At 38.5% G+C, this 109,723-nt stretch overlaps 2 protein-coding genes across 3 annotated transcripts; one reads left to right on the top strand and one right to left on the bottom strand.

Moving 5' to 3' along the window:
• Positions 1–7,166: 7,166 nt before the first annotated feature.
• Positions 7,167–31,600, top strand: SAV1 (salvador family WW domain containing protein 1). 2 transcript variants are annotated; one of them, XM_004436346.3, is made up of 5 exons: positions 7,167–7,462; positions 9,311–9,754; positions 20,700–20,970; positions 24,121–24,264; positions 30,211–31,600. In XM_004436346.3, exons 1-5 carry the CDS (start codon positions 7,369–7,371, stop codon positions 30,410–30,412), a joined length of 1,155 nt encoding a protein of 384 aa, XP_004436403.2. In that variant the 5' UTR covers positions 7,167–7,368; the 3' UTR covers positions 30,413–31,600. The 2 variants fall into 2 exon arrangements, with proteins under 2 accessions (XP_004436403.2, XP_087277932.1); XM_087421806.1 differs by lacking the exon at positions 7,167–7,462 and adding an exon at positions 7,776–8,235.
• An 845-nt stretch (positions 31,601–32,445) lies between these two features.
• Positions 32,446–72,700, bottom strand: ATL1 (atlastin GTPase 1). The gene is made up of 13 exons (XM_087421488.1): positions 72,638–72,700; positions 71,411–71,686; positions 69,802–69,936; positions 69,243–69,347; positions 67,302–67,352; positions 65,189–65,245; positions 46,580–46,672; positions 45,075–45,213; positions 40,193–40,320; positions 38,835–38,891; positions 37,684–37,755; positions 36,112–36,543; positions 32,446–33,040 (listed from the first exon to the last, which is right to left on the bottom strand). Exons 1-13 carry the CDS (start codon positions 72,698–72,700, stop codon positions 32,930–32,932), a joined length of 1,719 nt encoding a protein of 572 aa, XP_087277614.1. The 3' UTR covers positions 32,446–32,929.
• Positions 72,701–109,723: the final 37,023 nt, after the last annotated feature.

Below are 109,723 nucleotides of genomic sequence, written 5' to 3' on the forward strand. Positions count from 1 at the left end.
TTCCTCAGTCCTGAGCAGCGTGAGGTAAACAGCATCACAACCAAAGGCAAAGGATCTTGATATTTAATGTCCTGTTCAGATATGTCTTGACTAAATGCATGATTTGTGTTAAGTTTTTAAAGGTACTAAGCTTTTTAAAGGAAAAAAAATTTTTTTTTTTTTTTTTTTAAAGATTTTATTTATTTTATTTTTCCCAAAGCCCCAGTGGATAGTTGTGTGTCGTAGCTGCACATCCTTCTAGTTGTTGTATGTGGGACTCGGCCTCAGGATGAACGGAGAAGTGGTGCCTCGATGCGCACCCGGGATCCGAACCCGGGCCACCAGCATCACAGCGCGCGCACTTAACCACCAAGCCACAGGGCCGGCCCATAAAGGAAAAAAATTTAAAGAAGTATTGACATGGGAAAACACAAGGCAAAGTTGATCTCTAAAAAATCTTAATTCCTGCAATTGTTCAGTCTTTTATATATTAAAATGTATTCAATGCTCGCCACGAGACATTTTCAACTACTTCTCCAATCCTAAATTTTAAATTCTGACTAATCCCTTGGTTGTTGGATTTCACCTTCAAGTTGGTCTTGTCAGAAGGGCCGCAAGGCTGTAGTCCCCTCAAGTTTTGCATGGTCATTGCCTTTTTTCCATGAGTCTTCAGTCTTTATCATCTTTTTAATTTATTGCAAATTGTACAGATTTCTTAAATTCCATCTTTTCCTAGGTCCTTCCTCCTAGAGTCCTCTTAAAGTCAATTCCAGTCTGGATTGACTGAGTTCCAGCTGTATAGCTGTGAGAGTAAATTCATTACTCTCCTGAGTTAGATTCACTATTTCTTTAATCTTATTGTCCTGTTTTTGTTTTGTTTACTCTTTGTATCTGTGAGAGAGTTTCTTCTCTCATTTTGTTAGAACTCATCTTGTGGTAACTTACTAGGATGGGATATATGAGATGTGCACTTTCTGAGTCCCTTCATGCCCCAAAATGTCTTCATTCTCCCTTTGCTTTTGATTGACATTTTGAGTGAATATGGAATTGTAACTGAAATTGATTTTCCCTCACTTTTTTGAAGGCTTTGTTCCATTGTCTTATAGAAGTCCCTGTTAGTGATGAAAAATCTGATGCTAGTCTGATTCTCATTCCTTTATAATTGACCTTTGCTTTCACTGGAAGCTTTTAGGATCTTCCCTTTGTACCAGATGTTCTGAAATCTCACAATGTAACATTGAGACATGGATCTTTTTTCATTAATTTTGAGGAATATTTTGGATACCCTTTTAATTAGGAAATCTCTTTCCTTCATCTTTGAAAAAATATCTTGTATTAATTTTTGATGATGTTTTCTTCATTTTCTCTATTATCTCTTTCTGGAACTCATATTTTCAGGATATTGGGCCTCTTTGATAGACTCTATTTCTCTTACCTTTTCCCTCATATTTCACATCTCTTTTTATTCTATTTTATGGGAGATTTGCTCAAGTTTATCTTCCTAACTTCCTTCTGAATATTTTGGCAACCCCTATCTTTAATTTCCAATAGCTCTTTATTGCTTTCTGATTGTTTCTTTTTCATAGCATCCTGTTGTTGATTCATGGATGCAATATCTTCTCTCAAATCTCTCTGATTTGATGGTAATAAGCGTTGTTGCTTAAAGTACTCATCTATCCTCTGAATTATCTATTTTCTTTGGGGTCTATTTTTCTGTTTATCTTGCTATCTCTCATGTTTCAAATTTTCCTAAAATTTCTAGTGATCCTTGACTGCATATTTATATTTAAGCATGACACATTAAAAAATACAAACACTTGGGATCTGTGTGAGGGATCAGGGCCTGCTGCCTGGCAGACTTCTCTGTAAGATGAGTTGGCTGTTTTGTTGCAGGACCTGCATGTATTAGAATGCCAAGACCTTTGTTCTAGGGCCATTTGATTTTCCCAGAAAAGAACTCTAAGATATCCTTTCTGAGGATAGGTGCCTAGCTGCCTGAAATTCTATTGGGGGGGGTGGTGGAGGTTTGACTTGCAATTAATGCCTATTTCCAGCTCCACGTTTCTTTCCTAACTTCCTGAATTAAGCCAGGTACCTGTGGTCCTAAGCCTCCCTGAGGCCTTCGGCTGTGTGTGCTTTCACAAGTATTTTAGGCTGTGGCCTCCTCTGCCCTGCGCCATCTGTTCTCTTCACCTCCTTTCCACCTCGCCTCAGTCCCATCACTCTCTACTTGAAATTCATTGATGTCATGTCTACTGATGGCCCACCTTGTGTTCTCACAATAATTATGAGTTTATTCCCCTTTTATTCTTTCATTGTCAATTAAGTGGGGTTCCAGGACGGAAAGGAGATATATTTATGTGGCCAGTCTCCATAATGGAACAGGACATTTCCATTTTTTTCCTTAATGCTTTGCATTCTGGCTCTAACTGCAGGAATTCTACTTAAACTGCTTCCTTGAAAATATTTCAAACAAATCTACTTTTCCTCCCTCCTTCCCCATAAATCATGTTTACCTTGCATCCTAACTAAGGCTAAAGCTTATTGCTCCAGAGAAAAAGGTCAGTAGATCCTTCATGAAAGCAGTCCACAAAGCAGGGAAGAGATGATACAGAGGAAGTTCCCACAAGACATGAAATGGAAGTAAAGCGATTTGGCAGGGAGAAGAAAGACTTTGATCAGAGAGAGTAGCTCCCAGGCTGGAGTAAGAGATGGTAGTGCTAAATGCTAGTGAAAACCCCAACAGCTTTGAAGACAGTTTGGTCTCAATTTCCATTTGGGACTCTTGGAGATCAACTTTGCAGGGGCCTCTGCATCAGCACAGAGAAAGAGAAACACACGAGTGGTATCGCTTATTTGGGCAGATGGAGTAGATGGTGTTTTTGAGTATCCCTTGGCTCCCACGTGGTGTAGAAGGGATGCAGATGTTTCCACATGAGATATACATCAGTATATCCCCCATAATGAGAGCCCTGGGTAAATTTTTACTGAGTTCTCAAAAAAAGTCTTACTATAAGCCAAGTAAAAATTGGTAATTGCAAAGAACAGTTAAAAATAAAGTTGAAAGTGGCAAGATAAGACCCAACTTTGGAAGAAAGATAAAAGTTTCTAGAGCTAGAGAGGCAAAGATACAGAAAGGCCTATAAGGACAGACACAGGAAGTCAAAGGGGAGCATTGTCTGAACAAAAGACTCATTTTGGCTGGCTGTCAAGATTTCAGTGGACATCTACAGCCAGCCAATAACAGTATGTAGGAATAAGGGCTAAGCTTAGGGACATCAAATCTCCAGCCGGACTCCTGTTTTTTTGCTGAGGAAGATTTGACCTGAGCTAACATCTGTTGCCAATCTTCCTCTTTTTGCTTGAGGAAGATTCACTGAGCTAACATCTGTGCCAACCTTCCTCTATTTTGTATGTGGGTCGCTGCCACAGCATGACTGCTGACAAGTGGTATAGGTCCGAGCCTGGGAACCAAACCTGGGCCACATAGGCAGAGTACGCCAAACTTAATCACTAGGCCATGGGGCCGGCCCCTGTACTCCTTTTGATCAGACTTGTGATACTAATTTTCTACATTATTTGGGGGGGATGATTCATCAGACACTAGTGGAGTTTGGGAACCCAAGTTAGTTGCTAACATTAAGCACTTATATTCTCAGAGCTGTGTAGACATCACACATCCTTATCCTTCATAGGAAACAACTAAATCTTCTATCTAAAAGGGTATCAGGAACTCACCCTCCCAGATTTTAAGAGCAAAACTTTGGAGTCTTGAAGAGCCCTAGATTCTAGCATAATTAACTTCTTCCTGAGATGATTAAGCTTATCTTGTTACATGACCAAGAAGAGTGGGCTGGAGAGTAGATGTTCATCTCCTCTTTTTTTTGAAGAAGCTCCGTATGTAAGGTTTATTTCCATTTGGTTCCTTATTGGACAATCTTTTATGAGATAGTTCACCCTTTAAAATTTTACACACTTCAAGCAAGAGAAAGTAAAAATAGCACGAGAACCTTGGCTCTCTTTGAAAGTAGCAATCTGGCATGAAATTTTATTTTTATGCTAATGATGATGTTATATAATGCTGATATTTTAACACTTTAACAGTTTTTTAATGAAAACACAGCAATAAAGATAAACATTTTTAAAGAAGGGAAATGATCTATATGCCTATTGTCCTACTAGGGTAACTGTTTATATTTTTATATATTTCCTTTTGCCTATGTGGCACAAAACTATAGGGCTGAAAGACACTTTGGAAATCAACTAGTCCAATTTCTTCATTTTCAGATGAGAAAACAAAGACCCACAGAGTTAGGAGGTCAGCCCAGAGTCAAACCTGATTGCCTCCTTTAAAATAAATTTTAATGCTAAATTAATAAAAAATCATTGTTGATAAGACATGACTAACTTCCCTAATTATCGATTTTCTCCACTGAGAACACAACTGTAATGGAAAAGTATCTCTGTTATGTTAGTGTTCGTCTTATCAAAAGCAATGTCTGAACATTCATAGCTGCAAAATCTGGTTCCTTAATAAAAACTCCTAGAAGTCCGGGAATTTCTAGAAAACAGATGTGAATTCAAAGCTCTGCATTTAAGGATTTGGATTCAAAATTCACATATTCCTCTGCATTGCTACTGCTGAGACTGCCTGCAGATTGTTGATTCTGGAATGCACCCTCCTCGAGAAAAAGGCAAATCATAGCTCTTAAAAAGAGCACCTAATTGAGGCTTTCTCTCTGCTGTAATTCAAAGAATTGAAATAGCATTGAAAAGGGGAGTACTTTGTAGGGAACATGGACGGCTTTCAAAACAACTGTGTTAGAAACAGTCTGGACTCACATTAGGGAGATTCTCAATGCACCGTAGCAGAAAAAGGCCCAAAATGGGGATAGAAAACTCCAGTTCTGAGACTGGTCTGCCACTAACCAGGAATATAATCTGAGGCAAAACATTCAATTTGTCTAGTTTTGTTTCCACATCAATAAAATGAGGTGAGTCTAGCTGATCTCAGAATTCTCCTCCAACTATAAAATTCTATGATTCTTTCCCTCATGAATGTGAAAAGTATCCTGTATTTCAGTGTCTGGGAAAACCCCAGGTGTGAAGAGCTGGCTTTATTAACAAGGTCCTAACATCCTTTTATTCTCTCTTCCTTCCGAGGTAAGCCCTGGGCAGAAGCCTGGCACTTCTTTGGCACCCCCTTCCCTCCTTCATCTCCCGCCTTCACACCCGCTCTGTAACAAAACACTGTTTTCTCTTCATGTTTCATCACTCTTTCTTCTCCATCCACACTACCAACACTTTAGTACTGGTCCTTCTTATCTGAACCACAGGAACAAGTAACTGTTTTTCTGACGTTCTTCTCAGAGTACAATCTGCTGTTCCATTGAGCTCCATTCTGTTCTATCAGGTTTGCACACACACAGGAGTGATCCTTGATTTCTCTTTCTATCACACTCCATATTCAATGTCAGCAAATCCCATTGGCTCTGTCTTTAAAATACGTCCAAAATCTGACCACTTATCATCTCCACTGCTGTTACCCTGGGCCAAGCCAGCAATAGCGTCTGTCTCCCTACCTCACCCTTGCTCCCATCACTCCACTCTCAGCACAGACTCCAAAGTGATCCTATGAAAACACTGAGCTAGATCATGTGACTCATCTGCTCAAAGTGAGATTCCCTACAGTGACCTACAAGGCCCTAGATGCCTAGCCACTATTACCTCTCTGACTTCACTTCCCATACTCTCCTCCTCTGCTCCAGCTATAGACCTTCTTACAGGTCCCCCAATCTGCCAGAGGGTGGGTACTTGCAGTGACTTTCCACTTGCTGTTCTTTCTGCCCGGGGTACTCTTCCTCCAAATAGCTGCATGGCCAATCTCCTCACTTGCCACTTAACTCCAGGGTCTCCTCCTCATGAGCCTTCTCTGGTCATTCTACCAAACTGTGTGAAGTCACAAACCCTCTTTTTCTTGTTTTATTTACACCTCAGCACTTACAACTATGTAACATAGTATGTTTTACTTATTTTCCTTCTTTATTGTCTCTTCCCCAGGAGAGTAGGGATTCTTGTCGGTTTTGCTTCTTGCTCTATCCCAAGCATCTAGAACAGTGCCTAGCACAGCAGTGCTCCATATTCGTTGGTGACTGAATGAATTGTGAGAACTCTGTACATAAAAGCATGCAAAGATAGAGACAGATGCCAGATAAAATGTGTTATTCGTCTGTTCATGGACAAACAAAATTTGATCATCTTCCTAAACTTGTGTGGTAGAAAACTCCTGGCCCTTCTTAATGGTTTTACATCTCTTATAAGATGTCTTCCATCTCAGGGAAAGCATTCTCCATGATCAAGCCTTCGCTTGTCATAGGGGATGGATCCCTCTTATTTTCCAAATGTTATTCCGTACATTTGGCAGCTCTGCTAAGTTACGTAGAAGAAAGTAAGGTCTGTTTTAAAGATTAAAAATTCCAGGTCTTGACCTTTAGTGCTCAAAATCCTCAAAATTCTATGGTTGTGGTATTTAACTCCAAGAGGAAATACGTGGCTACTCAATACAACAGTGAGAGTGATGATGAAAGAATATGCTAGTATCAAGTTTATCTTAAACAAGAGGCAGTCGAAACTCCATTTTGCTTCTGTCCTCGTTTTTCCTTCACAGACAGGCCCGGCGGCGGATGGACCTGCGGCCGTCACTCAGAGCCGCAGGGTTCGTTTCCAGACAAAGGGGCACCTGGACCCTCGGCGGGCCCGGGCGGTGCCCACCCTGCGCGCACTCCGCGTCGTCGGCGCCGAGCGTCTCCCGGAGCGCCCCCCGAGTCCTGAGGGATCCCGTGGGCGCGGGGCTCCGCCTCCCGCGCTCGGTCCCTGGTCCTCCGCCGTCCGCGGGCCGCTTCTCGCTGAGGAGGCTGCGGGCGCCCGCCGCTGCTCCGGGGACTCGGCGGGCAGCCCGTTAGCTGAGGGCGCGGCCCGCGGCCCGGCGCTGGGGTGTGTGAGGGGAGGGTGAGGGGGCCGGGGAGGACAAGGGGACGAGGGCACGGGCGTGAGCGGAGGGTAGCGGCGCCGGAGAGAGGGGAGGGCGGGGGGGCGGCGGGGCTCGCGCGGCGTCGAGATTCCCAGAATTCCCGGCGGCGGCGGGGAGGGCGCGGGCGGCGGCGGCGGCGAGGCGGCCATGGGCCCGGCCGGGCGTGCCGGGGCTGCGGGCCCGGAGTCCTCGGGCCGCGTCGCGGGGCGGGCAGACTTCCGGGCAGGAACTGACAGGCGACGGAGCGGCGGCCGGCGCGCGTAGCGCCGCGACCATGCGGCAGGCCCTGCGGGGGCCCCGGGCGGCGAGGCGGCGGCGGCGCTCGGGCGGGCGGGGCCGGCCGGGCCTCGCGGGCGAGGATGCTGTCCCGAAAGAAGACCAAGGGCGAGGCGCGCAAGCCGGCCGAGGTGCAGGGGAAGTACGTGAAGAAGGAGACGTCGCCCCTGCTGCGGAGTGAGTGCGGGCGGGGAGGGCGCCCTCAGGGGTGCCGGCGCGGCGGCCGGGCGTGAACGCGGGGAACGACGGGAACTCAGGGGACCCCGGGGCCCCGAGGTCTGGGCGCCGCTCGGCTGCAGCTGTGCCGCCAGAGTGGCAGTGTGGACCGGGCCGGCGCGTGTTTGCGCACGCTGCGGGGGCGCGGGCGCGGTCCCGGGGGGGGGGGCGTCTTTGGCTGTGGGGGGGCGACAGCCGCCGCCGGGGCCGTCCTCAGACCTCGGCGTGGACCGCCAGAGTGCTGTGCGCGAGACTTCCTGACGCTCGACCCCCGGCGACCCCGAGAGGCCAGGTCCTCAGAGTCCCTGTGTCGTGTCGGCGGGAGACTCCCGGAAAGTTTTCCCGCACTTTCCCGGCCGTGCCTCGCTCCCCCGGCCCGCACCGCCCGGGGACGCTGCTCTTCCAGCCGAGCCTAGACTCGGGGCCTCTCGTCCGCGCGCCGGGCCTTTGTGTGCTTTTCTCCTGGGAGGCCGAAGGGGCCTGTGACTTCAGCATTACCTCATGCTGTCGCTGGAACGCTGCTCAGGCTCCTGGAGTGCGCCCAGCGCCACCCGGGCGGAGAGCGTGTCCGCGGTGCCCGCGGCGCCCGCCTTCCGCGGCGGTCCTTGTTCGCGGTGCTCTGCTGTAGAACGGCCGAGTAGGGCAGGTGGCCACGTCGGTAACCTCAAATCTGGCTTTTAAGCCTTTTTTTTGAAGAGTTTATGTTTCAGTTACACCTTCTCTTTGGTTTTTGGGTAAGTTTATGATAGCTTGCAGTTTGCTGCAAATAAAGTTCATTAAACATTGCTTGAAATCATGAAATATGTTTGCCACACCTTTGAGCAAGTAAGTTTGGTACAGTATTTAGTTTTTTAGTTTCACCAAGTCTTGAGCCTTGTTTATTCCGATATTAATTTCTGTCTAGAGTTAGCTTCTGAAGCTTATCGATGGGAGTGCTCTCTAACGTTGTTTACTTAATGAATTAATAAAACCGTCTCCAAATCCAGTTGTACTCAATTTTTAAAGGTATTTGCTCTCTGACCAGGAATGTCTAAGCTGTTTAATTTTTCTATTCAGAAGCACTGTATCTTGAAAGCCATTGTTCTGTTATCTTCTGTTTTGAATTATAATTACTTGTTCTTAGAGGAGCCATAGTTTCAGGCTTGGCGGTTTTGAACTGATTGAACATTTCTGTGCCTCTATGAAATGAGATCTTTTTATTTTTCAATTTTTGTAGCTAAATTTTTGGCTTTCCAGCTTTTGATGACTGTATTAGTGCTACGTAATTCCGAGAGTAGGAAGACCAGGTTAATAACTTTAAAATCTTTTTAAAGGAATTCACCTTTACATCTGTGGCAGTAGCATTATGTTCTGTTTCATTTTTGAAATTGTGTTTTCTTGAAGAAGGATTTTTGGGAATTTTGAAAATAAAGTGAAATCAACAAAACAAACTATAATATTAAATTACACTGGTAACTGTGTATTCGTTTCCTATTTTTACACTTTTATTCGTATTTCATTAATATGTATTTCATAGTTAAGCTTATTGACATTTCATCGTATTATGTGTGGTAGTATGCAGAATACATTGCATTCTCGCTCAGCTTACACATAACACATTCATACAAATTATAAATTCAGTTGAGTGAGAAAATATTAATCAGCCTCAATTTTAAAATATCCGAATACTATCTTATATCAGAATTTTAAATTGTGTTTTCTTAAGTCCATTGAAATTTTGCATATGGGGATGATACATGAAAATGAACAACTTTTGAAGGGTGTATTTATTACTTATTGAAATGGTCATTTTACTCTGTTTTCTTATAGATCTCATGCCTTCATTCATCCGGCACGGTCCAACAATTCCAAGACGAACTGATATCTGTCTTCCAGATTCAAGCCCTAATGCCTTTTCAGCTTCTGGAGATGGAATGGTTTCAAGAAACCAGAGTTTCCTTAGGACTCCAATTCAAAGAACACCTCATGAAATAATGAGAAGAGAAAGCAATAGATTATCTGCACCTTCTTATCTTGCCAGGAGTCTAGCAGATGTCCCTAGGGAATATGGCTCTTCTCAGTCATTTTTAACAGAAGTTAATTTTGCTGTTGAAAATGGAGACTCTGGTTCCCGATATTATTATTCAGATAATTATTTTGATGGTCAGAGAAGGCGCCCACTTGGAGATCGTGCACAGGAAGACTACAGATATTATGAATACAACCACGATCTCTTCCAAAGAATGCCACAGAATCAAGGGAGGCACGCTTCAGGTAACTTAAAATTATGAATACTACATTAGTTTATATTTAGACTTAAAAAGATGCTCTCTCTGGATTTTCTTGGGAAGCCAACAGATACTCCTAGAGAAATACTTCCCAATTTTGCCAGTCTTGCTAAGCCACCTTGTAAATAATTATTAACCTATGCTGAGTGAAAGAATTTTGTGTCCATTTATTTTGTTAACTCATGTTATAAAATGTTGGTACTTATCTGAGGGCTATCTGGACTATTACTGCTCTGGACCTTGAAAACCTAGAGAATTTAATGTCTACAGCTGGATGGAATCTAAGACTTGGGAGAATGAGAAGGTGAGGGTTTCAGAGAAACTGGACTTAGACCTGGAAAGGAAAGTTAGGGAGACATGGGTATGGTGGGTGATAACCATGGGCAACTGCATCATTACTTAGCTAGAACCTGGACTGGTTCTCTTAATAAAACTGTTTTCACAGTTCAATAATTATTTCTTCAGTTGGTCAAAAAGACTTATTATCAGATGGTTAGTAGTTTGTTAAGGATGTCTTTTGTTGTTGTTCTTTTTGGAATGGGCAAAAATATTAATCATATAATTTTTTAAAATCTGTTTTTCGTATTTGCTGACTTGTGGATACTGGGGCAAGGAGCAGAAGAGATAGGAGAAATGCATAGTTATACTTTATTCCTAAAGTACTGGACTGTGCTAGATAAAGTGATGCAAGCTGCAAGTTAAACTTTCTCATCTGATTGTTTTTTCCCTAGTTAGTTGTAGACTTTAAATTTTGGCAGGATAAAAACAAAAAATACAAGAGACGTTTACTTTTTTAGCCCACAAAATTTCAAATAAAGTGACTTAAAAACGGTTTAGCACATGAGTATTTTGAGTGTAGAAAACATTCTGTTCATTTAGTATTAATTATTTATGTGTCTAGCATTTTCCCTGACCTTCTTGATGTCTGCTCTCTGGTGCCTCATTGAGGGGAATAAAACCAGTAATCACGGAACAGTTAGTTATGCTTTGTGGTACTGACTGTGAGTGTGATAGGCAGTCAGGAGAGAGATCAGGGTAGGCTGGATACTAAGAGAGTGCTTCATGGAAGAGGTAGGACGTGATCTGTGCTTCGAGCTTGGATTTTAGATTAACAGTGGCAGAGGAAAGGCATTTTAGGTGAAAAACTGGGAAGAGCCCAGTGAAAACATGTAAATCCAAGGAACTGTAGTTATGCCTAGTTGGAAGAAATAAGATGGAGTGGAGATTTGTGGTTCAACAACAGGCTGTAGGATTTAAACTTGAGTCAAGCAGAAGACATTGCAGATTTCAAAAAGACAAGTAATTTTGTGAAAGCAGTGTTTAACGGTTAATTTACTAGTTGTACTCAGGATAGATTCATGGAGAAAAGGGGACTGCAGGTACCAGTGGTATTGGAGAGGAAGGGCCAAATCTATGATGCCTTTGAAGGAAAAATGAGACTTAATTATGGGTTTGGGAGAAAATAAATCACTAAAGTTTTGAAAATTGAGGAATAGTGTGGAATAGGTGGTAAGAGCAGCTTATTTTGTGAAAGCTGACGTTGGAGTCTCATTGGGACATTGAAGAGGAGAGGTTTTCTAGGCATGTAGAAATACTGTAATGAACATGGGTGAGTGCCTTTTTGTTTTTAAAGAACTTCTAGCTTAAAGGATTAGACAGTTGCATACTTCAGTGTTTATTTTGGCTATTCCTAATGTGTGGTTTTAAACCTCAGAAATAATTTGTTATCCAACCAAAATAGTTTTTAAAATTAAGCTCATTTATATTTTCTTTTGGAGTACTATCTAGTTATAGGAAATTTGCACAATGCAGGAAAGTAAAGCATCACAGCAGAGATTGTTAGTATTTTAGTTATTTCCTTCATCTTTTTCCAGGACATCCTTTTTTACATTGATACGATTATACTCTGTATAGTTTCATCTCCCTGCCTTTTGCTTGAATGAATTTCTTAATGTTACACACTATGAGTAGTTTCAGTGACTTCATAATCTTCCATTTGGTGCATATTAGGTGGTTAATATTTTAAATGTTACTGAGGACCTGACCTAGGCTGGGGACATTTGGAAAGGGGAGAAGTGGGACACATCTGAGTTGATGGGACTTTTATGGGGCTTGAGGGATAAAGGAAAGAGAAGAGACAGATAGGATTAGCGCAGCATCTGGCTACACAGCAGGTGAAACATTGCTCCAGAAATGAATGGTTGAAAAAGTGAATGAATCCAGAGATTTCAAGTCTGGAGTCTGAGGACAGTTTTGGTAACTGAAGGATAGCAAAATAATAGCTTATAACAGTCTGTTTGTCGTTAATACAGATTGTTGTTCTTTGCACTCACTTTTCCCATGTATATTTATATTGCAAACATCACTGATAGCTCATAGCACTTTTCTGCTCGAATGTAAGTATGAAGAGTTAATAATACCAGCTTAAAATCTTGTTTTAAAATTCTGATTTGCAAAATATCGTTGAGCAAATACTGTAAGAACTGAATTTCTACTGATCTTAGAAGCAGTCTGGCACAGTTTTTGTAAGTTTTAAAGACAGACTTTAAAACAACTTGCCAATCATGATTTAGAAATAAATAAAATACAATTAATTGGATACTTTTTCAAATTAAAGAATGTCATTTTTAAAAAAGATTTGTGTTTATTACAGCAGTGATATATGCTTGAGAAATATTACTTAACATTATATCAGGGCAATAAGATTTAATGTTTTACCTTTTAGGAAAAAACAGTACTTGTTTGAAGGAGTCTCTTAAGTGGCAGGGAAGGCTTAATAACCAATTATTAACCAAACAGAAAGGCCTAACAACTGTCTTTTCCAGAAGGAAAAAATCTGAGTGTGAGACAATAGCTGGAAGTTTCTTGAATTCATCTTGAAAAGACTTGAAACTTATGTTTTCAAGATTTGTGCTGGAGACAGTTCAAGGAATTTGAATGAATGGAAAGGAGAAAGTAAGTTTGTGGGAGGGTAAGAATGTGCTATAGACAGATTTATTTTCACAAGCTTTAAATTTTTATTACTGTTAATAATGTAATAAGCATAAAAAAGGTATGGAAGAAAGTAGTTTTGACATGACTTGGTGACAGTGGTGATTCCTGCCAATTAGTTATTCAACCTTTAGGAAGCACCTTATCTCAAGGGTTAACTTCATCTTAATGTATTTAGCAGAAGCACAAAAACAAGTTGTATATTATCTTAAACAGTTTTAGGGCCTAGCAAGTTCTACATTTAACTGTGAAATTTGACCTTTAACATATTGGACAACATACCAGTCAGGCACTTACTGTCTGTGCCAAAGGAAGCAATCCTGCTGTTAACAGGAAGTCTTTAGTTGGAATACTAAAGGCAGATCAAATTCCTTTGTTTTGCACTTAAATAATTTAGTTCTGTACAGTTTTAAATAACAATCTTTAAAAATTTTATTTTTAAAGATGACTAAAGAAATCAAGTTATAAAAATCAAACTGCAAAGTGTCAGGCTTTACAAAAAAATACTGAGTTGTGTTTACTCCAGGAAATGCATAAATATTTAGTTAACCAGAATCATCTTTTGAGGAGGGGTTAATACAATTTTAGGAACGCAACTTTATTTGTAATCGTTTTGCAGAGGAGGAGAAAAGGCAGTTGACTTGGTTCAATAATACTTAGATCTCTTTATCGGCATCTTGATTATAACATGGGCTATAATGTTTACTATCTGTTTACCCTGGAGCTTGTAGACCTTCGTTAGAGTTCCAGATTCCAATGTATACTCTGTAGCCACTACAATTAGAAAACTAGAATTTTTGAGCTTTGTCTGTAAGGGCAGATCTTAGATATCTCATCAATATGGTGTGTTTAGTTATTGAAGTTTCAGCTTTTGGTGGAGATCTGGTATGTTAGAGCTTGATATAGCTTTTTTTTTTTTGTCTGCTAGACCTATTTTATTACTAGTAATGTTTTATGTTTTAGATCAGTGGTTTCCAATCTTTTTGTATTGTACGTTCATCTCTCAATAGGTTTTATAAAATTATCCAAATATTAGTTTGAGAAAAGTTCAGTGCACATGGCACTTTCAGAAAGTACAGGTGGAGTGTGTCATGAAACTAATTAAACTATTTATAGATATCTCTAGAAAGGTTAGGAATCATGGTTTTATATGGCATTGGTAAAGCTGATGTGCCTTTTTGGAACTTTTTGGACTTCATGACTCCCTTATCAAATTGTCATGGTTTAGTTCTGAAAATGAGAGATTTTACAGAGAGGTCTTTGTGTTTCCTCTCAATATAAATTTCAAGTTTATGATGGTTTAAATCTGATGTTTGGTACTTAATATTGTTTAAACGTAAAAGTACATGTGTTTCTAGATTTAGGCAAGTTCAGTGTATGAAAATTTGGATTTTTCTAAGCAGGTGAATGAAATTGTCACAAACTTTAAACTCTCTAAGCCTGTGTAGTTTTTAATTACTATAATAGTTTTTGTTTTTAATAATGTTGTGTTTAGAAATCTATGTGTATATTTCCAGGGTGACCTCTGTCAGGCCACAATGTTATGGTTCTTATAAATTATAACTCAATATGAGTACATTGAATTGACTGTAATTTCTTTTTTAATTGCTGTTCTTGGTTGTGTCTAGTAGTACAACATATTTAGTGATGAAAGTATGAGAAAGTGTAAAGGCCATTGCATGCCTACACAATGTGATTTTAAAGTTATTTGCTGTGTGCGTCTCATTAGTACATTGGGTTATTTCTTTTCTCTTTAAATATTTTCTCTTTACTGAAGTTGCTTAAACTATGCTTATTAAATAAACCTTCACTTGCAGTTTTGGCAGAAGCCAAGGTCAGTTTCACCAAAAGGCTTGTTAGCTTTGTTTTGTTCTATAGTTACCTTCTGTTTTAGAAATATGTATCTTTTTTCCTAAAGGTACTGAGCAAGAGTGATTTTGTTTGTTTTCTTTCTTGCATTTTCTTTTTTGCCAGAATACCTCATAGGCGGTGTTATGTACATTCTGTGCATCAGTTCCGGAGACACATAGTGATTGATTTCTCCTTTTGTGATGTTAGAATTGATTGTGGGATCAGATGTCAGCCCAGTTCATCCATCATGAAGTTCTCCGTCAGCCTTTTCCTCTTGGTTTGGCAGCCACTCATGATCCTTGGCTAGATCCAGTATTTCATTAGGTGTTGCCAGTGGTGATATTTAATTCTGTCATTTTTTCTCTGTTTATTAGATGGACTTCTATAATGAAGAACTTTCTCTTATCAATAATTTGGTTGCTGTTCATATAAGAAAGACAGGATAAGTGCTAGATCTTTCCCTTTATTTACTATTTTTCAGAATAATGAATTGGTACCCTAGTCACCTCCAAAGGTAACCAGTGAGTTTTTATTTTTAGTATCTTTATGAACTCACAGGTTTTTGTGTTTTTTTTTTTTAATTAAACTCCAAGCTCTATTTGGATTTCACCAGTTTTTTCATTAATGTCCATTTTCTGTTCCAGAATCCAATCCAGAGTAACGCATTGCATTTGGTTGTCATAACTCTTTAGTGTTCTTTGGTCTATGGCAATTTCTTAGTCTTTTTCTGTTTTTCATGACTTTGACAGTTTTGAAGAATACTTGTCAGATATTTTGTAGACCCTCCCTCAATTTGGATTTTGTCTAGTGTTTTGCTCATGATTAGTCTGGGCTTACTGGTTTTTGGAAAGAATATCACAGAGGTGGAGTGTCCACATCATATCATGTATAGGGAGACACGTGATATCTGTATGACATTATTGGTGATGTCGACCTTCGTCACTTAGTTGAGATTTGCCGGGTTTCTCCACCGTAGCCAGCACTGCGTGTTTGTTCTTCCAGGTTTTGTCTTCATCTTTCTTTCTTTCCTGAGTGCACCTGTTATCTCTATTGTCTTACCATCTTGATGTCTTTTGGATTCTTGGTTTTCTTCTTTGGGTCTTCCTTCAGAGAATTGATTGCTTCATTCTTTTTTCTCTTTTAATTTACGGTAGGCTATTTTGTTGCATTTTTTCTCGGCTTTGGGACAACATTTTTTTGAATGTTTTTTAAATAAATTTTGTACCTTTTTGCCTCTTTAATTTTTCTTATAGAATTGAGGTTGTGCTGTTCTTATTACACATTATTGAATAAATTAGTTTTCTTGTGCCAGTCATTTGAAATCATGTCTTGTGGTTGCCAGAGAGGTGGGGATTGTGGAGGAAAAAGGAAAAATTACTGGCATAGTGTTTGGACTAGCTAGTTTTTCACAGTGCTCTGTTCTTAATCTCCTCTCTTTACTGTTCTAGCTCAGCTGCTTTGGGCTGTTCTTAAAAGCACATTGGGTCTAGAGATTATACCGCCTTCCTTTTTTTAATAGTAAGTTTTTATCGAGATAATTGTAGATTCATGTGCAGTTGTAAGAAATAATGCAGAGAGATCCCCTGGACACTTTACCCAGTTCCCTCCATTGGTAACACTTTGCAAAACTATAGTGTAATATCACAACCAGGATATTGACGTTGATATGGTGTTCTCCCAGTTTTACCTGAACTCATTTATGTGTGTGTGTTTTTAGTTTTATACTTTATCACATGTAGGTTGTGAGTGCACCACCACAGTTAAGATACTGAACAGTTCCATCACCGCAAGGATCCTTTCTGTTTGCCCTTTCAAGACCACACCCACCTCCCTTCCCAATCTTGGCAAACAACCGCTAATCTGTTCTCCATTTCTAAAACTGTGTCATTTCAAAAATGTATATAAATGGAATCATACAGGATGTAACCTTTTCACAGAGATTGGCCTTTTTTTTTTTAAATATCCATTTATTTTTTTTTCCCCCCAAAGCCCCAGTAGATAGTTGTATGTCATAGCTGCACATCCTTCTAGTTGCTGTATGTGGGATGTGGCCTCATCATGGCCGGGATCCGAACCCAGGCCGCCAGCAGCGGAGTGCGCGCTTAACCGCTAAGCCACGGGGCCAGCCCCTGAGATTGGCCTTTTTCACTCAGAGGAATTCCCTGGAGAGTCATACAAGTTGCTATATGTATCAGTAGTTCCTCTCTTTCTATTGCTGAGTAGTATTCCATGGTAGGTATGTGCCACAGTTTGTTTAACCCATTCATTTGTTGAAGGATCTGGGCTGTTTCCAGTTTTGGCTATTGTGAATAAAGCTGCTATGGACATTTGTGTATGTACATGTTTTTGTGTGAACATGTTTTCATTTCTCTGGGAAAAATGCCTCAGAGTGCAGTTGCTGGGTTGTATGGTAATTGCGTGTTTGGTTTTATAAGAAACTGCCAAACTGTTTTCCAGCATGATTGTCCCATTTTACTTTCCTAACAGCAGTGTATGAGTGATGCAGTTTCTCCACATCCTCACTAGCATTTGGTATCACCCCTGGTTTTTATTTTGGCCATTCTGTTATGTGTGTAGTGATATTTCATTGTGGTTTTCATTTGCCTTTTCCTGGTGGCGAGTGATGTTAAGTGTCTTTTCATATGCTTATTTGCCATCTCGTCTGTATATCCTCGTAGGTGAAATGTCTATGTCTTATACCCATTTTCTAATTGGCTTGTGTTTTCATTGTTGAGTTTTAAATGTTCTCATATATTTTAGATACTACTCCTTTGTTGGATATGTAGTTTGCAGATATTTTCTCCCAGTCTGTAGGTTTTCTTTTCATCCTCTTCACATGGACTTTCACAGAGCAAAAGTGTTTGATTTTGGTGAAATACAGTTGATAAATTTTTCCTTTTATGGATTGTGCTCTTGGTGTCAAGTTTAAGCACCTAGGCCCTAGATCCTGAAGATTTTCTCCTGTATATTTTTTCTAACAGTTTTTTAGTTTTATGTTTTATATCAAAGTGTGATCCATTTGAGTTAATTCTAGCATAAGGTGTGAAGTTTAGGTCAAGGTTTTTTTTTGCCTATGGATGTCCAGTTGCACCAGCAGCATTTGTTGAAAAGGCTATCTTTCCTCCACTGAATTACTTTTGTAACTTGGTCTAAGATCGGTTGGGCATATTTGTATGAGTCTGTTTCTGGGTTCTCTGTGCGTTCGTTGATCGCCACGTCTCTCCTCCACTAATGCACACTGTCCTCATAGTGTCGCCTGTTTGTTGGACACTTAGTATGTGCTCTGTCCTGCAGACACTGTTCTAGAGGTCCATGAGCAAAACAAAGACTGCCCTGTGTGTATCTCCCATTCATGTGGGATGAGAAAGATGCTAAGCAAACAAAAATTATGTTTGAAGCTTAAAATGACATCAGAAAAAGTAGAATGGGGGAGTGAAATCTGGGGAAAGGTAGACTGCAGTAGGTAGTGAGAGGAAGTTTCACTGAAAGATTTGAGAAGGGACTTGAAGAGGGTGAGGCAGTGAGCCAAGTTGATGTCTGAGAGAGGCGCGTTCTAGGGAGAATGAACAGCCAGTGCCCACTGTGTTAGAGAACAGCGAGGAGGCCAGCATAGCTGGAGCAGAGACGTCTAGGGGTAGAAAAGGAGCAGAATGGGTCAGAGCGGAATGGAGATTGATCATCATGGGGCCTCACATCAGTTATCTTGATACAGCAGCATGGACAGCTCAGCCTGTATCATTAACCAAAGACTGTAAACTAAATGAATCTTGATTTAAGCTGTTGAGTTTTGGGGTGATTGGTTATACGCTGTTTCTCTTCTTGTGGGAGAATAAAACTACACAGCCAGGTTATTCTTGTTTTATTTTCCAAATAACATACAGTCAACTTAATTTTTTTTTAAGGTACAGAGTTCTGTGAGTTTTAGTGTATGTGTAGATGCACATAATGCCAGCACAATCAGTTTGTAGAATTTTTCCATCACCCCTCAAAATTCCCTCATTGCTGCCACTTCATAGTCGACTCCTAACCCCACCCCTACTTTCTGGCAACCCCGGTTTTCTGTCCTAGTAGTTTTGCCTTTGCAATAATTGCATATTAATGGAATCATACAATTTATAGCCATTTGAGACTAGCTCCCTTCACTCAGGCGAATGCCTTTGAGATTCACCATGTTGTTGCACGTATCAATAATTAGTTCCTTTTTACTCCTGACCAGTATGGTTGCACTACAGTTTATCCATTCTCTTGAAGGACATGTGGATTGTTTCCACTTTGGGGCAGTTAGGAATACAGCCGCTATAAACATCTACGTTACAGGTTTTTGTGTGAAGATGAATTTTCATTTCTCTAGGTTAAATATTTGGGAATAGAATTGCTGTGTCATATGGAGAGCATATGTTTAGCTTTATAAAACATTGCTGAACTGTGTTCAGAGTGGTTGTAGCATTGGCATTCCTACCAGCAATGTATGAGAGTTCCAGTTGCTCCACATCCTCATCAGAACTTGTATTGTCAGGGGTTTTTGGCCATTCTCATAGATGTGTATTGATTGTCATCTCATTGTGGTTTTAATTTGCGTTTCCCTGAGGGCTAATATGATATAGAGCATTTTTTCTGTGCTCATTTACCATCTGTCTTCTTTGGTGAAGTGCCTGTTCAAATCTTTTGCCCATTTTTAAAAAATCAGTTGTTTTCTTAATGTTGAGTTTTAAGAGTTCTTTGTGTATTCTAGATTGAAGTCCCTTGTCTAATATGTGATTTGCAAATATTTTCTTCCAGTCTCTAATTTGACTTTCTTTCTCTTAACCATGTCTGTCATGGAGTGAATGCTTTAACTCAGATGCAGTCCAGGTTATCAGGGTCATCTGTTACAGGTTGCACTTTCAGCATCGTGTGAAGACTCTTTGCCTAACGAAAGGTCGCAAAAGTTTATCCTACTTTTTCTTTTAAAAGTTTTATAGTTTTATGTTTTACATTTAGATATATGATCCATCTTGAATTTATTTTTGTATAAGTGGGAAGTATAAGTTGTGATTAATTTTTTTGCACGTGGATGTCTTGTTGTTCCAACACCATTTGTTGAAAAAACTATCCTTTCTCCATTCAATTGCCTTTTCACCTTAGTCAAAAATCAGTTGACCGTGTGTGTGGGTATAGTTCTAGATTCTCTGTTCCACGGATCTGTTTGTCCTTTTGATAATGCCACACTGTCTTGATTACTATATCTTTATAGTAAGTCTTAAAAATCAGGTAGCGTGAGTCCTCCAACTTTATTCTTTCTTTTTAAAATTATTTTGGCTTCTCTAGTTCTTGCCTTTCCATTGCACGTTTTAGAGTCTGCTTGTCTATATCTGTCTGTATCTACAAAACTCCTGTGGGAATTTTGATTGGAATTACCTTAAACCTAGGTCATTTCAGGAAGAATTGACATCTTAACCATGTTGAGTCTTCAGTCCATTAACATGACAGGTCTTCCTTTATTTCTTTCATTAGTGTTTTGCAATTTTCAGCATACAGATCCTGCACACATTTTGTTGGATTTAAATGTAAATATTTAGTTTTTGGAGCTAAGTGGTATGATTTATGTTTCCAATTGTTATTAGTATATAGATGTTTAATTGATGTTTGTATGTTGACCTTATACCCTGCTACCTTGATAAATTTACTTAATAGTTCTAGGGTACAGCCAGATTATTTTTAAGAAATTATAAACTGGGAATAGCTTTACAAGTTCATTTTTGCTGTTTTAGATGAAATGTCAAATCTTAAATCTTGAATGAGGTGAAATTTTCTTTTCCTCTCTTTTCCTGTAGCAGTGTACATACTCAAGTAGCTTTGCTAGTAGTTAAATGTTTGTATGGTCTGCTGATGGAGGCATCAACCAAAAAAACCTAATTTCAGAGAGGGAGTCTAGTTCCTCCCTTTTTTTGTAGTTAAATAATAGTAATACTGGCTTATTATCATGCATGCATTTAAAATTTTGTTAAAATCATGCATTTTAACAGGAGTTAATTTTGTAACTGTTTCTCAGATGGCATACTTTCTGGCTGTGAATGCTTGTTCTATTTCTTCTTTCTTCTTTTCCTCAGGTATTGGGAGAGTTGCTGCTACATCTTTAGGAAATTTAACTAACCATGGTTCTGAAGACCTACCCCTTCCTCCCGGCTGGTCTGTGGACTGGACAATGAGAGGGAGAAAGTATTACATAGATCACAACACAAATACAACTCATTGGAGCCATCCTCTTGAGCGAGAAGGACTGCCGCCAGGATGGGAGCGAGTTGAGTCATCAGAGTTTGGAACCTATTATGTGGACCACACGAATAAGAAGGCTCAGTATAGGCATCCCTGTGCTCCCAGGTAGAGTACCCGTTTCATTGTCACTTCTTGTTTTGAGATTGTCTCATGTTAGATTTAGAAACTCATATTTTCATCAAAGAGAAAGGCATCCTGAAGTTTAATATTTGAAAGCTTTATTTTTCAGAGTTTATAACGTTTTTCTCTGGACTTATATTTAGTAATGAATAACTTTAAAAAATAAAGGAAAGGTTTTCTCTTTAAACAAAACCTCAAAACAAGATCAGTATTCTTATGATCAGATTCTGCCTTAATATGCCAGAATGTTTGGTTTTAGATACCCAGAATTTGAAATAAATAAATAAAACATTTGTCTCTTTACATTTAAATTCCCATAAATAATACAGACTTGACTAATGTGTCAAAATATACTTTTGAATTATAACATCTTGCTGTTTTATTCCATTTCAGATATTTTATGTTCTGTTTCTTATGGTTGCCAGGCAAGAAGCAAAAATTGGAACTGCACAAAACATCCCAGATCTGTTTACTAAATGTAGCCTGTGATCCTTTGGGCTATTTTGATTGATGCTGGGCTTATTAGTAGATCTCCTTTATGGCCAGACTTCTAGCCCTGGGAATACTGTAGCCAGTTGTCACATGTGGCTGTTGAAATGGGATTAATCCAAATTGAGGTGTGCTGTAAATGTGAAATACACATTGGATTTCAGAGTACACAAAAAGCTAGTATTAGTTTAGTAGTGAAGTTGCACTATTTCCAATGAACTACATTTGAGCTTTCAGGATTAAAAATGGGTAGAATACCATGGGCATGTTGATAGATGTTGTTTCATACCCTCAAGCATAATACAGATCTTTGGTTATAGCAGACTTTTGCATTTTTTTAGAACCGTTAAAATCATTATGAAAATACATTTTAATATTATTAACTAGAAAACTGAGCTTTTATCATTATTGTGTGGGTTTAATCATTTTACATCTTTGGATTTATTAATTCAACTTTGAAAAGCAGTTTTATCCTGTGATTCCATTTAGTGGCACTCAGTCAGTATTTACTGAACGACTGAGGTTGTGATCCCTTCAGAAGAACCAGAGCAATCCCCTGCCTGTGTCGGGCTCTGGCCCCTTCCCCTACTCTCTGTACCATCTCACACAAGCTGCTGCCCTCCCTGGCCTCCATTTTCAGGCCTGTGACATGGAGGGTAATTCGGAGCCCCCCTCCCACCTGATCATGATCCCCACCCAAGGGCAAGGGTGAGTCCCACTGATTCCTGCTGTGTCCCCAACACCCAACACAGAGATGGGCACATAGTGGGAGCCCAGCTGCCTCCTGTGAATGAGTAAATGATGGGGGAAAAAAGAGAACCAAACACGTGGTTACAGTTTGCTGTCACCAGGCAGCAGAGGACTTTGTGGTCCAGACAACCAGATTGAGAGTATATTGAGCTTACTTTTCTGTCCATCATTGATTAACCTTACATTATTACAGAATTTTATAGCTTACAAAGCATTTTCACAATTAGTTAATTTGCTTCTCTCAGCAGCTTTGTAGACATTAAATAGGAGAGAATGAACACCTTCCTTAAACTCACATAGGTAGTATTAATAACTATTTGATTGTCCATATTATGCTAATCCTTATACAGAACTGTTATACAGTTGGCCTTCTGTATCCTTGGGTTCAACCAACCGTGAATCGAAAGGCCTACAATGGTTGCATCTGTACTGAATGTGTAGACTTTTTTTCCTTGTTATTATTTCCTAAACAATATAGTGTAACAACTATTTATATAGTGTTTACACTCTATTAGGTATTGTAAGTAATCTAGAGATGATTTAACGTATACGGGAGGATGTGCATAGGTTATATACAAATACTGCGCCATTTTATATAAGGGACTTGTATATAGGGAGTGTCCATGGATTTTGGTATCCGAGGGGGTCCTGTAACCAATTGCCTGCGGACACTGAGGGACAACTGTATTACCTCATTTAATCCTGAGAACAGTCATCTTTGTTATGAATTTATTCCAGATTTACAAATAAGGAGGCAGTGGCTTAGAGAAGTGCATTATTTTTGCCTGCATTCATGCTACTCATAAGTGGCCAGACTGAGAGTAACCCCCCAGGCCTGTGTGAGTGCAAAGCCTCAGGTCTTCCTCACTTCTCAGTGGTGCTATCAAGGAATATTTCACTTTGCACCTACTTAGGAAAGACGAGTTTCAGATAAAATTAAAAGTTTTAATGAAGAGTTAAAGATAAAATTTAGTGCCATTTGCACATTGATCTTTAAGTTGTTAACCACAGTCCAAGCTAACACTTACTGTAACCTCAGAGTAGTGTTGCAGTGAGCTTTTCTGATGGACACATAAATCTGTAAAACATACAGATCTTCCAGCTTTGTCTCCAAGTTTGGAAGAGACCATTTTGGCCTCCCAGAATTCAGTCTTTGACCTTCAGGTGGTTCAGTGCCTTCCTTAGCATTTGCTCATATAATAGCCCCCTCCCCCAACACATATGGGCCATTAGAACTAATTAAAAGCATGGTCTTTTTTTTTTTAAGTCTCTCTAATTTAAAACAGGTTCTAATGAATTCTGACTCCCATGTGCTCTCTCAAGGTGGTAGAAGCAGGAAGGAGATGGTAGTTACTGTGGATATTTGAGCACAGCGCTCTCTCCAGCTGTACCGCATACTCCAAAGCCCCTTTGATCCTGAAGGAGGAAGAAAATGTCCATTCTCATTTTGAGAGAAACTATCAACCTTTCCAGTATAAATTTACAGCTTATTACTAGTTACTACGGAAATTTGTGATTCCAGTTTTAAGCCTCTATATAAAGGTTATAACTTAGCTCCATCTTTTTTATAGCCTCCTTCGAAGTTGTCCTTGAAAATAATAAATACTATCGAGAAGAAGTCTCAAAAATATGTACACATTTAGCTGAGGTTTATATCCATCACAACAGTAGCAAGCTACTAGTTTCCTATAGAAGGTGGATTGTATCGTATGGTATATACTCTATAGTATGGTAAAAAAAAAAAAAAAACCAGACCTTTATGTTTTTTAAGTGGTAGAAGGAACTCAGTTTCAGCAAGAGGCACATTGAAAAACATTTAAATATTATTTGTTCTTTATAATTTCTTGTTTAGATTTAGGGCCTTCATCCTCACGAATGTCAGTTCTTTCTTCTTAGTGTACCTCGGTATGATCAGCCTCCTCCTGTCACATACCAGCCTCAGCAAACTGAAAGAAACCAGTCACTTCTGGTACCTGCAAATCCGTATCACACTGCGGAAATTCCTGACTGGCTTCAGGTCTATGCTCGAGCCCCCGTGAAGTAAGTGAACTTGTTGAGGGGTGAGTGGAGGGCCAAAGGGAGTCTGGGCTGTTAGCCCACGCAGCACCATGTTTTTTCTCTTAATAATATGTGGCTTCTAAATAATATTTTATTTCAAGAAAGGATATCACGTGGGGCTGGCCTGGTGGCGTAGCGATTAAGTTCGCGAGTTCCACTTCAGCCGCCAGGGGTTCGCCGGTTCAGATCCTGGGTGTGGACCTACTCACGGCTCATCAAGCCATGCTGAGGCAGCATCCCACATAGAAGAGCTACAACTTTACAACTGGGATACACAACTGTGTACTGGGGCTTTGGAGAGAACAAAGAAAAAGAGGACGATTGGCAACAGATGTTAGCACAGGGCTAGTCTTCCTCAAAAAAAAAAAAAGATATCACAGCTTATAAAGTTGGAAGATCATTGAGTAGAAATATAAGGGCTGCAAACACTTATTGAATCTTCACTTTCTTTGTGTGCAGACCTGTGCTATAATAGGGATACAGTAAAAAGCTTACATGCGTATAGGGGGAGATTACCTTGTAAATGAGTGACGCTCTACCTTGTGATAAACATAAGGACCCAGGTACGTCCTAGGTGCACGGGTGAAATAAAGCAGGACACAAGGGGATTGAGGAAGTAGCATGTGTAGTGGCCACAGGTTCTGGGATGAGATGATCTGAGTTTACTGATGCTTTTTAGCTGTGTAATCCTGGGCAGGGTGCTTAACTTAGTTTGTCTTCTGGAAATTGGGGCTAGTAATAGTACCTACTTTAAGGTGATTAAGAATTCAGTAAAACAATGCATCTGAAGTATTTATCACAGTGCCTTGCACATTGAGAGAGCTTAGGGAAGGATTATTGTAATTATTGGGGGTAGAGGTATATAGAATAGTGGTTAAGATCGCTCAGGAAGGAAACTGAGGGTGATTTCTGGCTCCATCTGCTACTTATTAAATGACCTTGGGCAAGTTACTGAACTTAGATGTCAGCATTTTTTCCTCTACTGAAACATGGGGATAATAATCTGATCTATCTCACTCGGTGTGCTGAGGCTTAAAAGTGATCACACATTTTAGAGCACGTGGCATGGTGGCTGCCTCCTGCAAGCCCTTAGTAACATTTTCTTAGTATTAATCGTGAGTGGAGCAAGGAAAGCTGCACTGAAGAGGAAAATCCACGGGCTGGTTTTTAAGGATGGCTGTGAGTCTGCCAGGCTCATTGAGGGTATTCTTGAGTGCCATAGTAAGCACTGTTCTTGGAATATCATCATGAGTAAATGAAATCTTTGCTTCAATGAGCTTCTCTTTTCCGGGAAAACAGAAGTAGGTACCTAGATCAGTAACCCCACGTGAGAAGGCTTTGGGAACAATGGTACATGTACCAAGTGCAGTGATTTCAGGAAAGGGGAGGTTTGAAAGTAAATACTTACTGATTATCCAGTGCTTCGTGTGTACCTGACTGTGCTCAACTTGTAGGTATGTTATCTCATATAATCTTCCCAAAACCCATTTCACAGGTGAAAAAAACAGAGGCATTATCGCTGCTAAGATCATACAGCTATTAAATTCTAGCTATTAATAATCCCTGGTGCATAATAATTGCATGTACTTTTAACAACTGTATCAGGTAACATTCAGTTACTGATTTTTGTAGTTTTACTGTTTATTTCCCTTTTGTATTTCAGAAACCAAAATTATGAGCATAAAATAGCCCAAAGAAGAGTTTTAGAGAGTTTGAGATGATTGGACAATGAATTTGAAATAAAATAATTAAATCTTTGATATTCAAATAAAAGGAATGTAAAACCTTTCATATATACTTTTTTGTGAAGTGGTGACTTCTATAATTTTAAAGGATGATGATTGAAATAAAATTTCCAGGAGGTTAAGCCAACTCTGATCTAAATTTTTACCATCTTCTTATGTATTTATCAGTCCTTTACATGTGGGTGGGTGAGTGGGTGGGTGTTTGCGTGTGCCTTTAGCCTAGAGATTTTAAAAATTATTTTTTGGTGATTAGAGCCATTTATTCTTATTAGCTTTTTTTCAGGCTTTTACTTTGAATAGTTGGTAGGTTGCCTAAAGGATATGTCTCTTATTTGACCATGATTGTGCTCATTTAGGCTAGTTTAACATTCTCATAAAGTTATTGACCATTTAGTAGGGATTATGTATTAATTTTTGGCAAACATAAACATTCCCTTACATTCCCTCCGTTCTTCTCAGTCTTTAAATTCACAGCTATTGATCTGTGGCCTGATGGAGAGAGACAAGATGATCTTCTAGGGTTGTAGTCTAAAAGCATCCTTTTTTTCCCCCCTCTTAAGTCAAATTTAAGCCTTGGCAATGTAATTTTTAAAAAGGTTTTAATTATAGACATTATTCTGCAAGGTATAAACAATGCTTGTCAAAGGTCTGGGTTTAGTTTATTTGAAATTAGGTACACATTTATCCATAGAAGTTGAGCATGGTTTGGCATCTGGGCTAATCTACAGACGCCTCCTTACCTGATAATGTCTGTATGGTATAGGAATGGGATAAGGAATGACGGCAGATGGACTTCTCTTCCCTTTTCCCGCTCTTCGTTCACTCTTGATACCACTTGACCTATTGCTGTGTATAGGCTTTGTTCATATGCTGATCCTGAGTCATATATAATATGTGTATGTATTTATATTTTCCTTAAGTCTGAAAGAATATGTGCCCAACTGTTAACTGTTGTTATTTCTGGGAGTTGATGAGATTGAAGGAGGTTATTCTTTCTACTCTGTGTTATTTCTACTCTAGTCATTGTTAAACAGAAATAACATAAAAAGCCTTTCTTTGGGGGAGAAAAGATAGTACTTAAATGGAATTCCTTTCTTCTGATGAAAAGAAACAGACTCTCAAAGGTTATAGTCCCTTTCAGCTCTGGTTCTATGAGCCAGCTATAAAACTTGAGGAAACTAGCAACTTAGTTTTTTCAAATCAGTCAGAACTCTCCCAGAATGGGCCATACTGATAAAAGAGAGCAAATACTTCTTGACTGCTTAAAAACTTAAACAAGAGGTCTAGAACCCTGTTGCTTTTTAGTTGATCCTAAATTTTTGTCTCTAAAGAGGATGGAAATGGTTAACATTGTTCTGTCAACAAAGGGTAAGCTGTTATTTCCATGAATTAGGTAATGGAGAATCAATTACTTATCTCATCAAAAAGAGAAGCCTTAGCCAAAAAACTAGCTTGTTTCTTCCTTTTGTTTAACAAACAATTGACAATCTTCTAACTTCCTAAAAATTTTTAATTCTATCTCTAATAGTAACTTACCAAAACAATTTTGAATATACTTCCATAATTTGACTTAGAAACATTATGTTCTAAATTTTTATTAATTTTAGTAAAGTTATGTTTCTAAGTCTGCTCACAGAAGTCTGTAATGCATCAGATAACTAATCAAGCTGAACTATAGGATAAAATTATAAGATTCAATCTTTAACAAGTAAAAGACCGTCAGGAACATATTTACTTTCCATTATTCCTCACACACACCCCAGCACCAGTCCTCAACAGCAGTGTGACAGGGACTGTTTTATTCCTGTGGCTTGATGATCCTGCACTGTCACCACTGACCCAGCTCTGGGTGTCGGTGGAAAAGAAGAGTGGGCACACTGTTACAGGGGCGGGCACAGGGACGTAGGCTACATTATGATACTGGAGCTGGGAATAGCAGTGCTTTTGGCTCCCGCGGGCAGCATCCACTGGATTGGGAACAGGGCTTTTTGTAGCATTGTTGCTGTTTGCACATATGGCTTATTTACAAGTAGTGTCTGACTAGGATGCTGCCTTTTCTTAAGATGCAGAGAGATGCTGTACATAGGCTACTGAAGTGGTTTACAGCCCATAATTCTGAATGATTTACCTATATATTTAGAGTATAAAACAGTTAAACTTGGGGAAGCAGATTATTTGGCTAGTTGACAAGGAAAGAATGGGAATTATATAGTTTTCTTAAAAAAAAAAAAAAGCAGGCATAGTAAGATGTATTATAGGCAGAAGGGAAGTAACTATAGAAAGCACAGGGCAAGAACTTGGAATGGAAATCAGCGCATCACGTACTTTTCTCTTCTGTGTTCTTCCTTAGAGGGCCTTTTCTTCCTCTCAAAGGATTTTCTCTATTCTGATTTTGTTGCTTCTGCCCATAATCCTATTCTTGTTGCTAAATGCTATGATTGGGGAGTCAGAAAATTGTCTGAACCTTCTTTTCTTTGTCTTTTTTTTTAAAACTTGAATGCCTATGTAGAATGATAATTCGTCTTAAAAACGAGTATAATATTTACCAATTTATTCTTCTTCCTTCTTTTCCCTTTCTAGAAAGTATACAGATGATAAATGAGCTTTAACTTTCTTATAGTTCACCTGGCATAAATTTAAGCATCTTGAATCAGCAGACATTACTATAATGCCCCTTAGCTGTGGAATTTAGACTCTGAAAGATTAAAAGATTTTTTGTTAGGAAAATTTCTTGGAGTGTCTCCAGTGTATGTTGGCAAGTAGTTGGAGTTTGCCATTAAAGAAAATATAAAGCTTTCTACCAAGTGTATCTATTACTAAATTTGCAGTGCTCATGAAGTACATGAGTAAACTTGGTATCCAACAAAATATGTTCACCTTGTGGTTTTGCATGTTGTGCTCCTAGTATTCCTGGTCCATGTACCCAAGTTGTACAGAAATGGATGTCAACACGCCAAAGTATGTGGCTCATACTGGCCGCTCGTATTTGTTTACTGTTTCCCTTTATAAAAACCTTTTCTTAAAAATATTAGACACATGATCCTTTTGGAATAAGATGGTAAATGAATTACCAAACAAAGGACTATTGAGTAGGAAATACTATAAATGATTATTAAGAATAACTTTACTAGAATTTATAATCAGGTCTTCCTATTGGGTCTGCTCTGCAATATGACTTGAGAAGTATTACTTCAGTGTCATATAGGTATATGCCTTGCTCTACTTCAAGTTCTTTCTCGAGTCTTATAGGTATTAACATTCAAAACTATTACTCTCAAGCATCTTGGTCCATAGTTCTCTGCCTTTCTGAACTTTTAGTCACTAAACAATTTTGCAAGAGATATATAGCCTCTTTAGGTTTCAGTTTTTTCATCTGTAAAATGAGAAAATTGAATTAGAGTGCTGTCTTTGGGTCTCTTTCAATTCAAAGTGCAAATTACTGCTTTAGGAGTTTCTTGCCTACTTTCATCTTGGTATGTGATCTCCTGACCGTTGAAGAAGGAATAATGGCTTTCTGAGCAATACATAAATACAGTCTTACGTGAGTCCTTCCCCACACTGCGCAGTCTTGTACAGTCTACTTATTCTCTCATTTTGAAGAGAGCTTATTCTTTCCTTTCTGCTTGAGTTTTTCTTTTTTTTTTTTTAAATGATATAGTCAATGTCAGGAAAACTCAGCCCATGAATGGTGGTTCCTCTTCATTCCTTTTTCTGTTCAGTCCCTTGTTTGCTGTAGTGAACAGCATTCCTCAAAAAGCTCTATCAATGCTAATGGGCAAGGACCTTGCCCATTTTTGTATATTGTTGTTTGCAGGCACAGTATGGTCTAAAGTATTCTTAAGTTCCTGACACTTAACTTTGGATGAACTTATGAATAGCATAGCATGTGGTTTGAAATCTGTGTTCATTGTTGTCTAGTGTTAATATGAGAATAACTGATACTTAAGATTAAAAGAAATGGGTATTTTTTTAACTTAAATTGAAATGAAATAATCTTAGCAGTTTTCTCCTCTCCCTAAAAATAATGTAGTTAAATAGCAGTTAATAACTCAGTTGTTTTTAATTAAAGCTTATGGTTTGTTTAGTTATAATAAAGTTGATATTTACAAAAATAGACCAGTTTGCTATAAAGACGTATTTATGTATGTATTGTGAACATACGTATGACTGTGTTTTAAAACAGGTATGACCACATTCTGAAGTGGGAACTCTTCCAGCTGGCTGACCTGGATACCTACCAGGGAATGCTAAAGTTGCTTTTCATGAAAGAACTGGAACAGATTGTTAAAATGTATGAGGCCTACAGACAGGCTCTTCTCACCGAGTTGGAAAACCGCAAGCAGAGACAGCAGTGGTATGCCCAGCAACATGGCAAGAATTTTTAAGTTAATTTTTTAAAAATAAAATTTAAGTTTCATAAGGGCTTTAAAATATTTTCACAGATAAAAAAAAAAAACTGCAGACAAGTACTTTGGTTAATAAAGGCAGCTTACTTTTTGGAAATTATAAAATTCTAATTTTACATATATTTTGTTATTAAAAATATTCTTTTATTGAGCAAAAAAAAATGAGTTTGTCATTTTAAGAGCCAAGATGGCAAACACTTCTAAATGCTGTATATTAAGAAACTGCTTTGGACATTCTCGATGTGGACAAACGCAGCAGGAAATGTCATCATAACAGACGCTAACTAGGCAGTGATCATTTGGCAAACGCTCACAGAAGCAGCACCTTTAACACACACACAGAACCTCTGCAATATTTACAAAGATGTTTAATGCTTTAGTGTGGTTACTGTCTGGAGTCGGAGGATTTACGTATTTCCATTGTGTAATTCAAAACATGCAAGGGGATTTGGGACCTTTATTGTGATAAATTTTTAGATGTAATGTATGGGGTGCCCCTCCCCACCAAATGTAAAGAACCCCTTTAAAACGTGTTGAGAAAGTATTTTTTGGTATGGGAGGAGGAAGGGCCTGTAATCTTTCAGGAATAAACGCAGGCATTGGCCTCCACCTGTGTGGGAAAGGTGTGTGAGCAAGCACTCCACCTGGCAGCGTCACTTCCTGATGTTCCTACGGCACTTAGAGCTTGGCTCTGAGGAGACAGTGAGAGTGCTGCCCTCATAACAGACTGCGTTGAGCTGCCAAAAATAACAGTCAGGGATTCAATAAGAAATCTGGGTCATTAAATTGATTTTACATATCTTTTGTCTTCTAAGTGTTTGTCATAGAACTTTAAAATCCAATATTTCCCTCCCCATTTTTTTTTCCTTTTGGTTTAATAGTTAAGACATTGTTCATAATTAGCACAGTACATTTGATCGTAGACAAATTTATGGCACTTCTAGCCTATAAATCTCTAAAATTTTGTGAATTTCAACATTAAAGTAGCTCTTCAGTTATATTTACATGTATTGTAAATATGTAAATATATTTTTAGTTCAGGTAATCTTCCAAAATACAAAGCACTCCCAGTTAGATATCCGTTAGTTTGAATTATTGATAAAATGTTGAAAATGTTAAATGTTTGATTTTATATAACCTATTAAATATATTTTTGTGGAAACTAAATGTGTTTGAGTCCATATTGAATACATTGTGCTGTAACTGTTTGATTTTTCCATTCACAAGGCCCACAGGCAAAGGAAACAGTACAGTGAAAGGGGTACTGAAAAATGAGGATAAGCTAGTGGAATTTTGTCAGTGGGAAAAATTATTTTGCAGGGCATGTGATCAAATTTTTCTAAGATGGAAGCTTATATATCTTAGGAACTCGCACACAGTCTTCGTCTTCATCCTTTCCTGTTACTCCTTACTTTCTTTTACCGTTTAATTAAGGCTTTGCCATGTCTAAGAAAGTTAGAAATTACCCTGTTTTAGAGCTCTCAGAGAAGAGGCATTACTTTATTACCACACTTTTTTTTTTCTCTAAAAGGTATGCTCAATGAAATTCCACCAAAGATTTCAGTAATCAGAAATACAATATAGAATCACTGGTTTAAAAGAACTGGAAGGTACCTAAAAGGGATTAGCATGTTTTTCTTAAAATGGAAACCTAAATTTGTAATGGTGTCAACATCAAAGAAAATACATTTTGATTTTAAAAAGAGAGATAAAGCTTCATCATGCTGTATCAGCACCTCCCAAACATTTCCAAATTCAGTAAGCATTTGTTTTTAATCTTGAGAACCAGAGTAAACTTTAATAATAGTTCACATGTTAAAAGAATAAACCTATGAAGAATACATTTCTTTGTGTACCAAATGAAAAAATATACAATGCAGTGAAACTCAGTTACATATACAAAGTGATTTTTTGTGCATTTTTGATCAAGAAGTCTATATATTAAATCATAATATAAAAGAAGCAATATATAGTTTTTGATAAAGCAACTGAAAAGCTCTCTTAAATGTCTTTAAAAATAAGAGCTCATGGTGTATGTAAGATGATATAGATTGAATCAAGCCTGTTGAGTTATGATGCTGTGCTTTACCAGAAGACTGTGAAGTAATTAAAAAATTCTTCCGTAGAAATTAAATGAGGCATATCCAAACGTGGAGTAGTATTACTACATGGTTTAATTATAACCCAGTAGTTGAATTTAGTAAATTCAAGCAGAACACATGTACTGTCATCATAAGTAGACAAATACTTTAAATTATAACAGCATATCTGAAGACAAAATCCAGGAACTGTACATGTTAACCAAACAGTATACCCATGCATATGCACACCTGCTTAGGAAACACTGACGGGAAAGCGCTGTCCCACTGTGCAGTCCTCAGAGGGCTCGGTATTTTACTCAGTTCTCATGGAAGCACTTTGAATGTTTGCATGGAGACAAAAAACTGAATATTTAACTGACAATTGGTCATGCGCCTGTATTTTTAAAAATTTGGGTTAAATTTTCTTCTTTTCTGATTGTTCAGTAGATTCTGACTTTGGTGCAGGAAAAGCTTGATGATACAGGTGTCTGTGGGTTGCTGCTGCACTGTAAAGCTTGTATAAAGCCTAGAAATACAAGAGTCAAGATTATAAAACATTTTATTGAACACAACTATAAAATTTTTCCTTTTTAACATGCTAAATTTGGAATCTTTATACCATTAATCTATATAAGATCTAAATTAATAACTAATATGCTGGAACTCAGAAGCGTTTTTGACTTTCCAGCGTACCTGACTACCTTTGTGGACTGATCTCTGTGGCAATGTTGCATCCTCCGACTGCATTTCCTTCTACCTTGCACACCTCTTGGAGCAGAGCTTCCCAACCACATGCCCCAGGGCTGTGTTCAGAACGCACATGGTGACTATTAGCAGTTTTAGAGGAAGTGTAGGAGCCCATGACTTCTGACTGCCAATGGCTACTTTATTACACTTAGCAAGACCACTGCTATAGGGGCTGCCTTATAGGTTTTTCAGAATGGGACCGCTTTTATTCTCCATTATTTCCTGATACGGTCATGCAAATAAGTACACATTGCCCCTCTTCCTGCCACACTGGGATCCCTCACCTGAGCAGGCTCTCTTGCCTTGTTTCCATTAATTTGTTCACATCTTACAAAACCTTATTCGCAAACATTAGCAAAAAGCCTTTCCTCATTAAACTACCTCTGTGATTGTTCTTTGTGTTTGAATCAGGAATTTTTACATACTGCTTTATGTAAGTGTCCATAAATATTTTTATGTTCTTCCCCCGACCCCCAGTTAGTGTCTAAGATTTCGTTCCCTTCTCTAACTTTCATATAATGAACACTCAGTTAACACTAACTTATATTTTTAAAAACTGGATATTCTTTAAATAGTAGTCAATGCTCAGGAAATTCCATCAATTTTTATCTTTTTGAATCTGTGTGGCTATTAAGTCTGAATGGTACCACTAATGAATGTGTGTTGGTGCAACACAGTACTGCCCTAGTTCTGTTATATTCCAATTCCAACACATTCAATTTAATCCCTGTTCTCTTAAAAAGCTTACATTTTTTTCTTAAGGTTTGATTTACAAAGTTGAAAATTGTTTTTACTTTTTTTAGTGAATTTGTTTTACTGAATTTTACATAAAATAATTCCTTATTGATTTGTAATATTAAATGTATCATTGGTATTTGATTAGAGGACACAGTCCAGTTACATATGACAGCAGAAACTGAGGAAAAGACTTATGTGCTGTCTCTGTAGCTGCTGGAGATCAGTTTTGCTTCCTGAAGATAATGACCTAAAGGACTCCAGAGATAATTTTTCCTATGTAACAAGTGATCCCTTCCTGGAGGCTCAGACTCTTTCCTCAGATATGGAGTTTTGCACACGTGCTTGTGGGAGATGTGAACACCATTTACGGGTCAGGGCTGAGGTATGCCAAGAAAGTCACACTGCGCACGGGCCAGGAACCTACCCCAAGTGCTGTCACTCAAAAGCCAAAGTTGAAAACAGCTTTTAAAGGGGGTAGCTCCATTTAAATACTCTCGAGTAGTCAAGTTTCCTCAAGATTCATAACTGCTCCTTCCACTCTGCAGTAGAGCAGAATGCACAATGTCGGAGCTTAAGAATTTTGAGATTTTCTACACATTCAGAAAACAAAACAGATAAAATAGTCATGATATTTATGATAATTCTTGTGTCTCATATGCAGATCAAATCATATGTCTGGAATAAAAATTATTTTAAAACCACGTTAAGAATTCACAATTAAAACTAAATGCTCGAAGAACACAGGAGCACAGGAGCCGTCGTCACCAAAGATTTTCTAATCTACACTGAGACATCCTTTAATGGCTCGTCAGTTTATAAAATAAAAATATTTACCAATATATAGCTCTTAATTTAAAAAATTTAACTTACCTCATTTGTACTTCCCTGTGGCAAAGGCAGTTTAAAAGGGAGAAAAGAAAAGTATATATCCAGCTTCATTAATAGCATCATGATAGTCAACTTTGTTTACAGTATTTATTTGTGAACATTTAGGAACAAATACTCCTGCAGATTTTTCAGTTTAGATTACATATTTTATGTGACTCTTCTGAAAAACCCAGTTCTACGTTCCTCATGGGTTTCAGCATCACGCTCTGGGAGGGCTTTGGGATTTACCTCAGACTGCCCCTCTTAAGTCTTTTGAGGTTGAGGGGCTGAGACAGTGGCTCAGAGGGTCCAGTTTTTAATTCATTCTTTTCCCATAGTGCTACCATTCGTTTATCTCAACTGGATTCTTCAAAGCACACGATAAATCCATTAGTTACAATTCTGTCTTAAAGAGTATCATCTACTCGTGACGCTGGGAGAATTGTAGCTGTTACTTGCTACCTGCAGACCATGAATGTTCAAAAGTCTTAACTCCAAAATTTTATGAAGAATCTCAACTTTAGCTTCACTCAATTCCCCTAAATTTTCATGAGGTAACTGAAAACACTTCCAGAATGACATAGTTAATTGATTATTGTGCTAGGTGTGTTTATAATTGTTTCCCCTGTCCATAATCAATTATTTGAACAAAGGACCGTGGTGACGCTGACTCCCTAGGTTGTTAATTGGACCATAAAGGACAACTGACCCATGAGCAGCTGGTCCAGACGTTGACCTGGACTCATGCAATGGCCTGGTGCAAATGTCTAGTTCAAATAGAGACACTCTGAAGTCATCAGATACTGCCTTTAGGAGTTTATACTAAAAGAGACAGTCATACGACGACTTAACGATAGTGACTCTTAACCAAGCCAATGCTGGTCAGACGACAGGTTCTGAGTATGAAGTAATGTTAACACACAGTCGAGTCATAATGAGCTAAATAAAAACTTTTGTCACATTTCTTTTAACAGCTTTAACTTTTAAGATAAGAAAAAGTAAAAACACTGCCTAATCCATGTATGAAAAATAATTGAAACATTAACTGGAAAACAGTTGTGTAGGACTTCAAATACTGTATTCTACTTAGTTGTTTGTATCTGGCCATCTTGACAGATTCTAAAGTTCTTGAAGACTGGGGCCCACATCACGTTCGTCTGTGTATTTCCAGTATCTAACCTAGTGTCGGGCACAGAGATGGCATTCACACTTGTGCTGCACTGAGTTGAAAACAAAGTGTCCTACCTGGTCCCACAAGGCTGCAGCCACCTGGTCTATCACGGCTCCCAGCTCCCGGTACTCCCCAGAGTACCGGATGTACGCCCAGGTGCACAGGGTGATGAGGGTCAGTCCCATGATCATGTTGCACAGGCTGGCTATGATGTCCAAACCGATGAATCCAGTCACTCCGGCAAGCACATATGTGATGAAGATGACAACAAACAGTGTGGCTGGGGTGCGTGCCGCATGGAAGATGTTTTTGCTGTCGTTGTGCTTGATGTACTGAATGTAGAGTTCATCGATTTCACTCTCCAACTGCTGCAGGTAACGCCGGCTAAACTCCTCCCCGCCCATCTTCTTCACCCCCCGGAAGAGCTTCACAGACTCTTCCTTGAGCTCCAGATGTTTGCTCTGCAGGTCGTTAGGGGCCAGAAACGGTTTGTCACCACCGCAGATCTGTACCAGACAGAGGAGCACTGTTTACAATGCAGGGTAAAATCAGCCATGTGTCGACGTTTTTCACTTAGCTGGTTGAATTTGTTAGAACACAACAACCAGAAGGAGCCTGCACAGACGTTTCCTCAGCCCACGTCGTCCCACCCTCATATCCACCAGGCATAGATGTCCATGTCCGTCACACTCCCCTCCAAGTGGACTGGTCCTTTGTATCAACCGCTTACGTCCAAGTTCCTCTAGGAAGTTTATTCTAACTACACTGGAGTAGTTTTGACCAATGAAGTTTAATTTAAAACAATGAGCAATGCTGTAAAGCTCTCAACATTGTGAAAAACATTTTCTTTGGCAATTGCACTGATTTTTGTTTGAACGGAGCCCATTCAGTATTTTCTTCAAGAGACGAAATGGAAGCATATTAGATGTTCTTGGACTACATTTTTAATTTTTTCAAAAGTTACAAGGGAAATCTCAGTTACCCATACCATTCACTTTGGTTATTTGAGATTTAACTATATAGAGGATCCTCTCATTCTAATTACCCTTTAGTTATGTTGTAAACACCATTCCATATTCCATATTTCCCTTGATTCTAAGACTCCATCAATTTTGAATGTAATTTTGATTTTATGACATTTTCAGGGGGAAAAACACCCTGTCGTATTAGTAGATGTACACGATAATTATTAGAGGCATCCTAATTCAGAATGTTAAAACAAAAAGAGGAAATACAGTATGTAGTAATATTGGTTTAATTTAAATAGGTTTAATTTCTTTTTTTTCCTAACAGGTTTTTATATTTAAGATAGAAATCCTGGAACTGTGGAATGTAGGGAGGTGTAGTGGAGAGGGTAGCATATGTTATTTTAGCCACTAGATTTTAAAAATAGTGGGAAGATCTAGCCAAAAAAAAGTGAATAAAAAATGTGTCTAATTATTATACAGATAACTCTTTTAAAATATGTCTCAAACTGTACACAGCGTCCTTGTCTTAGTCTTAGATGTTTTAGGAAGACAACAAATAGAATAAGTCGAAGCTACCTCTTCACTGTGTAAAGCGTAACTTTAAGAAAAAAGAATGAGCTCGTGAAAGAAATACTGGTTTTATTTAAAACATCATTTAAAATATTATTTCATTCTTACCTCTTCCATTTTTCTGTTGTATGTATCCTTGGCAGTTGCCACGGCTGCTAAATTGTTAGCTTCTGCTGTGGCCTTTGGACAAAGTACAAAATACAATGTGAAAAGGAATTCATATTTATTAAACTTCTACAGGCAGTTCCCACTTGTGAGGATCATGTGCAAGAACCCAAGGTTATCAAATAATTTGAAAGTGTTGAAATATTCCCACTACATTTTTAAAAATTAGTAAAATTAAAATTTCAAAATACATAAAACATACAAGTTTACTCAATAAACCATAGTTCTAAAATGAATTTTCATTTGGAAGATTTTTTCCTCTTAAAAAATATTTTTAAGCCTCTCACCAAATGTAGGGGAAAAAAAAATCTATAAATCCAAATGCATGAGAAATAATATATAGTACCTTTTATGTATACTAATATATATAAAAATAGATCTTAAGTTTAAGGACTGATACTGATACAACAATGTATCACTGTAACAAAGAGGAACTATTAAGAACTTAAAGAGGGCTGCCCCGTGGCTTAGCGGTTGAGTGCGCGCGCTCCACTGCTGGCGGCCCGGGGTTCAGATCCCAGGCGCGCACCGACTCAACAGTTCTCCGGCCATGCTGAGGCCGCGTCCCACATACAGCAACTAGAAGGATGTGCAGCTATGACATACAACTATCTACTGGGGCTTTGGGGGGGGGGGATAAATAAATAAAATCTTTAAAAAAAAAAAGAACTTAAAGAAATTTTAAAAGTAAATAAGGAAAAAGCAAGTTTCTCCTTTTTAAAATATTTATTTGTGGAGACACTGGTTTAAAACCTGAACCTGCTCTCCTACTTCTCGTTACATGTGCGAATCTAAACCACAGAATGAGTCTATTCTCTAAACACATTTAGCACAAAGAGAATGAAAACTCTTGGGTATGAAGTGTTGGCATCCTAGCACGAGTGACGCGGCTCTATGTGTGTGAAAATGCTTATTTAGATGAACACAAACGGGGAGTTATTAGGGAAACAGTCTTCCAATAAATCATTCTATCCACGATTTTATTTGGTCATTTCTGACAGCCAGATTGGAGCTTAGCACAGCACAAAGCCAAGGAGAGCTGAACTTCAGTGCCGGTGTACTCTAAAACGTCAGGCCTCCTGAGGAGTCAATACCTGTAACATGGATTTGGGATGTGGTAATTCTTCACCTTGATAGATCTTTATATAAGCCTAAAAGAAAGAAAGAAAGAAAGAAAAAGACTGACGTTCAACTAATTCCATTCAATATTTCTCTAATTCTGTTAAATTGCATTCTACGGTCTAATGTCTTGACAGTTTCAGGAACTATTATCTCTTTCTCATACTTTAATTCTATTTTTCTTAGTTCCTTTTCTTTAATTCCCTTTTCCTGAAATGCCCTTTCCACACATCTCCACTTGCCAATTCCACTCTTCTTCAAGGCTTCCTCTCACTGCCACCTCCTTTAAAGCTTCCTCAGATCCCTCTGCTACGGATGCCTCTAGCCTCTTCTTCAGTTACCCACAGGAATTTGTTCCTGTTGATGTCACAGGCTCTACGGAGCAGACTTGTGTAAGTGTCCTGAGCCTCCTACTGAATTCTACACTCCTCCACAGTATTTCACACAGTAAGAATTCAAATTTTAGATAAATAACATGTCATTTATTGCTGAGAGTGATGAAGGTTAGGTAATCACATAGGAGGTATATGACTGCATTTTAAACGACAAAACATAAATTTTAAAAATTGATATTTTAGGGGCTGGCCCCGTGCTCTAGTGGTTAAGTTTGGTGCACGCAGCTTTGACGGCCCAGGTTTGGTTCCCAGGCGTGGACCTACACCACTCATTGGTGGCCATATGCTGTGGCAGTGACCCACATGCAAAACAGAGGAAGACTGGCACAGATGTTAGCTCAGGGCCAATCTTCCTCAGCAAAAAAAAAATAAACAAATAAATAAAAATTGATATTTTAGTCCTTGGAGCATCAATTCACAAATTAGATCAGTAATTGAAATTCTCTACTATATATGTGGGTTCGTAAAAAAGAGTGAGGTAAACAGGTAAATGCAAATTTAAAATAATTCCACTTCAAATTGGCTCTTGGTGCAGAGAGCAGAAAATGTGGAAGAATTTTCTCCAGTAGGAGGGTGAAGTATAGCCCCTTTGGGAAAATCTTCAGAATGATAACTGAGGACTACATAGCATGGAAACACCTCTTCCTCCCCTCCAAAAATAGACTTTTCCAACCCTTAGACACATTCATATTTCAAAATATATTTCCCTCAAGATAAAACGGGACAGTAAAGTTACCTCAAAGAGCTTTCTCAAAAAATAATTTCAGAAAGCAAGCTCTTCTTGGGAGTCTAATAATTTTTTTTATCATTTTTATCGATTCCTCCTACCTTTGCCCCCATATTACAGAGTCTACAATTTTTGTGTGTCAAGTAGGAACTGCCTTCCAAAGCCTGTCAAATCTCCATACTCACAAAGGCTCTAGAAACGAGAGTGATACCTTGAAGTACTCCACCAGACCTCGGCAGGTGATTTTGTTCCCATTGATCTCTTTAATATCTAGGTTCTCAGGACTAAGTAGCCAAGGAATGAGTATTTTCAAGTTTTTGATGAATTCGTCATCTATTTCTACAAGTAAAAGCAAATTCATCATTATTTTAAATATCCTATCCAGTCCTCCATGCCATACAATAAAACATCCTTTGACTTCTCCATTTCTTCCCCAGTGGTAAAGCCATCACTCACTTTCCCAGCATCTAAACAACTCCTGAAACCCACTTTTCTCAGGGTGAATGATCCTCCTTGCCCAAACTGCTGCTGCTGGTCTGTCTTATCTCCTTCCAATTACATCTTTATCTTGTCTTCTACCTTTCTTGATATTGAACGTTATACAAATATTTCACACCCCACTCACATAAACATTCCACGTATTCTGATGCCTATAGGTTGTGTGTGGTTTTATATATATAGGCTCATAAATGGGGAAAAGGCAAGATATTTACTGGCTTATAAGATGTATTCTCTCCATAAAATGTATCCAAAAATTGCTCCATGTGTAGTGTGCCCACCTTATGAAAAGTGTATAGAACTGAGTGAGGCGTGGTATGGACTCAAGTTCAAAAAGACAGTGACGACGATGCCATCTCTAGTGGTGAAACAGCAACACAAAGTAACATGGCAAGAAAAGGTCATGCCGGCCTCAGAGCTGGTGGATCAGTGGTAATCTGAGTTATTTACCTACCACGTTTGGTGCAATGGATTACACATAACCCGTGTTACAGCATTAGGTTCAAGCTTGACATTACAGATTTAGAAAAGTAGCACAGAAAATAGATCTTCAGAGAAGTCTTTTGAACACAGTGATAATTTCTTAAATCACTATTTCAAAACATATAGAAAAATACACATAATATATTTAAAAAGCAAGACATGTCGGAAACTTGGTGTCTAAGGAAATGCAGTAATTGCCTACAATTTTTAAAAATCTGGATTTCAGAAGTCATTGAGTTTTCAGGCTTTGTGACCGGTGATTTCCAAGGTCTGAAGGATAAAGATTCAAACCTTATGACTGTGTTTACATTTCCCCTGCTTGTTATTAGAGCCCCAATATACACTAAAATACCAGTTAACGTAAGAATTCCTGTTTCTCTTCTCTTGCTTGCTGCTTGCTCACACGTGTGAGCACAATGTTGGAGATCCTTCAGACTTATTTTGCTTCACGTTTTGTACAGCTTTGAAATTTCAGTGTCTAGGTTTTATGAGTACTTATATAGAAGTTTATTCAAATTTTATTCAAATTATTTTTCTGTTTGCATTGTACCAATTTTTACTAACTGCTTTGTATTATATATAGATTTATTCAAGTGTGTTTATTATTGTGGTTTGCTTTTTAGTTAAGGATCCACTGAGACACAACGCTGGTGTTTGTACTATGTCACCACCCTCCTGGGTTGTGTTGTTGTCTGCCATGTATCTGTGTTCACGGATGCCCAATAGGTTTCTTTTTTACTATAGGATTTCATGCTTTTTTCAGCATTAGTAGGATATTACTACATATCTAGAATATATTAATTCTTCCTGAATTTCTGTATAAAACAAAAAGCTTTCTCCTTATAAAATCATTTTAAAATCACTTTCAAAACATGTACTTAACCTCCACCCCTGCCAAATTTCCTTATAAAACTGGAATGGAATAAGATACACCTGTGTATCTAATGCACCAGCAAGTGTGGTAATTATCATTAAAGTCACCAGCATCTAAGCACACATTTAGATCAAAAATGTGTTCTGAGGATGGCATTAGCCATAGTCTAACTTTGTTCTCACTGAGACCAATGCCAGGTATTCAGTTTTGGATTCAGAAAATATGAACACCATGTTCATAACGTCACAAGTGGTGAGCTAACAATGTCAGTTGAACACAATAAATACAGGATCCAGAGCACCTGCTGACCAGTTCTGATCAAGTATACCAGTGCAGAGGTATACCAGTCAGCTCTGGCAACTGTGCGTGTTCGATAAATATGTGTGGATGGACGGTCATTCAGGGGGCTGTGCTGTTTTTATCATTTCCTCAACAATTTTTTTCACAAGAGTAAAACTTTGCCAGGTATTCAGGAGCCAGGCCAAAATGGTTATCTGTCACAATAATCGAGGACATGATCGTGCTTTATAAGAACTCCACAGGGCAGCTGCACCGGTGTGGCGCTGCTGTGAAAATTAACCAAGGAAGATATTGTCCCAGGATCACCTGCTCTGACAAGTCATTAGAAACACCTTTTTAAAAATAATTGCCTTGCAGTGGTGGGTGGCTATGCTTTCTGAAGTCTAACTGGAGCTGTGCTTTCCATAAACCACAACTACAATGAGGTTACCCGGCCTCTTCCTGCGGTCCTACAACACGGAACCACCCTCACAGAAAGGGAACTCCCAGTTCATCAGAAGACTGGATTTGCTATGCCGGGCAGGTATTCAGTAGGCACTTGGTAAGAACTGATTGAACGTAGCATGAATGAATGTGATTCAGCACTTTTGATCCTTTGATTTCCCATCTGGGAAGCTATTAAACTAACAGCAATTAAATTTAATCATAGTATTGTAAGTTTTAAATAACAATGGAAATAGTAAGATAAGATAATTTTGGTACGGTGAGGGACCATGAACAAATAGTGATTATTACAATTATTACTATTGATAACGAGCTAGAAAGTTATTTCTACAAGTGTGTAAAAGAGCATGTGAGAAACTATCATCCAAAAGCAATTTTTGCACAATCGTTTCTTCAGAGACATTTCTTTCCCAGAGGCAACCACTCAGATGCCAGCCCCCGGAGAACAGCACGGCCAGCGGACAAGACATCCGGGATAGAAATCACACCAAATTATAAGAATTGAGATGGGAGGGAAAAATAATGCAGACAGCAGACTTTCAAAACTGCCCAAGGAAACACTGAGGCAAAGGGGAACCTGTTGGTGCACAGAGGGACTTAGCAGCAATCCTGTAAGCCTCGTTAAAATGGACTCTTGACGGGCAACTGAAGCTGCCGTCCTTTCTCTTTCTCTCAGGCTAACCACTCTGGTAAACTCCTAACACACAGGTAACTGTGAACCATTTGTGTGGGACAGTATCTGTTTGGACATGTGAGTAAAATTTGATGGAGAACAAATCTGTTAAAACGTTGGATTCTATTTCTGTGCGATTTGTCTTAAACTCTCTCCCTGAGCTCTTTCATTGCAAAAATGTATGAGTTAATTTAAGAACTGAAGCTGTGTGCCACAGGAATGGAACAAGGCAGAGGACTTGCTTGCCCCCATAAAGGACTGTTGTTAAGGCCTGCCCCTCCTCTGCCTGTTTACAGCTCCCCAACTCCAGAGAAGAAAGAGAGGCCTGTGGAAGCCCTCTCTTTATGTGATGGATTCAAACACCCTGAAGCCATTGGGTGATTACACTGTATCCAGAGGTCTGTGTGCTCACTGGTGGGTGGGAATTCCTAAGTGACAGTGAAATTATAGGATCCTGGAACCCATGCCTTAATATGTGCCTACTGCTATCTGTTCTGTTGTTTAAAGGAAAGATAATTTAAAACATGCATAAAAATAATGCTGATTGGGCCGGCCCCGTGGCTTAGCGGTTAAGTGTGCGTGCTCCGCTACTGGCGGCCCGGGTTCGGATCCCGGGCGCGCACCGGCGCACCGCTTCTCTGGCCATGCTGAGGCCGCGTCCCATATACAGCAACTAGAAGGATGTGCAGCTATGACATACAACTACCTACTGGGGCTTTGGGGGAAAAATAAATAAATAAATAAAAATTAAAAAAATAATAATAATGCTGATCGATGATTGAGAAATTTGGGATTCTATTTATGATACTAAACTGCCATAGTTAAAATAAGGTATCTGGGAGTAAACACCATGGAGACAGGGGGAAAAATAGGTTTGCTTTTCAAAAAAAGTTCCATAAAACTGGATACAAGTTATGCTGTCTTTTTTTAAAAGTAATTTTAAAGCCCTTTGAGAACAACCGTGCACAGAAGCTTGTTATGTTGCTCTCAGCAGCCCCGGCACAATGCAGAGAGGCCACAGGAAATGAGCGAGTGTCTGAAGGCAGTGTGCACTCCCTTCGAGGCTCACGAGTAACAGTCAGAACCGTCTCTGTGTTACCTTGTACTGATCACTGAGCCAACATCTAAAGACCTGGTGATCACCTGTTAGGGAAGATGAACTTCTATTCCCCAGACTCCTACCTCCAAGCCCCTCCCTTTTGTTTTAACAAGTTGAGCTGCTTTGGAATCTTAAACATCAGTCATGCCTCTGTTTAAGAGATAATTGCATACTATTAGGACATACCGTTTGAAAAGCACACTAGTGCTTTTGGTTTTCTTGGAAACTGGTCCTCATCCAGAAGACGATTTCATTTTTAGTGAAGTTTTTAATAGTTTAAATTCTTTAGTAGCAGTTTTAAAGAACTTGAATTCAGTACTATGCAATATTTCTTTCAATCTCTAATTATATAACTTAACACAGCATTCCAGTAATAGAGACATCTATTTTTCCCCTTTAATGTCAATAAGGAAGATATTGAGGAGCATTTCTCAGTGCACCGAGGTGAGCAGGAGCCCTGTGAGGGTGAGTGTACTGCCACCTGGTGACTGCAGGACTTAGCCTCCTGCCTCCGTTGCTCAGTCAGCACCCACAGAACCCCACAGTTCTCCAAGGAGCCGCTGCAGCACCAGCCTGGGATTCCCAATTCTCCCTACAATTTCCAATCATCAGTCTCACATCAGGGGAGAAACGAAACTAGCAGCCATAAGCCCAGTGGATAAAATGACATTTTTATAATCAGACTAAGTGATGTAAACATATTCATTAAAAGACAGACAAACCTTTCAGTTTTCCATCAAAGTTTGGATTGGTAGCTACTTTTAAGCCAGGATGAGGTAGCAGAAAACAGGAAATTTTGGTGAAACAGGAATGGATGTGTTTTCGAACATTCTGTAGTTCTTCATGCTGGTTCCCTGAGACCTGCAGGAAATCACTCTGAAGTTTAAACTACTTTCAACATCAACTGAACTCCAAAAGAACTCTGTGGCATCTTATATTTGCTATGTCAGTGTGGTCCCACAATGATAAAAACGACACGACAGGGCTGACACTAAAGGAAGGATAAAGCCCTGGGTGAACGTGCCACACAGCCATATCTCAGTGCCAAGCACACATACAGCGTTACTATTGCAATTAACAAATACCCACTCTATGCTAACTCAGATGGGCCTTCCCACTTTCTAGTACAAATTAGTGGGGTTTTACTCTAGCCAGTTCCTACAAATTCAAATTTTAATTCAAAGTACTTACAGGAGACATGAATAGATATAAGATATTCGTACTTTCTTTTCAGGAGATACTCAAGACAGCCTCTTGCCATCTGGTAGGTTTACATTTAAATTCTAGAAAGGCATTTGAACAGCTGGGTGATTATTTATGAGCCAAATTGCCCCTTTTGTCCCACACGTATTTGACAGTTAATAGTATAGACAAACTACCCTAAAAGTAACTAGAAGCCTAAAAAGGTCAGCTCAGAAATCCTGATTATCAAGAAACTTTTTCTAATCTTGATTTTTTTCTGATTTCTCAATAGGTATTTTTGTGATATCTGTTCAATGTAAACAATTCATTCAATATTGAACTATCATGACAGAAAATGGAAAGTCTCTTAATTTCACTTTTTGTGAACTACTAGCAAAATGTTTTAATAGTGACTTTGGGGATTTCAAAATTAGACAGTTCTGGGGGCTGGCCTGGTGGTGCAGCGGTTAAGTGCATGCATTCCACTTCGGCGGCCCGGGGTTCCCAGGTTCGGATCCCAGGTGCGCACCGACGCACCGCTTGTCAAGCCATGCTGTGGCGGCGGCCCACATAAAGTGGAGGAAGATGGGCACGGATGTTAGCCCAGGGCCAGTCTTCCTCAGCAACAAGAGGAGGATTGGCATCAGATGTTAGGTCAGGGCTGGTCTTCCTCACACACACAAAAAAATAAGACATTTCTGTTAAATTGACTTTTAAACTTCTACTAAAACATGAATGCAGATATTTGCACTGTCAGCCTTCAACTGATTTAATTCTTCAAACTAAAAGTTGTATCTTTAGGAGTAAAGCATTGTTTTATAGATATCTACAAAAGAACTCTATCTGTATCATAATTATTGATAATATTTAAAATTGTAACTCTGACAGCATTTTAGTAAATACCAATCTTAGTTCGTTCATAGAGATACTGTGAGAGTCAAAAGAGATTGTGGCTACTGAGCATCTATTCAGCAAATAATTCAACAAATATAATTCTAGATTACTAATATTGGTGAAATTTCATGCACCTAAATATCTAACAAACCTTGAGGCGTTTTTCCAAAAATTTGGAGCCACCGTCAGCTCCATATGAAAATTCATATGGGAAACTCCAGTCTCGAACAAGAAATATCAGACTCTGAGAAACAATAAGAAGAAAGGATTGATAAGGGGCCTCTAAATTGCCTCCCTCTGCTTTTTATTGAAACCAATTAAATGATGTCATTGTCATGTGAACAGCGTTCTTTACATCATGGAATTAAAAAGCAAGGGTAAAACCTTTGAAAGTTTCTGAGCAGTCTCTCTCCTGTGAGGTCATCCTAGCTGTTTCCACTAAGTGTGAAAACCGATTCTAGTTACATAGTGCCATTCGGCCAGTTTGAGGGCATCTCTGGCTCTCATTACTTGGTGAGGTGCAGTCATTTGGCAGTTTTCACGTTTTATTTGGGGAAAGTTTTCTTCTATCATCTCGTTAAATATTTTTCCTCTATTACATTTGTCCCATTCTCTTCTTCAGGGGCTCTCCTTATGTGTCCCAGGTATGCAGAGGGGGAGGGATCCAGGTTTCGTGGGGCCTAAAGCTTATACAATCTGTAAGGGGGAGGGCTCGATAAGAAAAAGAATACAAAACTGGGCTTGAAAGTGAACATTTATGTAGAATTAGAAAAATAATAAATTACAAATTCAAAAAAGCTGACAAATATCACCAACACAAATCCAGAAAAATAACTAACAAACTTTTGTAATACTTGTTTTTCCTAGTTTTTGACTGTAAATGCTTTGATCACTTCTTCCTATGACGATTTTGAAATATCTTCTGTTAGAAAGCAAATTCAGTCTTTCCTCTAGCAAAGCCAATGTTTTATTATAAAATTTTTTTATTAATACTTTTGAAATGTTTCAGCTTCACCACTTGTTTTGTGTCATGTCATGTCGATCTTCAGTCTCCTTGTCTGTCAGAGGGGATGACAGGGAGCCGCCTCACGGGACCACCAGCTGAGATGATAAACATAAGGCCTCCAGAACACCCCCTGGCACAGTTAGTGCCATGTTAGCTGTGTGACTGTGACTTGATGGCCACGCAACATTTTAGTGCGTGGACAGACCGTGCTTTATTCTACCACTCTCCTGCACGTTTTCACATTTTTCTACTATTCTAAGAAATGCACTGATAACCATCCTTGAAGCTGAATATTTGTTCACACCCAGGATTTTATCAGGAACTGTGTTTCCCAGGTTAGAACAATCATTAGAATCATTTAGGAAGTTTTTAAAAGTACAGGATTCTTGGGCCCCACCTCAGACCTATTAACACCAAAGTAATGGTAGCTTTCATTTATTGAGTGCTTACTGTATGCCAACCACAATACCAGGAACCGTACACAGGATATTCCATGCATTCCTGCAACACCCCCAAGAGATAGGTTATAACTTATTATTCTTTTCAGAAGACATACACAAAATCACCTCCCCCCCATCTGACATTAAGTAACGTGCCCAAAGTCACACGGCCAGAGACGGAAGAGCTAGCATTTAAACTTGGGTCTGACTTCAAAATCCCTGCTGCACTGCCTAAAATGAAGCATAAAACAAGAGGTTTACTATCTGAGGGCTGATTAAAGCATGTTTTTATAAGTTAGATTAAGAGATACTTCAAATTTTAGTTTCTGAAAAAATGTAGGAAATTGAGAACAAACCAGAATGATTTTTGTGAAATTACCTATCTTTAAAGGATCTTTCTAAAAGTTTGTATCTTCTGAGTTTCTAAGTGAATCTTTATTTTAGTCCTGCCCATTAAAATCTGTTGCTATGTCTTTTCACCCTCTTTTAATCCACAGGTTCCTCCTCTATCCTTTTTAGTTGATTTGTTGAAGAACCTAGGAACTTGACCTGGTTTCCCGCAACCCAGACCTTGCTGACTGCATATTCACGGGGCAGTTCACATGTTCCTCTGTCCTCTGGATTTCCTGCAGATTGGCAGCTGGATACAGAGACTTGATCTGACTCAGGGTTTATTTCTCTGGCAAGACTACAGCAGGCAGAGTGTTCTCTCATCGGGAGGCACACAGGATACGATTCTCTCTCCTTTGGTGAAGTTACGTCCTCTTTGCTGGTCTGAAGCTCATTCTTCAGCAGATTTCTCACTAAAGGCACATGGGACAATGTTCTTTGCATTCTTACATGATGATAACTTTGTACTCTTTATACTCGAAAGTCAGTCTTGCTGGATATCAATCCTTGGCTCACATCCTCTTTCCTTAAACAGGGACACTTAGTCTGCATTATGGATATTTCTTGTTTCACTAAGGTGGAGCCTCTCCTCTCTCTCTTTCTGTTTTGTGGACTGTTATGGGGAGAGGAGAGATTCTTGTGAAGACGAGAATTTAAAAATACCCATATCCACTACCTTTAAATAGTCCACTACCTTTAAATAGATGCCCACTTTTGTCAAAATAAAATATAATTTGTATTCAGAAAATTCTACCTAAAACACGTATTTTGAAAATAGAGCTAGGATGCAACTTTTGCAAAATAGAGGTTCATGAACCAGGATAAACGAAACCAAGTATGTGGATTTGGCTATCTTTTGCATTTTTCTTGGGAGGCTTTAGTCTTATTTCTTGGTCTTTTTCACTGGGCATCTTCCCAAGTCGACATAATGAGGACCATGTGTAGAGCAGGATCAAAAACAAAGTCTTATTTTTTCAAATTAGCAATCTACACTCTCTCCATCTCTTAATAGTGTCAAATTCCCAACTTCTCTGCCTAACACTCCTATCCAGTAGTGTGCTGGTAAACTGGCTCTCCCACAACAACAACAAAATGCCTTCATTTGTAGCATTTGACAATTTCTGTGGTGTAAATATGCCCACCATGGCTGATTTCAAGCTACTAACAGTTTAATAATTGGCTTGTGTAATTCCTGAACATTTACTAATTAGCTCTCCGAGCTGGCATGAGCCAGCCACAGGCCGCATCCCCTCCCAAGATAATTTGTATGCTTTCCATTTATCACGTATGGAATTCTATGAATCTCAGTCTTTATTTCAAAAGCCATAAGTTTTTCCACACTGCTGAATCTTGATCTCTTCATACATACAGATAGAGATAGAAATCAAGAATACAAATTATCCTAATTTGTTGAGATAAAAATATTTGAAGTCATAAATACCTTTTTTAATGAATTAAATCTAGTCAGGCACTAGGGGAAATGATGGGCCTATGCTGTGAATATCCTAAAAATGATCATATTTTTTTTAAATCATGAAAAACATGATAACCTTTGTGAACTTCCCTTTGGAGACTACATCCTTTAAGAAATTATTCAAAAGGAGTGTTATAGCACTACTGTGAGTAATAACGAAAAACCGAAAAAAAAAATCCCAATGCTCAACACCTGGAAATGGCATATTCATATGGTAATACACTACATAGCTATTAATATTACAAATATGTGGAATACATCAATACATGTGTTGATTATTTCAGCATAAAAAGCTTATGAAATAATGTTATTTGAAATATAATGCTAAATTTATGTGCACATCCATTATAAATATGTGAAAATCCTCCCAGATTCCCAGGAAAAGACTAACTGTTCTAGAGCTATGTAGCCAGTAAATACCCAAACTGCTTTTTAACCTGTTTAATCAATCAATTTCAGTTCTAATTTCAGTTTCAGGTAACAAGTAAACACTAGAACTTGTTTTAAACTCATCTAAGTAACAACACACTTCAATTAACAGCCCACTGGAAGCCAACCAATCAGTGACAGCCTCAGACTTTAAAGTCCGTCAAGTGGTGGAAGACTCACACCAGAAAATTCACTGAGGCCGATGTCAACCCACTTCCACTTCTATAACCAACACAAAACACGCCTCTGTATTCAACCAAAACAACGTTCTAAAACTGACGCCAACCCATCCTTGCCTCTGTAAACCACGCAGCTCCAAAGCACACAAACCCCCAAACCCCACGTATAGTCATTAGTTTGCTTTGCTCAGTGAGACTTTGCCTCACCAGCACAGCTCTTTTACTTAATTTTTTTACTTAATACATTCAGCTTTGGCTTTTGTATCAGATTTTGAGTGGTGGCCTCATCCTCTGACAGTTCTGGAAGTCCCACTGAGATCATTTTGAACACCCTCACTTGGCAGCATTCCCTGTGACCCTCAGACTAACAGGGGCACTCTCCTTGTCCCTCATTCCCAAATTCCATCTTTCAAATTTACTTCCAGGTGAATCTTCTCAACAATGATCTGATTTGAGTTCCAACTCGTTTCATTGAGCTCTTGTTGCTGATTAATTTGTTATCTTAGGATTTTTATTATAAAGACCCAATTGGTCTTACGTAAGGTCAGTAGTTCTAAGTCTTTCTACAGGCTCATTCAACTTTTGATTTGGAAGTGCACTCATTTGATAAATCATTAGACCTAATTTTTATATAAGATTAGTAGAACTTTTGGTTTGGAGGTGCATCATTCAGTAAATATTTTTGCCATTAATCTGTTTATGCTTTTGCAGCTTGCTTTGCCTTCTTTTGTTTGACAATTGGTACAGAGTCTTGTGTCACATATTTTTGCTTTGTCTTGAATTGTCTTGTGTTGCTGAACGTACAGGGAAGTGCTCCATAAACAACAGATAGAGGCATAGGCCTAAGAAGTCCCCAGATCAATCAAGATGCCCCAAAGACTAAGGGTTGGAGGTCTGTTAAACTGGCAATCAATTTATGCAAAAGTAATTAGTCAAACTTTGCCTTGGGTGCCCTACAAAACTTTTAAGAGGACATTCTCGGTCTTGTCAATTTGCAAGTCGCTTTGTTTAGTCCTTACTACAGGATCAGTGATTGTCAGGTTACTGACTGTCCAGCACCGTCCTAACCTCTGCTTGCCTGAGGAACCAACACGCTCTCATGAGCACACACTTTCGACCAACTTGTTTGTTACAAGTTTGTATACATCAAAGCTGCAACCGCCTCCTGGAAGCATTTCTGCTTCCTATTTGTCTTGCACTATAATCCTAATTTTGCACTTACGATAATAAATGACCCTTTTAAAAAAACACTTAGAATAACAGTGGCCATTATGGTGAACTTTGGACATGTAAAAATAAATAATTAACACAGTTAAGAGGAGCTTAACCATAAAAATTAAGAGAGAAAATATCAAACACTCATTAGTTACCTTAATTAGTAAACTGAGACCTCAAAACAAAACAATGCCCCTCCACTTGACTCTGACCTTCTCAAGCTTTCCCTCCTGTGTCTCGCTGAACTCAGTTTATCTTCACCTCTCACTGCACTCCTCCAATTCCTCTGCTCCTTCCCCTGGCCTCCTAAACAATGTCCTCAGAGATTTTTGCAGAAAAGGAGTGGTCACATTGCCCCAAACTACTTAAAATTGCTAGACCAGACGGCTGCTCTGTAGAAGCTGAATTTGAACTCTCATCTAGAACTGAGTTTTAAGGAATTTCTTTTAACCCAGGAAGATAGAAATTTGCTGCAGAATTCAGGATTTTCTTAGAAACTTACTGTCCTGAACCATCAGTTCTGTTCCAACTAGTTCACTTAATTGTTAGTCCCTCAGGTGGGGAAAAAAGTGGTTAAAAGCAGAAGGATAAGAAAAACCAGGAGAACATTTAAATAACCCAGCTCTTCATTAAAAAAATAATAATAATAAATTGTAAAATTTTAATAGACTTTAGAGGGCAAGAAAAATAGGCAAAACTCCACATAAGGCCATTTCAGAAGACTTTCTCTTAGAGATGAATTGGACAAAGATTCAAAATTGTAAACAAAATAAAGATGAATCAATTAGGAAACCTTAAAAATAGACTTCAGGAAATTTTCAAACAATACTCTGGGTACCTAAATAGCCCAAGTAAAGGGAACCTTATCTTCTCTTTTTAAAATGGGCTCAGACATAAAATATAGGAATCAGAAGAAAAAAAACTTGAACGAGAAATTGTCAATTTAGAAATTTCCTATATAGGGCCGGCCCCGTGGCTTAGTGGTTAAGTGCGTGCGCTCCGCTGCTGGCGGCCCGGGTTCGGATCCCGGGTGCGCACCGAGGCACCACTCCTCCAGCCATGCTGAGGCCGTGTCCCACATACAGCAACTAGAAGAATGTGCAGCTATGACAGACAACTATGTACTGGGGCTTTGGGGGAAAAATAAATAAATAAAATCTTTAAAAAAAAAAAAAAAAAAAAAAAAAGAAATTTCCTATATATGGCTGACTTTTCAGAGGGGCTTGGATAGTTAACGAGGTAGAAATCAAAACAAATTTGTGGCCCTCCAGAAAAAAACAAGACCAAAATATCTCTGTTCTCTAAGAATCAGGAGCCTATCAATAGGGGCACCTCTAGATATTGTGAACAGAAAATCCACTGGAAGAAACAATGTCCCATATTAGCTAAAAATCCTACAACTGTGTATGATTCAAAAAGAAACTGAAGACTCTCTTTGAGCAGAGGTTTCCAAGGACTTAGGCAAAAAAATCAGAGAAGAATCTATGAGTCCAGATTAACCCCTTCCAAGTTATCATACGTCTTTCTTTTTTGTGTATATAAAAAGATTAGGCCGTAGCAGGTATTAAATCAACAACATGTATACACCAAAGACTCACTGCCTTCTACGGCCTATCCTTTGATCCATAGCCAAGGTTTATCCTCCTTGCCTCAGAGCAATGCAGCCTGTCTAATTACTTGAAGCATCTACAGACTGTGTACTAGGATCACCTTTAAATCTGATGGTCCCACATAACAATCATTGCTAACTGAAAACACCTGTTTCTGTTAGTCTTCACTAATGAAATGTTATTTTATTCTTTTTGTGTTACCACCCATCAATATAATACTTTCAATTCAGAAACTCGACTACTCTTACCCATCGAAAGAGAATTTCATGATTGTGTTTCTAGAGTTCAACAAGGTGCCATGCCCATTACAAATATTGTGAACACTCTCACACCAATTTATGACCTAATATTATTTGTTTATGGGTATTCTCTTAAAAACACAAAGAGGTAATACTAGGCTGGATATGTATTAGCTACACCAGACCTTGAATCCAGGTCTTCCATTTTGAGTCCAATGGGTTTACTTATAGGCAAACTATACACAATCCCAAATACGTATATAACACCACAATTAGCAAACTTTAATTGAACATCTGCTGTATAAAAAGTATGTGCTATAGACTAAAAAAAGTAAACTACAGAGCTCCTGCTTTGAAGGTATTTATAATTTAGTCAGTGAGATGGGATGTGCACATTTCAATATAAGACCACAAGATACAGCTCAATGCGTGCCTATGACTAGGAGGAGGAGGAAAGGCCCTACAGGATGGTGGTGAGGCGCAAGGGCTTTGAGCTGCGGCCTAGGTTGGAGACCAGCTCTGCAATGCACAGACATACGCGACCGGGGACAAGTGTCATAACTACTCTAAGCCTCAGTGTTTCCTCATCAGCTAAAAAAGAGAAAGATAAGAATAAAGAAGGAGTAACAGGGGCTGGCCCCATGGCTTGGCGGTTAAGTGCACGCGCTCCGCTACTGGCGGCCCAGGTTCGGATCCTGGACGTGCACTGACGCACCGCTTGTCCGGGCATGCTGAGTTGGTGTCCCACATACAGCAACTAGAGGGATGTGCAACTATGACGTACAACTATCTACTGGGACTTTGGGGAGAAAAGGGAGTGAAAAAAAGGAGGATTGGCAATAGATGTTAGCTCAGGGCCGGTCTTCCCCAGCAAAAAGAGGAGGATTGGCATGGATGTTAGCTCAGGGCTGATCTTCCTCACAAAAAAAAAAAAAAAAAGGAGTAACAACATTGCTTATTTTATATAACTATAATGAACATTACATTTACTTGAATAACGTAAGAACATACTTAGCACAGTGTCTGGCACAAAACAAGTGCTCAATGAATTGTTCTTGGTATGTAGGCCTTCTACACATTTCTGTCCCTCCAAGCAGACAGTGGGAGAGTCCTGGTCTATCCACAGACCTCCTTCTATGTAGGCAGAGGAACACTCACTGTAATTCACACAGCTCTCAGACCACACCGCTCTCTGGACAGAACAGGTGGTAAGAGAGCTTTCCCAGACAGCTGTCCTTCCCTTTGATTTACAGCCCAAGCAGGCAAACGACAGCCTCCCTCCTCTCAGTGAAGTCACGGATTTCTCTGCTATGACTTGGCAGTTAGAGTCGTCATAGATATTTGACCAAAGGATCTTGTGTTTTAAAGTAGCCGAAATCACTATCAAAGAATTTATTCTGTAGATGAACATTCTTAAATCATGGGAATAAAAGGTCCTTAAATATAACTAAGTAAACTAGAGTAAAATAATTCCTAATTTTCCATAAGTAGGACCAATTTGAATGAGAAATTGTGAGAAATAGAAGGTTTACAATACTACATTATGATATGCTTCCTCTACTGTTATTTTTCCAGTAATCTTCAGTTTAACCTCAAAACTGGCACGGATTGATCTGCTCACTAATAATTACATCTCCACCAAAAGGAACATGAAGAATTGAGTTTCACTTTTATCTCACAAAGAGGATTCAAATCTTTTATTCCCCAGCTTTATTGAGATATAATTGACATATAACATTGGGTAAGTTTAAGGTCTACAGTGTGATGATTTGATACATGTATACACTGTGAAATGATTAAAACAACAAGGTCAGTTAGCACACCCATCACCTCACGTAGTTACCGTGTGTGTGTGTGTGTGTGTGTGTGTGTGTGTTTTGTGAGGAAGATCAGCCCTGAGCTAACATCCATGCTAATCCTCCTCTTTTTGCTGAGGAAAACCGGCTCTGAGCTAACATCTATTGCCAATCCTCCTCCTTTTTTTTTTTTTACCCCCAAAGCCCCAGTAGATAGTTGTATGTCATAGCTGCGCATCCTTCTAGTTGCTGTATGTGGGACGCGGCCTCAGCATGGCCGGACAAGCGGCAGGTCGGTGCGCGCCCAGGATCCGAACCCGGGCCACCAGTAGCAGAGCACGCGCACTTAACCGCTAAGCCACGGGGCCAGCCCTGTGTGTGTGTTTTGAGTCAAATCTATTTCTAAGGCCTAGGGTGTTGGTGGTCCTTTAAGTGTATGAAAATAGTTAGTGAAAATGCTGTGGGTGAAAACTGATATGAATTAACTAATCCAGAAGGTGGAGTACTTAATAGTGAGGAAATTAAAGAGAAGAGAATAAATGTAAATAGTCCTAAAACACATGCTCAAGAATGAAATAAAGCTTCTAAGGGAAGGGAATTCAGGCTTGTGTGCAGGAAAGTGTTTTAGGGTCTATCCTTCTTATTTTCCTATTACAGGCAGACCTTAATTTACCAACCTCCTGTCCACAGAAATGGCACCCCATCTGTTTGCTACCAGAACCTCCCCTACACACATGCCCTCTGCCAGGGTGTGCCTAGTTGCTAATTTAGTCCTCAAGTGCTTAAGAATGACCTGGAGAGTACCAATTCCCTGGTCACAACACAGGAATTCGACTCAATAAAACTGGAGTATAGCTCCGAAATCCAAACTAATAGGCTCCCCAGAAATTTTACCTCAGGTGCTTAGAAAACCTTGCTCGTGTCTATCACCAAGGCTGCAAATCTCAGGAAAACCCGTCTCTTCTCTGTTAGCCGCACAGCCTAAACACTGCCAGCACCCCCATCTATCTGTCTCAGGGCTCCACGCCTCAGAGAGGTCCAGGAATAACTGGATAAATCAAAGCTCTGGCCTAAAGGGACCAGGGTTCAGGAATATCGTGGCTAGTATTTAAGTTTGCTATAGATTAAATAGGCTTTTGTAGACTAGCCTATAAACATACCCATCATGTAGGAATGCAACTGGGAAATGTTTGAGCCCTAAGAAGTTGGCTTGAGTCAATCATGAGACTATACTTTAGTAAACGGGGAATGTTTTCATTTCTGTGTAGTCCATATAATTAGAGGACATGAAATGGTTAAACAGTAAACTCCTGGGCTGCCAAAGCCAAAGGGCACACTTCACGGCATAACACAGAGGCTTCTTAGAGTCCACTTCCTGGCAAATGGGGAATCAGACCCAACAGTAAACTCACTGCTATCACCACCTCATAGAACAAGTGAAACCCTCTCCACCACCACAGCCCAGCAGAACCGAGAGGAAATAAGTGACAAGAACACAGAGAAAGCCGCAGAGCCACACAAATGGCAACGGAGCCTTTCCTGGGGCAACAAGTAGCTAGTGGCTGACTGTTCAGCAGGGAGCATCAGAGGAAGACAGTCTTGCTTGGCATTGAAATATAGTCTGTAAATGAAAGAGTTCATTTAAAGTGAACTTCAAATAATGTCTAACTATCCGAAAAATTCCCACACTTAGTAATAAGGATCCTGACCCAAGGATGTAATCATCTCAGTGCAGAGCAATGTGGGGCCAGGTGTGGCTTATCCAAGTTCAAATGACCAAGGAAGAAAAATTCATAGACCCAAATAGAGACAAGTCTCCTACCACATCTGACAAGATATTTTCACCAGGTTCTTAGAGCAAATTGGCAATTACTACCCACAGTCCTTGTAAAATATGCGTAGGTATTACATACAATCATGTTTAAATTAATGGAAATGTACTAAGTCATTCGCAACCATACCTTTTGAAGTCCTAAGGTAGAGAAACTAAAGAAATTAGTTATTTTTATAGAAAATTATATTGATGAGGTAGCTCCTGCTGGATTATTATACTTAAGATTCAGGAGCAAAACAAGTGAGAAAATAAGTAATGTCATGTAGAGAACGCTTTATTATGTTTTAACATAGATTATACTTCCTGAGTGTGTTAAGTAGTTTAGAACTAGCTCTTATAGGCTTGCAAGGAACAGTTGTTAAAATCTGAGGAATTTTACAAGTCAGTTGACATCATGTTGGTAGCTTGAAATCAGCCATGGTAAAAGTATTCACACAACAGAATTCAGCAAATGCTCCAGATCAGACCCTCCTCCTCCCTCCTCCCCAGCCAGCTGTAAATAGTTACCAGCATACCATTGGCTAAACTTGACTTTTGCTTTTAAACTGAATTCACTTAGCTTTTAGTTCTCTTTTTAAAAACAATGACAGATATTTTGTTTGCTTGATATAAATTGACTTAAGAATCAAATTAACCTGTTAATTCAGCTACTCATTTCATTGGCTACATGTTCTCACTTTTGCTGCCTCAGAAAGACCTTGTTTATTATTTATAATTTCACTCAGTTTCAGAGTTAAGAATTCTTCCATTTTAAATTTGTTAAATTTAGTTTAGAACAAATTATTACTTTTTAAATTTCATTACCCCTCACCTTACTTTCTCAGGCAATGTTTAAAATTTCTCCACAAGTTTATTCAAGTAAATAAAGCTGCTATCTCTCAGACAGAGGAAGAGGATAGAAGTGGTGAACTGCTAAAAAAAGCTTGCTGAATTAATTGAACTTTTTTTTAAGTTAGTTTATTTTGGAATCTGTTCTCTCTATGCTTTTTCTAATTTAAATGTGAATTACTTTGCTCATATCTTAAACGTTCTGAGATTTGAATATACATTTGCATGTTATCTTTTAATTTCATGATGTGTAGTATTTTTTGTTTTGAATTTGGTAGCTTTAATTTTAAACATTATTAAATACCTTTGGAAGCCAATTTGCTACTTACTGAGTTTCTCATTTCAATTTCAGATACTTAGATTTACAAGTCCAAACCTATTTAGGAGTCACTGTTGACTCATTCAGGCAAAACTTTTTCTTTTCTCTGACATTTCATACCAACACGTGATGATCTCAAAGTTTTTTTCTATTGTTTGTTTTCAGTTCACTGGTATTTTTTTACCGAAGGCAGTAACTCACCCACCCTATCGATCTATCTACCTATCTATCCATCTACCTATCGATCTATTGATCTGTGTATGTATCAGAGCACTGGTTGACCTCTTTTGGTTTTACTAGACCTGGCAAAGTGTAAGAAGCAGTGACACCTGCTGGTAAGACTTAAAATTCCTCTCCAGAATTTACAGCGGAGTTCCCTAGTCTATGCCATCGGGTCCTGAGTAACAAGTTCAGAAAAGAGAAAAATCAAAGCAAATAGCCTAATTACCATACAACACTTCAACTATCAACCTGACAAGTAATTAAAAAAAAAAAGACAGAGTCTAGTAGGTATTGCAAACCATACAGAAGATTGTAAACAGGGACTGGTTATTCCACCTTGCCTCCTCTCCCACCACCTTCCCCAGACCTCAGGGAGAAATCATGCTCCTGCACTCACAGCATACCATCATCTCGCCATGCAAAGGCCTCTTTCTTGCTTTACTTTATCATATTTTTCCCAGATCCCCACTCCCATTCCTCAATTGTCTGCTTTCAACCATACCCACTCTAAGGTATATTATTTTGTGTATGTAGAGGGCTTTAAATAATCATAAATAGTATCGTGTTATAGATCTCAAACTTTTTTCCTGCTTAATTCAGCATGAATTTTAACACTCTACTCATGCTCCTCTATTCATGCTCCCTTTGGATGTTGCAAAACATTCCAGAGTATGCTTTTTACCATATTTTCTATACCCCTCTTCCAGTGATGGGCACCTAAGCTGCCTCCAACTTCCTGCCACTACCACTCAGTCAGTGCTACAGTGAAGATGCTGGAACGTTTCCCCAGCTCCACAGAATGGCTGCTCCAATCTGCACTTTCACCAGCAGGGCCTGAGAGCCCCCATCTACCCAAATCCCAGCTCTCACTTGGTATTATCCTCATGTTGTAATTTTTGCCTATCTAATGAGTGTAAAGTGATATCTCATTGTTTTAATTTTTATCTGGTTATCAGTGAGACTTGACATCCCTTCAAAAATGTGTTAGCCATTCAGGTTTCCTGTCTGTGAATCGTCTATATAGTCAGGTGCTGCATAACAATGTTTCGGTCAACGACAGACTGCATATATGACAGTGGTCCCATAAGACTAGTACCATACAGACTAGGTGTGTAGTAGGCTATACCATTTAGGTTTGTGTAAGTACACCCTATGATGTTTGCACAACGAGGAAATTGCCTAATGACACATTTCTCAGAATGTATCCCCGTCGTTAAGTGACACGTGACTGTATATCCTTTGCCTATTTTTTTAATTAAGTTCAGTTTATCATTTTTGAATGGTTTAGTTTTTTTTTATAGACTAGATTTTTAGAGCAGTTTTAGGTTTACAATCAAATTGAGATAAAGGTACAGAGACTTGCCATATACCACCTGCCCCTACACATAGTTCCCCCATTATCAACATCACTCACCAGAATGGTACATTTTTTACCAAGAATGAATCTACAATGACTCATCATAATCACTCAAAGTCCATAGTTCGCCTTAGGATTCACTCTTAGTGTCATACATTCTATGGGTTTGGACCAATGTATAACAACATATATAATGACATATGTCCATCATTATAGTACCATACAGAGTATTTTCACTGCCCTAAAAATCCTCTGTGCTCTGTCTATTCATTTTTCTGCCCCTTGCTGCCCCCATCACCTCCCACAACCACAGATCTTGCACTGGTCCCCAGAGTTTTGCCTTTTCCAGAACGTCATATAGTTGGAATCATACAGTATGTAGTCTCTTCAGATTGGCTTCTTTCACTTAGTGATATGCATTTGAGCTTCCTCCATGTCCTTTCATGACTTGATAGCTCATTTCCTGCTGAATAATATTCCATTGTCTGAATGTACCAGTTTATTTATCCATTCACCTACTGAAGGACATCTTGGTTGCCTCCAAGTCTTGGCAATTATGAATACAGCTGCTATAAACTTCCGTGTGCAGGTTTTTGTGAACATAAGTTCTCAACTCCTTTAGGTAAATACCAAGGAGCTCGATCACTGGATCATATGGTAAGAGTAAGTTTAGTTTTGTAAGAAAGTGTCACACTGTCTTCCAGAGGGGCTGCACGATCTGTATCCCCACCAGCGCCTGAGAGCTCCTGTTGCTCCACATCCTCACTTGTGGCGCCTGTGGTGTTGCCAGTGCTCTGCACCTGTCCATCCCAGTAGGTGTGCAGCGGCTCCTTTGCCGATTGTTGACTGGTGTCCATGTCTCATTTGCAAAACTTCTTTGTATATTCTACATATTAACCCCTTGTTGACTTTTGACATTGTCAATATCTTCTACCAACCAGCTCACTTTGTTTATAGAGTCCTCTGATAAGTAGAAATACTCTATTTTGATGTAGCAAGATGCACCAATTTTTCACTCCATGGTTTATTTTGAGGAGTCTTAGTAAATAAATGTTTCTTGACCCCAGTTCAGAAGGAAATTCTCTAGTATTGTCTTCTATTAACTTTATAGTTTTAACTTTCATACTTAGTTCTTTAATCCAACTGGAGCTTACTTCTAGATGCAGTGTTTAGTAAAAATCTAACTTTTTCTTCAAATAGTGACTTAGTTTTTCCAAACCCCAGCTATTAATCCATCCATTTCCTACTGGTTTATGACACCACCTTTATTGAAGACCAGGTTTCCATGTATACAGGGATATATTTGAACTCTGTTTAGCTCCATTGGGCTTTCTTCTTGTATCTGTAGAACCACGCCACTTTCATTACTTTGGTTTTCTAGTTTGTATTCAGTCCTCCAATTTGGATTTTCTTTAAAAAACTGACAAATCAAAATAGAACTTAATTATTTCATATAAGTTTTAGAAAAATGTTTTAGATTTCTCAAAAAATCCTGTTGTACTTTTAATTGGAATTGCACTGAGTTTATTGATTAATGGGGAGAACTAAATTCTCTACAACATTAAATCATCCCATCTGGAATCATATTTTATCTCTCTGTTTTATACAAATTTTCCTTTATGATCTTTAATAGAGCTTTGAATTTGTCTCCATAAATTTGTCTCTTATATTTTGGTATTTAATTACCAAAGCTTTTTTTTTTGCTATTGTGAATGGTATACTTTTTTAAAAACTTATATTTGCTGGTTGGTAATTGCTGGTTTTGAGACATACTACTGATTTTTTTTTAAGATTTAAAAATTTTATGACATGACACCTGCAAAATAATATATGTAACATATACATACGTTACTAAGCACATTAATAAAATGAACCCCTGTGAATCCACAAACCCACTTAAGTAACTGAACAAACCATAACACTGAAGCTTCCTATGTCCTTCCCTGACGCATCCCCATTTCTCCTCTCCAGTGGTAACCACTGTCCTAAATTTTACCTTCAATATAGTTTATCACATATGTATACGTATTCTTAAAAAATATGCTGTTTAGTTCACTTCAGCTCATTTCTGAACTATAAAAAAATGCCATCGTCCTATACATAGTCTTTCAAAGGCAACTAGCTTTTTCACTCCACATTGTTTCTAAGATTGATCCATCTTGAAGCATGTAGCTCTTATGTAAGTTCTTTCTTTTATTTTCTTTATAGTTCTTCTGTTGTTTTTTCCTCTTAATTTGTCTTACATCACTAATTTTCTGCCTTTCTTCTTTTCTAATATAAACTTTTAGGGCTATATTTTTTTCCTCCAAGTACATTTTCAGTATAGCATTTAATTTTCAACATGCATGATTTTTTAAAAGCATTCACTTCTCAGTATTTTCAAATTTTTATTATATTTTGACTTGACCCATAAATTATTTTTGATATGTGCATCTAAATTTCCAAAATGTGTTTTTTTTTAAAGATTTTATTTATTTATTTATTTTTCCCCTCAAAGCCCCAGTAGATAGTTGTATGTCATAGCTGCACATCCTTCTAGTTGCTGTATGTGGGACGTGGCCTCAGCATGGCCGGAGAAGCAGTGCGTTGGTGCGCGCCTGGGATCCGAACCCCAGGCCGCCAGCAGCAGAGCGCACGTACTTAACCGCTAAGCCGCGGGGCCGGCCCCCAAAATATACTTTTTTAAATGGGCACTTTCTTACTAACTTTTAAGTAAATTATCCAATTCAATCCTTTGAAATTTGTGAAGACCTGCTTTGTGGCTTAGTATGTGGTAAATTTTTGTAAATGCACCCTGTATGCTGAAGAGCAACGTGCATTCTGTTTGTTAGGTATACATGTCCAATAAAGCAAGTGTGTCAGCCCTGTGATCCATATCTTCTCTATCTTTACCAATTTTCTGTTTGTTTGACCTATCAATAGTTAGGAGAGCTATGTTTGAATGAATTTACCCATTTCCTCGTATAGTTTTATCAATTTTTACTTTATATATTTTGGGGCTATTTGACATACAAATTTAGAATTCTTACATCTTCCTAGTAAAGTGAACTTTTTACCGTTAACTTCTCTATTCTAACTAATGGTTACTGACCTGGCCAACTCTCACATTATATAGCTCCCCAAGCTTTCTTTCACTTAGTATGTGCCTGCTGTATCTTTTTCCTCACTTTTGTTTTCAAATGAACACATTCTGATGTTTTCATGTGTTTCTTATAAATAACTTATAGCTGGGGCTTTCATGCTCACAGACACTGATCGCCCCTAACTGGTGATGTCAATCTGTTTACACTTATTCAAGTCGTGGTGCACTCACACATCTGTGGACCTCTCGGCTTTGTGCTTTCTTTTTGTCCCTCTTCTGCTCGCTTCTCTTTTCTTCTTTCTTCTCCTCTTTGGAGTGATCACAGTATTTACTTGTTTTATTTGTTTGTTTTTTCTGATACCATCTTCCCCTCTGCTGCCCTGGATGTAATATACTCGAGTCCTATTACTCTTGTGGTAACCCTTGAACTTTTAACTATCACATAAAAGTTTTTAAAGTCTAGGTAATTTTAACTCCTCCCAAAATGTACCTGCTATTTTGTCTAGTATTTTGGTTCTTAACTCCCATCAATTAGAAATTTTTATTTCATATATAGACAATGTTTGTTTACATTTGCTTACATATTGACTAATTTGTTTACTCTTAACTCATTCTTGTATTATTAAGAACTACCCTTTTTATCTCTAGTAATGCTTTTTTCTTAAAGTTTACTTCATTTGATGTAAGTGTAGCCAAATTAGCTTTCTTCTGATTGTCATTTACATAATAATACCTATCCCCTCACGGCCTCCATCTTCCCTTGGAGCTCAACACTTTTTTACTACCTTGTTAACACTCATTGATTCAGACAAATTTTTAATTTTCTGTTGAGTTTTTGTGATTGTTGTCAGGAAGAAGGTTAATCCAAATTACCTAATCTTCTATTACTGGAAGCATGAGCCATCCATCCCTTATTTCTTTAAGAATATTTGATATGCACGTATGGTCAGTACGGCCGTCTGCCTCTGAGAAGGCTCCCAAGCTCCTGCTTCCTGGAACCCCCTCCTCTGTTTAGTGCCCCCCACGTCATGCCAGGGTTGGGGTACGACCACCGACAGAATCTGGCAGAACTGACGGTGTCTTCTCTTCCAAGATCAGGTTACAAAGACTGCAGCTCCTCTCCTGGTCGCTCTCTGGCAATGGCAGCATTTGCTCTGGGGGAGCCTGTTGCCAGCAGCTCTATGGAAGTGTCCATGTGGGGAGGAACTGAAGCCTCCCACCAGCAGCCACGTGAGTCAGCCTGGGAGCGGACCTTCCCGTCAAGTCTTAGAGAACATCTCCCTGGCAACGTCTTGAGCACAGGTCCACGAGAGACTCAGACTCAGCCCCTCCAGAGCTGTGTGAGAGAATACATCTTATGGTTCTGAGATGACTGGTTGTGCAGCAACAGATCACTAACATAGCACATTTTAAACTCCTTGCCACTTGAGCCATTAATTCTCTCTGTCCTTTATCAGCTGTTCAGTTTCCTTGCGTGCTCACATTCCCTTTGGGTAGGATCCACCTTGGCTGGTGATGTGTGTCTGCAGTGAGGGGCTAAATTCTAAGGCAGCTTGCGCCCCCCGAAAGCCTAGGCTGAAGCCAGTATGCTTCAGGTGGACAGTCTTCAGTGTTTAAACTGTACCTCCTCCAGGCACTGTCTTCAAGGGCTGTTTGACTTTGTTGTAATCTCCTGGTTCTTGGTCTGTAAGAGGGCGGGGCGGGGGGCGGGGTGGAGGGAGCACCGAGGGGCTAGGTAGTCTGCTTATTCCACCCAACCCAAGCTCAGCTACTGCCCTGATGCTACCTGCCCTCTCCAGCAGAGGCTGAGCTGGTCACTGTTCCGATAGCTACTCAGCGCAATGGAGTAGGTAACGGTTTACGCAGGTCACCGTGCAAGAAAGAAACGGGCACTTCCAAAAACCTCGCCTCCCTAACAGCCTGTCTCTGGTGCTCAGCCAGCTTTTGCTGTGGCTTGCAACCACCTTCTGTTGTCCCAGGAGTCTTGTTTGTTTGTTTTTAGCTTTTATGTGTGACAAATTCATCAATTTTCTTTTGGTTTCTGTGACATCTCTAGGGTTGGGTTCAGGGGAGAAAAGCTGGTATTCTTGTAGGAACCAAAATATCTAATTCATCTTTTTATTTTCCCATTTCTTTTTTTTTAATAATTTGTTAAATTTTTATTTCCCCATTTCTATCTCCTCCTTGCATCAAATAGCATTAAATAGGTATTCAAAAGTGCTTCTTGAATGAAATAAAGAAAAAGAGAAAGAAACATGGCCCTCTCAATTAATTAATATACCTGGTTATGATCTTCAGGAGAATCTGATATGAATTTATCATCATTTTACCCCCACTCACCTGAAATGGCTTCAGGAATGTTTCCTCCATTGCCAGTCTGCCATACTCAGTGAAAAGCTGGAAGGAAAATCACACACACGTGCGCACACACACACACACACGCGCACAGAAAACTTCAGTATCTGCAAAGTTTTACTTCTTGGCTTTCTTCCATTCATTTTTTTGTCCTAGCTGAAACACAATACTACGTTATTAACATTACAATAATCATTTTAAGGAACTAAGTATTAGACAAAGCAGAGCTACAGTAATTGGATATTTAACAATTAAGGACATAAAGTACATTTTAAAAATAAAGTTTTCACTTTAAAGCTAACACCTTTTATATCTAGAATGTAGGACAATTTTTTTAAGGGAGGATGAGGGAGAAAGAAACATGTTAAACCATCTTTCAAAGCAGAACTTGCAGAGAGCCATAAACTATGTAGGATACATTTAGAAAAGTTGCTGCCTGAGGAAATTTAATGGCACAGTGGCCTGGATTATTACAAAGCAATGTAGGCATTTGTCTTAAAAAGTGGAGAAACAAATACACTGCCTTCTCTTATTTTTTATTGCTCCCAGTTGAGAGGCACCATATCAGTTTTTGTGTTGCCAGAAATGTAAGGTTTTGGGAACACAGACGTGAGGGGGTGGCTGTGATTGGGCCTTGGTGAGAAGGTTTCCCCCTGTGTACACAGGAAATGTCACTTCATACACAGGACCAACAAGCCACAGTGGCTTCTCAGAGCTGGGGAAGAGTGCTGACACAGAGGAGTCCCCTCCCTGCCCCCTCAGGATAGCGTCCACAGCACTGCACCGCTTCTCCTGCGGGAGCTACAGGAATCTAGGGAGCAAAGGGGAATTACTAGGCATCTGATGAGAGTGATTAAATGAAAGTCTGAAATATCACATCTGAAAGGCAGCTGGTCTGGGCATTAGACATTCGTTAGAATCATCTATTAACATAATTTGAATTCACAGTCTTTTTTGATGAGGGCTGAGGTGTTGTCATTTAGCGAAAATTTTTAAATGATCTCAAAAAAAGATTACTTACTCAATATCAAAATCCAAAATCAGTCCTTTTTTAGAACACCCTAAACTGGCATTGAAGGGTGCCATGTCATTAACTTGGAAAGTAATTGGCTAGTTTGTGACACACGCCTGAAGAAGTAATTGTACTTATTACGCAAAACACCTAACAATCATCTGGCATATTGCCTAGTTGTCATTAATGGTCAGTGTGATGTACTAGAAATATACTTGGGAGTAATGCTGGATGTGGACTCCAAATGATTTCCAACATCACAGATTACCCTGCTCTATCATCCTTTGTTATCTGTTAAATTTACATGTGGTTCTTATTGCCAAGATACAATAATATATTGAAAAGCAAAATTTTCTAGAAAATATGCAGAGGAAAACTATCAGAGAAACAATAGGTTTTGCCATGTAACCAAGAATAACATGAACTGAAAGAAAGCAGGGAGCGTCGCAGAGAAGTGAACTATCTTTGGGAACTATCTGATCTCTTACTTGTTTGAGATTTAAATGCTGAGAGTGGAAGGGAGATGACCAGATCTCCGTTCCCACTCTACCACTAAGTAATCACATGAGCTTAGGGAAATTTTCCTCATCTATAAAATATGAAGGATAAGTTAGGTGTCACTGAGGTCTCTTCCAGATCTAAAACAGAATTCCATAGGCATCATCAGGCAGCCCCTCACAGTTCTCAGGTAGAAAGTGGTCCACAGGAAACAAGTCTGGCATACAACTGATCTCACACTAACAGTCATTAAGCTCCTGACCCTAAGACTTCTACCACACATTTTGGGTCATTTTTAAACCAAAAATTCTTTCTCCACTCTAACTTGCCATATATTTTCACATATACAGGGCCAACAGCACTAACTCTATAGAAACAAAGGAATTTGAAAACTGAATTAGAAAGCACGTAACCATATAAGATTGGAACAAGAAACCTGGAAATAGGACAATCTCCATTTGTTGTTTCTAAATCTTTCTGAATTGTTAAGTTTTCCAAGTAGAAGAAGGCCAAACAAAATCCTGAAGTTCTGCTCTACGTGCAAAAAAATATTACCAGATATACCAAAAAAAGTATAAATATCGTTACCTGGAGGTGCTGGAGATCATCCTCCTGGACATTTTGGGATAAGTTATATACCTTGATGAAGAAATAAGGTCAAAATGAGAAAATAACTTACATCATCTTAAGCACTTACTTTGTCATTCTCTATTTTTCTAAATCTCAGTTATCACAAAATCAAAATCTCTCACATATATTCCTATATAATGATATTTATAAGACCTTGAGAGAGGAGTAGAGAGAGCTTGAGAGACAATAAACAATGTACAATGGTCATAAAATTGTTCCAGAAGTACAACAGGCACCTGCCCTAGAGACAGAACATTAAAATTATTTTATGAACCTAATCTAGCAATTAGTCAATAAAATAATCATTCTTACAAGCACACCAAAACAATAGCTATCTAGATCCGAATAACACATCTATAAAATGTTGTCTTGAAAAATTATGTTGACTTCTTCAGAATTGATTATTTTAGTTCAATCTATAAAGAGTTTCACCCATGGAAGTTAGGTCTAAATATAACTCATTATCATACACATCCTCATACATACGCATCACTGCTTCACGAACAGATCACAGCATTAAGATGATGTTCTCTTTCTTTCTTTTTTTTGAGGGGGATAAATATCAGTAACTTCAAAGAAAAGTTAAGGATGCTTATATGTTTCTGTACTGATACAAACAGTATACTTTGTGTACTTATTTAAATAACAGATCATTTCTCAGATAATAATAAAAAGTAGTCATTACTGAGGACTTAGCAGAATTTTCAGTGAAACCATTCAACATCTTCAGGTAAAATATAAATAGTAAATAATAAATATTAAAAGGTAAAGTCACTCTTGTTTTAATTGGCTTGTGTAAATGGCTTATACAGTTGATTATAAAGAAATTAAATATTAAATCAGTATTTTAAAGGCTCATTCATTTAAAAAGTATATATACACATATATTTTTTGTGTGTGAGGAAGACTATCCCTGAGCTAACATCCGATGCCAATCCTCCTCTTTTTGCTGAGGAAGATTGCCCCTGAGCTAACAGCTGTGCCCATCTTCCTCTACTTTATGTGGGACTCCTGCCACAGCATGGCTTGATGAGCAGTGCATAGGTCCACGCACGGGATCCGAACTTGCGAACCCCGGGCTGCCCCAAGAAGTATATTTTTAAAAGCTACTAAATCATAGGTTATAATCATGACTTTTATTTTAAAGTCCTTTATAAAATTTTAATCAGCCTTCCTTCTAGCCACCCTCTCGTCGCCCTAACCACAAGGATGCCCGGGTTGCTGGTTCACCAGCTCCATTTTCTCCACTCGCTGCAACGTCAGCCTTGACCTCCTCATCCTAGCCGCTCTGCCTTTCCTCCCTTTTCTACCTTTCTTTAATGGTCTGCTTCTTGGCCACTATCTCTTCTTGCTTTTTCCAGTGAATAGAAAATACCTAAAAATTGTCTTAAAATCTTTTATGCTATGTGTTCTATGGTTATGGCAAGACACTCCAAGGACTCTCGGCAAGTTATAACGCCTACAATAACCTCAAAAACAATACTTAAAAAAAGGCAGAGCAACAAAAAAGGAAAGGAAGATAAAAATTTTTATAAGACATTTAATTTCCTAAATGTATTTAAAAGTGTTCTAAAAAGCTATGAACACATAGAAGTGTTTTGTTATTTAGAAATGTTTCTACTGGCTGTGTAAAACAAAATTTTGCATTTATAAATCTTGTTTCATTAAATATAAGTTATAATAGGTGGTCGCAATGTATCTGCATACATTGTAAGATTTAGTACTATTGAGTTTATTGTAGGCTTTAAACCGCAAAAATTATCAATAAGATAACCTCTTCTGACTAAAGTAGGCAAGTGAAAACTGATAAGAAATTAGATTGCAGTATGTAGAAATACATATATTCATAATTTGCAGTTAAAGGAACCTCCATCGAAATGGATTTATTTTATTCCATACCTGTATTGAGCTGATCATTGTGCTAAGGGCAAACACTGTGGCCGAATCTCTCAGAGTTGACTGACTATCAAAGGTTCCCTGAGTATCCATCAAGAGCACTGCAACCTACAGACAAGTAGAGCCCATTACCATCATGTTCCAGAACACACAGGGGATTGGGTCACCACACGGTCAACACCATAAGAACTAAAGCAAACCATTAACAGGGAATACTTAATAGGTAATTCTTTACATGTGCCATGAATGCCATAGAAAATAAAACTATTAATTAGTTACTGAATACAGTAATGAGTAATTTTCACTGGGAATCCAACATAACAGAAACAGCACTGAAACAAAGTATAGATGTTAGCTTCCTGATCTGCTGTTCTGTTGTCCCTACAATTTCACCTACGCTGATTTCCAGAAAGGGGACCAGGGAACATGCAATAGGATGCTACCCACTTCTCTTTCAATCTTCATGTCAAATGAGTTTTCAAAAGAGCATTTTCGAGGATCCCAAAAAACGGTAATGATTGCAAGTGAAAACTCAGTTTTCTTTAAGAAGTTCGCATCATACCTTTTTACCATCAGGTTTATTGATAAGGAAGACTTCACTCCATATTTGGATTCCCGTAGTCTCTCGTTCAGATCCACCTCTCCAAGAAAAACCAGTCAACGGTTCATTGTAATCTCCAATCCAATCAACTGATTCCTATAAATTAAGAAAGTCTATGATATGGAATTGGATATGTGGTACTGTTTTTTCCATTCAATTCCGATTTTTATCCCTCTCCAGCTCCAGTCAAAAGGAAACAACATATGCACACCTATTGTACTGATACAATTACTTTATTCATCCAAAAAACAATTACAGAGGAGCAACCATCTGCCACATTTTATGCCAAGTCCTGGAGATACAAAGATATCATTCCAGATAAGAGGAAGCTCACAGCCTAAGAGGGAGACAGACGTGCTAACAAACCATTATGATGCAATACATGCATCACAAAATGGGAGTGTGTATTAGGCATAAACGGAAGCATAGGAAAAGAAATAACTAACTCTTGGTCAGGTAAGAGTTCATAGGAGAGGTGCTGTTTGGCCTAAGACTTGAAGGATGTTTAGGAATTTTCCAGGTGAGTAAACTTGGGGAGGGCATTCCAGGAACAAAGAAATAAAGGTATGAGAGAGCATATTCTGTCAGGATATACACAATAATAATATACACAAATGCTTTGGTATTGGAGGAGGAGGAAGTGAACAGCAGGAGAGGCACCCAGTGGTAGGTGCAGAGAAACAAAAACAAAACAAATCTGTTATACTTTAATCTGAGCAAATGCTATTTAACACAAGCAACAGGACAAGTGTCATTGAGTGTTTCATTCTAATGTTTATTTCACAGTTAAAACTATGAATATGCCTAAAACTGTATAACCCCAAAGAATGGAAAGTGTACTAATTTTGTTCATCCCATTTTCCCACCTGTGTTAAGTAGCCTACTAATGTTGGTGTGCTAGAAGTAGAGAATGGTAAGAGTTTTGTTTGCTTTCAAAACCTGAAGAATTTTGGTGGTTCTATTCTTGATTTGTTTGAACTGAGGCTAGAGATAGAAGATGTTAGTTAACATTACAAAATTGTTCAAAAATACCCAAACTATAAAAAAATCAATCCAAAATTGATAATTATGGTTTAAATACATAATACAAACACATAATACAAAGTTTCTTCAGGTAGTGTGTCTATTCTGCCTCAGTATCCATATTTGCATCAGAATTGCTATGGGTAGAAGGGTAGGAAAAAATACTGGTATGCTGTCCATTCCCAATCTTCTCCTCCCCAGCTCTAATCTCCTATTGATCCTCCTGCTTTTGGTTTATCCTAGGTCTCTGAAAGTCTCATTTCTGTGGCACACTGTTGTCTCAAATGAGAACTCAGAGAGTACTTTCTGAGATAATGGCCAGATGTACTTGATAGGACTTAGGGCAAAAGTGGCTTCAGACAAAAGTGGCCTATGTAGTTTGGTGCCCAAAGCACCAAAGTTGGAATGGTTACACCACAGCATTTTTTAACTAGCTCATATTTAGGGTGCATAATAATGGAAATGGAAATATTGGACACTACTAGATAAAAACACAAGTAACAGAAGCACAGAAACAAGAAAACTTTTTCAAGCGCCTCTTACATACCTGGTTGTACATGTATCTCAACATGAAGTCCATCAGGAACGACTTTCCTTTTCTAAATGCTCCAGCAACAGATACAGCAACGACCTCCTTGTCCCTGACTGCCTCCGAGAGGAGGATCCGGTTTAGCGCGCTTTCATCTAACTCAAAGGAATGGTCATCTTTGACAACGAGGACTTGGACTGGTCCTGCCTTTTTCACCGGCTCCTCCTCTTCTGAGCTCCATTCATATGTCTTTTCTGAAAACCCACCTATTGAATAAAACAGCAATTTGTTCAGCTAATCACCTCAAAATGCCAAGAAATGCATATGTACCTCTCAACTCTCAAACATCTGAAACAGGAGCACAGTGGAATCAGAAATGCTCACTTTAAAGACATATGTTAATGTCATTCACACATTTCAGAAAGACTTACATCTAGTCTTTCTGATCATGTGACCAAATCAAACAGAACTTTGTTTTAAGAAAGCTCTAAGTAGTGCAGAGATCTCTGTCTGCTGAACAAGAAGGAAAAGCAAAGCAAAGCAAAGGACTCTGCTTTTGGAGCAGAGGAAGAGAACGGCCTTAGTTAACACTTTCTTCAAGCCCTAGAAATAAGTTTAGTTACTCACATGAAGGATCCTTGAAACACTTTCTAAAGCTGAACATATATAGGAGGAAATACCTAGAGGGACTCAAAATCACATACAGTCATGCACTGCATAACGACATTTCAGTCACCGACGACTGCATATACAACGGTGGTCCCATAAGATTAGTACCACAGAGCCTAGGTGTGTAGTAGGCTGTACCACTAGCCTGCGTAAGTACATTCTGTGATGTTCACACAACGATGAAATCACCTAACGACGCATTTCTCAGAACCTAGCCCTGCCGTTAAGTGACACGTGACTATATTCTCGAAATTGAAATAAATCTCTAAAGCACCTAGTTCAGCTCCCTCCAATACATGCATCCCATCTACAAAATCCTAGACTCTTAATTGTCTAAAATTATACCTTGTAGCAATGGAGGTTACAGATGATCAAACTGGGTAGGTCCAGATTACAAAAGACCTTCAAATCCATGGCAAGAGAGGTCTGGACATTAATTCAGTAAAAAAAATAAGAAACTTTTAAAAGTTACTTTGTGTAGAGATCTTACAAAAAAAGCTGCATGACCCTGGGAAATTATTAAACCTCCCAGTTTCTTCACCTGCCAAACGGAAACTACTAATAGTACCTCTTTACTAGGGGTGCTGTAGAAATGAAGGGAGTCACTGCATGTAAAGTGCTGCGAACAGCTTGGCACATTGTGAGCTCATAAAGGTTAGCTAGGTGGTCATCACCGCCATCTACCCTGGGGATCGCAGGCAGAACTGAGTGTTCCCAGAAGAAGTTTCTGACTATTTTCTATAAATTTGTGTGTGTATGAGTGTGCACACATGTGTGTGTTTTCCCAGTTTTCTATTTAACTGTCAGAAATGCTGTGTGTGTGTGTGTGTGTGTGTGTAAGTGTGTGTGAGGAAGATCAGCCCTGAGCTAACATCCTATGCCAATGTTCCTCTTTTTTGCTGAGGAAGATTGGCCCTAGGGTAACATCCGTGCCCATCTTCCTCTACTTTATATGGGACGCCGCCACCGCATGGCTTGACAAGCGGTGCATCAGTGCGTGCCTGGGATCCGAACCTGCAAACCCCCGGGCCGCCGAAGTGGAGCACGTGCACGTAACCGCTACATCACCCAGCGGCCCCAGAAACGCTATTTTTGACAGAGGTCAACTTTTAGAACCCATCCCTAACACACAAGGACTTTAGAGCCCAAGCTCTTGGCATTTGTGGTATATTACAAAACAACTCTAATGCGTCAGTGACACATTCTCACGTCCACTACCTTTGTAACAGAACTTTGTAATGTCCTCCCACTTTGACTCTGGGGTCAGCCATGTGATTTGCTTTAGCAGACATGACACAGCACAGGCTTGAAGAGCACTTGTGTGTCTCCATTTTGCTCTTTTGCCTGTGCCATTCACCACGAGAATCTTCCCAGACTAGTCTGCTGCAGGAGGCAAACTGCCCAATTGCAGCCAAGCCCCGCAGCAAGCCGACCCCCAGCCACATGAGGGAGCCCAGCCAAGATCCACAGAGTTGTCTAACAATGATTTCAACATGTGATCAATAAATGCTTATTGTTCTACGCCCCTGAGGTTTTGTAAGTGTTTATCAGGCAGCCTAACAGCCAATAAATGACTGATACAGCCTATAACCCCTTCCTTTAGAAAGGCAGTACAACGTAGGGTTGAAAAAACAGGCTCTGGAACCCAACTGCCGAGGTTTGAATCCAGGCTTGCCCATCTTTCAGCTGAGTTTCCTGAGGCAAGCTGTTTAACCACTCTGTGTCTGCCTCATAAGGTTGTGGTGAGTTAACATATGCATGTAACACACACAGAACAGTGGCTGGTACATGGTAAATGCTATTGGTATTATTACAGACTTAGAAAACTAAAGCCAAAGACGTAACTGACCTTGCCCAAGAAAAGGAAATGTAATTTCTATATCAGGCAATCTACCATGGATGTTTTCTTGTGTTAATTGTTTATTTCTTTTAATATTACAGCAAGGTATTTATTATTATCTACATTTTTGACACATGAGAAATTAAGAATTGGATTAAGTAACTTTCCCAAGAACCCACCCACTAGGAAGTGATATATCCAAGTTCACATAGTAACTGTCAATTAGGGATTAGATCCCAGGTACCTAAACTTTCATCTCAGACCTTTCTGCTATAATATTCTGCTTCTTTAGTGGAAATCAACTCATGAACACCACATAAATGAGCTCATCTGCTTTGTATCAAAAGAACAGAAAGTCAAAACACATACCAATTAATTCCTCGGATCAGATATATGACCTAGCCTTAAACCAACCGTTAATAACATTAACTTTAAGACATACTGGCCTCTTAAATAACCTTTCATCTAAATTTTTGAAAATATATTTAAACAGACATTCTTCATTATGTCTATTTGATAAGAAGTCTTATAACAAGAGAAAAACAAGGCAATCATATCTCTTGGCATAATTTTAAATGAGTCTTCAGATCACATACTATACCTATAAATATATTGCTGTTCATCTATAAGGTAGTGCTATTGAAATATTGCAAGTCTAACATATAATTTTAGTTTTTCATTAATGGAGACAGACATACATCAATACTTTCTGAACAATAGCACAAAGCATCTGGAGACAACAGAACCATTGCTTATAGCCATGAATCAGAGTTGTTCTCTCTGCAAAGTTAAGAAAAATTGATTTTATATCCAAAAGATAATAGCTTCTATATTACTATATTCCAGATGCTGGAGTCAGAGTCTTTGTTTAAATCCCATTTCACAACTTAAATATTTGTTTATGAAGTTGTGGAAACTGGCTCCATCAGAAAAAGGAGATTAAAAATGGTGCCCACATCAGAGAGGCTTTGTGACAATGAAATGAAGTAATGTCATTAAACGAAGACCAAAGAGCCTGATGGTGTGTGCTAAATGATGGTGACTACTATTAATATTGCTACTATTTGTTACTACTATTCATATTTGATGCCAGTACTGCCTGCCCACCTAATTTCAGCCTCAACAGAGGCCTTTTTGAGGATGACAAGCATACATTTTCTTTGATGAAGCTCCTGCCTCTGGTGTAGTTATGATCTGAGTACACAACTGAGGTGAATCAGGAACCCTGGCTAGACATAATATTTTAGATAGAAAAACATCACTGGAGCTGAAAACTAGATCACAACTTTCTACAGACTGAAATAATTCTTTAAAATTGTAGCAAACTACATATATGGAAGAGGTACTCCGAAGAGAATTCCTGGGTTGTAATTTTTTCAAATATTCAACTTTACAACATGATGCAAAAAATTTTTTCTAAGTGGCTATATCAATTTTTCACTCCTTATCCACTTGCAGCAATTTATTAGACATCCTATTGATCTGTATCCTTTCCAACACTTGGTTTTGTCTGACTTAATTTTTGTCAATTGCATAGGTATAAAATGGTCTCTCACTGGGGTCTCGATACACATTTCTCTAAATGCTAATGAGGTGGGCACTGCCTTCTGCTCATTTTTCTATTAGGTTGTCTTTTTCTTCCTGATTTATAGTCTTCTTTGTATATTTTGAATGTTAGTCCTTTGTTAGTTATGTGTATGGCAAAAACCTTCTGGTTTAGAGCTTGCTTTTTCATTTTCCTTAAGCTATTATTGATGAACAGTAACTCAATTTTAATGTAATAGATCCTATAATTTATTTTATGATTAGCATTTTGTATGTCATGTTTAAGAAATTATTCCTTACATTAAATGTGAAAGACATTCACATATATTCTTCTGGTTTTTAAGTTTTGCTTTTACTGTTTAAGTTCTTAATCCATCAGCAGGCACTATTTGTACAAGACGTGAGATAGAAATCCAATTTGACTTTTTCTGTATAAGTAACAAAATTTCTATTTATCAAAGCCCCTTCTTCCAAGTGGTCTGCCATGTGATCTTTGTCATAAATAAGAGTTATACTCACAAGTATATACACATTTGTTGTCGTTAGTGACGCTGTGGACAGCAGACAAAAAAGTCCTTAGCTCGGACTTTTTTGTGCCATCCTCCCACCTTCCGGCACTCTATGAGACAATGCTCTGCTGCTGTTCATAGCATTTTCATTGCCAATTTTTGCAGAAGTGGGTGGCCAGGTCCTTCTTCCTAGTCTGTCAAAAAAGTCTGGAAGCTCTGCTGAAACCTGTCCACCATGGGTGACCTGCTGGTATCTGAAATCCCAGTGGCATAGCTTTCAGCGTCACAGCCACACGCAGCCACCACAGTGTGACAACCCACAGACGGGTGGTGTGGTGTGGAAACGAACCCGGGCTGCATGGTAAGAACTCCAAATCTTAACCACTAGATCACCAGGGCTGGCTCTTACACACATATACATAGTCACATATATTTTACATATATATATTCATGTTTTATATACACACATGATATATATAATGACTTTGTTTCTGAGCTCTCAGTTCTAATCCATTCACAAATTTGTTTATACCAGCACCAACAGTATACTATCTTAATCAAAACAGCTTTATAAAAAGTTATTATATACAGTATGGCCAGATTCTCTTATTCTCATTATTATTGGTCTTGGCTATTTTGAGCCTTTCCATATAAATATTAGAATCAATATGTTAGTTGAATTTTTTGAAGTTACATTAAATATTTAAAGATCAATTTGGAAGGAATCAATACTGTTATAGTATGGTCTTCCAATTCATAGACATAAGATATCTCTCCATCTATATCTGGTCTTTAATCCCCTTCAATAAAGTTTTTATAATTTGGGGTGGTGGGGAGAGGAGGTTTGTTACATTTATTGCTAGTACCTTAGTTTTTGTTGCTAACTATAACTGGTTTCTTTGTTGTTGTTTTAATTATGTTTTATAGTTGTTGCTTGGATAAAGAAATGTAATTGACTTTAATATATTAATCTCATATTGAAACATTTGTTAAAATATTATTTCCTATAAATTTTGTGTAGATATTCTTTAATACAGAAATAGAAATAATTTTTACAAATAATGACAGTTTTATTTCCACCTTTTTAATCCTTATGTATTTCTTTTCTTTTTCTTGTATTATTGGACATTCAATGCAACGTTGAATGGAAGTAATAGTGGACATAACTTCTGATTTTAGTGGGAATAACTTCCTGATGGGACTGTTTCCAATATTTGAGGGCATATTTTTTATAGTTTGGTTTGGTTTGGTAGATACACTTTATCCTATCAGATTAAGGAAGTTCTCCTCTACTTTTAGTTTATTAAGAGCTTTTAAAAATCATAAATAGAAAACAAGTTTTATCAAATGTCTTTTCTGCTTCTGCTGAGACGATCATATGGTTTTTCACCTCTAATCTGTTAATGTAGTGAGTAATACATCTTTGCCTTTTTGTGTGAACCTAATATTTTCAGGGTACAGTATCTTCTTTATATACTCTTGGATTCAGTTTGCTAAAATTTTGTTTAGGAATTGTGCATCTACATTCATAAATGAGTTGAGTCTGTGATTTTCCTTTCTCCTTTTGTCTTTGGCTGGTTTTATTAGCAAGGTTACATTGCTTTATAAAATGAATTAGCAAATTCTTCCTTTTCTACCTTCAGAAAGAGTTTGTAATAAAAGATTAGAGTGAATAGTTATTCGAAATTTTGATAGAACTTGCCTGTAAAACTCTGCGCCTGGTGTTTTCTCTGGGACATTATTTTTAACTGCTACCTCAATTTCATTAATTCTTATGAGGCTATAGTTACATTAGTACTAATAAAGTTTTGTATTTCTTCTTGAGAAACTTTTAGCACATTATATCTTTCTAGGAATTTTTCTCCATTTTCTAAAATTTCAGACAAAAAGTCATAAAGATATAGATTTGAACAGTATCATTAGCCAACCTGACTGATCTGACATCTAATAATTGCAGAACCACACATTCTTTTAAAGTTTATATGGGACATTTACCAAAGAGACCATGTACTGGTTCATAAATTAGATCTCAGCAAACTTCAAAGTATTAAAATAATGTAAAATATGTTCCCTGACAATACAGAAATTAAACTAGAAATCAATAACAGGAAGATATTTAGAAAATACCTAAGTGTTTGTAAATTAAGTAGTAAATTTCTTAATAACCTATGGATAAAAAAAGAAATCAGAATGGAAATTAGAAAATGTTGTAAACTAAATGATCTAATGAATGTTCTAATCCAGTCATCTATCTACGAATTGATGCAGCAATACTACACGATCTTAATCAAAATAGCTTTATGAAAAGTCATTATATATAGCAGGGCAAGCCCCTCTTATCTTCTAATCATTATTGGTTGTGGCTATTTTGACCCTTTTCACATAAATATCAGAATCAATATGTTAGACTATAGTATCTTATTTATACAGAAATAGTGAAAATATGACATATCAGAAACTTGCTTAGAGGAAATTTACACCTTGAAATGCAATTATTAGAAAAGACATTTGAAAAACCATAATCTAATATCCATTTTAAGAAGTGAGAAAAAGAATAGCAAATTAAATGCAAAGAAAGGAAAAGGTAGGAAATAATAAAGATAACATCAGAAATCAATGAACTAGAAATAGAGAAGACCAACAAGGTTAATTTAATAATCTAAGATTAATCAAAGAAAATGAAAGAGAAAAAAACACATATTACCAATATTAGATATGAAAAAGGGATATCACTGTAGATCCCACAGATATTTAAAAGATAATATAAGGGTATTATGAATAATTTTATGCCAATAAATTTTATAACTGATGAAATGGACAAACTCAAAGAAAAACACCATTTATAAAAAAACACAAGAATAAATAGAAAATACAAATAATCTTATATCTGTAAAATAAGTTAAATTCATACTTTAAAGCGTTTATGGAAAAAAACAAACACAAAAGCAATTCTAGGTTCAGTTGCCTTCCCTGGTGAATTCTTCCAAATATTTAGAGAAAAAAATAATAGCCATCTTACACAAACTCCTCTAGAGAACAGAAAATGAGGGACCCGTCTCAACTTATTTTATGATATCAGAATAACTCTGATGCCAAAAACTGACAAGGACACTTAAAAAGGAAAATTATAGGGCCAGCCCCAGTGGCCTAGAGGTTAAGTTCGGTGCACTCCACTTCAGTAGCTCAGGTTTGGATCCTAGGTGCAGACCTACACCGCTGGTCGGTGGCCAGGCTCTGGTGGTGACCCACATACAAAATAGGGGAAGCTTTGCAACAGATGTTAGCTCAGGGCGATCTTCCTCAAGCAAAAAGAGGAGGATTGGCAACAGATGTTAGCTCAGGGCGAATCTTCCTCAGCAAAAAAAAAAAAGGGAAAATTCTAAGCCAGTGTCTCTCATGGAAGATAAACTCAAAAGTTCTAAACAAAATCCAGAGATGATAAAAAATATACTACATCACAACTACACAGTGTTTATTATAGGAATTCAAGGTTAGTTTAACATTCAAAAGTCAATTAATGTAATTGACTATGTTAAATAAAAGAGAAAACCATATGATAATTTCAGTAGATGCATAAAAGCAGGTATGAAAATGCAAAACTCATTTCTGATTAAAAAACTCTCAGCAAATTAGGAATAAAGGGAAAATTCCTTAATTTGATAAACGGTATCTATAAATACAGCTAATCTTATACTTATTGTTGAAATGCTGAAATTTTTCCCTGAAATCAGGAATCTGACATGGATGTCAACTATCACTACTTATAATCAGTATTATACTGGAAGTCTTAGCAAGGGTCATAAGGCAAGAAAAATACAAAGTAAAACTACTGGAGAACAAGAAAGCAAATATCATTATCCACAGATGACATGATTGCGTACGTAGAAAATCCAAAAGAATACACAGATAACTATTCACGAGTGAATTTAGCAAAGTTTCTGGATACGAGGTTGATTTTTAAAGTATATTTTATTTTTGTATTCTTGCAACAAACAATTACAAACTGAAATTTAAAAAAACAATCACAAATATATAGTCAATTGATTTTTTCTCAGTCAACTGATTTTTTGGTAATAGTTTAATTGGGATATAATTCACCCATTTAAAGTCAAAAAACCATTTGATGTATTTTAGTATATTCACAGAGTTGTGCAACCATCACCATGATTAATTTTATAACATTTTGATCACCCCCAAAAATATCCATACCCTTTAGCAGTCATCCCTCTTCTCCCTTACCCACCTCTAGCCCTAGGCAACCACTAGTTTACTAGAGGTTTGCCTAGTCTGGACATTTCATATAAATGGAATCATACAACGTGTGGTCTTTTGTGACTGTCTTCTTTCACTTAGCATAATGTTTTCAAGGTTCATCCATGTTGTAGTATGTATCAGTACTTCATTCCTCATATGGCCAAATAATATTCCATTTTAAGGATATATCATATTTTGTTTATCTGTTCATCAGTTGATAGGCATTTGGGTTGTTTCCACTTTTTGGCTCCAATACCACTGAAATCTAAGGAACAATATTTAAGACCTCTACAGAAAAACACAAAACACTACTGAAAGAAGTATATTCATGTTCTCAGATTAGAAGACTCTATATAGATTTGTCAATACTTTCCATTGATCCATAGATTGGTTATAATACCAATCAAATTCTCAGCAATCTTTCTTTCTTTTTTTTTTTAAACAGTTTCTTTCTCTCTCTCTCTCTCTCTCTTTCTTTCTTTCTTTTGTGAGGAAGATCAGCCCTGAGCTAACATCCATGCTAATCCTCATCTTTTTGCTGAGGAAGAACGGCTCTGAGCTAACATCTATTGTCAATCCTCCTCCTTTTTAATTTTTTTCCCCAAAGCTAGATAGTTGTATGTCATAGTTGCACATCCTTCTAGCTGCTGTATGTGGGACGTGGCCTCAGCATGGCCAGAGAAGCGGTGCCTCGGTGCGCGCCCGGGATCCGAACCCGGGCCGCCAGTAGCGGAGCGTGCACACTTAACCGCTAAGCCACGGAGCTGGCCCGTCAGCAATCTTTCTTATATAAATTAACAAGTTTATTTCTATCTTGTAATAATGCTTTTTATACAGATGAACAAGCTCACATGGAAAGGCAAAGAGCCAAGAATAATAAAGACAATCTTGAAGAACAGAGTTGGAGGATTTACACTAACAGACACCAATAGATATTTAAAATCTACAGTAATTAAGACAGGTGATAATTGTCACAAGCATAGACAAGTAGACAAAGACTAGAGATTTCAGAAACAGACCCACAAATCATCTGACTTACAACAAAGGTGCCACTGCAATAAATGAAGAAAGGATGATCTTTTCGATAAACGATGCTAAGTCAATTGGCTATTCATATGGGGAAAAACATGAACCTTCACCCCCAGCTCTCACCATAAACAAAAACTGATTCCAAATAAATCTTAGACCTAAATGTGAAATAGGAAAAGTGGGCAAAGGATACAAACAAGCAATTGACAAAAAACACAGTATCAAATGGTTCCACATATATGAAAAGATATTCATTCTCATGCAAATAAAAAATGAAAAAATATACCGATACCTTGTTTATATATCAAATTTACGAAGATCATAAGTGTGATGATTCCTTTCATTGGTTGGGATATGAATCTGTACCCTCAGTCACTGCAGGTGGGAGTTAAAATTGATAAAGCTTCTTTGGGCAGCAATTTGACAAATAATTACCAAAAATACAAATGCACATACTTCCTGACCCAGCAATGCTATCTCAAATAATTCATCCTGCAGATACTCTCACACACATGCAAAATGCCAGAAGCAATGTAAATGCCCATCAACAGGGACAGATTAATAAACTACGGTTCATCAATCTATGAAAGATAAGATAGTTGTAAAGAATAGGGAAGCTCATTTGGAACAACTGCCAAAACATATTACAAAAAATAACTCAAGGTATAAAACAGTGTGTATAGTATGCTATCATTGGGAAAAAAGTGTGAAGGAGAGTATATATGGCATGTTTGAGGAACACCAAGGAGAACAGTATGGATGGAGCAGGTAGGGAAGGTTATGAGGGGCCAGATCAGGCAGAGGAACACACATACAGATCTGAAAGGATTGGGACAGAGTGGATATCAGGGGTGACAGGAGGAGGAAAGACTTCAGTGGGTGTTTCTATATGATTACATACTCTGCCTTTGTATACAGGTGTGGATGAGATAGATAACTTTGAACTTTTAGTTTATGTGTTTAAGGCCTGAGTTACATATGGTCTTAATGAAGAGGAGGGAGATTATATATGAAGTGTGACATAAGTATGCTGTAAAATAACAAGTATCTGAGTCGTGACTATAAAATGATGAGATGGTCTATGGGAAGAAGTCTCATTACAATGTAGGCAAAATACCATATTAAATATTCCTTTTTGGTAAGGAAACTTGTAAAACCACAGAAATAATTTGTTATTAAATAGTATAATAAATGATAGAATAGAATGAATGTGTGGAATACTTATAAATTTATAGTTATTAGTTTGTATCTCATCTAAAGTTAAGAAAGGCTTCCTATCTGAAACCTGTCATTATTATCAATCTATACATATATTTATGGTTATCAATATTTACATATAAAACTATTTAGATAAGCTACAACCCAGATATCTATCAACCGATAAATAGATAAATAAAATGTGGTACACCATACAATGAAATATTATTTATCAATAAAAAGAAATGCAGAACCCTGCTACAACATGGATGAACCTTGAAAACACAATGTTAAATGAAAGAAGCCAGTCACAAAGGACCACATACTATATGACTCCATTTATATGAAATAGGCAAATCTATAGAGACAAAAAGTAGAGTAGTGGTTGCCTAGGACTGGGGAGTGGGAGATGATTTGGGGGTGATGGCTAACAGGCACAAGTTTTCTTTTTGGGGCTAATGAAATGTTCTAAAATTGTGGTAAGGAAAGCGCATTCTGAATACACAAAAAGCCATTGAATTGTACACTTTAAATGGGTGAATTGTATGGTATATGAATTATATCTCAATAAAGCTCTTAAAAAAAACTACTTAGAAAAACTTCAGTTTCTGTAAAAAAAAAAGGTCAAAATTGAAAACACAGGCTAAAAATATCTGGAGAGCAGAGATTTTGTTACTTACGTTTATATTTCTTGAAAACTTAAAAGCTCACACGGTAGGTACTCAATAAATATTTACATGAATTTAATAGAAAATAACTCTGAAAAAGTAGTGGAATGCTATTAAGAACAAATGTTATATGCCTGATTCATTATTCATAACTATATTCTATCCAAGCAATAAATACTATCCTTGTTATAAAAGAATCCAAAAATCCTTTGGAATGCATGCCAAGTTTCTTTAGCACCAGATTTCTACCTTCTTAACTATGTTTTGCTAAACTAAACTTAGTTTCAATTCCCTGAGCACTATGCAAATCTTTAAAAACGGGAAGAGGCAGGAAACAGGTCAGAAGCAAACCAGAGCGGAATTAGCATTTTACTATGGATGATACAGACGTCTGGCTCACAAGGAGAGAACCAAAAAATGTATATCATTTCGTCTTTTTATATACTCAAGCTCGTATTCAGTTAAGGAGGCTTTGCGGCCTCTTCCATTCTATGTGGTGTTCTAAGTCACTGGAAGCTGCACTCAGCTACTGAATTTAGATATATGCCAAAAGGGAATCTTCAAACATTTAAAATGTGGAGAAGAATCAATTTAATATACTGGAAATGCTGTGGGCAGGTATTTCTAATTTTCTTAATTGTGAAGTTTGTATAAAACCTATACTTCATCTTTCCAGCAAAACATTAAACCCCACAAGATGACGAACTCTGAGTACACTGGAGCCATTACAGAGAAAAGACATAGCACCTAAGAAACTGTCTCTCAGCAACTGAAATTAAAAGGAAATATTATTTTTTCTTAAACTATTATGTCTCTTTCTAACAGTAGAACTTGAAGAATGACAGAGAAAACATTTATCTGAATGAGCAAAAAACTGAGACTGATTTCCAAAATAACAGCAAACTGGAGTTTAAACAGAAAGGGACAAATGGAGTTGAGGAAACAAAAACAAAATATTAATTCATGAAAATGAACCTTAAAAATGTTTGAGCAAGAGCAGAGATATGAGTTACAATGAGATGGTTACACATAATAGGCCTCAAAACACTACCACACAGACGCAGATCGTTCTGCAGTTAACAAAACCCTTGAGGAAGAGGGTAGAAGGAATAATGCAGGTCCTGCAACTTCAGAGCCTTGGGAGTAGTTAGCATATCATTTAACAGGCTGTTTATTTATATTGAATACAAGAGCATTCCATAAACTATTCAATGGATGCCTCTAGAAGAACAACACCATCACGATTAAGGCACTATGTGTGTATACACACAAACATAAATAAATATATATATATATTCATATATATATGAAAAGACATCAATAGAAAGATAAGTAACCAATAAAAAGAAGCAATACTAATGGTTAGTAGACATGGGGGAAAAGTTCAGTCTTACTAGTAATTAAAGAAATGCTAATTAAAAGGTCTTACTAGTAATTAAAGAAATGCTAATTAAAAGGATTTTTGGCTATCACAACTTGCAAAGATTAAAAAACATATATACTGAGAGTTGGAAACATTGAAAAACACTAAAAAATATACATACCCTTTAATGAAACAATTCCATTTCCAGGAATTTATCCTAAGGAAATTATCAGGACTGTGCATATATATTTATCTACATAAAGGTTCATTACAGCATTATTTATATAGTGACAAATTGGAAACAATCTAAATGCCTAACTGTAGGATACTGTAAATAAGTTATGTCACAGCTATACTATGTAAAATATGGAGCCATTTGAAATCACGTCATAGAAAAATACCTAATCATAAGAAAATATGTTCTCATATTTTAAGGAAAAAAGCAGATGGAAAGTGTAATTCCCATTAAGGAAAATAAACAAACACACGCATTTATAGTCACTGAAAAAAGTCAAGTTAGAAGTTTTTGGTTTCTAAGGAATTGTCTGATCCTTTAATCATCTTTGAGTCAGCTATTTGGAAAATGGGTGATTACTCTTTCTGCTGAATTTATGTCATGCTCAGATCTACCTCCACCATTCTAAGCTCTTCTCTAGACTGCAGAGACTGGAAGTGTGCAAACTACAGTACTACACTTTGTATAATCCCTTCTTAGCAGAGTTCCGGTTTAGATTTTGCCCATGAAAGGCACTCACGACATTCGGGAGAGAGAGCGAAGGAAAAACCTTTATTGTCTTCTAACAGAATAGATAAACACAGGAGCAGATAGCACCCATGAGGCTTGCAGCACATGCTAAAGGTAGGGAACTGTGCCAATTCACAGACAGTAGCTAACATTTTGGCCAGATAGTCAGGTACTTTGAAGAATTATGTGCCTGGACCTTAGGAATGGGCACAGAGTGTAAGTATATTTGGTCCCATATGAATTCTCACGAAGGGGATTCACTGCAGAGGAGGCTCTCAAAAATCAGACGGACAAGATGACTCATTTTGTGGTTATCATCAGCCTCCTACTCTAGTCACTCCTGCTCAGCAGGCCCACAAACTAAATCAGCATAAGAAATATGAAGCATCATATTAATATCAGACAAAATAGACTTTGGGGCAAAAAGCATTTCTCCAGATAAAGAGACTCACTACATAAAAGTAAAAGGCTCAATTCATCAGGAAAATGTAACAAGTCTACACTTGTGTGCATGTAACCAACAACACAGCTCGGAAGGCCATAAACAAAGCTTGACAGAAGATCACAGGGAAACTGACAAATCCACTGTCATGTTTTAAAGTATATCTCAGAATTTTAATCTGGTAGATTAACCAGTCAGAAATCAGACGATGGAAGATATGAACTGTACATTGAATAAGCTTGAGCTAATGAACATATATAGCACACTGCAGCAAAAATTGGAAAACAGAAAATGCTTTTCAAGCTTAAAAGGAATATTTATAAAAATTAAACATGTACTAGGACATAAAGAAACCTTCAACAAAGGTCACAGCATGGGTAGTCTATGAACATGAACTACTCAATATTGTAGCCACTAGTCACATGTGGCTGTTTAATTAAAATTAAATAAAATTAAGTATTTGGTCCTCATTCTCACTAGCCATAATTCAAGTGCTCAAAAGACACACATGGCTAGCGGCTACCATATTGGACAGTACAGATACAGAACATTTCCATCACCATAGAAAGCGGTGCTGCTATACAACATATACTCTGAGTAAAATAAAACTAAATATGAAATCAATAACAAAAATATAATTTAGAAACTGTGGATTAATTAATCCATACTTACTAAAGATTCTTCGGTAGAGGAAGAAATCATTGTGGACATTTAAAATACTTAAACCTGAATGAGAATGAATCTACTACATATCAACATATATAGGATACAGCAAAATTGATATTTAGAGAAAACCTATAGCCCTAAATGCATATATTAGTAAAACAAGACAAGCTGAAAACTAACAAGCTCAGTATCCAACTTCTTAAGCTAAAAAGAGAATATAGAATGAAAGCAAAGAAAGGACAAGAAGGAAATAATAGAGATGCACAGAAATTAAGTAAATATAAAAGAAAGAAAAAGGAGAGATTAAACAAAAGAAGATATAATAAGGAAGACACAAACAAAATTGAGCAGATAAAGTAGAAAATTAAGAACAACCTTATGCCAAGCTGATGAAATGGACAGATTCCAAGAAAAATATAAATTACTAAAACTGACTCAAGAAGAAATAGAAAGTTTTAATTGTTTTATAACCTATATAGACGTTGAATCAATAGTTCAAAGTCTTACTATAAAGAAAACAGCAGATCCAAATGGTTTAATTGACTAGTTTTCCCAAACTGGATCATTCTAATCTTACATAAACTCTTCCAGAGAATAGAAAATAAAAGAAAAAAAATAAATATCCTCCATTCATTTTATAAAGTTACTATAACCTTGATACCAAAGTCAATGAAAGTATAAAAAGGGAAAATTAGTTGTAAATATGCTTGTAAATATCTTTAAAAGATTAGCAAATCCAGCAATGTATTAAGAAATGTTGTACGGTAGGCCTAGCCTGGGTTTATTCTGGGAATGCAAGATCACTTCAACATGGAAGATCTTTTAATGTAATTAAACATTTTAACAAATTAAAGAATAAAAACCACATGACTATTTCAATAAATACAGAAAAAGCCTTCATTATAATTGAATATCCAGTGATAATTTTTTTTTTTAAAGATTTTGTTTATTTATTTTTTCCCCCCAAAGCCCCAGTAGACAGTTGTATGTCATAGCTGCACATCCTTCCAGTTGCTGTATGTGGGACGCGGCCCCAGCATGGCCGGAGAAGCGGTGCACGCCCGGGATCCGAACCCGGGCTGCCAGCAGCGGAGCACGTGCACTTAACCGCAAAGCCACGGGGCCGGCCCCCAGTGATAATTTTTTAAAAACTATTATTTAAGAATAAAGGGGAACAGTCTTAGTCTGATTAAAACAAGAAAAAGACATAAAAGATAAAGATTAAAATGGAATAAATACAGGAGCCATTATTATAGGGGATATGTTTCTTTATGTACAAAATCCTAAGGCAATTTATTAGAATTAATAAGAGATGGGCTGGCCCTGTGGCTTAGCGGTTAAGTGCATGCGCTCGGCTGCTGGCGGCCTGGGTTCAGATCCCAGGTGTGCACCGATGCACCGCTTCTCCGGCCATGCTGAGGCGGCATCCCACATACAAACTAGAAGGATGTGCAACTATGACATACCACTATCTACTGGGGCTTTGGGGGAAAAATAAAAAAAAAAAAAAAAAAAAGAATAAGAGAGCTTAGCAAAGTTGCTAGATAGAAGATAAATATGTAAAAGTTGATTGAATTTCTATATACTATTAATAGCCAATAAAAAATATAATAGAGAAAAATGAAAGCAACAAAAAAAAATATAAGGAACATAAGAAAACTAACAATAGGCAGGCCCTTCAAGGAGTTTTTAAACTACTGAAAGACATCAAGAAACAAAACCTAAATAAGTGAACCATGTACTAGGATAGGAATATCCAGTATAATAAAAATTTTGATTCTATCAAATTAATCTACACATTGGATGCAGTTTTAATTTTAAAAATCCCAACTGAACTTTGCAAAGAACTTGACAATCTGATTCTAAAATTTTATACAAGAGCAAAAAGCCAAGAATAAAGAATAGTTCAAAACACCCCTAAATAAGAACACAATGGAACAATCTGCTCTACCATATATGAAGACATTATGAAACTAAAGCAATTAAAACAGTGTGATATTGACACAGGGACAGACAAATAGCACTGCAACAGAATAAGAAGCCCAGAATCAGATCCACACATATTCAGGAATAATATCTGACAGTACAATTTGGAGATTGATGGGGAAAGGGTGGATTATTCAACATTGGGTCTGGGACGCTTGGTTATCCATGAGGAAAAAAAACTCAAAGGGATTTCTACATCATATTATCCATAAAAATAAAATCCAAATACTTCTAGAATTTTTTTTTTTTTTTTTTGGTGAGGAAGATTAGCCCGGAGCTAACATCTATTACCAGTCCTCCTCTTTTTGCTGAGGAAGACTGGCCTGGGGCTAACATTTGTGCCCATCTTCCTCCACTTTATATGGGATGCCTGCCACAGCATGGCTTGATAAGCGGTGCATAGGTCCGCACCCAGGATCTGAACCCACAAACCCCAGGCTGCCGAAATGGAGCACGCGAACTTAACCACCACACCACCAGGCCGGCCTCCACATGGTTCTAGAATTTAAAATGAAGTGGGGGAGAGATTCGGGGAAGATTGCACAGTAGGAAGTACCAGGAATCTGTCTCCCTACCTAAACAACAATTACACTGGCAGAATCGCTCTGATACAACTATTGGAACTCTGGAGGCTATTGAAGGCTTGCAACTTTCAGAGGAAGGCTTGGACAGTAAATTGTGGTTAATTTCAGTCAATTCCAGCTCTTAGCTCAGCAGCAGCTACTGATCCCCCACCTCTCAGCCCTATGGCAGGCAGCTATGCATGTGATCCTGGAGCAGCTTGCACACAGCCTGCAGGAGCCATGGTGGGCAATAAGGACCTTGTCCTCCAAAAATTGAGGATCTGTGTTCCTACTGCTGATTGCTGCTTCTGATCATGGAGGTGCAGACATAGAGGTGGACAGTCACTGCTGCACATCTCCCCCATTGCTGAATGCCCTCCCCTCTGGCTGAAGTGACTCGCAGGAGATTTAAAAAGCCAGTAGCTTTCTCCCTGCTTCATTTTTCTCTCTTTCTCCTTTTGGGAGTCAGAGATTAAAGACTAGGATATTCAAAAGCAACTGCATATACAGGGGAAATTAGAAACTCACCACACCTGCCCATGGAAAGGCACAAGCTCAGAAAAGACCTGAGAAGACCTTAAGTTTATACCTCAGGCTGATCCTCATCATGAAGACAGCCTACAACTATAAAAAACAAAGCAAAACAAAAAAACCCCAAAACTAGCAAACCCTGGGGAAGGAGGAGAATCTGACTTTCAGAGATATCACATTATTAGATTCAAATGTCCAGCTTTCAACAACAACAAAAAAATCACAAAGAAACAGGAAAGTATGGCCCATTCAAAGGAAAGAAATAAACGAACAGAAACTGTCCCAGAGAAAGATCAGATGGCAGACCTACTAGACAAAGACTTTAAAACAACTGTCTTAAAGATGCTCAAAGAACTAAAGGGAAATGTGGATAAAGTCAAGAAAACAACGTATAAACAAAATGGAAATATCAATAAAGAGACAGGAGACCTAAAAAGAAACCAAAAAGAAATTCTACAGCTGAAAAGTACAGTAATTGAATTGAAAAATTTACTAGAGGGATTCCAAGGAATACTGGAGCAGACAGAAGAAAGAACCAGTGAAGTTAAAGATAGGGCAACTGAAATTATCAAGTCTGAGGAAAAGAAAGAAAAAAGATTGAAGAAAAATGAACAAAGCCTAAGGGACCTGTGGGACATCATCAAGGACTCCAACATACACATTGTAGGAGTCCCAGAAGGAGAAGAGAGAAAAAGGGGCAGAGAGGTTATTTAAAGAAACAATAGCCAAAAACTTCCCAAATTTGATGAAAGACATGAATGTAAACATCCAAAGGCTTAACTAAGTCCAAGCAGGATAAATTCAAAGAGACCTACACTGAGACACACTATAATCAAATTGTTGAAAGACAAAGAGAGAATTGTGAAAGCAGTGAGAGAGAATCCTCAATAAGATTATCAGCAGATTTCTTATCAGAAACTTTGGAGGCCAGAAAGCAGTGGGCTTATATATTCAAAGTGCAAAAAGAAAAAAAAATGTCAACCAAGAACCCTATATCTGGAAAAACTGTCCTTCAAAAGTAAGGGAGAAATTAAGACAGTTTCAGATAAACAAAAGCTGAGCAAGTTCATTACCACTAGACCTACCCAGCAAGCAATGCTAAAAGGAGTCCTCTAGATTGAAATGAAAGACACTGGACAGTAAGTCAAAGCTGTATGAAGAAATAAAAGATTTCACTAAAGGTATATACATGGGCAACTATAAAAGCTACTATCATTAGAACAACAATTTGTAACTCCTTTGTTTTCTACATGATTTTAGAGACCAAGACATTAAAAAAAACAATTATTAGTCTAAAAACTGTATTATTATAACTTTTGTTTGTAACTCCACATTTTGTTTTTTACACAATTTAAGGGACTAATGCATTTTTAACAACAACTATCAGCTATGTTTTTGGACACACAATGTATAAAGATGTAATTTTGTGACATCAATAACTTTCACCTCTTATGGAAGAGGTGAGATGGGGCTATAAAGGAGCAGAGATTCTGTGTGTTATTGAAGTTAAACTGATATAATTTCAAATTAGAGTGTTATAACTTTAGGATGTTAAATGTAATCTCCATGGTAACCATAAAGAAAGTACTTATAGAATGTCTTAGTCAGTTCAAGCTGTTATAAGAAAATACTACAGACTAGGTAGCTTATAAACAACAGAAATCTAGTTCTCATAGTTCTGGAGGCTGCAAGTCCCAGATCAGGGTGCCAGCATGGTTGGGTGAGGACCTTCTTCCAAGTTGCAGACTTGTTGTTGCATCCTCACATGGTACAAGGGGCTAGAGAGCTCTGTGGGGTCTCTAATTTTAAAAGAACATTAATCCCACTCATGAGGGCTCCACTCTCCATGACCTAGGCACCTCCCAAGGGCCCCACCTCCTAATACTATCACGTTGGGCTTTAGGATTTCAACATATAAATTTTCAGAGGACTCCAACTTCACACCATAGTATAGACTACACACAAAAAAGAAATGATAAGGGAATTAAAATGTTACACTACAGAAAATCAACTAAACACATAAGAAGACAAAAATACAAGAAATGAGGGACAAAAAAGGCACATAAAAAACAAATAGTGGGGCTGGCTCCATGGCGTAGTGGTTAAGTCTGGCACACTCCACTTCGGTGGCCCAGGTTTGCAGATTCAGATTCCGAGCACGGACCTACACCACTTGTCAAGTTGTGCTGTGGTGGCGACCCACATACAAAATAGAGGAAGATTGGCACAGATGTTAGCTCAGGGCTAATCTTCCTCAAGCAAAAAAAGAGAAAGATTGGCAATAGATGTTAGCTCAGAGTGAATCTTCCTCACCAAAAAAAAGAAAAGAAAACAAATAGCAAAATGACAGAAGTAAATCTCTCCTTATTAGTAATTACATTAAATGCAAATGGATTAAACTCTCCAATCAAAAGACAGAGACTGGCAGAATGGATTAAAAAAATGATCCAACTACATGCTGTCTACAAGAGATTCACTTTATTTATTTATTTATTTATTTATTTATTTATTTTGTGAGGAAGATCAGCCCTGAGCTAACATCCGTGCTAATCCTCCTCTTTTTGCTGAGGAAGACCAGCTCTGAGTTAACATCTATTGCCAATCCTCCTCCTTTTTTTTCCCCCAAAGCCCCAGTAGATAGTTGTATATCATAGTTGCAGATCCTTCTAGTTGCTGTATGTGGGATGTGGCCTCAGCATGGCTGGAGAAGCGGTGCGTTGGTGTGCGCCAGGGATCCGAACCCGGGCCGCCAGTAGCAGAGCGCACACACTTAACCGCTAAGCCACGGGCCGACTCGAGATTCACTTTAGATTCAAAGACATAAGCAGGATGAAAGTGAAAGGACAGAAAAAGATATTCAATGCAAATGGTAACCAAAAGAGAACAGGGGTGGCTACACTAATATCAGACAAAATAGACTTTAAATTAAAAAGGTTATAAGAAATAAAGAAGGACATTATATATTAATAAAAGGCTCAACACAACAAGAAGATATAAGAATAATAAACATTTATATACCTAAGAACAGGCCATCAAAATATGTAAAGCAAAAGTTGGAGACTACAATACCCCATACTCAATAATGGATAGAACAAACAGACAGAAGATAAGCAAGGAAAAAGAGGACTTCAACATAATAAACCAACTAGATCTAACAGACATATACATAACACTCTACCCAACAACAATAGAATATACATTCTTCTCAAGTGCATATGGGACATTCTCCAAGGCAGACCATATGTTAGGCCACAAATTAAGTCTTAATAGATTTTTAAAAGATACATATAGTATAAAATATCTTCTCCAACCACAATGGGATGAAGTTAGAAATCAGTAACAGAAGTAAAACTGGAAAATTCACAAATCTGTAAAAATTAGACAACCAATATGTCAAAGGAGAAATCACAAGAGAAATTAGGAAATGAAATTAAAACCAAAACCACAATAAGACACCACCTCACACCCATTAGGATGGCTAGTATAAAAAATAAAATAAAATAAAACCAAGGATGCAGAGAAATTGCAACCCTTGTGCACTGTTGGTGGGAATATAAAATGGTACAGCTACTGTGGAATACAGTATGGAGGTTCCTCAAAAACTTAAAAATAGAATTACCATATGATTCAGCAATTCCAATGAATACAAAGAGTACAAACCAAAGGAAAATATTAAATTGACTACTTTTAAATATAAAACTTTATTAGAATATACAATCAAGAAAGCAAAGTCATATCACAAAGTGGCAAAAGATATATGTAAGACAAATAACCAAAAAATGACTTATATCAACATATTTAAAGAGTTTGTATAAAGCAAGAAGAAAAAGATAACCTAATAAAAAATCTGCAAAGGGCCAACAGACACAGAGTAGGAAATGTGAATGGCTAATAAATATATGAAAATATGCTCGCATCTCATTGGTAAGCAGTAAAACACAGATTTAAACCACCATGAGACATCATTCCACACTTATTATAATACGAAGTGTGGGTGAGGATGTGGAGGGAACAAAATACTTTGGAAAAATGCATACCCAAGATTCCATTTATGTTAGGTTCTTACAAATGTAAAACTAAACAGTATATTTTATATATAATATTAAATATACACATATTTTATATATATATAAATGATCAGAAAATGAGAAACACCAAATTTATGAAACCAAAGTTTATCTTTGGCAAGGGTTAAGGAGAGGTTGCCATTAAAGAGAGGCACACAAGTAGTGTCAAAATATTGATAAGGTTATCTTTCCTAGGCTGGGGAGGAGGATACAGGTGCTCATTATTATTCTTTTTAAAACTGAACATCTATGTTTTATAGGTTCTTTTGTATATGGATATTTTTCATAAAAATTTTTATGTAAAAGAGGAAGAAGTCCAAATTTTAAAATAAACCCAATTTTCTAATGACTAAAAGTATCTCACAGTAAATCATTTTCCTGATGATCACAGGTTCCACTTACAGTCATCACCAATTCCAATGATATTAAAGGCTGCAGAGTTTGAAATGGAGCAAAGATATAATCTAGGAGTCATCAAGACAAGGTATAAGCAGATATGAAGTATAAAAATATATATCTATAGGAAAAATGTATTTGAAAAAAGATATAGGGAAGGCAAATTAAATTAGAAAAATGGGGAAGGGAGTCTGTAGGAGAAGTACATGTATGACCGAGTAGTAATTTTATTTTGTTTCAGGAAGAATAGAAATATAGAAAATGAGGCAAGTAAAAAAGGACAAATAGTCTCATTTCAAGAAAAATAGAGTACAGCCAACTGGAAAAGAAAGATCAGGAGGTAACTCTACTATACTCAAGATTGTTTTTACATATCTCCAAAGAAGATATATGAATGACCAACAAGTACATAAAAAGGTGCTTAACATCCCTAATTATCAGGGAAATGCAAATCAAAACCATAATGAGACATTACCTCACACCTGTTAGAATGGCCATCATCAAAAAGATAAGAAATAACTCGGATGGTGTGAATGTGGAGAAAAGGGGACCCCCGTGCACTGTTGGTTGGAGTGTAAATTGGTGCAGCCACTATGGAAAAAGGTATGGAGGATCCTCAAAAAACTAAAAATAGAACTAGTTAAAAACACGATCCAGCAATTCTACTTCTGGGAATTTATCCAAAGGAAACGAAAATACTAACTCGAAAAGATATCTGCACCCCCATGTTCACAACAGCATTATTTACAATAGTCAAGACATGAAAACCACTTAAGTGTCTATCGATGGATGGATGAATGGATGAAGAAAATGTGGTATATTGTATATACAATGAAACACAATTCAGCCATAAAAAAACAAGGAAATCCTACCATTTTCAACAACATGGATAGACCTTGAAGCATTATGCTAAGTGAAATAAGCCAGACAGAGAAAGACAAATACTGTATGATCTCACTTACATGTGGAATCTAACAAACACACACCAAATACATCGAAAAAGAGATCAGATTTGTGGTTACCAGAGATGGAGGGTGGAGGGAGGGGGAGTTGGAGGAAAGTGGGCAAAAGGTACAAACTTACAGTTATAATAAGTACTGGGGATGTAATGTACAACATGGTGACTATAGCTAACACTGCTGTATGGTATATAAGAAAGTTGTTAAGAGAATAAATCCTAAGAGCTCTCATCACAAGGAGAAATTTCTTTCCTTTTTTCTTTTCTTCTTTCTTTTTATTGTATCTAGTGGATGATGGATGTTAGCTGAACCTATTGTGGTAATCATTTCACAATATAATTAAATCAAACCATCATTCTATACACCTTAAACTTATATAGCAATGTATGTCAATTATTTCTCAATAAAACTGGGGGAAAAAAGATCATTTTTAATCTTTCCTCAAAAAACAAAAACAGAAACCTAAAAATTAATTTTCAGCAAATAGACATTTCCTACACTAACTGTGAGGCTGATAGTTTTTTTTTTTATCTCACCACATCCATCAAAGATAGTTTAAAAAAAAAAAAAAAAAAGAGTAGGAACAGCTGATTCTTTAGCACAAATATTATTTTTCTACAGCAATATTGCACTGACAGTTTCCGTTACATTGTAGAAAACTCAAATTCCCATGTGGTAACCCAAGTTTTTAAGCAACTGTAATTAACAAAACAAATAAACAAAAAAGGGTGCACTTCTGTTTGTTTCTGGTCCTACTTTAAGCTCTAAGCCCAACAGTGAAAGACTGCTTTCTGGGCTACTGTCTCTGATAGTCATCTGTCCCTTTATTTTCCACACTAGCACATTCTCTGCTGTCTTTTCTAGCCTAAGGCAATTAGGTTTATAGAGCACTGATTTTTTACACGAGCTGAAGCCTAGACAGGCTTGCCGTGGCACCTTTTGGCATACTAACCTTTTGGTTCCTTGTCCTCATCACATGGACTGGGGAAGCAACCCTAAATTTAAGTCCTAACTCAATAACTTACAAATTATGGAACCTTGGGCAAGTTACTCATGCTCTCTGAGTCTCAGATTCCTTATATATTAACATAAGGATAATAACGCGTACCTTTGAAGAATTGACTTTTAAAGGCTTAAGTTTATTCAAACTTCTAGTTCAGTGTAGATTTAGGTAGAGGTGGTGGGATTCTCAGTTCTCCTCATAGACCTGCATGCCCTTGTAGGACCTACCAGGTCTCTGACCACTGGGATAAAAATAATAACTGTTATACAGTCCTGTAGGGTCCTTGTCTGAATTTTAGGTCTCCTGCATAGATTTTCATAGATTTTACAAATATCTCTCTTGCCTTTTTCTTGGAAATCACTATATTTTGCAATTCTGGATAGTTTATCTTTGCCCTCTGCCCTTTGCTTTCTAATTTGTCTGAAAAATATTTATTTAGCTAGATTATAAGGTCAGTTCACTGTCTTCTTTCATAAGCTATCACCTGAGTTTTTTTCTCATCAGAGACCTCTGGCTTCTATGAGGGCCTGTTTTCTCTATTACCTTCACACCATGCCCCAATGTCTTATAAAAACATTCCACAGCATCATGTTATAGAAAATAACTTAGAAGACAACCCTAGGTTCTAATCTTAGTCCTCTAACTTACTAAATACGTGACTTTCGCCAAGTTATTTAACCTACCCAAGACCCAGTTTTGTCATTTGCAAAATAGGGAATATATCCTTCCATCTTAAGAGGTTAAAGATCAAATGCAATAATGCAGGTGAATGTGCCTTTAAAAGGGTCATTCTCTGCGATGCAGAAGGTCTTATCCACTCAACAAAGGGGCAGTATTGCACAGCGGTGAAGGTGAAGGAGTCTGAGGTCAAGCTGCCAGAGCTGGAATCCTGGCTCTATCACTTACCTTTTCATATGTAAAATGTGGATTCTAGTACCTACCTCATATGATATTGGCTCAATGATGTTAGCAACTATGGTTATCATGAAATGCCTACTATGCATTAGGCATTGTACTAGGCGCCGGTAATAAAATGGAATCAAGACAGACAGGACTAACATCTTTGCCCAAAACCTCCATCTCCTACTCCATATGCTACATTTTCTAAGTCATTTATGTCACATATACTTCACAGCATAGAAAAATCTGAGCAGTAAAGCATTTCCATAGAGCATCAAGATAAGACTCCATGCTTCCACTATTTTTTTTCTGTGAAGATTTCCAGTGAACACATAGTGACTCCAGTATTTCTTTTCCTAATTCATCACTTGAACTGAAACTTTGTTGATGACTTCTGGGTAAACTATCTGGGATACATTTCTATCAAATACAAATAATCTAAGATACTGTTTCTGAAAGTAACATCCAAAGACCACCAGCTAGCTTCTCAATCACCTAAAATGCTAATTGAAAGGCAGATTCCTAGACCCCACTTCAGGCCTATCGATGCAAAAACTCTGGCTGGAAGACGAGGGAAGCTGCATTTCTAATAAGTTCCCACTGTGATTCTTATGCAAATCTCATTTGAGAACCACACTCCCAAGAGAGAAAAAACTTCCACTACATAAGAAATCTGTAACCAAAGGAAACAATGAAGAATAATGATCCAAAGCTTCACGAAGGAGAAACATTTTAATCCTTCAGAATACATTTTCACATGCCTATCTCTTAACAGGGTGGAGTCAACAGTGCACAGAACACGCACCCTCTTGCGAGTGTTCAAGAAATCCCTATTCTAGAGGCCAAGGGAAAGGACGGAAAGGGGACACTCCGAAAGAGCACACCCTAGTTCAGAAGAAGCATAGAAAACGGTATTATTGCAATGGTCACACCTACTAAAATTGGGGTTTGCTGATCTCAGAAATGGAACCGCTTTCTCTTAAATTCAGACAACGAAAGACAGACCTCCTGCTCCAGCTCCCCACATCTACCACGAACCTTGGATCATCTCTCAAACGTAAACCTCGCCTACTGGAGTTAACTTGGTCCTGCGACCAATCAGAAGCAAGGAGAAATATGGTCCTTTGGTAAAAATAAACCGAAATGACGAATTAAAATTTAAATTTATACCTCTTAGTCTGATGGACAGTTATAGAAGAGATGTCACTGAGACACGGAAGAGAATCGAGGAGCTCCGAACTCCTAATGGACGTAAACTTTCCAAATAACAATTCAAAGCTAATGAATAAAATAGTTCTCTACCCACCAAGCCACAGTGGCCTGTGTCAGCTCTTGCTCGGATAATGAAACGCCCTAAAATGCTTTAGTTCCTAAGATGGTAGTGAGTCTGGCACCGTGACTGGAAGAAACGGGGAGCCAGGGCGGACACAGACGCCCACCCGCCGAGCCGGCGGCGGTGGTTCTGGAGCAGCAGGCCGGGCGGCTCCCCCGCAGCGCGGCGCCCGGTCCCCGGCGCTCCGCTCTTCGCCTGCGCGAGCGCCGCCCACCCACTCCCCGCGTGAACCCCGGGCCTGGCCTCCCCTCCCCCGCCCTCGGCCTGGTGCTGAATCACGAGCCCAGCATCTCCAAAAGGTAACATCAGAGAACAATGCCACCCTTGGGGCCGGCCCGGATGGGTACCAGGTGGGGGGGGGGCGGAGGCTGGAAACCCCCACGTTCCTTCCTTCTTCCCCGATTCCCACCCAACCCCTAAATTAAAACGAAAGCTGCAGCGCTGGGGTCTCCCGGGCGGGCACCCTTCCCCGGGCTGCTCGGCTCTGCAGGCTACCTCCGGCCGCGCCGCCTCATTGTTCCAACGCAGCCGCCCGCGCCCTCGGTCAGCGGGATGGGAGCCCCAGCCCTCGCCCCCGCCCACCCTCGCGCCGTGGGTGCTGTCCAAATGCTGGGGGCAGGAGGACGGGGCGGGAAGGGCAGCCCGGCCGCAGCGATCCGGCTCCCGGGGCCGCCGGCCGGCAGGGCGCAGCTCGGCCGGCCCGTCCCCCGCCCCGGACGCCGTGGACGCTGGCGCGAGCAGCCCTCGGCCCTCCTCGTCTGCACAGGCAGAAAGCGGAGGGCCGGTCCGGGCAGCTGCAGGAGTGACCTGTGCTACTCACCCCAGCTGTTCCTGTCCCTGCGGTTCTTGGCCATGGTGGTCGGGCGGGGGCGGAGAGGCGCGGCCACTGCGCTCGCTCGTCCCTGCCCGGGCGCAGGTGCCGGCGGAGGGGCTGTGCCCGCGCTGGGCGCGCTCCGCTCCGCTCGGAGGAGGTTGCTGTGGCGCGGGAGGAAGGCGTGGGGAGGAGAAGGGAGGAGAAAGCGGATGAGCCAAGCTCAGCATCACTAGCCTGAGTTCACACAGATAGAGCGTCACACCCTCCTTGCCTTAGCCCACCCCCAGGGCGTGAACACAGTGACAGACGATGTACTGCGACGTTTTCAGTGGAAACACACACACGCTCAAAGAATTGAACAGCACTATCCAGTCACAAATACACCAACCAATATACTGCATTATTCTGGATGGTCAAATATCTGTCTCCTAGAACAGTCACACATTGGTACAAACATGCTAGCAGTATTTATACAGCCAAAGAAGTTAAAATAATCTGCATTTAATCTACCAGGCACCATTTTCTCCCATTTTAAAAGCAAAGTCATGTTAGTAAAGAGGGTATAATGCATTTTTGTACCTGTATGCTGAACAGGCCACAGGCCTGTCTTTTAAAATTAGGAGAGCAAAATTTAGATCAAGAAGCTCCAGATAAATGAAAGCTGGAGAGTCATCATAATGTGTAACTAATTCAATGTCTACTGGGCAAAATTTCCCACTAGATTTGCAGAGATAAAGTCTGGAGTTATATTGGCAAATATATATATATATTTTTTGTGAGGAAGATTGGCCCTGAGCTAACATCCATGCTAATCCTCCTCTTTTTGCTGAGGAAGACTGCCTCTGAGCTAACATCTATTGCCAATCCTCCTCCTTTTTTCTCCCCAAAGCCCCAGTAGATAGTTGTATGTCATAGTTGCACATCCTTCTAGTTGCTGTATGTGGGGTGTGGCCTCAACATGGCTGGAGAAGCTGTGCGTTGGTGAACCCCTGGGGATCTGAACCAGGCTGCCAGTGGCGGAGCTCGGGTACTTAAACTTAATCGCTAAGCCACAGGGCTGGCCCCAGGCAAATATTTTAAGTAAAGTCATACTTCAGTCTGGGTGAGCCTTGGCAGCCACAAAGGCTGCAGACAATTTTGAATGGAAAGCAAAAGGCAATAACTACTTTTTAAAGATATCCTCAATCTCTCCCTTTTCACTGGTTTCTTCTCCACCTACAAACTTAGTTTTCAGTATCCTAGAAACACTGTCCCTTCATGCTACTTGACGCTCAAGACAGCATCATCCCATTCCTCACCTCCTCACAGTGTTTCCCCTGTTTTTGGTTGTTGCCCACACTGAACAGATCCGGTCTGCCTGGGAGATTACTGCTAGCCTCTTAATTACCAGATCCTGGTCTTCGCTTATTCCTCATCCTAAGCAACTCCTCACTCTGCATTCCCTCAATGAAATTTACTATGGTCGCTTTAGACAGGACCTCCATGCTGATGATTCCCAAATCTATACTTCTAGTCTTAGGATCTCTTAAGGAGAGAAAGTCATCATACTAGAGCTGTATTTATAACTGCCTGAGGTCATCTTCACTTTCTTTTCCTACTGACACTTCAAAATCAACATGACCAAAACCAAACACTCCCACCCACCACTGCCAAATTTTATGCATTCTACATTTCAGTTAATGGTCCTAGTGACCTCAGAGCTGTGAATGCTGTCAACCAAGTGTACATTATGGTTTTAAAGGGGACTGTGTTCAGTGGAGTTGCATTCCCCAAACACTAATGAAACAACAGAGGAAGACAGAAATTATCTCACCCTATACCTCCAAACCAAATTCACAGAACAAAAAGAAGTGTGTTCTGCTCTTCTTGTATTTCTTTACTATAATTCTCAGCTCACATTCCAGCCTGATAATCCCTTTCAAGTGAATCCCATTAAATAAGAGTACAATAGGTTCCACCAAAAAAAAACTGTTATAGAATTCAATATCTATTCCTAATTGAAAAAGAAATTTATTTTTAAAAAACCCTGTTCCTTGGTAATTAATCTGTGGGATAATACTTGAGACTGTGTGAAGATCGTGGCCAAGAACTTTTCCTCCGATGGTTTTTAGCACCCATTGCTATCCTTGCCTGAATCGACTTTACATTAGTGATTTTAAAATGGTGATTTTTAAACAATCATATCATTTCCACATTTTACATTTAGTAGCTGGCATTCCCTCTCCTACCTTTGTTTGTTGAGTACCACTATGGTTTCATGAAATCTAAAAAAAAAAGCTTTTTTATTATGTTATTTGCCATCATTATTCTTCCTAATGCTCCAATTGCCCTAAATTTGGCCAATGGGAGCCTCTTCAAGTTAACACTCGTGTCCTTTTAACATGTCCTATTGGTCTTGGATCACTTCCTTGTTTTCTGGCACAAGAAAACGTTTCAAGTTTCCCTTGTATTTTCCATGCCTCAGACTAGAATTAACCACTTCTCCAAGAAGCTCTGGCTCCTTTTAATGAGAAAAGGAATTTTTAGAAACCAAGATGTGGGTGCTAGTCATGCTCATTGTTGGCTGGAGTTTCACTGTTTCTAGACTCTTTCAGTGAACATTGTTAGAATGTGTTTTTTAAAACCATAAGTTTAATCTATTCTAGAGAAATACGTCCAACAGTATGAAAATACATATATACAGGGTTATTTGTTGCAGTATTGTTTGTAATTGCAAAATACTGGAAACAATCTAAATGCTCATATATAGGAGAAAGGGTGAATACACTATAATACATCTACACAGTGGAATACTATGCAGCTGTGAAAAAGAACACAGAAGATTTTTATGAACTGATACAGATACAAACTGATTTCCAGAATACACTGTTAAATGGAAAAAAAAAATCAAAGTGCAAATACTTTACCCATCCTATAAAAAAGAAAAGGATATGAAAAAATAAACATCTGCTCATCCATGCAAAAGAAATACAGGAAAGATAAACCAGAAACCAATGAGATCAGTTACCTATGGGAGATAGGTGGGGAGCAATGGGAGAATGGGAGCAGTGTAGTAGGGATGAGAAGGACTGATACTTCCCTAAGTGTAGCCTTTTTATATAGCTCTGACTCTTAGAACCATGGCAATGTTTCTCATTCTCCAGAATAAATAAATACTAATTAAAATCAACCAGGATATGAGGTGGGAGAGGGGGACTCAAAATGGAATTACAAACAGTTAAAAAAAAATGTGAACCTAATTGTATTACAGGTGAATAACATAACTACACTGACAAGTGCAGGAAGAAAAGAACCAACCTGAGGAACTCTAGAAAACAGTATTTTGACTGAATGCCCTAAGACTAAAGACAAAAGCTGTACACAAGTACTGCATCTAGTTCATCATTTTTTTTCTCCCAGGACATACAGGGGTTAGAAATTCTGAAATTACTTTATGTAGGCACTAGGATTGAACAAATGTATGGTGCATGTTCAGAGCTGATTTCTCGCTGCTAGAGATAAAGTTACAATAAGGAAAGGGGGAAGGACAGAATGAACCCTGTGGTGCTGAACTGAAATCTGAGATATCAGTATGATACAGTAAAAATACAAATAACTCAATTCTTTTAAATGGGCAAAGGGTCTAAATAGACATTTTTCCATAGAAGATATACAAATGGCCAAGAAACACATGAAAAGATGATTAACCTCTTTAGTCACTAGGGAAATGCAAATCAAAACCACAAGATACCACTCCATACCAACTAGGATGACTATAATCAACAAGATAGACAATAGGGGCAGGCCTGGTGGCGTAGTGGTTAAGTTCACGCTCTCCGCTTCATTGGCCCAGGGTTCACAGGTTTGGATCCTGGGTGTGGACCTACACACCACTCATCAAGCCACGCTGTGGTGGCGTCCCACATACAAAATAGAGGAAGATGAGCAAGATGTTAGCTCAGGGCCAATCTTCCTCAGCAAAAAGAGGAAGATTAGCAACAGATTTTAGCTCAGGGCCAATCTTCCTCACACACACACAAAAAAAGACAATAAAAAGTATTGGTGAGAGAAACTGGCATACTCATGCACTGCTGGTGGAAATATAAAATGGTGCAGCCACTTTGGCAGCATCTCAAAAAGTTAAACATGGAGTTGTCGTATGGCCCAGCAATTCCACTCATAGATATATATCCAAAAGAAATGAAAACATATGTTCATGCAAAAAACTTGTACAGGAATGTTCATAACAGCATTATTCATAGTAGCCAAAAGGTGGAAACAACCTAAATGCCAAATAATTGATGAATGGATAAACAAAATGTGGTATATCCATACAATGAAATATTATTTGGCCATAGAAAGGAATGAAGTACTGATATATGCTACACCATGGATGGACCTTGAAAACATTATGCTAACTGAAAGAGGCCAATCACAAAGACCACATATGTATGATTCCATTTATACAAAATGTCCAGAATTGGCAAATCTATAGACACAGAAAGTAGATTAATGGTTGCCCAGGGCTGGGGTTGGTGGGTGGGATGTTGGGGAGAAATTGGAGAGTAACTGATATTGAGTCTGAGGTTTGTTTTTGGAGTGATTTAAAGTGTTTTAAAATTGTGAAATAAATTCTGTACAACTCTGTGAATATACTAAAAATCACTGAATTATACAATTTAAATTGCTGAATTATATGGTATATGAATTATATCTCGATAAGGCTGTTATTAAAAAGTCAAGGTCAGGGGCTAGCCCAGTGGCATAGCAGTTAAGTTCGCACACTCCACTTCAGCAGCTCAGGGTTCCCAGGTTCAGATCCTGGGCACAGACCTACGCATGGCTTATCAAAGTTGAGGAAGATGGGCATGGATGTTAGCTCAGGGCCAATCTTCCTCAGCAAAAAAGAGGAGGATTGGCAACAGATGTTAGCTCAGGGCCAATCTTCCTCAAAAAAAAAAAAGTCAAGATCAATTTTATTTTAAATCAGAAAAAAGAAGAAAAGGTATTTGTACTTTAGTACTCTAGATCTTCTCTCTTCTTGACTCCTCTGGGATGTTACTCCATAAATTATTCCCTTCCTCCTGGATACTCGTGTATCCTCAATTATTTTTTCTTCCATTGGTTCCTTCACCATGCTCATTTCCTCTATCATAAGAAAAGGGCTCTCTCAATCAGGAGTTTCTCAGTAGTTGATGCTCCAACTTACTCCTTCCCTCTATAACGGGTTATCTTGGAAAAATATTTATATCAGTTTTCGGCTGTAACTCAAAATGGTTTAAACAAAAAGGACATTTACTGTCACATAATTTTTTTTGAAGATAGGTTGGTTCCATGGCAGTTAATTCAGCAGCTCAACATCATCATGGACTATATTGGTTAGGATATCGATTTGGCTGCTGTAAAAAATTACAGTGGCTTAAGACATATATTTATTTCTCTCTCAAGAAATAATCTGAGCATAAACCATCCAGGGCTAATATGGTGGCTTCAAAATATCAAGGAACCCAAGCTCTTTATACTTTGTTCCACCCTTAACTTGGGACTTCCATCGTATAATCCAAGATGGCTTCTTGGGCATTCACATCCTCCTTCTAGCCAGATAGAAGGGAAGAAAGGGAACAAGTGGATATATCCATTCTAAGGGTATAACCCAGAAGTTGCACATTTCACCTCTACTCAAATATCATTGACCAGTACATGTCCCACCTACTTGATAAATATACCATGTGTCCACCTAAAATTTAGGGTCTCTAATACTAATGAAAGAAAGGAAACAGGGCAGGCCCTGTGGTGTAGCAGTTAAGTGTGTGTGCTCTGCTGCAGTGGCCCGGAGTTGGGATCCCGGGCGCTCACTGACGCACCGCTTGTCAAGCCATGCTCTGGCGGCGTCCCATATAAAGCGGAGGAAGATGGGCAGGATGTTAGCCTAGGGCCAGTCCTCCTCAGCAAAAAGAGGAGGATTGGTATGGACGTTAGCTCAAGGCTGATCTTTCTCACACACACACACACACAAAAAGTTGTAGAGACAAAAATTCTTCAAGTAAGTTATTAGGAACAATAGAAGAACCACCCCCTATCTCCACCCTTTGGTTCCTGGGCCCATGCATTCTGAATATGGGGTAGATGGCAACCATATATTGGCTACTGGGTTAAGTCTTGTATCATACCCTCACAGGGGTTATCTCTCAGCCAGCACCACAACTGATCCTTCAGCAGACCTCTCCTCCATTCATTAAACTAGCTGCTTCCAAGTGATGGGTTTGCGGTAAGATCACATAATTCCATGGGCATGACTCCATTGCCATACTTCCCTCATAGTAAAATGTGTTTCTTGCTCAAATTTAATGTTCTTTGTGATGCAGGGTGATGAAATAAGGGACTCTATAAGTCCATGAATTGTGTGTGGTACTAGTAGAAGCTTTCCAGGCAGGGAAGGTAAACCTGTGTCTGGAATATGTATCTATTCCCATTAGGACAAATAACTCTTCCCTCCATAATAGAAGGGATCTAGTGTAATTAAACTGCTGCCAGGTGGTTGACTGGTCTGTCTAGGGAATAGTGCCATACTGGGGTCTCTGCAATGGCCTCTGCTATAAGCAGGTTAAACACCCCATAGTGGCAGTAAGTATTATCCTTGGCAAGTGGATGTCCATGCTGTTGAATCCATGTTTAGCCTCCATTGCTGTTGCCACATGGGCCTGCTGAACTAGCACCAGGGTGAGTGGGTGGAGGCTGACTGACATCCATAGGACAGATCATCTTGTATACCTGATTACAGTCACGCAGTGCTTCACGACAGGTATACGTTCTGAGAAATGCGCCATTAGGCAATTCTGTCATTGTGCGAATGTCATAGATTGTAGTTACACAAACCTAGATGGTACAGCCCACTACACATCTAGGCTATATGATACTAATCTTATGGAACGCCATCATATATGCTGTCCATAGTTGACCGAAACAACGTCATACAGCATGTGACTGTTTTGGGATAGATAGGCAGTTATGCGGTTCATAGATATTTTCACATCCTGGGCCAATTTTGAGAATCCATCCGTGACTTCCTTATCTCAGATTTTCTTCTTTCCAAGTTATTGGCCAACCTATTAGCCACTGTGCATAAATCAGTATAGATCCATACCTCAGGCCATCTCTCCTTCATTAACAAAGAGAATAACCAGTGTTCTATTCAAGGTTATGCCCACTGGGAGAATTTCTCTTCATCACTATTTTTCAGGACCACCTCATTATGGAGTGGGGCCATAATTCAGTGGCTATATGCTTCCAGTTGGTGCAGTATATCATGCAGACCATTAATAAACCAGACCCAAGCTTTTTGTTCTTCTGCTGAATGACCATGAGCCCAAAGGTATGGATCAAAAAAAAGGTGGCAAAGAAGTAGAGGCAGGTACAATGGAAGTTTATCCATGTAATTAACTTGTGCCTTCCAGATTAGCTCAGGCCACCCCAGTATCTACCTTTCCATTTGAAAATGGAATGTGGCTGCCCTATGTTCAATTTATGATTCAGTAAATTAGATAACATGCAGTTCCTCAAGAACAGGTCACATCACATAGTTACTCAGTATCCCGTGGTCAGGTGTTTAGTCTCCGCCAAGGCCTGGGGGCAATCTAAGAGCTGCCTTTCAAATGGAGAACAGTTGTCCACAGATGAGGGCATGTTCTTATTCCAAAACCCTAGGGCTCTGCACTGGGATTCTCCTATTGGGCAGGCAAGAAACCCCATATAGTATCCTCATTTACCACTGGGTCTGCTGAATCCTAAAGCCTAAGTATCAGTGCAGCTTGTGCCATAATCCGGACCTTCTATAGGGCGTTCTGTTTTTCCAAGTCATATGAAAAACTGGCAGTCATACAGGTTACATGGTAAATGGGTCCGAGAGCAGCAAATGCAGAATGATGGCTCCAAAATCCAAACAGGCCAACCAAGCACTGTGCATCTTTCTTTGAGGAGGAGGATGCAAGGCGGAATACCATAACTCCACTGGACTGCTAGAAATTTCACGAGTGTGCAGGTCTCTAAACTGGGTTTATTTCCTATCCTCTGATACAAGGGTCTTTTAAAGGTATCTAGGGTGGTTGCTACTTCCTGCTCACCAATCCAATTTGCACAATGTCATCAAGATAATAGACCAGCGTGATGTTCTACTGGATATCAAGGAAACAAAGGTCCCTCTGGACCGATACCATATTAGAATAGAAATGCTTAAATAGCCCTGAAGTAAGACGGTGACAGTGCTGTCCCAGTCATGTGAAGGGAAACTGCTTCTGATTACTTCTGTTGATGGGGATTGAAGAGAAAGCTACATTCTAGGTTTCAAATCAATAGCTACATTCTTAGTGCCAAGGGCTGTGTTGATTTGCTGTAGTAAAGATTCCACGTGTAGAACTACAGTGATGATTGACATTAACATCTGATTAAATTTTTAATACTCCATAGACATTCTCTAAAACTAATTTGGTTATCGCATGAGCCAAATGGATGAGTTAAAAGAGAAAGACTTCTATCTTTCAGATCTTTAATGGTGGCACTAATTTTGGTAATTCCCCCATTATTAAAGTTTAATTTCGATTTTCTACTCGGGCACAGGGGAGGGGTTAGCTGGAGGGTTTCACTTGGCCCTTCCAATCATAATAGCCCTTACTCCACATAAACCTAATGTAGGGATTCTGCTACTTGATAAAGCTATTCCCACATACCTTTTGGGGCTGGAATATAACCCCACATGGGTCTTCAGACCCGCTGTACTTACTGTGAAAAGGACCTGAACCAAGACTACACTTGACTTTCTTAAATCTCCACTCTGATCACTGGAATTTTGGCATTTTGAGACTGCAGGAATTAGTACTCAGGGCCAATATCTATTAATCTCTAGAAGATGTGGGAATTTCCCATTCCTCAGTTCACAATCATCCTGGTAAAAGTCCACAAGTCCCTCTGGGAGTTGCCTCAGGGAATATTCACTGTTTATACCTGGCTGTACTGCAGGATCCTTCCTCAAAGGAACCTGACTTCTCCCTCAATTAAGAGATTCCAGGTTTGTGAACTGGTTTTAGTCTAGGAATTGGGTGATCTCCACTGAATCTCCATTACCGTAACTTGAGTTAGGTTTCTGCTCATCCGACCTAGAATTCTTCTGCTTACATATGTCAAGAAGCACTTAAGTAGGCTGCTGGTTTCATTCATTCCTAGAGACTTGGTGATCATAGGCCACCACCAAAGATCCTTGCACTCAAACACCCTGATTGTCACTTCTTCCTGAGGGTTATCATTGTAATTGTGCTGAACATGTCTTTGATAGTTAAGAATCTCCCAGGTGGCTTCTACCAGGATGGATCTCAATATTCCCACTGAAATCACAGATCCTGATTTCACTGTGGCATTTCCATCATCATCTCCAACCAATTGAGGACAGCCACTAAAGAGTTTTTCAAGGATATCTGTGGCCTTTTACTCACTGCCTTGAAAAACGTAAATTTTATGGGCCCTCCTAGGGCCCATGCCTAGCGCATGAGTAGGCTGGATGATAGAGCAAGTCCAGCATCCCCGTCTCCCTGAATCTTCAGATCCTTCCTGTACAGTATGCCAGAGAAGTTCTGGCATCTCAGCATTTGGACTACCAGCTTCAAGTAACCAATTTAGAAGGACTACCAGCTGCTCAAGTCAACAAATCAAATCTGAATCACAGGTAAGTATTTGGTAAGATCCTGTAATTCCTTCGGTGCTTAAGCTGTCTTCTCCAAGAACAGGTCTTGTCCTCCTCCATCAGGGCTATGCTGAAATCTAATTCTTGTTCAGGGTTTTCAGCCTCATTCATATCTTCCAAAATACCCCATGTCATGTCGCAGGGCCCAGTCCTTCTCCATCCGCTCTTACCTTACTTAGCATAGCAGATCTAGGTCTCACATTTAATTGACATTGCAACTCTGTAGCCTTTAATATCACGTCCTGGATTGATCCTCAGCCCTATCTGCCCTGGAGCTACAAGAGAAATAGGTTTCTTCTCAGCTGTCAAAGAAGCTTTCCAATTTTCTATTCATGCCTTAAGTTTGGAATTCAAGGCTCTCTATTTGTCTTTTTTCCCAGTATTCTTGCAGAAGTAGTCAGAACAAATGACACCACAATTTTAGTAATCATCAGTGTCAAAGCACTAAGTGCTCTAGACTGATCTTCCACTAGTGTGTCCTCCATCAGCACTCCATCTCATGCCACTGTTGGCAGTCAAAGAGTAACTGTGATGCCACTCCATGCTATGGAATACCATTGTTTCATTTTCCGTGGCAAGTATTTTATACAGATAATCATCAGTTATGTGAGTAACACCACTCCAGAAAGCAAGGGTTTCTTTCTTGAGGCTACTTCCAATTCCTATAACTGTCAATCAGGATTCTGGCAAGAAAGAGATCTCTAATGAAAGGACTATTTATAAAAATGAGGACAGGGTTAAAGGCACCAAGGAGCGATAGTGAAGTACTCTGAGATTAGCAACAGTGGGAAGCCATTATCATCCTTGCCCGAAAGGGGCAAGGAAAAAGAGAGCTTATTAGAATCCTGCAAGGGCTGTCTAGCTGTAGGAGAGGCCACACCCAGGGACTGTGGCCTCCTCTGCACGTTAGGGTTTCTCAGAACACTAGTCTATGTGAAGCGTAAGCAAACTTTAGGCAGCCCTTCTGAACATTATACTCAGGATGTTGTGAGAAAATCAAAAAGGAACAACATAAGGTTATTTGTAATTTGTATCTTTTCTTAACTTTTGAATTTGCAGACAGGACCGATTTGCGAGCTGAATACAGGAACCCTGCTACCAATTCTCATATAAACCTTAAAACTACCCTGAGGATCAAGGTTA

The sequence above is a fragment of the Ceratotherium simum genome, chromosome 3 (genome assembly GCF_057802395.1).
Source record: "Ceratotherium simum simum isolate JZ-2026a chromosome 3, ASM5780239v1, whole genome shotgun sequence".
NCBI classification, from domain to species: Eukaryota; Metazoa; Chordata; class Mammalia; order Perissodactyla; family Rhinocerotidae; genus Ceratotherium; species Ceratotherium simum.

Excerpts from the sequence above, each read along its gene's own strand:
- SAV1 (XM_004436346.3), top strand. The coding sequence starts at position 7,369 with ATGCTGTCCCGAAAGAAGACCAAGGGCGAGGCGCGCAAGCCGGCCGAG. Across the intron at positions 9,755-20,699 it reads TCAAGGGAGGCACGCTTCAG|GTATTGGGAGAGTTGCTGCT; the intron begins GTAACTTAAAAT and ends TCTTTTCCTCAG. Across the intron at positions 24,265-30,210 it reads TATGCTCGAGCCCCCGTGAA|GTATGACCACATTCTGAAGT; the intron begins GTAAGTGAACTT and ends GTTTTAAAACAG.
- ATL1 (XM_087421488.1), bottom strand. The coding sequence starts at position 72,700 with ATGTGCCAAGCTGTTCGCAGCACTTTACATGCAGTGACTCCCTTCATT. Across the intron at positions 40,321-45,074 it reads CTTTGATGGAAAACTGAAAG|AAATAGATGACGAATTCATC; the intron begins GTTTGTCTGTCT and ends TTTTACTTGTAG. Across the intron at positions 33,041-36,111 it reads CTGCAGCCTTGTGGGACCAG|GCTTTATACAAGCTTTACAG; the intron begins GTAGGACACTTT and ends TTGTATTTCTAG.